The 142,861-nt window shown below is 43.1% G+C and overlaps 7 protein-coding genes and 1 long non-coding RNA gene across 19 annotated transcripts; 2 read left to right on the top strand and 6 right to left on the bottom strand.

Annotated features, from left to right (window-relative positions):
• Positions 1-11,809: 11,809 nt before the first annotated feature.
• Positions 11,810-17,534, bottom strand: LOC135561195 (uncharacterized). The gene is made up of 2 exons (XR_010459276.1): positions 17,388-17,534; positions 11,810-13,744 (listed from the first exon to the last, which is right to left on the bottom strand). It is a non-coding gene; the product is annotated as an uncharacterized LOC135561195 (long non-coding RNA).
• Positions 16,856-28,219, top strand: LOC115143905 (syntaxin-4-like). The gene is made up of 11 exons (XM_029684362.2): positions 16,856-17,088; positions 17,450-17,554; positions 17,924-18,023; positions 20,677-20,751; positions 20,874-20,944; positions 21,039-21,147; positions 21,324-21,397; positions 26,270-26,407; positions 26,669-26,779; positions 26,870-26,956; positions 27,097-28,219. The coding sequence occupies exons 1-10, from the start codon at positions 17,059-17,061 to the stop codon at positions 26,945-26,947; spliced, it is 891 nt and encodes a 296-aa protein (XP_029540222.1). The 5' UTR covers positions 16,856-17,058; the 3' UTR covers positions 26,948-26,956; positions 27,097-28,219.
• Positions 28,220-29,254: 1,035 nt separating this feature from the next.
• On the bottom strand, positions 29,255-58,982 carry LOC115143904 (uncharacterized). The gene is made up of 24 exons (XM_065002345.1): positions 58,767-58,982; positions 56,997-57,071; positions 53,716-56,855; positions 51,389-51,643; positions 51,042-51,227; positions 50,530-50,869; positions 48,550-48,734; positions 48,307-48,385; positions 48,094-48,183; positions 47,722-47,898; positions 47,277-47,488; positions 45,593-45,770; positions 45,349-45,485; positions 44,778-44,947; positions 44,284-44,476; positions 43,930-44,066; positions 43,482-43,668; positions 36,916-37,080; positions 36,490-36,686; positions 36,245-36,359; positions 36,025-36,150; positions 35,536-35,718; positions 35,354-35,437; positions 29,255-35,220 (listed from the first exon to the last, which is right to left on the bottom strand). Exons 3-24 carry the CDS (start codon positions 56,599-56,601, stop codon positions 30,793-30,795), a joined length of 10,710 nt encoding a protein of 3,569 aa, XP_064858417.1. The 5' UTR covers positions 56,602-56,855; positions 56,997-57,071; positions 58,767-58,982; the 3' UTR covers positions 29,255-30,792.
• On the bottom strand, positions 41,072-42,220 carry LOC135561194 (uncharacterized). Its single transcript, XM_065002344.1, has 3 exons — positions 41,927-42,220; positions 41,293-41,797; positions 41,072-41,210 (listed from the first exon to the last, which is right to left on the bottom strand). The coding sequence occupies exons 1-2, from the start codon at positions 42,201-42,203 to the stop codon at positions 41,355-41,357; spliced, it is 720 nt and encodes a 239-aa protein (XP_064858416.1). The 5' UTR covers positions 42,204-42,220; the 3' UTR covers positions 41,072-41,210; positions 41,293-41,354.
• Positions 58,983-59,826: 844 nt separating the features above from the next.
• LOC115143902 (autism susceptibility gene 2 protein homolog) lies at positions 59,827-84,220 on the bottom strand. Of its 5 annotated transcripts, none has more exons than XM_029684356.2 (17): positions 82,355-84,220; positions 76,616-76,780; positions 67,706-67,741; positions 67,559-67,588; positions 67,399-67,447; positions 66,875-67,235; positions 66,466-66,686; positions 65,909-66,228; positions 65,755-65,796; positions 65,509-65,595; positions 65,339-65,422; positions 65,077-65,115; positions 64,526-64,597; positions 64,140-64,293; positions 63,563-63,646; positions 63,274-63,463; positions 59,827-63,080 (listed from the first exon to the last, which is right to left on the bottom strand). In XM_029684356.2, the coding sequence occupies exons 1-17, from the start codon at positions 82,661-82,663 to the stop codon at positions 61,505-61,507; spliced, it is 3,819 nt and encodes a 1,272-aa protein (XP_029540216.1). In that variant the 5' UTR covers positions 82,664-84,220; the 3' UTR covers positions 59,827-61,504. The 5 variants fall into 5 exon arrangements, with proteins under 5 accessions (XP_029540216.1, XP_029540217.1, XP_029540215.1 ...); XM_029684357.2 differs by having other exon boundaries at positions 65,339-65,407; positions 65,509-65,607; XM_029684355.2 differs by having other exon boundaries at positions 65,509-65,607.
• A 10,698-nt stretch (positions 84,221-94,918) lies between these two features.
• Positions 94,919-99,299, top strand: LOC115144522 (charged multivesicular body protein 2a). The gene is made up of 6 exons (XM_029685573.2): positions 94,919-95,053; positions 95,587-95,754; positions 95,873-96,052; positions 96,241-96,371; positions 97,328-97,389; positions 97,542-99,299. Exons 2-6 carry the CDS (start codon positions 95,587-95,589, stop codon positions 97,661-97,663), a joined length of 663 nt encoding a protein of 220 aa, XP_029541433.1. The 5' UTR covers positions 94,919-95,053; the 3' UTR covers positions 97,664-99,299.
• Positions 99,300-101,796: 2,497 nt separating this feature from the next.
• LOC115143901 (male-specific lethal 1-like 1) lies at positions 101,797-107,212 on the bottom strand. 3 transcript variants are annotated; one of them, XM_029684354.2, is made up of 10 exons: positions 107,041-107,206; positions 105,533-106,302; positions 105,235-105,431; positions 104,819-105,147; positions 104,612-104,676; positions 104,399-104,466; positions 104,083-104,207; positions 103,839-103,911; positions 103,346-103,407; positions 102,060-102,149 (listed from the first exon to the last, which is right to left on the bottom strand). In XM_029684354.2, coding segments are annotated over exons 2-10 (1,572 nt in total). In that variant the 5' UTR covers positions 106,184-106,302; positions 107,041-107,206; the 3' UTR covers positions 102,060-102,147. The 3 variants fall into 3 exon arrangements, with proteins under 3 accessions (XP_029540212.1, XP_029540213.1, XP_029540214.1); XM_029684352.2 differs by lacking the exon at positions 103,346-103,407 and having other exon boundaries at positions 101,797-102,149; positions 107,041-107,212; XM_029684353.2 differs by lacking the exons at positions 103,346-103,407; positions 107,041-107,206 and adding an exon at positions 106,704-106,888 and having other exon boundaries at positions 101,797-102,149.
• A 7,828-nt stretch (positions 107,213-115,040) lies between these two features.
• LOC115143900 (calcium-binding and coiled-coil domain-containing protein 2-like) lies at positions 115,041-126,601 on the bottom strand. Of its 6 annotated transcripts, XM_029684346.2 has the most exons (20): positions 126,493-126,601; positions 125,830-126,005; positions 122,108-122,210; positions 120,946-121,106; positions 120,628-120,753; positions 120,413-120,523; positions 119,704-119,829; positions 119,488-119,610; positions 118,974-119,089; positions 118,729-118,798; positions 118,556-118,618; positions 118,327-118,449; positions 117,829-117,944; positions 117,626-117,695; positions 117,310-117,480; positions 117,037-117,225; positions 116,769-116,864; positions 116,479-116,656; positions 115,973-115,998; positions 115,041-115,777 (listed from the first exon to the last, which is right to left on the bottom strand). In XM_029684346.2, exons 2-20 carry the CDS (start codon positions 125,968-125,970, stop codon positions 115,613-115,615), a joined length of 2,274 nt encoding a protein of 757 aa, XP_029540206.1. In that variant the 5' UTR covers positions 125,971-126,005; positions 126,493-126,601; the 3' UTR covers positions 115,041-115,612. The 6 variants fall into 6 exon arrangements, with proteins under 6 accessions (XP_029540206.1, XP_029540208.1, XP_064858418.1 ...); XM_029684348.2 differs by lacking the exons at positions 118,729-118,798; positions 118,974-119,089 and having other exon boundaries at positions 126,493-126,600; XM_065002346.1 differs by lacking the exons at positions 117,626-117,695; positions 117,829-117,944 and having other exon boundaries at positions 126,493-126,600.
• Between the last annotated feature and the right edge of the window lie 16,260 nt (positions 126,602-142,861).

Below are 142,861 nucleotides of genomic sequence, written 5' to 3' on the forward strand. Positions count from 1 at the left end.
ACATGCTGATGAGGTCACTAGAGTGTGGTGATATTAACACACCACACCTGGCTACACCCACAGGGCAGAGGTACATGCATGCTTTGACTCTCTTACAAAGATAGTAAATGAGACACTTCAATTAACAGGTGTGCCTTGTTAAAAGTTCATTTGTGGAATTTCTTTCCTTCTTAGTGCATTTGAGCCAATCAGTTGTGTTGTGTTAAGGTAGGGGTGGTATACAGAAGATAGCCCTATTTGGTAAAAAAAAGCCAAGTCCATATTATGGCAAGAACAGCTCAAATAAGCAAAGAGAAATGACAGTCCATCATTACTTTAAGACATGAAGGTCAGTCAATCTGGAAAATGTCCATAACTTTTAAAGTTTCTTCAAGTGCAGTCGCAAAACCCATCAAGAGCTATGATGAAACTGGCTCTCATGAGGACCGCCACGGGAAAGGAAGACCCAGAGTTACCACTGCTGCAGAAATTGCAGCCCAAATAAATGCTTCAGAGTTCAAGTAACAGACACATCTCAACATCAACTGTTCAGAGGAGACTGTGTGAATCAGGCCTTCATGATCGAATTGCTGCAAATAAACCACTACTAAAGGACACCAATAAGAAGAAGAAACTTGCTTGGGCCAAGAAACACGAGCAATAGACATTACATTTACATATTTACATTTAAGTCATTTAGCAGACTCTCTTATCCAGAGCGACTTACAAATTGGTGCTTTCACCTTATGACATCCAGTGGAACAGCCACTTTACAATAGTGCATCTAGGTCTTTTAAGGGGGGGGGGGGTGAGAAGGATTACTTTATCCTATCCTAGGTATCCTATCCTAGGTATTCCTTAAAGAGGTGGGTATACATTAGGCCGGTATAAGTACCCAGGGGATAATGGGGAAGATGGGCGACACCTGGAGGGGGGTAGAGACAAGCACAAAGACAGGTGAAACAGATAAAGGCATGACAACAACAACTACTCCCCGGGTGCCGATGATGTTGATCAAGCCAGCCCCCCACACAGAAGATGCATTTCGGTTGAATGCATTCAGTTGTGCAACTGACTAGGTATCCATTTTCCCTTAAACTGCTTCCATCACAGTTTCCTATTCCCTCTGCCTGCCAAGTCCACTCTGTTGAGAGGTTATACCTTTTGCATTGATCAGCATCTGTATCAGTGTCTGACTAACTGACTCAGCGAAGCCTTAAAGAGCAAGTCAGCAGGCTATGCTATAAGGATGTTATGACATAGAATATCCTGTAGGTGTGCCAGCGTCATCCGTTAACATTATCTCAGACTCAGGCAAGAAAAACAAAGTGGTTGTAACATACTTTTACCACCGCAGGGCTGTATTAGAGTCAACACTGACAATGCGGAAGTCATTAACCTGAGAACGAAAACGAGTTAATCTGGTTGTGGTGCATACATCATTGTCTTTGTGTTTGATCTGACTAGCAGGTCCTGTTTGCCAATTTTGATTACCTGAAGAATAATGAGTCGAGTCGAAACAAACACAACATTGATTGTGCATTGGGTTATGCATCAGTGACAGAGAAAAGCTCCTCAGTAATGTGACAAAGACACAATGTTGACATGACTTTTATACTAAACAAAAATATAAAACACAACATGCAACAATTTCAAAGATTTTACTGAGTTACAGTTCAAAAATGAAATCCGTCAATTGAAATAAGTTCATTGGGCCCTAATCTATGGATTTCACATGACTGGATGGATTTCACATCTGTTGAGCACAGATACCTTAAAAAAAGAAGGTAGGGGCATGGATCAGAAAACCAGCCAGTATCTGGTGCGACCACCATCTGCCTCATGCAGAGTGACACATCTCCTTCTCATAGAGTTGACCAGGCTGTTGATTTTGGCCTGTGGATTGTTGTCCCACTTCTCTTCAATGGCTGTGCGAAGTTCCTGGATATTGGCAGGAACTGGAACACGCTGTCATACACGTCAATCCAGAGCACCCCAAACATGCTCAATGAGTGACATTTCTGGTGAGTATGCAGACCATGAAAGAACTGGGACATTTTCAGATTCCAGGAATTGTGTACAGATCCTTGCAACATGGGGCCGTGCATTATCATGCTGAAACATGAGGTAATGGCGGCGGATGAATGGCACGGCAATGGGCCTCAGGATCTCGTCTCTGTATTTCTGTGCATTCAAATTGCCATCGATAAAATGCAATTGTGTTCATTGACGGTAGCTTATACCTGCCAATACCCTAATCCCTCCACCAACATGGGGGCGCTCCGTTCACAACGTTGACATCAGCAAACCACTAGCCCACACAACGCTATTCACATGGTTTGCGGTTGTGAGACCGGTTGGACGTACTGCCAAATTCTCTAAAACAACGATCGAGGCGGCTTATGGTGTAGAAATGACCATTCAGTTATCTGATAAGAGCTTTGGTGGACATTCCTGCAGTCAGCATGCAAATTGCACACTCCCTCAAAACTTGAAACATCTGTGGCATTGTGTTGTGTGACAAAACTGCACATTTTAGAGTGGCCTTTACTGGCCCTGGAGGGATGTAAACAAATGTGTGCACAAAATATTAGAGAAATAAGCTTTTTGTGTGCATGTCAAATTTCTGGCATCTTTTATTTCAGATCATGAAACATGGGACCTACATGTTGTGTTTATATTTTTGGGTAGTGTAGTTACCGTATAAGGTATGGGTGGGTCCCATTCTCTCTTACTGTATCCCTGTCTGTCACAATCCAATTTGGCCTCACTAATACCACTACCCCAGAGACATAAAAACCACTAGTGCTCTTGGCTCTGCTGTTACCGTAGTAACAGAGACACACAGATCTTGGATTTCATTTCACTGAATAGGGGGCACATTCTTGCCCCACAAATATTCAAATTAGGAGAAAACACCAGTTCAGACTATCTGATATTGCAGGCCTTCTGTCAAGACATAGTAGACAGAACAGGCAAATGGCATGCATTCTACAGTGAGCCTTGTGTTTTCAAATTCTGTGCAATTTCGACATGTATTTTCTATTGTTGGATAGCACTCTTGAATGTAGTGAATAAATGTGGTTAATACCCAGGAATTCTAGTACAACATAGTTTCAACATCAATGACTCTTCCTTTGATTAGCGAATAGGCTATATGAGATTTTGTTTGGACTTTACCTTTAAATTGCATACGCAGTATGCTATTCCATTACAGTAAAGCATTGAATAACTTGCTTTTGCGATGTCCAGGTGTCCAACATCAGTTTGGAATAGTACCCAAGCAGAGAATGCCTCGCATTCGCGTCGTGTCACATTCGCACACTCCCCGATTGTGCGTGCGAACCATGGTCAACCGCGCGACCACTGATACATCAATTAAGGCCTTATAAAGAAAACTTCTAAAACCAGCAGTGGTGCATACAGATGTCACCTGCAACATGAACATGCAAACTTCACGTAAGATTCAATCATTTTCGACCGAGAAGTCGGATGGAGCATATATAGGCAGCCTTTTCTGCCTCATCGAAGTACGTCCAAGATTGCGCAACTAAATGGGTCTCTTAATAAATGTGCCCTTACCTGCCCACTGTTTGGTTGGCGAGCTGTCGCATTCTATTGAATTGCTTCTTCATCTTCTATTTTTCTGCGTTAACACCGATGGATAGAGCGACTCCACATTTCTCATTGACAAAACAGTCCGGATCTCCAACGAGAATTACAAGACAGCCCACCTTTTAACAATCCTTTTTTATCATAGCCATAAGGAACGCATCGCAAAACAAGAGTAATAGGGGAGACAATTTCAACGCATTTTATGGTCCCTGTCACGCAGTCCACTGCTCAGAGATGCTGTACCAATTTCTCCGGGCAGAGTGACAGCTCACGACACGACGCTACTGCGCAGTATGGGGAATGCAGTTCCACCGACCAAACGTTGAGCCTACAAAGAGACCATCATGAATTCTACATGATACCGTGTTTAAAACAAAGTGTACACACTTTTTTTCAACCTGACAAAATATCTAGCTAACACCCTTGTTCAGTTTAAAAGCAATTCCATTGCTCTATAGGTAGGTTACATTGAAAAACAAGAATTGAGTGGGCATTCACTATTCGTATGGGCCAAGGTCTACTTGCAGACCCCAAGTACCAAAATATACTTTTTGCATTTCAGTATAGACAATTTAATCTACTTACAATATCAGGTGAAATATGCATCTAATACAACATGTCAGATAATGTCTAAGGAACGTGGTTTGATACCTGGTAGGTCACACACAGACCCTGGCACATGTCCCTAAAATGTCCTTATGTTGAACAATTTGGTTTGTTGATAGTACAATAAAGCAGTCAGATAGTATAACTAGTTTAGGTAGGCCTAGTCTGCAGGAAAAAAATATTCTGTGGTTTACTAAGGAAAACAGCATCATCTTGTGGCTATTAAAGCAGAGTACCACACAGATTCCTGACTCATTTAATTGGTATAATTTGTGCTTAGCATTGGCTGCAAAAGTCTGTGATAGCTTTTTACAGCAACACATACACTTTCTGTTCTCAAGGAAAAATATCCAAAGGAATATGCTGTCATCGAAGACAGAAATGACTTTGGGTGCTATGCAATTATTTATTATTAGGCTACCATATCTGGGAACTTCCCAAGTATATGCATTGTAATGCAAAACATTACTACACTAAGAGTATGCGTTTAAAGTGATAATACTGTGACTTGTCAAACAACACATCATTTATTTATTAAATTAATGAGAATATAATACCTATACAAGCCAGTCCCCTCCAGTACTCCCTGTTCACCCACAACTGCGTGGCCACGCACGACTCCAACACCATCATTAAGTTTGCCTACGACACGTCGGTGGTAAGCCTGTTCACAGACGACGATGAGACAGCCTATAGGGAGTAAGGTCAGAGACCTGGCAGTGTGGTGTCAGGACAACAACCTCTCCCTCAACGTGAGCAAGACAAAGGAGCTGATCGTGGACTACAGGAAAAGAAGGGCCGAACACGACTCCATTTACATCAACGAGACTGTAGTCAAGCGGGTCAAGAGTTTCAGATCTAATTGATTTATAAAGCCCTTTTTTTTTACATCAGTAGATGTCACAAAGTGCTTATACAGAAACTCAGACTAAAACCCCAAAGAGAAAGCAAAGCAGATGAAGAGGCACGGAGGCTAGGAAAAACTACCTAGAAAGACAGGAACCTAGGAAGAAACCTAGAGAGGAACCAGGCTCTGAAGGGCGCCAGTCCTCTTCTGGCTGTGCCGGGGGGAAATTATAAGAGTACATGGCCATTAAGACCAGATTGTTCTTCAAGTTCCTTGGTGTCCACATCACTAGGGACCTATCATGGTCCAAACACACCAACACAGTCATAAAGAGGGCATGACAACAACGCCTATTCCCCCTCAGGAGGCTGAAAAGATTTAGCATGGGACCTCAGATCCTCAAAAAGTTCTACAGCTACACCATCGAGAGCATCTGACTGGTTGCATCACCACTTGGTATGGCAACTGCTCGTCATCCGACTGCAAGGCGCTACAGAGGGGTACATCACTGGGGCCGAGCTTCCTACAATCCAGGACTTCAATACGAGGCAGCGTCAGAGGTACGCCTTAAAAATTCTCAAAGACTCTAGCCACTCAAGCCATAGACTGTTCTCTCTGCTACCGCACGGCAAGCACTACCGTAGCGCCAAGTCTGAGACCAAAAGGCTCCTTAACAGCTTCTACCCCAAAGCCATAAGACTGCTGAACAGTTAATCAAATGGCTACCAAGACTATTTGCATTGACCCCCTTATTTATGTTTGTATTTATCTCTTGCACAAGCTCAATGTACATTCACTGGATTCTAACCACACACACATACGTACATACTACACACACACATGCATATTGACCCCCCCCCCCCCACCCGACACACACATTCCTTCACACTCTTCACATATGCTGCTACTCTCTGTTCACTATCTATGCATAGTCACTTTACCCCTACCTCCATGTACATATTACCTCAATTATCTTGACTAACCCTGCACATTGACTCGGTACCGGTACCCATTATACAGTTGAAGTCGGAAGCTAACATACACCTTAGCCAAATACATTTAAACTCAGTTTTTCACAATTCCTGACATTTAATCAGAGTAAAAATTCCCTGTCTTAGGTCAGTTAGGATCACCACTTTATTTTAAGAATGTGAAATGTCAGAATAATAGTAGAGAGAATGACCACATTCCCAGTGGTCAGAAGTTTACATACACTCAATTAGTATTTGGTAGCATTGCCTTTCAATTGTTTAACTTGGGTCAAACGTTTCAGGTAGCCTTCCACAAGTTTCCCACAATAATTTGGGTGAATTTTGTCTCATTACTCCCGACAGAGCTGGTGTAACTGAGTCAGGTTTGTAGGCCTCCTTGCTCACACACGCTTTTTCAGTTCTGCCCACAAATTCTCTATAGGATTGAGGTCAGGGCTTTGTTATGGCCACTCCAATACTTTCTTGTCCTTAAGCCATTTTGCCACAACTTTGGAAGTATGCTTGGAGTCATTGTCCATTTGGAAGACCCATTTGCCACCCAGCTTTAACTGATGCCTTGATATGTTGCTTCAATATATCCACATAATTTTCCTTTCTCATGACGACATCTATTTTGTGAAGTGCACCAAATCAAATCAAATCATAAAATCAAATTGTATTTGTCACATACACATGGTTAGCAGATGTTAATGCGAGTGTAGCGAAATGCTTGTGCTTCTAGTTCCGACAATGCAGTAATAACCAACAAGTAATCTAGCTAACAATTCCAAAACTACTACCTTATAGACACATGTGTAAGGGGATAAGAATATGTACATAAAGATGTATGAGTGAGTGATGGTACAGAGCGGCATAGGCAAGATACAGTAGATGGTATTGAGTGCAGTATATACATATAAGATGAGTATGTAAACAAAGTGGCATAGTTAAAGTGGCTAGTGATAGTAGATGCAGTAGATGATATAGAGTACAGTATATACATATACATATGAGATGAATAATGTAGGGTATGTAAACATTATATTAGGTAGCATTGTTTAAAGTGGCTAGTGATATATTTTACATCATTTCCCATCAATTCCCATTATTAAAGTGGCTGGAGTTGAGTCAGTGTGTTGGCAGCAGCCACTCAATGTTAGTGGTGGCTGTTTAACAGTCTGATGGCCTTGAGATAGAAGCTGTTTTTCAGTCTCTCGGTCCCAGCTTTGATCCACCTGTACTGACCTCGCCTTCTGGATGATAGCGGGGTGAACAGGCAGTGGCTCGGGTGGTTGTTGTCCTTGATGATCTTTATGGCCTTCCTGTGACATCGGGTGGTGTGGGTGTCCTGGAGGGCAGGTAGTTTGCCCCCGGTGATGCGTTGTGCAGACCTCACTACCCTCTGGAGAGCCTTACGGTTGTGGGCGGAGCAGTTACAGTACCAGGCGGTGAGGTTGAAGAGGCGCTGCTGCGCCTTCTTCACGATGCTGTCTGTGTGGGTGGACCAATTCAGTTTGTCTGTGATGTGTACGCCGAGGAACTTAAAACTTACTACCCTCTCCACTACTGTCCCATCAATGTGGATAGGGGTGTGTTCCCTCTGCTGTTTCCTGAAGTCCACAATCATCTCCTTAGTTTTGTTGACGTTGAGTGTGAGGTTATTTTCCTGACACCACACTCCGAGGGCCCTCACCTCCTCCCTGTAGGCCGTCTCGTCGTTGTTGGTAATCAAGCCTACCACTGTTGTGTCGTCCGCAAACTTGATGATTGAGTTGGAGGCGTGTGTGGCCACGCAGTCGTGGGTGAACAGGGAGTACAGGAGAGGGCTCAGAACGTACCCTTGTGGGGCCCCAGTGTTGAGGATCAGCGGGGTGGAAATGTTGTTGCCTACCCTCACCACCTGGGGGCGGCCCGTCAGGAAGTCCAGTACCCAGTTGCACAGGGCGGGGTCGAGACCCAGGGTCTGATGACGAGCTTGGAGGGCACTATGGTGTTAAATGCCGAGCTGTAGTCGATGAACAGCATTCTCACATAGGTATTCCTCTTGTCCAGATGGGTTACGGCAGTGTGCAGTGTGGTTGAGATTGCATCGTCTGTGGACCTATTTGGGCGGTAAGCAAATTGGAGTGGGTCTAGGGTGTCAGGTAGGGTGGAGGTGATATGTTCCTTGACTAGTCTCTCAAAGCACTTCATGATGACGGAAGTGAGTGCTACGGGGCGGTAGTCGTTTAGCTCAGTTACCTTAGCTTTCTTGGGAACAGGAACAATGGTGGCCCTCTTGAAGCATGTGGGAACAACAGACTGGGATAGGGATTGATTGAATATGTCCGTAAACACACCAGCCAGCTGGTCTGCGCATGCTCAGAGGGCGCGGCTGGGGATGCCGTCTGGGCCTGCAGCCTTGCGAGGGTTGACACGTTTAAATGTTTTCCTCACGTCGGCTGCAGTGAAGGAGAGCCCGCATGTTTTAGTTGCGGGCCGTGTCAGTGGCACTGTATTGTCCTCAAAGCGGGCAAAAAAGTTATTTAGTCTGCCTGGGAGCAAGACATCCTGGTCCGTGACTGGGCTGGTTTTCTTTTTGTAATCCGTGATTGACTGTAGACCCTGCCACATACCTCTTGTGTCTGAGCCGTTGAATTGAGATTCTACTTTGTCTCTATACTGACGCTTAGCTTGTTTGATTGCCTTGCGGAGGGAATAGTTACACTGTTTGTATTCGGTCATGTTTCCAGTCACCTTGCCCTGATTAAAAGCAGTGGTTCGGGCTTTCAGTTTCACACGAATGCTGCCATCAATCCACGGTTTCTGGTTTGGGAATGTTTTAATCGTTGCTATGGGAACGACATCTTCAACGCACGTTCTAATGAACTCGCTCACCGAATCAGCGTATTCGTCAATGTTGTTGTCTGACGCAATACGAAACATATCCCAGTCCACGTGATGGAAGCAGTCTTGGAGTGTGGAATCAGATTGGTCGGACCAGCGTTGAACAGACCTCAGCGCGGGAGCTTCTTGTTTTAGTTTCTGTCTGTAGGCAGGGATCAACAAAATGGAGTCGTGGTCAGCTTTTCCGAAAGGAGGGCGGGGCAGGGCCTTATATGCGTCGCGGAAGTTAGAATAGCAGTGATCCAAGGTTTTTCCAGCCCTGGTTGCGCAATCGATATGCTGATAAAATTTAGGGAGTCTTGTTTTCAGATTAGCCTTGTTAAAATCCCCAGCTACAATGAATGCAGCCTCCGGATAAATGGATTCCAGTTTGCAGAGAGTCAAATAAAGTTAGTTCAGAGCCATCGATGTGTCTGCTTGGGGGGGAATATATACGGAGAGAATTCCCTTGGAAGATAATGCGGTCGACATTTGATTGTGAGGAATTCTAAATCAGGTGAACAGAAGGACTTGAGTACCTGTATGTTGTTATGATCACACCACGTCACGTTAACCATGAAGCATACTTCCCCGCCCCTCTTCTTACCAGAAAGATGTTTGTTTCTGTCGGCGCGATGCGTGGAGAAACCAGCTGGCTGCACCGATTCCGATAGCGTCTCTCCAGTGAGCCATGTTTCCGTGAAGCAAAGAACGTTACAGTCTCTGATGTCCCTCTGGAATGCTACCCTTGCTCGGATTTCATCAACCTTGTTGTCAATAGACTGGACATTGGCGAGAAGAATGCTAGGGAGTGGTGCACGATGTGCCCGTCTCCGGAGTCTGACCAGAAGACCGCTCCGTTTCCCCCTTTTACGAAGTCGTTTTTTTGGGTCGCCGGCTGGGATCCATTCCGTTGTCCTGGGTGAAAGGCAGAACACAGGATCCGCTTCGCGAAAGTCATATTCTTGGTCGTACTGATGGTGAGTTGACGCTGCTCTTATGTTCAGTAGTTCTTCTCGACTGTATGTAATGAAACCTAAGATGACCTGGGGTAGTAATGTAAGCAATAACACGTAAAAAAACAAAAAACTGCAGTTTCCTAGGAACGCGAAGCGAGGCGGCCATCTCTGTCGGCGCCGGTTTCTTCCAATGCCAGTCCATCCTGCAGCAAAGCACCCCCACAACATGATGCTGCCACCCCCGTGCTTCACGGTTGGGATGGTGTTTTTCGGCTTGCAAGCCTCCCCTTTTTTCCTCCAAACATAACGATGGTCATTATGGACAAACAGTTCTATTTTTGTTTCATCAGACCAGAGGACATTTCTCCAAAAATGTACGATCTTTGTCCCCATGTGCACTTGCAAACAGTAGTCTTGCTTTTTTATGGCAGTTTTGGAGCAGTGGCTTCTTCCTTGCTGAGCAGCCTTTCAGGTTATGTTGATATAGGACTTGTTTTACTATGGATATAGATATGTTTGTACCTGTTTCCTCCAGCTTCTTCACACAGTCTTTTGCTGTTGTTCTGGGATTGATTTGCACTTTTCGCACCAAAGTATGTTCATCTCGAAGAGACAGAACGCGTCTCTTTCCTGAGCGGTATGATGGCTGCGTGGTCCCATGGTGTTTATACCTGCGTACTATTGTTTGTACAGATGAAAGTGGTACCTTCAGGCGTTTGGAAATTGCTCTCAAGGATGAACCAGAATTGTGGAGGTCTTTTGGCTGATTTCTTTTGATTTTCCCATGATGTCAAGCAAAGAGGCACGGAGTTTGAAGGTAGGCCTTGAAATACATCCACATGTACACCTCCAATTGACTCAAATTAAGTAAATTAGCCTTTCAGAAGCTTCTAAAGCCATGACCTCCTTTTCTGGAATTTCCCAAGCTGTTTAAAGGCACAGTCAACTTAGTGTATGTAAACTTCTGACTCACTGGAATTGTGATACAGTGAATTATAAGTGAAATAATCTGTCTGTAAAAATTTTTGGAAAAATTACTTGTGTCATGCACAAAGTAGACGTCCTAACCGACTTGCCAAAACTATAGTTTGTTAACAAGAAATTTGTGGAGTGGTTAAAACACAAGTTTTAATGACTACAACCTAAGCGTATGTAAACTTCCGACTTCAACTGTATATAGCCTCCTTATTGTTATTTTATTGTGCTGCTATTTTACCTTTAGTTTATTTAGCTTACTTTGTTTTACACATTAAGATTGTGTTTAGCACATGTGACAAATTACATTTGATTTGACTTGGATGATCAGTGTCTTGTATCTTTCTTTGCATTGAAAATGTGTTTTCCCTTCTGCTAGGCTCAGAGCTTTTATAGAGAGTACAACTTCCGATCCCCTCCGTTTGTGGATCTGGAGTCCTCTTCATAGATTTACCAGGCTCAAATAAATACAGTTTAGCAGAAAGGCATTTCACTTGCTGTAAAGTCCAGAATGTGTTCCGAAGGACAGATTCCAGGTGAAGCCATTTTGAAAGATTGAAGTATCTGAAATTAATTTTAGTCATGTTAGTCATGTTACAAACAGTAGGTAATGGTTTTTCAGATTTTGTTGTGGGGTACAACAATTAACCCATTTAATCACAAATTTTAGTAAGCCTTTGAAATAATCAATATTATTTTTTACATTTTCATCGAAAAGTAGGTGAAAAAGTGTGTTTTATGGTCGGTCACAATTGTGACCGGTGGGATAATGTGATGTATACTGAACTAACATATTTCTCCTATGCAGTCATGAAAATTCTTATATATCCCAGCCCAGTTATTAACACATTTAAAACTCTGTCACTGGCAGTCCCCAGCATTGCCACTAGAATGCCCCGTCACATTCTAGTGTGACTATTTTACATATCAAAAACCCCTATACAACACCGATATGAATACTGAGAGCAAAGACAAAAAAAAAAACATCAACGTATTTCAACATTGTTCCTTTATTGTAACGTATTGAAACATCAATATTGTAACTTTATTGTAACATTTGAACTTGTACTTTAGTGCAATATTCATTGTAACATTGTCATTGTGACATCTGAGTGCAACATTCACTAACAACTGTATAGCAGTCGTGTCATTCATTCACATTGAACAAAGGTAACATTTAGGATCGAGGTAGCCTGTAGAACATGCATTCAAGTAGAAGCCTACAAAAAAAAGATATATATATATATTATACACATACATACATACATACATTAGAGGTAGGCTTCAGAACCAAGTGCACGATTAGTTTGTGCATCACTATTTTGAACTTCGATCAGTCAGACCTACTGTCATACAGTGTGAATTCAATCAATTGATCCTCTTTTCCAAAAACATTTCAGTCATTTTGATTGTCTTCTTCCATTTTTGTCAACTTTTCTTTTCTTCCTAGAAGTCTGTTGAACTGCTTCTCCTCACCCTTTATTGAGGGATTTTTCAGCCCCTTTTCATTCGCTCTTATCTCCTTTTCTACTGTCTGTGGTATATCTTGTAGCACTCAATGTGCAGTGGCGCTTTGTATTTCTCACATGCATAGGTAGTGCATTTGTCACAATGACAACATCTATGGAACCGGTGCACCATGATGATTGGCCAGTGGGAAGCTTTGTCATATCTTGCCTGATCTTCAACAGTAGTAGCAGTAGAGATCTCCTCCCGTGGCTCAGTGGTTACGTGCCAAACTTTTGCATAAGAGACTGTGCCACTATCCATGAGAAGGTGAGCAGGTTGATGGTCCCTCCCATAACATCTCTGTCAAATAAATGGCTGTTTACAAGTGCACTGTTGAGAGACCATGAAAAGATGGGCCACCGCCACTTCTTAGACCTTATGGAGATATGGTATCTTGAAACCTGTAGGTTGTGAAGTTCAACACCACCCATTTTATCATTTTATCAGTTGATGCATTTTGGTTGTGGGACTTTGTCAAAAGGCACATTGCTCCTTGTTCCTCTCTTGACAGAGGTCTCACTGTATTTCTCCTCTATGTTTGTTGCCACTGTGACAATGTTATTGTCTTTCTAACGGACCAGCAACTTGTATCCTTTGGTCAGAACCTCAGAGGTTCCCTGAGGTAACTTCATGAAGTCCTTCTGTGGCTTGAATTGGACATCAAACAGAAGATTTTGCCTCATCATTCCAGAACTCCCATATCCTCTTTACAATTGGCTCATTAATCCCCCTCCTCTCCCCTGTAACTATTCCCCAGGTCGTTGCTGCAAATGAGAACATGTTCTCAGTCAACTTACCTGGTAAAATAACGGATTAATAATAATACATTTTTGTCATTTCATCGAGGAGTGCAAGTGAAGTGAAGAGGTTGTTATGAAGGAACTTGCAACCTTGAGGCACCTGAGATTGCTCTGCAACACCAAGAACGACACTGGGTCCATGACCCAACCCAGTCTCAGGGAGGAGAGTGTGGGGTGGTGAGGGGTAGGTCATAATCACTGATAACGTTGTTCCTGTCATGATCAGTTTGCATAGGTTCAGCATATACATTCAACAGCCTGGCTGGCAAATTACCTGTCTCCCCCTCATAGTCCATATCTGACCCATCGCTATCACAATCTCTGAGGGATAACTGCAATGTTGCACGCCTTGTCTGAGCAACATATCCAGAATTTGACTCAAAGTAAAACTAAAAGAAAGAACAGAGCAGAAAGTTAGGTAGAACAAGAACTGTATATGTGTATACTAAAAAGCAGCATTCCCCAAGAGAGGATAACTTTCACTTTAGCAGTGATAAATTCATGAACTTCTTTGAGGAAAATATTATGATTATTAGAAAGCAAATTACGGACTCCTCTTTAAACCTGCGTATTCCTCCAAACCTCAGTTGTCCTGAGTCTGCACAACTCTGCCAGGACCTAGGATCAAGAGAGATGCTCAAGTGTTTTAGTACTATATCTCTTGACACAATGATGAAAATAATCATGGCCTCTAAACCTTCAAGCTGCATACTGGACCCTATTCCAACTAAACTACTGAAAGAGCTGCTTCCTGTGCTTGGCCCTCCTATGTTGAACATAATAAACGGCTCTTTATCCACCGGATGTGTACCAACTTCACTAAAAGTGGCAGTAATAAAGCCTCTCTTGAAAAAGCCAAACCTTGACCCAGAAAATATAAAAAACTATCGGCCTATATCGAATCTTCCATTCCTCTCAAAAATTTTAGAGAAGGCTGTTTCGCAGCAACTTACTGCCTTCCTGAAGACAAACAATGTATACGAAATGCTTCAGTCTGGTTTTAGACCCCATCATAGCACTGAGACGGCACTTGTGAAGGTGGTAAATGACATTTTAATGGCATCGGACCGAGGCTCTGCATCTGTCCTCGTGCTCCTAGACCTTAGTGCTGCTTTTGATACCATCGATCACCACATTCTTTTGGAGAGATTGGAAACCCAAATTGGTCTACATGGACATGTTCTGGCCTGGTTTATATCTTATCTGTCGGAAAGATATCAGTTTGTCTCTATGAATGGTTTGTCCTCTGACAAATCAACTGTAAATTTCGGTGTTCCTCAAGGTTCCGTTTTAGGACCACTATTTTTTTCACTATATATTTTACCTCTTGGGGATGTTATTCGAAAACATAATGTTAACTTTCACTGCTATGCGGATGACACACAGCTGTACATTTCAATGAAACACGGTGAAGCCCCAAAATTGCCCTCGCTAGAAGCATGTGTTTCAGACATAAGGAAGTGGATGGCTGCAAACTTTCTACTATTAAACTCGGACAAAACAGAGATGCTTGTTCTAGGTCCCAAGAAACAAAGAGATCTTCTGTTGAATCTGACAATTAATCTTAATGGTTGTACAGTCGTCTCAAATAAAACTGTGAAGGACCTCGGCGTTACTCTGGACCCTGATCTCTCTTTTGAAGAACATATCAAGACCATTTCGAGGACAGCTTTTTTCCATCTACGTAACATTGCAAAAATGATGCAGAAAAATGTATCCATGCTTTTGTCACTTCTAGGTTAGACTACTGCAATGCTCTACTTTCCGGCTACCCGGATAAAGCACTAAATAAACTTCAGTTAGTGCTAAATACGACTGCTAGAATCCTGACTAGAACCAAAAAATTTGATCATATTACTCCAGTGCTAGCCTCTCTACACTGGCTTCCTGTCAAAGCAAGGGCTGATTTCAAGGTTTTACTGCTAACCTACAAAGCATTACATGGGCTTGCTCCTACCTATCTCTCTGATTTGGTCCTGCCGTACATACCTACATGTACGCTACGGTCACAAGACGCAGGCCTCCTAATTGTCCCTAGAATTTCTAAGCAAACAGCTGGAGGCAGGGCTTTCTCCTATAGAGCTCCATTTTTATGGAACGGTCTGCCTACCCATGTCAGAGACGCAAACTCTGTCTCAACCTTTAAGTCTTTACTGAAGACTCATCTCTTCAGTGGGTCATATGATTGAGTGTAGTCTGGCCCAGGAGTGGGAAGGTGAACGGAAAGGCTCTGGAGCAACGAACCGCCCTTGCTGTCTCTGCCTGGCCGGTTCCCCTCTTTCCACTGTGATTCTCTGCCTCTAACCCTATTACATGGGCTGAGTCACTGGCTTACTGGGGCTCTCTCATGCCGTCCCTGGAGGGGGTGCATCACCTGAGTGGGTTGATTCACTGTTGTGGTCATCCTGTCTGGGTTGGCGCCCTCCCCCCCTTGGGTTGTGCCGTGCCTGACTTCCTGTTTGGCCCTGTCCGAGGGTGTCCTCGGATGGGGCCACAGTGTCTCCTGACCCCTCCTGTCTCAGCCTCCAGTATTTATGCTGCAGTAGTTTATGTGTCGGGGGGCTAGGGTCAGTTTGTTATATCTGGAGTACTTCTCCTGTCCTATTCGGTGTCCTGTGTGAATCTAAGTGTGCGTTCTCTAATTCTCTCCTTCTCTCTTTCTTTCTCTCTCTCGGAGGACCTGAGCCCTAGGACCATGCCCCAGGACTACCTGACATGATGACTCCTTGCTGTCCCCAGTCCACCTGGCCATGCTGCTGCTCCAGTTTCAACTGACCGGAGCCCTAGGACCATGCCCCAGGACTACCTGACATGATGACTCCTTGCTATCCCCAGTCCACCTGGCCATGCTGCTGCTCCAGTTTCAACTGTTCTGCCTTATTATTATTCAACCATGCTGGTCATTTATGAACATTTGAACATCTTGGCCATGTTCTGTTATAATCTCCACCCGGCACAGCCAGAAGAGGACTGGCCACCCCACATAGCCTGGTTCCTCTCTAGGTTTATTCCCTGGTTTTGGCCTTTCTAGGGAGTTTTTCCTAGCCACCATGCTTCTACACCTGCATTGCTTGCTGTTTGGGGTTTTAGGCTGGGTTTCTGTACAGCACTTTGAGATATCAGCTGATGTACGAAGGGCTATATAAATACATTTGATTTGATTTGATTTATACGTATCTGCCTGTCACTATTGTTGCCGTTAACATGTTTACTCATTCTATGACCACACTGAACAAAGTTGAGTAATTGCAAATTCATATATGAATACTAGACACCTTAAAGATGATGTGTACCAAAAATCTTTGTCCTATCTTTATGTTAACATACATAACCTAACCTTTTTGGGGGGAGCTTTGATGCAGCCATCATCGTCTCATGGTGCAACCAGGAAGTAAACAGCTCTGGTCATGTGAAAATGTACAAAATTTACAAACATGTGGCACTGCACATATTTCATTGAGACCCTTTATTATTTTAATATTCGCTAGAAATGCATCGATATATCATTCAGTAAACGTTTTAGAGGCTTATAACTGGGAACGTTTTTTTCGGTCACTATTGTGACTGATGGGATTAAATAGGTTAAAATTAAGCGCAAATGAATTATAAATATGATCGTGTTTACAGCAGAGGGCAACATTACGCAGTGGCTTGTTCGAAAGTATAAAAAAGCCCACGCATGCGCCGTCAATTACCTATATTAAACTACAGTACGATAGGTGGCGTGTGTTCTAATGGTGCCTATTTTTCTCTGAAATAATAGCTGGAGAGGAAGTAGCAGCAAATATGTTTTATATCTGTGGTAGCAGTTTACTTGTTGAATGACAAACTTTTTTGTGTGTTTTATTGCTCATTTGATAAAACATATTTACCTTGATATAGGATATCGTAATAGTATCTTCGTTAATACATTGCATTTGGACTGAGAGGAAATGCGGGACCGAACTAAGGAACTTGGCAATGTGAGTGTAAAAAGAAAAACAGGCTAGCTAACTTATACTAACCAATATCAATGAATATAGACGTTTATGCATGGTCAAATGCAGAATGTGTAGCTATTCCATAGGGTATTCTTTATCTGTTAGCTATTAGTGCTAGCTACATTGATTTAAATTGGCGAACCTAGCTAGTTTTTTGTAAACCTCGGATATCTAGCTAAGTTAGCATAATTAAGATAGTCTAGAACCAAGGATGGGCCAGTGGCTAAAAGTGTATTCAAAGTTCAATGCCGCACTCAATATGGGTTGCATGTTGGATTTACCTGTTAATTAATGACGTGATGAATGTGTCCATTCTTTCCCTATTCTCTTCCTCACACACCAGACCGCAGAGGCGTCAGACGAGGATGAAGAGGGCAGGGCCCTTATGGTCAAACCGGGGATTTCTACAGTGAAGGAAGAGAAGGAGAATGATGCTTTTTTCAAGAAGGTGAAATCATGCAAATTAATTCAGGAGTTGAGACATCTGTTTGCATTTTTATGGTGACTTGATGTCAGTTTCAATGTTATGCTACTCTGCAGTACTTTTATCTTGGCTTGTTGATGCCAAGCACAGGAACAGTTTGTTGTGCCAACATAAACTATCATTCTAATGTGATCTGGCTGAAATAATGCCAAGTCAAAATCAGTAGCTTTTCTGTATGCCCAAATGTACATGTTATGCGAACACAGTCATCTCGTCAGTGACACACAGGGTGATGCGGAATTTGTCTCCTGGTCTTTTCTTAGTGCCCCAAAAAAACTAGTTCACAGTTTAGCTTCTATTACATTTACCAGCCTGTTTATCCCTTCTCATCAGGTCCTAGAGATTCGAGGGGTAATGGAGATGCTTAAAAAGGTGGTCTCTGACCTTGAGAACAAACAGAAGACAGTGTTGGGTGTGGCACTGCCAGAGGACGGTCAGTAGAGCAACACTAACACACTAATATATACATAATATGCTGTATGTAAATATATGGCATGGTGGTAATATATGTAGGAGTTATTATATGATATGCATAGAATATTGCATTTCCACGGTAACAGAATGAGGGTGGGTATGATTTGTGGAACGTTCCAACAGGAATCTGTTCTCAAAACTTTGTAAATAACAAGGTTGCCAACAACGCATACAAAGTTGTATAGCGGCAGAATAAGATACCGGGTAGGGAGTGGGCAATTTCATTAAGTTTGTCACTCAACACGTTTATTTCCCGAAAAATGTCTGTCTTCACTCTGTTAGCCTATGGACAAACATTAAGAATCATCTATGTGGTGGGTTGATGCCTGTTCGGCAGCTAATTAGCTAGGTGAATAGATCATTCTACTTTGTATGCGTTGTTTGTTGGCAACCTTGTACTTTACAACGTTTTTGGAACAGATTCCTGTTGGAACGTTCCACAAATTCTCCCCACCCACAGAATGACACTGAGACTCAGATTTTTTTACTTTAAATGTGTATACCAAACAAAAAACATTGATTGCAAAGTTAAACAAACCATACAACTCAATGCACAAGGACTACTTTGAACAATTTCCACTGGGAATTTAACAAAAACACATTTACTCAAAAAACAGTGCAGATGTTAAGTTTTGTAACAGGTAGATCTGTGATGGAAACAGGAAGTTTCGGTGCAATTTTATAAATGGCAACAGGTTATTTGTCTGTTCGACAAATGGATATTTTTATATTTGTAAAATGAATTATGCGAAAAATGGCAGAAACACCATTTTATGCGCAAATATTGATATTATAACCATCCTATTGAAGTAAAATTGGAGTCACGAGATGATATGGTGCATAGTTCACCCACTATGACCTGGGAAAGCATGCAATTTATTAGGCTACAGGTGAAATAAATGATGAAATTCACAGAGTGGTGAAAGTGCACTGTGATTAGCTTGATGCTCTTTTCCAATAGATTTCAAGGGTCTTATTCTGGTGACATGGTGATTTGATGCTTGACTGCCGTTTTGACAAAAATAATCTCATGTAGACTAACCTACCCGCACTGTATCTGCGAGCTGGCTAGAGCGCACGCGGCAAGACCGGTGTAGGCACATTTGCTTTTTGTGACACAACTATCGGTAGAATTGAAAATGTGATGGAAACACATTGAACTTTAGATTTTTATTCGGTACATGAAAACTTAATTGAAAATTGACATTTTGTGTGCGCTATGTCATCACATACAGATTTTTATCCGCAACAAGTCCGTTTGGTGGAAACGCACCATTGGTGGGGAAATGCGCATATTTTATTTATGCTGATTTTAGAATATTCGCATGACAATCTGTCGCCAATTGGATAGAAACCTAGCTACTTTTAGAAAAAAGTTTGGTCCAAATCAGATGTTAGGTACTACTGTATTTATTTAATATTATATGAATCCTATAAATTAAAATAGCCAATTTCAGTGCTATCAATTAGCTTAATTTTTCAGAGCTCAAATTATATTTCAATAAAATATTGTTGCAGGAATGCTAATCTTATCTGTTTTCTAACTACAGAAATGATATCAGAACAATCTGAGATGGTGGGTGTCATGGCTTGATGATATGACATGGAACAACCCTACCGAATGGCGCAGCGATCTAAGGCACTGCATTTCAGAGCTAGAGATGTCACTACAGACCCTGGTTCGATCCCGGGCTGTATCACAACTGGCCGTGATTGGGAGTCCCATAGGGTGGCGCACAATTGACCCAGGTTAGGGGAGGGTTTGGCCGGGGTAGTCCGTCATTGTAAAATAAGAAATTGTTCGTAACTGATTTGCCTAGTTAAATAAAATAAAATACTATGAATTCTCACTGTGGCTAATTCAGTTGCAGTCATTGTTACAGATTTTTTTGGTCGATTTAGTAACAGAATGCCACGTTTTTAATAACTTCATAAATCATAAACCAAATTATTATCAGTTAAAACATTTTATACAACAGGGGGTTTGAATTTCCCATTGTTAGTCTATCCTGCCCATGATATACTAAACAACATTCATAAAAAGTGCCATCATTTGTCATTACCTAGCATCACACTACTATTACTTTTACAGATCCAGTGTCTCATCGGCTCAGTCATGCAATTTAGAAACTTGATCTCCACTGTAAAAAGCATCAAGACATTATCTCTGACATTTGCAACATTGTTGCAATACAGACAGGCAGATTTTCTCAGCCAGTCGAGATCATGATTCAGCATCATTTGTATGGATACACAAAGAAATGTAAAGAAATGAACAAGTAAAATGAAACGCAGTTAGTTTGCAGTCTTTCCAGCCGACATGCTGACCAGACCGGACACGTCGCGTGCGTGAGCGTCGCAAAATAAATTTAGAAATCTATGTTATTCAATTATTTCACCCACACTGCTCGCGCGCGCCAACGAGCGTCTGCGTTGCCAAGGGCTAAAATTAGAAGTACTTTCTATTTCTGACGCAGATCACGCTGAAAGTCCTGCCTCTCCCATCTCCTCATTGGTTTATAGAAGCAGGTACCCTACAGGCTGAGGGATTTGTTACTCTGCCTGTTGACAGTAAATAAAAGGTGAGGTTGTAACGTTTCTTTGTTGTTCAGGTATGAAAAGGGAACTCCAAACCCTTCGGGAAGAGATCAAAACAATGGCAATGCAGATCCAGAAGAAACTGAACAGTGAGTATTCTAAACTGAAATTATATGGTGAGATATTGACTAATGATCACAGGTGATTCGGTGGCCCCAGTGGATAAACCTGAATACAGAAATATCCAACCGATTGTTATTTATTTTTACAGCCATTGAACCCAAAAAAGGGGATGATGATGGGAAATACGTTCCCATAAACCTAAGGATGCAGAGAGCACAAGTGAGGCTTCTATATAATTAATAAAGTCTTGATTGTAATCCAATATACTGTAGGCTGACATTAATTTAACACTTCCATCTCTCTCTTTCTCTAGCATGGTGTCTTGTCTCGAGAGTTTGTGGAGTTGATGGACCACTGTAACACCATCCAGGCTTCCTACAGAGATCGCAACGTGGAGAGGATACAAAGGCAGCTCAGAATAAGTAAGGCTGGATGTCATCTGTTACTGTTATCATACTGCTGATCAGAAAGTGATTTCAACACCATGGATTTTTGTCTTCTGAATTCAAGACTACAATGTAGAAGTTCATTTACAAAGGTGATTTCATGTGAAAATGAAATATACCCAAAAGCATCAATTGTTGTTATATCCCTCCAGCGGGCACCAATGTTACAGATGAGGAGTTGGACGGTATGCTTGAAAGTGGACAGACTGATGTTTTCACACAGAATGTGAGTATGACTGACTGACTTAAATGAACCACAATTCATGATTCACGATGAAACCACCTGCTGGCAATCCCACAACATTATTCTCTTCCTTTTTTTGTTGGGTAATTTTCTGTTAACTATGACTTTTCAGGCTCTGTGTTTTTCTGATATAGCAGAATGACCAAAAAACATAGAAATGGCATTGTCTAGTTAAGCTCTTTAGTGTTTGGGACAAAGACAAATGCATATACAGTGCCTTCAGAAAGTATTCAACCCTCTTTGTGTTTTTCCACATGTTACAGCTTGAATTTAAAATTGATTGAATTGAGATTTTGTATCACTGATTATACACACAATTCCCCATAATGCCAGTGGAATTTTATTATTAGAAATGTTTACAAATTATATATTTTTTAAAACTGAAACGTCTTAACATCTTAAGTCAATAAGTATTCAGCCCCTTTGTTATGGCAAGCTTAAATAATTTAATGTGAAAATGTGCTTAACAAGTCACATTGTAAGTTGCATGGACTTTTGAATGACTTGCCCATCTCTGTACCCTACACATACAATTATCTGTAAGGTCACTCAGACACTGAATAACCCTTTGAGAATGGTGAAGTTATTAATTACGCTTTGGATAGTGATGAGAAGTTTGGCTGTTTTTACTGACTCAGATATTTTCAACTCGTTCAGTCAAAACAACAAATCTTTAGACTGATTATGTTCATTTGAGTCAGTAATGCCCAGAGCATGCAGAACCCCCTACTGGCAAACAATGGAACTGAAAACTCGAAAGAGTCTTACAACCTTCTCGTTCACCATGGGGAGCTTATTGGAGCTGTCATTTGTGACAGACTTGTAAACGTGTGCTTTAAACAATGTAGCCTACATTTGTTTGATTGCTAGGCATACAAATAAGATGCATTGATACGTTTGTAACGAGGTCTAGTTGTGGCTGTAACCGGATGAGATTGAACGACTCTTGGCAGAATGCATTGCTTGACCGCCGTCCGTGATGGAGATGAGCACAATGTCGTTCGCAAACTGCAGCCCCCCCTCCCAAACTATTCATTCTTGAGGTCGAGGTTGTTGAGCAAAGGCTATGTATGTTTTGGTTCTACAAAGCTGTGTCCATCGTAATATTCAATCATCAATTAATTGCGATCATTCTTGCACCATGTTATCAGTTCTAAACATGTATTTTTCTTCCCTATGCTCATGATCTATTCTGCCCTACCAAGTGTTAGGTCCTGACAAACTAACGGACAAGTCAAAGCCCAAACCAAGTTTATTCATCCACTGAGTGAAACAGCTGAAAAGACAAAGATGTGTTTACACAAGCACATACAGTACCAGTCAAAAGTTTGGACACCTACTCATTCAAGGGTTTTTATTTTTACTATTTTCTACATTGTATAATAATAGGGAAGACATCAAAACTATAAAATAACACATGGAATCATGTAGTAACCAAAAAAGTGTTAAATGAATCAAAATATATTTTAGATTCTTCAAAGTAGCCACCCTTTGCCTTGATGACAGCTTTGCACACTCTTGGCATTCTCTCAACCAGCTTCATGAGGAATGCTTTTCCAACATTCTTGAAGGAGTTCCCACATGCTAAGCACTTGTTGGCTGCTTTTCCTTCACTCTGCGCTCCAACTCATCCCAAACCATCTCAATTGGGTTAAGGTCGGGTGATTGTGGAGGCCAGCTCATCTGATGCAGCACTCTATCACTCTTTGGTCAAATAGCCCTTACACAGCCTGTTGTCCTGTTGAATAACAAATGATAGTCCCACGTGCAAACCGGATGGGATGGTGTATTGCTGCAGAATGCTGTGATAACCATGCTGGTTAAGTGTGCCTTGAATTCTAAATAAATCACAGATAGTGTCACCAGCAAAGCACCATCACACCTCCTCCTTCATGGTGAGAACCACACATGCAGAGATCATCTGTTCACCTACTCTGCGTCTCACAAAGACACGGCAGTTGGAACCAAAAATCTCAAAAACAGATTTCCACCGGTCTGATGTCCATTGCTCGTGTTTCTTTTTATTGGTGTCCTTTTTGTAGTGGTTTCTTTGCAGCAATTCAACCATGAAAGCCTGATTTCACTCAGTGTCCTCTGAAAAGTTGAGATGTGTCTGTTACTTTAACTCCGTGAAGCATTTATTTGGGCTGCAATTTCTGAGGCTGGTAAACTCTAATGAACTTATCCTCTGCAGCAGATGTAACTCTGGGTCTTCCTTTCCTGTGGCGGTCCTCATGAGAACCAGTTTCATCATAGCGCTTGATGATTTTTGCGACTGCACTTGAAGAAACTTTAAAAGTTCTTGAACTTTTCCGGATTGACTGACACTGTCATTTCTCTTTGCTTATTTGAGCTGTTCTTGCCATAATATGGACTGGGTCTTTTACCAAATAGGGCTATCTTCTGTATACCACCCCTACCTTAACACAACTGATTGGCTCAAACACATTAATAAGGAAAAAAATTCCACAAATGAACTTTTAACAAGACACACTGAGATTTAACAATAACATGTTCTGACAGAATGTAATCTTTCTGCACTACCCTTTCTCACTCAGTAGATTTCCATACACTCAGTTATAATATGGTAACATGAATAAGGATGTTAAGGATGTGTTTGTAAGTCGCTCTGGATAAGAGCGTCTGCTAAATGACTTAAATGTAAATGTAAATGTTAGAAGTTAGAATCCAACACAAGTAAAAGAGCAGTAACTGATCATAGAGTGGAACTCAGAAAAAATGGCTTTATAGTTTAATTGTCCAGCCAAATGAGTTGTAGTCAGATCTGTTGTCTTAACATGACATTTTTATTCATATTGACCTCTGACCCTAGATGGCAGTTACTGCCTTCTTGCTTTGTATACCCACTGGAATACACTGGTTTCCATTGTTTTTTTATTGCACAAACTTGTTCATAGATTTATTTGTATGCGGCTGTTAGTTTCATATAGTTTGTTTTTTTGCTGATACAAGTATCAATCAATAATACAAAGGTAAACCATAGAAGCTGCAGCCCAAAGCTCAGTAAACTTTTTCCAGTTACTGCTTTTTGTCCCGGTTTCACTGCCACTTTTTCCAGTTACTGCTTTTTGTCCCTGGTTTCACTGCCACTTTTTCCAGTTACTGCTTTTTGTCCCTGGTTGTACTGCTACTTTTTACAGTTACTGCAGAAAAGAGCCCCATTTTCTCAACACAGTGGAGGCAGGATATTTGTCCACCTGATAAAGCATGTATCAAAAATGTCTTAACTAATTTTTGACAATGTGTAGTTACTGCTCTTTTGCTTGGTAGGGAAGTATTTACCTGCGTGCTTATGACAGACAGTTGGTGGTCGGCGCATGTCTCTGGAGCTGCTGAGCCGGAGGAGCGTGTATTAATCCTGCTGTTGGACTCGCAATAGTAAGTTAGGTCAAACATCCAACTAAAATGAACAAATCACTCAGAAAAACGAATCATGACTTGAGTCAGTGAAGAGTAGTTCAAAAAGAACGAATCGTTAGCGACCTGCACATCACTAATAGTGTATTAATACACCCAGACACTACAAATATACAGGCATCCTTCCTAACTTAGTTGCTAGAGAGGAAGCAAACCGCTTAGGGATTTCACCATGGGGCCAACAGTGATTTTTTTTTTTTTAGGAGAACTTGAGTATGGATCCACAACATTGTAGTTACTCTACAATATTAACCTAAATGACAGTGAAAAGAAGGAATCCTATACAGAATACAAATATTAAAAAACATTAATTCTGTTTGCAATAAAGAACTTAAGTAATATTGCAAAAAATGTGGCAAAGAAACAAAACAAAGCTTTTGTCTTTTATACATTTGCTAGGGGCAAATCCAACACAATACGGTCTACCACTATTCATATTTTCATGCATGGTGGTGGCTGCATGATGTTCGAGGTGTAATTGTCATCGATAAGGACTAGGTTTTCAGGATAAAAATAAAATGAATAGAGCTAAGCACAGGCAAAATCCTAGTGGACAACCTGATTGTCTACTTTCCAACAGAGACTGGGGGACAAATACACCTTTCAGCAGGACAATAACCTAAAACAGAAGGCCAACTATACATACACTGGACTCGAGTTGCTTACCAAGACTGCATTCAATGTTCCTGAGTGGCCTAGTTAACTTTAACTTAAATTGGCTTGAAAATATATGGCAAGACTTGAAAATGGCTGTCTGGCAATGATCAACAACCAACTTCACAGAGCTTAATAATTAAAAACATTTTTTTTTAACGGCTAATATTGTACGGTCCAGGTGTGCAAAACTTTTAGAGACTAACCCAAAAAGACACAGCTGTAATTGCTGCCAAAGGTGATTCTAACACTCGGGTTGAATATTCATCTACTCAAGATATATTGTTTCATTACTTTTTCAAATGAATTCTTCTTCCACTGAACAGAGTTTTGTGTAAATCTTTGACAAAAAAATGACCGATCAATCCAACGTCGTAACAACACAATGTGGAAAAGGTCAAGGGGGTTGAATACTTTCTGAAGGCACTTGGGAGTAAAATGACATTTGTTTTAAGACACTCTTGTTTGCTTGCATTGGACTACAGGTTTGGATTTGGTAAGCACTCATTGCAATGCCTGTGTCTGGGGACATTCTTAGAAATCTGTATAGTCACCATAGTTGTGAAAGAGAACCCCATAGATGGAACCTTTGGCCACCCTTGCTTTAGTGTGTCTATTTTTCAGTTCAAGCGTAGTTGATGTTCTCTTGACTAGATGTGTTAAGTTTTATGAGCAGTTAAATAGACACTTGTCGTCATTTCTCAGACATTTTGTCAGGCTCTAAAGAACCTGATTGTAACATTTACTCTCTCCTTCCTGTAGATCCTGATCGACGCTAAAGCCACTAAGCAGGCACTGAATGAGATTGAGTCCCGGCATGACGAGATCCTTAAACTGGAAAGGAGCATTAAGGACCTGCATGACATGTTCCGGTACCTGGCCATGGAGGTGGAGGCTCAGGTAAGACTGTCACACCCCAGGAGGACAAACTGGAGCCCTATTACCTTTCTTACCCAAGTGTGCACTTGTTAACTCCCTGTCAAAGGTTTAAAAGCTTTGGATTGGTGCAAGCATGGGCAGAATCCATTTTTCAAATTATATTTCCCACACCAGTACACACACTTTGGGGAGGAAGGAGAAATGGGCTTTGGAGACTGAGAAAGTTGGTTGGCAAAATACCTTTTAGTTAAGTGTTTGCTGAATTGACAAACTGTTATGCAGGGGGAGATGGTCAACCGCATTGAAGCCAACATCATCAATTCAACTAACTATGTGGAAAAGGCAGTGGTAAACACTGCGAAGGCTGCCACCTACCAAAACAAAGCACGCAAGGTAGGAATTAATTTTAAGGTTGTGCCAATTATTGGACAGGTTAGCTAATGAACATTGATACTACCTTTCTATCGCTCTCTTCCTCTACAGAAGAAGATATGGATTGCGTTATGCTGTGCCATTCTCCTCCTCATTTTAGCAATCTCATTGGCTATCAGCTTCTCCTGAGATCCTGATGTGAGTTCTCTCGTAGTTAGCAAAAATAGCCATATTTCAACATTAATTTACTGAAAAATACAAAACTATGAACCATTTATTGATTAGGTCAATGTATTCAATCAACTTATTTTGTACTTTTTTGAAATTCTTCCTTGCAGTGTCATCTTCCTCTAACCCACTTCTGCCCTGGGACCTTGAAGAGAAGTCCTGTCTTATTATATCACTGACCTCTTAACTATCAATACCCTGGCACAGGAGGCACACATGCACAAACAGCCATTGTCTCTCATGCTCATACGTTAACTGCCCCACTTTCAGCAAAAGGCAATGCTGAAGTTTTTTTTGGGCTCTCTGTGGTGCCCTTTTCTTCAATGGCACCCTAAATGAAAATGTGTGGACAACTCCGTTACTTACTCAACTTGTTGGACCCATACGTGTCCCCAAGGAAGAATGCAGTATTTGAACCGACACTGACAAGGTGCTGATCAGATTTGCTCAGGAAAACTAAAGTGCTTCTTATTGTATTAGTACAAAGCGGGGAAAAAAAACTTTAAGCGCTTATGGCTTCTTGTTTTTAAATGCAGATCTAGAATAATATAATTGTATATCGCCAATTTATTATTTGGTGAGTAATTAAGATGTGCAGTTATCAAATTTGAAAGGTGTCTGAAATGAGTTCCATGTGACTCTTTTATAAAGAATTGGCACTTGAAATGTCTCTCCCATTAGGAGAATGTGGTCTAAGCATGTCCTATTCACTTCAGTATTTATTTATAATTTTAATATTATGGAAGCTGCTATGTTTAGTCTTGCCACAGTAATCGGAACCCTTATAGTTATGGTGCTTTTTTTCCCCTAATTAACATTTTCTTGTGTTTGCAGACATCTAAGGGCTCTGTCTGAGATCAGAGTATAGTAGCACACTACCTTATTTTAAAGAAGGGATGGAATCTGTTCTGTAATTATTCAATGCTCTTCTGCTTCAAGAACTAACCATTTTATATCAGATTTGTTTTTCAAACCGTAAAGAGATCAGCCATGGTACTTTACCCTAGCCTTAATTCTCTGTGCCCACTAGCTCCTCCCTATGAAGTGACAAGAGGAGCTAAATAATTGTACAGTATTTGGCGAAGGGAGAAACGGGATGAGTGAGGAGAGCAGTGAAGTACATTGTTACTGTATATTATGTGGCTGTTGAATTTTGTATCAAACATTCAGCAATTTTAATTAAAAAAATGAAATGGGTTTAACTGTTGCCCAGATTAAAGTTAGCAGAGTATGGTTTGTCTCCGTGCCTTTTTTTCTGCTACTGCTGCATATTCTCTGAGGGAAACAGTCCTCAGAAATATCGTAGGAGGGACATCTTACGCATTTAAAATGTAACATTTTCTAGTACTGTATATGTTCTCAATAGCCATCAGATTGATGTACTAAAGACATGGATACATAAGCAAATCCCTGACGGGCAAAGATTTATGGTACACTGAACAAAAATAAACTCAACATATAAAGTGTTGGTCCCATGTGCTAAAATAAAAAATCCCAGAAATGTTCCATAAGCACAAAAAGCTTCTCAAATTGTGCACAATTTGTTTACATCCCTCCTTTGCCAAGATAATTCATCCACCTGACAGGTGTGCATTTCAATAAGCTAATTAAACAGCATGTTCAATTTAAGGTGCACCTTGTGCCGAGGCCAATAAAAGGCCACTAAAATTTAGTTTTGTCACAACACGATGTCTCAAGTTGAGGGAGCGTGCAATTGGCATGCTGACTGCAGGAATGTCCACCAGATAATTCAAAGTAAATTTCCCTACCCTAAACTGCCTCCGTTGTTTTAGATAATTTGGCAGTACGTCCAACTGACCTCACAACCACAGACCAGCCCAGGACCTCCACATCCGGCTTCTTCACCTGCAGGATTGTGTGTGGGTACTTCTGTCTGTAATAAAGCCCTTGTGGGGAAAAAACTCATTCTGATTGGCTGGGCCTGGCTGCCAAGTGAGTATGCCTTTGCCCTCCGAGGCACAGCCATGATGTGAAATCCATAAATTGGGGCCTAATGAATATATTTCAATTGACTGATTTCCTTACGTAACTCAGAAAAATCTTTGCAGGTTGCATTTATATTTTTGTTCGGTATACATTTGCCCCATATGCCTACATTCCAACCAGCAATATTAATCTTACAAAAAATCCTGCATGACACCTAATGAGATGTATAATACAAGCACCGTGCACAAACACATTTCCACTTTAGTCATTTAGCAGATGCTGTTTTCCATAAATTAGTCAGTAAGACATCCAAACACCAAATACATTTTTGGTCTTTTTATTCAACTCGTCTATTAATCTTTCAAGTAAAACGATGTGGAATTACAAGGGAACAGAGGAATGTAACAAATGAAAGACATCAAGATAACAAAATAAGACCATTACCATATTCCACCCACCCATTCACTCAAAACAGCACCCTGCCCAAAAATAGCTTTTCCAAATGTAAGTCCTCAAAGTAAATTGACAATATATAGAGCCACCTGGAACTGTACCAGTGTTTTATTCACATGTTTTGTCCAAGTACTTACATGAAAGAGGTGCAATGAAGAAATGACAATAGTAAAAAATGATATAGAATTTGATAGCACTGATGCATAGGGTGCTTTCCTTGTGATTTACAGAAGGTGGATTTTTTAAATATTTTTTTGTACTAATGACGACACCCCAACGTCAGGTACTTGACAAGGCAAACTGGGATCTCCGTCCACCTGCTCGGCCTAATAGGCACTCATTTTATTCACATGGATTCAATCCCCTTTTAGATCAACTTCATGACGTTGACCATAATGTCTGACTGACTTTGGAAAGGTGAGGAGAATTAAATCAAAGTTCTGCTCCTGTTTCTGCATTGCCAGTAAGCAAAATAAGTACTATCTTCAAGATGCAGAAGCTCAAGAAAGACAGACATATTTAGAGCTTGAAAGATGCATTGTGTGAGGTACCAGGAACATAGTAGTATTTTGATTGAAATTGATGTAATAAAAATACTACACAACGATGCACTCAAATTATGCTGAGGACAACATGTCTGATGTGCAAATAAAAAAATGCAGGCTGGATTTAAAAAGGTGGGCAGAAAATCACAAGATAGGGAGGCCCAAGCAAAGACCAACTCCAGCATAGTGCAGCAAAGATCACATTTACAGATCTGCTCTCTTCCCATTTCCCTGGAAGAAACCATAAAATATCCATCACTTATCAACTGACTGGAAACAGAACAGTTGACAATATGTCCAGAACCCAACTGTCTAAAACCTTCATCTTACGATATAACTGTCACTCACAAGCTTATTTTGAATCAATAACCCTGGCAGCGAATAAACTCTGTACATAGGGCACAATTTAAACCTCTCTCGGACACATACATCTCTTAGTATTCCAGTCTTTTTAAATGTTTTACAGTACATAGTGTGAACTAACAATTTACTCACTCGCAACAAAGTCCCCGCAGTCAAGTCACTGTCAGCATGAAGTGACACCTTCAGGACTAGCAACACCTCACCTCTGGAATGGCACTACCATGGTGCCACCTTTCTCTTTGCACACAGTCTGGCATCCCTGAGCCTTTCCCCCAGTTGATGATGGCTGAACTGGAGAGGAGACCAGCTTTAATGTGGGTTGGGGGGGAGAGGGGCCCAAGAGGGAGAGAGGTCACTGACCTGCACAACACTCATTGTTCTGCTCTGGTCTGTCAGTGTAGACAAAGCAGCAACTTTAGAGGTCATTTCTCCTCTGTTACAACCTACCCCTCTATGCTTCCAGTCAGAATCCCTCACTCCTCATCTCTAGTCCTCCCATCATGTCTTGTTGTGTTGGGCGGAGGAGGAGCGGGTGTTAGCGGCTGGTGTGCGGGCCTGAGCCGCTGCCATAGCCGCCACGCTGCGCAGCACCCTGTCCGGGGTGCCCTCTCCCGAGCCGGCGTTCCCTTCCTGGGAAAGCCTCTCCCGCTTCTGGGCGTGCCTCTCCTTTCTTTCCTTCCGGGTCTCCCTCCCACGGCCCTCTCCTTCCTTCATGTTGCTGCGCCTCCTGCCCCTCTCGGTGCTGCGTTCACGTTCACTGCCGGAGGAGGGTGCTCGTGAGTGGTTGCGCCTGGGCCCGGTGCTCTGGGAGCTGAGGCTACTGCTGCTGCTCTGGCTCCTGCTGCTGCCTCCACCACCATCGCTACTCATGCTGCTGCATGCACTGTGGCCCCTGGACAAGCGCGTCTCCCGCTCACCCTCCTCCTTTCCCTCGGAGGGCTTCTTCTTTTCCTTCTCGTCCTTTTTGCTCCCCCTCTTGCTGTTCGTCTCCAAGGCCGGGACGAGGGGACCAGGGCACTGGCGGGTGGAACGTGCAGCGGTGCGGCTTGACTGGGTTGGGGTTGTCTTGCTGCTTCCTACTTTGTTGTTGCAGTTGGTTGGCGGAGTGGCAGGTGCACTTTTAGATTTGGACTTCTGGTTCTTGTCAGAGGAAGCAGGAGAAGTGGCATTCTGCCCACTGGTCTTAGCCGCAGGGTCTTTCCTGCTGCCAGGGGTGTCGATCCTGCCTCGCATGGCAAGGAGTTTGGCTGCAGCGTTCAGGGCTGAACACCTCTTCCCTAGGACCTCTGGCTGGCTAGAGGGCACACTGTTGGACTGGGGTTTTCTCTCTGGGGTGGGCTGAGGAACAGAAGACTTCCGGGTGACTCTCACAGAGGATGTCTGGCTGCCAGACTCATCAGTACCGGTGTTGTTGGACACATTCCTGCCCACACGTTCAGAGCTCCTGGCGGGTCTTCCATCCCCCTTGGTCTCCTGTCGGCTCTGGGCTGAGCGGGTGAGGAGGCGCTCCTTCCTGGTTTCAGAGGTGTCAGACTCTGAAGAGGAGGACCTGGACTGCTTCCTCTGAGTAGCATTGGTGAAACCTTTCTCTGCCTTTCCCTCCCCCTTCTCTGGGTCAGAGGAAACCTCCCCTCGCATCTTCTTGGCAGGTGCCCTCTTCTCTGCACCCTTCTTGTGTTGGGCTGACCGTGTGGGAGTGGATGTGGAACACACCGAGGAAGGAGAGGAGGAGCGCACAGACTCTTGACTGCTCGGGCGACTGAGAGGCCTCTTCTTGCTGGTGGCTCTGTCATCGCCGACGCTCTCCTCTACCTTCTGTTTATCAGCTTCTTCTGTCCGAGGAGCAACTGGGGCCTCTGGGACAGTGTCTTTGGCTTCAGAATTCTCAACTTTCCTCTTTTTCGGTTGAGAGTCACTAATCTCCTCTTCTCCATCCTCTTCTACCTCCATGTCTGTTATCTTCTCGGAGTCTCTGTTATGGGCAGTCTCCACTGGAGCAGGCTCCAAAGCCTGGTTCTCGGTGACAGCCACAGCAGTGGAGATGCTGGACGTAACAGGAATTTGGGCTCGGGGGGGTACTTGTGTTGAACTTGGAGTGGATATCTGGGTGTGGATTTTGGTGGTGATGGGTACTTGGGAAGGGGTGGGGTTTGGTGTTGTGGTAGTGGCTGCAGTAACAGTGGTGACAGTTCTGGTTGTGGTTGCTGTGGGGATGGTGTTGAGAATTGGAACAGAGGTTGTGTTGATCATGGTAGGGACTGGTGTGTGGGTTGGTTTGACAGTTGTGGTAGGATCTGGTGTAGAAGTTGATGTGATGGTTGATGTGGGGGTGATTTTGGTAGAAGTTGTTATGGAGGTTGTGGCAGGAGCTGCTGTAACGGTGGTGACAATTCTGGTTGGTGCTGCTGTGGGGATAGTGTTGGGAATTGGAACAGAGGTTGTGTTGATCATGGTAGGGACTGGTGTGTGGGTTGGTTTGACATTTGTGACCGTTGTGGTAGGGTCTGGTGTAGCAGTTGACGTGATGGTTGGCGTAGGGCCTGGTGTGGGGGTTGTGGTGGTGATTTTGGTAGCAGTTGGTATGGAGGTTGTGGCAGGAGCTGTTGCTGCTGCGGCGTCTGTGGTTGGGGCTGGTGTAACGGTGGTGACAATTCTGGGTGGGGCTGGTGTGGAAATTGTGGTTAGATTTGCGATTGAGGTTGTGGTGGGTTTACTAAGTGTTGGTAGATTAGTTGTGACAACTGTGGTAGGGACCGGAGTAAGGGTTGGTTTCACATGTGTGAATGTTGGTGTGGGGGTGCTGGTTGGAGTAGAGGCTGATGTGGCAATTTTTGGGATTTGGGCTAGAGCTGGAGTAGGGATAGTGATTTGGGCAAGGGGAGGAGTGGAAATCTTGTTGGGGGTAGGGGTGAAGATTTGTGTGGCAGTTGTTGTGGAGATTGATGGAGAAGTGGAGACTGGCGGTGAAGTGGTGACTCTAGGTCTTGAAGTGAGGAATTGGGCCAGTGTTGAAGTGAGGACTGCGGTTGGAATTCGGATGGGACCAGAGGTTGACCTTGAGGCATGACCAAAGGTCATCCTCGATGTGGATACTGTGTGTGAGCTTGGGGTGGAAACTGTGGGTGAGCTTGAGGCAGGAACAGAGGTTGAGTTTGAGGTGGAGACAGAGATTTGAATTGAGGTGGGAACTTGAGTTCGGCTTGGCGCAGGAATAGCAGTTATGGTAAGGACTTGAGCTGGGCTTGTCGCAAGGATAGCAGTTGGGGTTGTGGTAGGGAACTCAGTCTTAGTGTCTGCTTTTAATGTTGCGGTGGAGTCCTCAGCTTTGGTAGACGGAGAGGCTTGGCTGGTGCAGACAGCAGAGGTGGCCACAGTTTGAGGCTTAGTGGGGGCAGACTGGGCTAGTGGCTCTGTGTCTGCAGCAGCAGTGTCAGACAGGGAACTAGCTTGGCTGGTGGTGCTGGCAGTGGGGGCGTTTGAGATCTTTCCTGCACCCACTGCATTTTTGCACCCAAAGTTTTTGCGGGGACGACCTCTCTTGCGTTTTGCGGAGAAGGGGGGGCTCCCCTCCTCACTTGGTAAGTTAGAGTGGGGAGGGGATAGATGCTCTGGCTGGGGTTCCACCACCCTGAGGGGAGTCTTGGGGGGTCGGCCCCTCTTTCGTTTCAACGGCGGGGTCGAGTTAGCAACATTAGTGCCCGAGGACGCGGTGCCTTCATTTCCTGGCTGAGTGTCCATTTTCCTGTGGTAGTTCCCTCCTCTCCCTCGGCCCAGACCCTGCTCTCCTAACTGGGCCGCCACGCGAGACTCACTCTCAAGCCGCCGCCGCACCGGCAGGTTCCTCAGCACCGGCATGTCAGGGGAGTGGTGGGGTGGGGAGTAAGGAGGGTAGTTTCTGGCAGGATGGGTGTGTCTTAAAAGGTCCTCTGGGAGGTTGGTGATCTTTGAGGAGTATTTTGAGGCCGTCCCTTTATCTTTCTCTTTGGGGGACTGGTTGGTTTTGTCAGGGGCCTGGGATGTAGCGTCTCCGCTTGGCACATCTGAGCCTCGGCCCGACTCTGCGTGCTCCGTCTCCTCTGATGAGCCTCCTCCCGTTCCGCTGCCTCTCCTCCTCTTCCTGGGCTCCTTGTCCTCCACCACTGTCACCAGGCGACCAGGGAGCTTCCGCAGGACCTTGGCCGATGGAGAATGTTCGGGGAGGCCTAGCAGGACCTCCCCGTCGGCTGACTGACGCTTGCGTGGCGACCGGGAGAGAGAGCACACCACGGGGGGAGACAGGGACTTCTGGTCCCTGCTGTCATAATCCCTGGCCTGGGCAGAGTATGACTGGTGGTCCACCGGACACATGGAATCCGAGGAGACACACTCTCCCTGCTCCCTCCTGGGTGACTCAGTGTCCGACTCCCCTGGTTGTGTCAGTGGTTTCCCAGCTGGAGGACTGGTGGCAGTGGAAGGCACTGAACTGGAGTGGGACTGGGTCCGGAGAAGTGGCGCTGCCGCCCCGGATATGAGACTGGAGTCTCGAGGAGAGGCCGTGGTTGTCGCTGCAGGTTTGGCAGATTCCTGGAGCCTTGATGAGGTGGTGTGGACTCTTGGGTGCTCTATGTGAGCCGGGGTGGTGGTGTCTTTGGTCCCCCCTCGTCCTCTCAGAGCAGAGCGGAGTCTTTCAGGCACTTCTCTGGGGGTGGGGGTTGGGGTGTCGGGCTCTGGGGAGGCCGTGGTCCCTCGGAGCCTGCCGCTGGTCCTGGTGGAGGGGGCGCCTTTCTCTTTGTGTTTGCGTGGGCGGCGGCCCGACCCGGGAGTGGAGGGCTCCTCTATTGGCTGTGATGAGAAGTCCTCGTCGTCGTTGTCGGAGGAGCCTGCTTGCAGCTTCAGGCCCTCCTCCTTTGCCTGGTCCAGCCCCTTCCTGGCAGCCTCCACCTGCTCCTGTAAACACAGAGCAGAGAGATGGGCAGTCGCTAGTGATTTTTATTTTAACTCAGGTCTGTAATAGGGTGAACCAATTAAACATGGACACATGTCAAGCTCTCTTAAATGCACTGAGAAATAGCAAACTTACCTCGGCTTGCTTTAATTCCTCCTTGCACACATCCTCCAGTGAATCCTCTAGGAAGTTCATAGCATAGCGTTCTATAGGAGTTAGCTGAGACATGGGGGAAAAAGACAGGCCGTCAGATTTGCTCCACATCGTCAAATAACAGATGGGATAGGCCAAAAACAGGGATATTGAGCAACAATCACCTGCTCCACAAGAGCCGCTATCTCCTGCTCGGCCTTGGAGAGCTCCTCTTCTTCTGGGTCCCTCCCTTCACCAGCCTCGTCCAATGGGATGGCCTCGTTGAACTCTGCCAGTTCAGCTACCTGCTCTGCTTTGGCTTGGGAGGCGGCCACTATGTCCTCCTCATCCTCGGCACGACACAGGGCCTGTGGCAGAGAGAGAAAATTAGTTTATGGGAACAGTGCCACCTGGAGTAAGATGTTTGCTGACTTAAATAACACAATCATTTGATCTCTAATAATCAAGTTTATTCATTGTATTTTCAAATCTTGTTCATATGGAGTCCGTGCTGATCCAAACACTCAGGTGCTAGTCTCTGGGTCTCTTCCAGACTCCTGCTGCTGTATGTTGTGGTATAAACAGGCGTCTATGGTCTGAGAGACACCTGCTCTGAACACACCAGTAAACCTCCTATACATCCTGTTATTGCCAGTGTGTTGGTTGTGACTGACCTGCTCCAGAATGGTGGTGCTCTGTTTGTTGACAGTCTCCTCTTCCTCAGGCTGGGGCACAGAGAGCTCCACGATCATCTCCTTCTTCTCCGCCTCCGTCACATCAAATAGTTCCCTGATGGTTTGCTGAGAGGAGAGAGAGGAGCGTAGTTCGTTTTTGAACTGCCCTCAAGTCAGAGCAAATGGACGACGTCAAAGACTGGTGTCAGTGGAGACGTACCTGTCTGAAGAAAGCAGTGGTGAAGTTGCCTCCTTCGATCGCCATGTCTCCCAGCATCCTCTTCTGGTTGGCCTTCTTCAGGATGTTCTCCTCCACCGTGCGCTCACTGATCAGCCTGGAAGGGGGGGGGGGGGGGGGAATAGTCACACCAGACGTTCAACACATTGTCATACCTTCGGAGTCGAAGTACGCGGACAGCTCATGCTGTTTCTGGAGACTTTCAGGGGAGGGTTTCAACTGGGCACCTGTAGATGTGGACGTCGCGGGTCTGTCCGATGCGGTGGCAGCGGTCCTGGGCCTGGGCGTCCATGGTGGGATTCCAGTCACTGTCGTAGAACACCACCGTGTCGGCGCCTGTGAGGTTCACCCCCACGCCGCCGCTACGCGTGGACAGGATGAAGCAGAAGATGCGGCGGTCAGCGTTGAAGCGATCCATCAAGGACTGAGAGGGAGAGAAAGATGTATGATGGACACAGGAGAAAACAAATGTTTTTGGTTTTCAACCGACAGTCAGCATCCGTTAGCAGTTTCAGCACAGTGTTGAACTCCGGGTCAATTCCATTCAACTCAAGAAACCAAATAGCCGGAAAATTCCTTCCTACTGACTGAGTTGCTGAAGACCAACACAACAACAGAATCCCATAGAGCTCAGGAGTCACAGCGCCACTCACCTGTCTCTGCTCGACACGGGTGCTGCCGTCCAGGCGAAGGTAGATGTGCCCATGGTAGCCAAGGAACTGCTCCAGCACGTCCAGCATGCGGGTCATCTGGGTGAAGATGAGCACGCGGTGTTGGCCCTCCTTCAGCCGTCGCAGCAGAGTGTGGAGCGTCTGCAGCTTACCTGCACACACACACCACAGTGTTATTGTCCAAAGGCTGTATTGAGTTCCCCCTCAGACAAATGCCTCAATGTCTTCAACTGAAAGACACGCTGCTCTGGAGAACTGAACCCAGAGACACAGAACCCGAGCCAGACCCAGTGAACCCAGAGAGACTGTCCCATCATTGAAGTAACAACACTTCTAGTTAACACAGTGGCTTTTCGTGTCATGGTGTGTGCAAACACACAGCCAAAAAGGCTCTGCATGGTCAATCCAATGTCTGCAATGGCCGGACCGCATTTGCTGCAATGCGGCCCCCCCAGAAGTCAGAGCATTCATTTATCTTGCGATCTTTCAGCAAGCTGTCATACGCATCCAATAAATTGGTCTGCACCGCACCACTCGTGGTTGTTCAGTTCTAACAACTTCTAAATGTTATGCAGTAAAAAGTCAAACATACTGAACAAAAATATAAAAAGCAACAATTTCAAAGATTTTAACAGAGTTACAGTTCATTAAGGAAAATCAGTCATTAGGCCCTAATCTATGGATTTTACATGACTGGGCAGGGGTGCAGCCATGGTGGGCCTGGGAGGGCATAGGCCCCCCTCAGACAATCCCACAGGTGAAAAAGACAGATGTGGAGGTCCTGGGCTGGCGTGGTTACAGCTCTGGTGGATATTCCTGCAGTCAGTGTGCCAATTGCACGCTTCCCAAAAACATTAGACATCTGTGGCAATGTGTTGTATGACAAACAAGTGGCCTTTTATTGTCCACAGCACAAGGTGCACCTGTGTAATGATCATGCTGTTTAATTAGCTTCTTGATATGCCACACCTGCCAGGTGGCTGGATTATCTTGGCAAAGGAGAAAAGCTCACTCACAGGGATATAAACACATCTGTGCACAAAATTGAGAAATAAGCTTTTTGTGCGTGTGGAAAATTTCAGGGATTTTTTTCTCTTCTTTTCAGCTCATGGGACCAAAACTTCACAGTTATGTTTTCCAGTGTATATCCAAATCGGATTTTAGTAACCACATTGTGGGCTTGTTCTATACATCAAAATCACCATGACAGACCTAAGAAATATCAACTTTGTTAGATCAGATTTGTTGAAGGTGCGCCAATCCAGCGTCTCCCAATCTCTTTCCAGAAGTTCAAACTCATTTTCCTGTCTTGGAAATCCCTACACGAAGTATCATAAAGACATTTTTATTTGTGAACTTGTTCTGATAGCCTTTCGTCAAAGTTCTCCATGTTTGTTGTCAAGACATTTACATTTACATCATTTAGCAGACGCTCTTATCCAGAGCGACTTACAAATTGGTGCTTTCACCTTATGACATCCAGTGGAACAGCCACTTTACAATAGTGCCTCTAGGTCTTTTAAGGGGGGTGAGAAGGATTACTTTATCCTATCCTAGGTATTCCTTAAAGAGGTGGGGAGTTTGTGTTTACATAGGATGTACCGGCCCCAACTATTGTTCTAAGCTGACATATGGAATTGTTTTAAGATGGATCATTTAGCCATTTGATTTAGAATTTTAAGACCCGTTCAGGTATCCACAAAAAAATAGAAAACAATTATTTAATAAAACACATTCTTAAATGTCAAAAAAAGACAGTAAAAAAAAATGTCATAAGGAATAAGGTTTTGAAGTGTCTGTCCGATAGGAACAAAACTACCTCCACACTGCCATTGATTTTTTTAAAACCTGTAACGGTTACTTTTTAAAAAGTCCCGTGACAATTGTGGGGGGGTCATAGATCATAGTGGGATCACATTAGTTTGTAAACCAAACGGTTCGGATGCGTCCAAACAAGTTGGCACATCAACGGCACCGACTTCAGACGAGTTCCCTTGCGCTTGAGACCACCCTAGTGTTCGTGAGAGTCTCCCCTTTCCATAGAGTGTTCATTTTTTAACTCTTCTATTTTTTTTAGATTGACGCACTGGTGTGTCGATCGACTCTAGGGTGTTAAGTCCTATAGAACAAACAAGTGTGATGTCTGAGGAGTGGGGCCTCACCGCAGTCGTACTGGATCAGCCTCAGGTCAGGGAAGTGGGTCCTCATGTTGCACTGGATGCGGTGCAGACTTCGTGTGAGCGGGGCCACCTGGGAGGAGAGCAGCGAGGTGAACATGGCCTGCTTGTGGCTCAGAGATGGAGGGGGATGGCAGCTGTGCATGGTGATGGTCGGAGCCTCCACCGGTGGGATCACAAATGTAAACCTGGAGGAATAGGAAAAAAAAAATCAGGTAGGCATCACAAGAAAGATAAACAGAAAGTGTTTGAAAACAGACACACTGGATTTAACTAATGAAGGGCTTGGTGATTTGTTTTTTTTATTTTTAAACAGGTGTTAGTGAAGGGCTTGAACGTCTCGTGATTCCAGACAATGGAAAGCAGCAGTTTGTTACCTTTCTATCACATCTTTGAGAAGCTGCAGTCTGTCCTCAGTGGTGTGGATGGCCTCCCTCAGGGCGCGGCTTTGGTCCCAGTAGTCCACAGTGCTGTGGGACTGGGCGAACAAGCAGGCGGTGTGGCCCGAGCGGCCCCACTGACCCAGGGCCCTGGGGGCCGGAGCAGGGCAGGAGCCCGGGAGGAAGGTGAGGAAGTCCAGCACCTCATGGCCATACACGGGCTTGGCGCTGCAGTGCAGGTCATTGATCCGGATGATTTGGGCCAGGCGGCTGTCTCGCTGCTTCTTGCGGCTGTCTGCCAGCCATGACTGACAGGGAGGAAAGGAACAGTTTGTCAGTTGATAAGACAGAAACAATTAAAGAGGAGCTCCAAAGGACTGAAAACAACCTTGTTCTTTTTTTACCTCCCGTTTTCGACTCAACGCGTCAATGTATGGCTCATACATGAATAATAAACCATCTGCAGTTCTCTCCCAGCGGCAAAAGGCACAGAATCATATTTTTACTTGGCATAATTTAGTGCATGAGAGACACGCTCGTTCATGTAGTGAGTGAGCGCACTGAAATGAGTGGGATTGCCTTGTTACATGCACTTAACATTAGTTATTTTGATCACAGCAAAAACACTTCAATCACATCCTTGCATCATTCTCTTTCAATAGGCTACATTTATCTGGAAACCAAGCAGAAAATGATGTGCGCTATTGATGGGAATGTAGCCAAACAAATACATTAGAAAACAATTGTCAAACTAATCAGAAACACTATGTGTCTCCTAAATGCTGCCGCCTGTATATTTTGTTTGAATTTTGGAATATATTGCGGGAATCACAGACACAAACACAACTCTCGAGAAATGTATACTGCAAATTTCACCTACTTCAAAAAATAAATAAAGTACCTTTCTGTTTTACAACCATCCATCCAAATCAAATAATTCCATGCCATCTGTCCTTATAAACATGCAGACAGGTATTCATTCCATGATATGTAACAATCCAATACTGCAGTTGATTTTCAGCAATCATAATTTATCACGTACGCAAATGCAATATATAAATTATTACACAGCTTTCAAGGAGTAGGACATTTGATGCAAACATAAGTAAGCTATAACTTTTCCATAAGTATACAATTACATCCTCACAATTGCTTTCTTGCCATACTAGTCTGTACAACAAGGAATTAGCCACAACCAAACTTTGAGGGACATTGGGCGAGTTAGTTTTACATGGCCCAGTGCCAGCACCAGGCCATGCAAAACTAACTCGCCCAATGTTGATTGGCAGGTGGAATGATGTCCAATGAGGTTGCAAGGTTAAAGTGGGAGGCGGGATCAGATCGGCACAGCATTGTCAAAAAAATATACAAAAAAGTTATGAAGTCTCTTTAAAGGAACATGACAGGAGTCAGTTTAAGAATTATGCTGTGGACTGATGACTGACATAACTCAAGAAGGTACTACTGTGGGATATGCTAGAAAATATGACAACCTCATTACTACCTACATGGTGATTTAAACAAGTAGCAAGGGGGGGGAGATTAGTAAAAGAAAAAAGCGGATGTAGTGGAAGTACCATGTAGAAGGGGGAGCGAGGATGTGGGCGAGGTTGTGCCCGAGGTCGAGGGGGGACAAATCCACCAACATGGGACCCTGATTTAGGAACGGCTGATTTAGTGTCGCTGCTCTCCTCACGTGTTGACAAAGAATTCAGACGAGCTAGAGAGGAGAAGTGACTTGTTCAATACAGGGATTGTAAATACAGAAACAGTTTTCAAATGACTTGCATTCATCAACTCACCTTTCTGTTCTGTGCTGGTTTCTGCTGGCCCCTTTACTACTTTCAGCACTGGGCAAGGGGGCTCAGGCTGACTGGGGGCTGGGGTAGGGTTCTGAAGGGGGCAGGAGTAGGGGTTCGAGGAGGGGCTGGGGTAGGGTTCTGAAGGGGGCAGGAGTAGGGGTTCGAGGAGGGGCTGGGATAGGGATTCGAGGAGGGGCTGGGATAGGGATTCGAGGAGGGGCAGGGATACGAGGAGGGGCTGGGGTAGAGGTTCTAATTGTGACCGACGTAGGGGTTCTAGGGGGGGCCAGGGTGTATTGAGCTGTGGCGGGTCCGGGGTGGCAATGTGCAAGGGGGGATCTCAGAGCAATGTTGGTATTGGCATGGTGGTGTATGGAGGGTGATGCCTGGGGGGCTACGCGTGGAGAAGGGGGCACTGCCAGGGTGGGTACACCTCCTCCTTCCTTACTTGACTGGCGTACCACGATCTTCACGATCCCAGAGCTGGTCACCACGGAGGAGGGCACTGGAGAGGAAAGACGAGTAAGAACATGACCATCCATGAACCGCTTAAAAAACAAGTCCAGGGTAAAAGACGGCTAACCAGAGAAGATCAGATCAGTGACCGTAGTCTTGAAGGGGGACGCTGCTGTACCTTGAGAAGCGTTGAGAGGCAGCTGGATTTCCGAGGGTGCGGGAGAGGCATGGATGTTGGCTGAACTGAACACTGCTACCTGGGCTGGCTGGCTGATGAGGTGGTGCTGCCCTCCACTGGTCACCAGATGCATGAAGTTACCTGCGGAGCCCACTGTAAGAACCCATTTAGACACTCCTGTCAGCGCAGTATAGGATAGATACTGTACCACTAAATTTAATAGAACACCAAGATGGCTGCCTATATCAACACATAAGAGTTTTATGACATGGGCCATTCATATGATACTTTAGTTACGGTTAGGATCTGAGTGGACCTTGTACTGGGCGTGGAGGGGCCACAGGGACCTGGTGGAGCTGGGTTCCAGACAGGGTGAGCTTGTTGCCCTGCAGCTGGAAGGTAACAGGCTTACTGCCCTGGCACGACGACACAGGACGCCCAGCCAACGAGGCCAGGTGGGCGATACTCACTACCTCCCCAGCTGAGATGGAGAAAGAGAGAGTCATTAAAGAAATGCTGACGAGGGTAATTTCACCAGTAGGAATACACTTTTTTTTTTAAAGGTAATCCAGTGCATTTTCAGTTTGTTCTTATGCACTGTTCACACACATTGGTTGCCCGATAGTGTTTCAGAGAATGGCAGGTAACTCACAGGGAAGTCGGGCCTGCATGTCAGGGCTGAGCAGAACCCGTTGAGTCATGACGTTGCTGGAAGTAGGGGTGGAATGGCTGGCGGGGTTGCAGGAGGCGGTGGGCGAGCGCACAGCCAAGACTGGCATTGGGGAGCCAGACCTCACGACAGTTCCCACCGCACAGGGGCCGCTGGGGTGCACAGGCGGACGTGAAGGGGCAGTGGGTGCCACTGAATACACCGCTGAGGGTTCATGGAAACAAGGGAAGAGAAGACAGGATTACTTTAGATCTGGGTTGTGTAGAATACAATAGTTTGTCTGGCTGTGTAGAAGTTTCCACAAGAAACGTTGAACTCGGACCGTAAAATCGGACCGTAAAAGAAAAAAAACGGGGAAAAAAACACTTGGATCGTGTTGATCTTTTCAATGTCAAATCAGCAACTATTCATGTATTATTTACTCCTAAATCCATGCTATTTAGTACTAACCTTGTTGGACTAGAGGTGAAGGGGTGAGGGTTGGGGTCACATCCTGGATGAGACGGGGCCGTGGGGCCTGAGCAGCAGGGGTGACCGGGCAGGTGAGCCGAGGGTTGTTCACCACCAGCACTGTGCAACCATCAGCCTTAGGTAAGGGCTGGAACATCCTGTTGACCTTCATACGGACAGGTTTGGGGCGGGGAGGAGGGTCGGGGGACTCCATGACCTCATGGATCAGCTGGCGGCTGACCTTCCGTCGGGGCAGAAACACGTCGGCCTTGTACCTGGACACGCTGCCCTCTAGACCCACCAGGTCAAACAAAGACAGGTCACCGCGCTGAGGGACAGAGGAGTGGAGGGGTTCGGTTATGGGAGGTTTAGATACATATAAAATGCATTTTATATGTATCTAAAATGTTTAGATGTGCATACACACACACTAACCTTGAATGGGGAGCTCTCCAGGGCTCTCTGAACCAGGGAGGCCGTGTGGAAGACGATGGGCTTGGTGATGAAGGGGGAGTGGATGGGCCGCGGGTCAAACAGGTTGGGGTGGTTACACACTTTACGGAGCTGCATCAAGATGTTGATCACAGACATGAAGTGACCGCTGGCCAGCGTTTCCCGGGTGCTAAGAGAGAGAGCGATAGAAAGGGAGAGAAATACAGTGAGATGACGAAAAAGAAAATTCCTATACAATGCTAACTTGTAGATGATCTAAGCAACAGTAGCTGTTTAAAGTACAACATCATAGATGTAAAAACATTCTGGGAAATGTTAGAAATAGGACTGCACAGTTCATTAGCTAATTACTGGTAGATTTTCAAACCAATGAGCCCTCCTGCAATGCATTCATTTGCTTCCAGTAACACCCTTGTCTATAGATACTTACGAGGCCTGTGCCATGAAGTCATCGTAGAGGAAGCGCTGTCTCTTGGACAGACGGCAGCGCACCACATGCTCATATTTTTTAGGCATCTGCTTCTCCACATCCACCTTGAGTCTCCTCAACAGAAACGGCCTGAGCACCTGGAAGGGAAAAAACAAAAAGTGGTGATATGTCGGGTTAGGGAACAGAATATATTTCAAAACATCTCAAATGAGCACAAACATCTAAAACAGTTCATGGTGATAAATTGTACATTCTTATTTAACAGATCATCTGGACCCTCCTAAATATTCAGACCAATCCACCCCCCCTTGACCATCTGCGTGTTCCTCCATCTACGGCAGCCTGAGTTCTTACCTTATGTAACCTCTTGACCAGGCCCTCATTGTACTCCTGGCTGCCCTCGATCATGCCGGTGAGGGGGTTGGAGAACCACTCCTTAAACTCCCGGTGAGACTGGAAGACGTGGGGCATGAGGAAGTGCATCAGGGACCACAGCTCCATCAGGCTGTTCTGCAGTGGGGTTCCAGTCAAGAGCAGGCGCCTCTGACTGGGGCCAGGAAAAAAAACCCATAGAAGACATTATAATGACCAGAGGTTGTGACTAAAGATTTTTGTATTCTACTGGACAAAGAACTTTCAGCTTTTGTTGTCATCATTTTGACTGATATTAGTAAAGGAAAAATGCAGAGAAAGGGAAGCACTTGTCTGAAGGTTTTTAGAAAACGCTAGAAGAATCCTTTGTGTTATTATTATTATTTATTCATTCATAAATTAGGATTATGATGTTCAATGGCAACAGTTATACTGGGCATCTACAACCATCTCCTCCCTCCTCCCTTAGTGCGGACCTGTTGAAATTGAGCAGGCTCTGCCAGCGCTGGGACTTGAAGTTCTTGATGTTCTGGGCCTCATCCAGGATGAGGTAGCGCCAGGACTTGCGACGGAAGGCCTGGTGGTCCTGCAGCACCAGCTTGTAGGAGGTGATACACACATGGAAGGCGTTGGGCTTGGTCCAACCCTGAAAAAAAGAGGACGTTTTTTATTAGCTTATCGAAAGGATTTGGCACTTGAATTGATCCACTTCAAGTGGGCCAGGGCTTTTATCCACTTCAGTATGCAAGGCTGACTTTTTGTTCAGTTGGAATGAGACACGGAGCACCAGAAAGGAGATGAGGCAGCGCCAGTGAAGATTATTTTGGAACTCGCAAGGGAAAAGGATAAGAGGTTGCCAAAGAAATACCTGGAGGCAGGAGCTTAAGGCAGACAATTCGAAAATCGGCAAAGGGTGAAACAAGATGGAGAGGACTGTCCAGAACAGAGTGCGCTGGAGAGGGGTCATCGTGAGGAGCGATAGGCCCGAGTTAGTAAGTGCCAGTGACGATTTGTATCCATTTATGAGGGGATTTGGTGATTGTTTACCTGTCTCTTGAGTTTCCTCTCCTTCTGACTGCCGTAATAAGTGAGGATTTTGAATCCAGGACACCAGCGCTTCAGCTCCATCTCCCAATTCAGCATCACACTGGTTGGCACGATAATAAGATGGGGCCCCCAGTTACCTGAACAACCAACTTGATTTAGTATCCGATATATAGGTTGTGTACATCTCTTCTATTGTCCTGGTAAAACGTTGAAATGTTAGTGTATGAATGACTCAATGTCTTACCCTTCTCACAGGCGAGGTGAGCTAGCAAGGCGATCGTCTGGATGGTCTTCCCCAGGCCCATCTCGTCAGCCAGGATGCCGTTGAGCTTCTTCTCGTACATGGTGACCAGCCAGTCCAGGCCGATGTGCTGGTACTCACGCAGCTGGCCCACCAGCAAGAACGGAATGGGAGTCTTAACCTATTGACGAAGAACAAACAATAAAGCAAAAACAGGTTTTTAGAAATGTTAGCAAAAGTATATTTAAAAAAAAAAACTTTAATATCCATTTACATAAGTATTCAGATCCTTTACTCAGTACTTGGGTTTGACTCTACATTATTCTCTGCAGATCCTCTCAAAGCTCTGTCAGGTTGGATGGGGAGCATATCTGCACAGCCTATTTTCAGGTCTCTCCAGAGATGTTAGATCGGATTCAAGTCCAGGCTCTGGCTTGGCCACTCAAGGATATTCAGACTTGTCCCGAAGCCACTCTTATGTTGTTGTCTTGGCTATATGCTTAGGGTCGTTGTCCTGTTGGAAGGTGAACCCCAGTCTGAGGTCCTGAGCACTCTGGAGCAGGTTTTCATCAAGGATCACTCTGTACTTCGCTCCGTTCATATTTCCCCTCGATCCTGACTGGTCTCCCAGTCCCTCCCGCTGAAAAACATCCTCACAGCATGATGCTTCCACACACCATGCTTCACCGTAGGGATGGTGCCAGCTTTCCTCCAGACATGATGCTTGGCATTCAGGCCAAAGAGTTTCATCTTGGTTTCATCTGACCAGAGAATCTTGTTTCTCATGGTCAGAGTCCTTTAGGTGCCTTTTGACAAACTCCAAGCAGGCTGTCATGTGCCTTTTACTGTGGAGTGGCTTCCGTCTGGCCACTCTACCATAAAGGCCTGATAAGTGGAGTGCTGCAAAGATGGTTGTCCTTCTGGAGGGTTCTCCCATCTCCACAGAGAAACTCTGGAACTCTGTCAGAGAGACCATCGACCACCTCCCTGACCAAGGCCCTTCTCCCCCGATTGCTCAGTTTGGCTGGGCAGCCAGCTCTAGGAAGAGTCTTGGTAGTTTCAAGCGTCTTCCATTTAAGACTGATGGAGGCCACTGTGCTCTTTGGGGACCGTCAATGCTGCATAAATGTTTTGGGACCCATCCCCAGATCTGTGCCATGACCCAATCCTGTCTCAGAGCTCTACAGACAATTCCTTCGACCTCATGGCTTGGTTTTTGCTCTGACACGCACTGTCATCTGTGGGACCTTACATAGACAGGTGTGTGCCTTTCCAAGTCATGTCCAATCAATTGAATTTACCAATCATGTTGTAGAAACATCTCAAGGATGATCAATAGAAACAGGATGCACCTGAGCTCAATTTTGAGTGTCATAGAAAAGGATCTGAATACTTATATAAATAAGGTGTTTATGTTTAGAATATTTTATCAATGTGCACATTTTTTTTTTATATGGAACCAACTCCATATTAACACCCATGATTTTGGAATGAGATGTTCGACAAGCAGGTGTCCACATACTTTTGGTCATGTAGTGTATTTTGCTATTGGAGGACAGGCTTATTGTAATGGCTAGAACGGAATGAATGGAACAATATTAACCTTTCCCTTAAGTCAACTACAAACTAATAGCAAAGGATCCTTGTTCGATCATCTGGCCAGTGTTGTAGGGCATGGGTTACCCACCTTGGTTGTGGCTAGGGTGTAGCCTTTGGGTTGCAGGCTCTCTGCAGTAGCAGCAATGTGGCTGATCTCCTTCTTGGGCCGCGGGCCGGTTGGGAGAGGGGGACTGTGGTCACCCTCCTTCAGCAGGATTTCCATCCCCTCGTCGCACTCATCTTCATCACTGTCCTCTTCATCATTGTCAATTACCTCTTCCTCACCACTGTCCTCATTATCTGGTGAGTGATTAGGTGAGAAGAGGGGTAATGCAGTGAGCATGGTATAAAATCAGGACAAATGCACTAGCCTGACAGTCAAATCCATAAGGTAAAAGGCCCTGGGAAAATTAGGTTTTTGGTTTGTAGGTCCATCTACAGTATCAATTCAATCTGAAAGCTCAGTGTGAAGCTTCGTACAGTTTTCACTAGGTTAGAGAGCAAAGATTCTGTTTTGTTACAGTGGGCAGTACCTGAGGTGGTGATGTTGCTTTCCACGTCACTTTTGTCTTCCTCACTCTCCTCTTGCTCGTCTACAGAATTTTCAGACTCATCGGAGCTGGCAGGAGAGGCGGATGCCGAGGGCTCCTCGAAATCAGAGGCATACGCTCCTTTGTACTTCTCCAGCAGCTCCTCCACAGTCATGTCACCTGGGAGGGGAATTGGAAGAAAATGAAGTTTAGAATGGTCTTGAATAATGGAGGTCATGGCAACAGATAGGAGTAGAAAAGTGACTTGTGGAGCTTGTAATGACAATAGCTTAAAAACAACTAGACAGCACATTGGACTCAACATCTGTGCAGCAGATACAGCTGTTATACTATTTTAGTAGTGTGGGAGGTTACCTTCTTTGGCCAAGTCATCCAGCTCGCCCGCGTGATCTGCTTCCCCCTCCACCACCTCTTGGGCTGCGATGGTGTCCTCCTCATCTTCAGCTGAGAACCACAGACAGGGACAAATAATTACACAATACTCACAACCAAGTCAACATATTGGCAAGTGAGCTACTTTACATGCACATAGCATTCACTGCAATTGGATAACAAGGCCTCACTTACCATCCTCTTCGTTGGCTGTGAACTCTGCGTCTTCGTCCACTGTTGTGGGCGAATTGTCTGAGCACTCTTCTTCCGAGCCCTGTGGAAGGAACAAAGTCAGTCTCCACCAAATAACAACATTTACAAAAGTATGAACAATTAGGTTAATGTGCACCAGCTTATACAAAGGAAGGGCATGGGAATGCAGTACGCATGTGTTTGAGTGAGGGGCTCTGCCCAGTCTCCTGTGTCAATGGTACCCACCTGTGAAAGGGGCCGTTTGAGGGTGCTGAGCAGCTCTGCCAGGGACATGGTCCCCTCCTGTCTTAGCAGCTCAATCTCCCTCCTCTGGGTCTCAGGGTCATTGCCATCCTGTTCCTCCTCCACTTCGATGGTCTCCTCATCATCCTCCTCCTCCTCACCACCACACGGAGGCTCAAAGTCTCTGTCTGCAGACGGAACGAAGGAAGAGAGGAACGTTAAACCTGGTCTCCAATTGGCCAGTCTGTTAAGGCACCTGGGCTAGAAACTGTGCAGGACACTGCATCATGCTTATTTGAACAGCATTGAACAGTCTCCAATCTCTGGCAAAGCTTCGCTTCCATTATGCTAACTACTAAATCACATCTGATGACTGGGATGTCACTGCACTTCAGAGATGCAACAATTGCATCGTTTCTAGTCCGAAATGGAAGGCAGGAGATGACGGTCCTTTTGCCTTGGGCAATTCCACCATAACGGAATTACGCTGAGAATCAGTTTTGCACTTTAACCCATAAGAGTCTAAGCCCGGTCTAAACCGGGGTGGGTTCTACTGAGCTACAGTGCTGTGAAAAAGTATTTGCCCCTTTTAGAATTGGCTCTACTTTTGCATTTTTTTTTAAAAATCTGATAACATTCAGTATCTTCAACCAAAACCTAATATTAGATAAAGGGCAACCAGAGTGAACAAATAACACAACAATTACATACTTATTTAATGTATTTAATAAACAATGTTATGCAACACCATATTCCCGCGTGAAAAAGTAATTGCCCCCTTATACTCAATAACTGGTAGTGACACCTTTAGCTGCAATGGCTCCAACCAAACACTTTCTGTAGTTGTTGATCAGCCTCTCATGTCGCTGTGGAGGAATTTTGGACCACTCTTCCATGCAGAATTGCTTTCACTTAGCAACATTTGGGAGTTTGAGCATGATCTGCTCGTTTCAAGTCCTGCCACAACATCTCAATTGGGATTAGGTCTGGACCAAAACTTCAAATTTGTTGCTTTTTAACGTTGACATGATTGTGTATTTTGGATCATTGTCTGACAGAGCTTCAGAGGATCTGCAGAGAAGAATGGGATAAACTCCCCAAATACAGGTGTGCCAAGCTTGTAGCGTCAAACCCAAGGAGACTCAAGGCTGTAATTGCTGATAAAAGAGCTTCAACAAAGTACTGAGTAAAGGGTTTGAAGGTCTGTTTTTTTTTATACTTTTGCAAAAATGTCCAAAAACCTGTTTTTTGCTTTGTAATTATGTGGTATTGTGTGTAGATGGATCAATTTTAGAATAAGGCTGAGACGTAACTAAAAAACGTGGACAATTCAAGGGGTCTGAATACTTTCTGAATGCACTGTACGTGTTCATGAGTCTCCTCTTTCTACAGTGGGGTCATATTAGTGTGTAGCCCAAACTGTTCGGACGCTACAGACAGAAGTTGGCAGATCGGCTGTACCGACTTCAGACGAGGCCCAAGACTCTTGTGGGGATCGTAGAGCAAAATGGAGGCAACCGTCATGTGCGGTGGATTGCAAAACAAATGTATTTCTAACTTAAAATTGACAGATTTTTTTTTTTTTTAAATGGGGGTTTAAAATAGTGCTTTTCACAAAGTCTCAAAGCAACACATCCATCACCAACGTGGCATTTTGCACCAGGATGCACAATACACAGTACATCAGCTGAAGTAAGAGCAGTGGCTACAACAACCTCCTTATTTTGTAAATTATTCATGGTTCTCAAGTTATACCAGTGGAGGCTGAAGAGGGGAAGACGGCTCATAATAATGTCCGGAATTGAGTTATTTGAATGGTATCAAACACATGGTTTTCATGTGTTTGATACCATTCCATTCACACCATTCCAGCCATTATTATGAGCCATCCTCCCCTCGGCAGCCTCCACTGGTGTAACTAGAGAGCCTGAATGGTGGCAATCTGGATACTCAAGAAACAATTAGCAAAGAAACAGTTCTCACCATCTTCATCCACAACGAGTGGAAGAGATTTTTTGGGTGGTGAGGGTGCAGGTTCACTGTTCCCAGCCGGTGCCGTTTCCAGTGCCTGACTGAGGAGGTCAGAGTATTTCTCAGTCTGGCCCACGATGAAGTCCAGCTGGAGGTCCAGAGCCTTCTTCCTCTTCTCCTCTAACCGGGACTGCTGCTTGTACTGCACCACCTTCTCAACACTGCTCCAGAAGGCCCGGACCTCCTTGGCTATGTTGGAGGCGACTCGTCTGATTTTGGCGTGCTCGTCCCGCTTGGCCTTCTCCTCCTTCTGCCGCAGCTCCTCGTGATGTCGCATCACCATCCGCACCACCTGGAGAAACATGCATATCTAATTGAGTTATTTTGAACTTGTTGGACCTAACCTGAAATCATGGCAGTGGTTAAGCAAACAATAGGTAATACCAATCTCTCTGCAATATGGATGCCACTTTGGAGGGATGCCAAGTGGTGTAAAATAAAAGTGATATAAGAGGGTTTCTTACCTTCCTGGCGACCCCTCTCTTCCACCTCCTCTCCTGGGCAAAGTCGGCCGAGAGCCACTGCATCTCCTCACACAGGTAGTCCCAGTGAACCTTGAGCCGGACCGGCTCTGTCAGGCGGGTCAGTCGCTTCATAGAGCAAAAGCCTTCCCTCTTCAACGCTACGGTCCTGCCCTCTATCTCCGCCTCCTACAACACATAGTTCACATCCGGAATTATAGAAATAAAGCAACTCAGATTGTTCCAGTCTAGACAGTTTATTAAGTGAAAAACTATTCACAGTTGACAATTTGGAACAAAGGTCAGAAGGATGAGCAGGAGACCTGGTCCAAATCAGAACACTGACTCACGTGTTTGGCTAGTTCAGCCATGTCTGCGTGACGCTCCATGCGGGGTCGATGGGGAGTGACAGGGTCCGATGGGGAGGAGCCTCCTGGGCCAATAGAGGGCGGAGAGAGGAACCTGCCCTGGGCACCTCGGAGAATGAGGGGAGTAGTGCTGGGAGTCCAGTCAATGAAGGATGATCGGCCGGGAGAGGGGGATGAAGTAGATGAGGAGGCGGGTGACAAACTTTGCGTGACCCTGTCTGCTATCCACTGGCGTACCTGGAAACGGAGGGAAAGGCAGCGAGAAGGAAATGAGGACTTTTGAGCAGGACCATAACAAGATTGCCTCTGTTCCAGTAGGAACAAACATGCATAGATATCACAGCTAAATCTGTCTCAAACATGTTGTATATCAAGCTATCAACAATTATCTTTGATACCGTAGGCTATACCTCAAGAAATCACATGCTGCATTAAAAACAAAACCAACAAAAAAGTTTACTATTCTGTAGCCTACACCCATACACACTTTGCAGTGTACACAACCTGCTATCTCATGTAATCATTCAGTGATCAGCGAGCATCCTGCAAGTGTGATCTATCGGAGCGTCTGACACCCACCGCTTACCTTTGAGAAAAGGGCCTTTGTCTGGCCTGCTCTGTCTCTGCTCATGCTGGAAAACATACATGGCTTAAAACGTGGCCAACTTAATCACTAAAGCAGAACACTGCATATGAAAGATCACTGCATGAAACAAATGGAGAAACAATCTTGAGAACTGAGAATGAAATGCTATAATTGGAAAACAGTGAAAACATGCTGAAAGCGTTTTCCTGGCATCCGCCAAACCCAGATTTGTCTGTCGGGCTGCCAGATGGTGAAGCATGATTCATCACTCCAGAGAACACATTTCCACTGCTCCAGAGCCCAATGGTGGCGAACTTTACACCACTCCAGCTTACGCTTGGCATTGCACATGGTGATCCTAGGCTTGTGTGAGGCTGCTCGGCCATGGAAACCCATTTCATGAAGCTCCCGACAAACAGTGTGTGACGTTGCTTCCAGAGCAACCGAGTACAGAATTTCAGCACTCAGCGGCCTCGTTCTGTCAACTTGTATGGCCTACCACTTCGCAGCTCAGCCGGGCAGAATTTGACGAACTGACTTGTTGGAAAGGTGGGATCCTATGATGTGCCACATTGAAAGTCATTGAGCTCTTCAGTAAGGCCAATGTTTGTCTATGGATTGCATGGCAGTGTGCTTAATGTTATGGTGTGGCTAAAATAGCCGAATCCACTCATTTGAAGGGGTGTCCACATACTTTTGTATATAGTGGATATTGCAGCACCGACACAGCCAGCTACATTTTTCTACATTTAATTAACCATAGCCATCAAGCTCCAAAGTCAAAACTGAAAAGGGAGTTTATGTTCTCTCTGCTACTGCACAGCAAGCAGTACCGGTACTAGGTCCAAAAGGCTCCTTAACAGCTTCTACCCACAAGCCATAACACTGCTGAAAAGTTCTTCAAATGGCTACCCGGACTATTTGCATTGACCATCTCTTTTTTTTTTTTACGTTGCTGCTACTCGCTGCTTATTATCTATGCAAAGTCACTTTAACCCTACCTACATGTACAGTACCAGTCAAAAGTTAGGGCACACCTTTTGGAACACCGAAAGTGTGCAAAGCTGTCATCAAGGCAAAGGGTGGCTACTTTGAAGAATCTAAAATATTTTGATTTGTTTAACACTTTTTGGGTTACTACATGATTCCATGTGTGTTATTTCTTAGTTATGATTAAAAAAAGTTCAAATAAAGCAAAAACCATGAATGAGTGGGTGTGTCCAAACTTTTGGCTGATACTGTACATATTACCTCGACTAACCTGTACCCCGCACATTGACTCGGTACCGGTACCCCCTGTATGTAGCCTCGTTATTGTTATTTTATTGTGTTGGTTTATGTATTTATTTTACTTAAAACTGCATTGCTGGTTAAGGACTTGTGGGTAAGCATTTCATGGTAAGGCTAGATATACCACCTGTTGTATTCGGCACGTGACAAATAAAATCTACATTTGATTTATATATCTCCATTTCAGTTTTTGCTGAATTGAATATCACAGAATTGCATTTAAACACATTATGCCTTCATTATAAGCATAATAAACAACTATTCACACAGTAGCAAAATGTTTATTGTATGCTGCTTAAGAAAACTGTCAGAGCAAACATTAGCCCATCTTTCCTGCTAAAAGAATGGTCTCTGTTGATACATATAATCGCTGATTTGGCAGCACATCTGAAGAAAACTGCTAAGCTACACAGAAAGCCATTTTGGGGCATACCTTGCTCACTGCTGGGCTGGGGTTGACCATGCTTCTGCGGCTAGCCTTGGCCTCCACTGCCAGGTCAGCCTCCTCATCACTGCTCTCCTCCGTGGGGCTGCTGAGCCCTGGGCCCTTCACACCGGCTAGCCATGGCCGGATGACAGGCGGTGGTCCGGACTGGCTCCCATCACTGGAGGAACTGGAGAGTTTACTCCTCGTCACATTGCCTGATGTTGAGGGCAACTTGGGGGCAGAGAGGGGCTTGGAAGACGCATTGATGATATTCGGAGGGTTTAGGGTTTGAGACACAGTCACTGCTTTGCCCGTGGATGTTTTGATTGGAGTTAAGGCCTCTTTGTCAGATTTGCATGGTGTGGGAGTAGATGGAGGGGTCATACAGGACTGGGTTGGGGTGTTTGTAGCGGGAATAGCAGGAGGTGCTGCTGTGGGTTCTCTCTTGACAGAGGACTCTGTCTGGTCTCTATGACTGCTTACAGGCATAGGCACAGCGACTGACACAGCTTTTGGAAGGCACTCTAATACAGGTGCTGTGTCTGAGCCACAGCTGAAGCTGCTAGTGCTAGCCTGCACCAGGCTGTTGCTCTGCTGCCTAGATACCCCCAACAATAAGGAGGGAGGATGTTTGAGGAGAGGGGTGTCCCCACGCTTTAGTAGGAGGAGTTTTGGGTCGATGATGCCAGAAGAGAGTGTGGACCGGGAAGCCTCTGGGTTGGCCTCGGTTGCTGTCACATTAACGGTACGATAAACATCCTGCTGGGTCTCCACTGGGGTTTCTGTCAGTGTTGGACGGGGCTGTGGATATTTGGTCCCTTCACGAGAAGAAACACAGGACTTGGGTTCTGTAGTATTTTGTAAGGTGGCTACAGGTACCTTTTTTAGAGGACAATTCTGCTTTCTACCCTCTGGCAAGTGTATGGTAATTGGGGACGAGAGGACCTCAATACTGTGTTGACTGTTTGACTGTACAACAACCCCCTCTGTTAATTCATCCATTGGGGAGACAAGAGAAGATGTACTGGCCATTGCTCTCACTTCCGTTTCCCCTGGCAGCGTTTGTGTGTCACTCAGACATGTGGCTGGGGAAATGCTCACCCCTCTATTGTCTGAGACAGCTGTGCTGGTCTCCAGACAAGGTAATGCAGCTTGTGTAAAGGTGTCCGTCTGTCCATCTGGAGTATCTAATACTGGGACAGTTTGGACTACACAAACCTCACTTGAATCTTCCAACACAGTATTGTCAATTTCAGTAGTTGTGTTTTCGGGCTCAAAATTCTGCCCTTCATCAGTCATCTCTACATCTTGTGTGGAAAGACGAGGGGTAAAGTCATTTCGATGCTGGATAATGACTTGATCATTGTCATTACTCGCTTGAGGGTGAGATAGCAGGCATATTTCTCGTCCCTCACTGGCTGTACAATTCTCAGAGTGTTCCATGAGTGGGGTGAATAAGTTTACTTCGTAGCTTGGGGAGAGGGACGGTCTCTCTCCAACAACTTCTATCGCAATCTCCTCCTCCACAAAGCTATAAATCTCAAATTCTCCTGCAGCCAGTGGGTCCATTTCGATATCCAAATGGGTCCCTTCAATAAACGACTTTGGTTCTCTGTCAGAATATTCAGAGGTTAATTCAATAACAGCAGTATCACCACTGACAAGATGTTCTTCCAGGAGGACACACTGATCCACCTGCACCTCCTCAGGCAACTCCAGGCTGGTCTCTCCTCCATGAAACACAGCTCCTTGAGCATCAGCTGACAGCACGAGCTCAGAGACCAGTGGAGTCTCCATCCTGGTTTTGTGGTCAGGATTAGACATCTGAACTTCAATAGATTGTTCTGTCTGCATTAAGTCTATTTCTGTACTGGGGAGGTGGTGGATAGGAGGGGTTGCTGCTGCTGTCTCCTGTAGAAAAGAGCTTTGTGACTGGATTGTAAAGTTGGATGAGTGCTTCGCCATTTCAGTCTCCTTTGCCCTGTTAGTCTCAATCCGTTCTTCTGTTGGGAGAGGGGGATTTGTCTGGATATCGCTCTCACTCTCCTGTCTGTCAGTTGTGTAGTCTGGGGTGGAATTACCACTGCCAGGGGGCGTGTAGGGGACAAGACCAGAGTATGTTTCTCTTGACTGTGGGGTCCCGGATATGTCAGTTGGTGGGTCTGGGAGTAGCGTTTGTGAACTCCCAAGTGTGACGTGTCTACTCTCAGACGGTTCTGTAGATCTCTCAGATTCTTGTGGTCCCTGATCCACCGCATTAGCTCCCTGTATCTCTTCTTGGCCGTAATTCGAGTTCTGCGTGATTTTAGGTTCTGTGGAGAGGTCTGTTTGTTTCTTCTTACGGTTGTCAGTGATGAGCACTGGGGGGACAGGCTGCTCAGAATTTTGCAGAATGCCTGCTTGCTCTTTGACTTCAGACAGAGGTATGTGGCTGGCCTGATTTGCCTGAGTCGACAGGGTTGTTTGAGACTGCTCCATCCCTCGGTCTTTGTTGTGGTCTGGGACTGTATCTTTATTTGGGCTGAGGGGAAGTAGGGACACTGTTGAGCAGGATTTAGAGGGAAGGTTTCTAGCTGGGTGTTCTCTGCCAAGTTCCTCGATTCCAGTCTCTTGTTTATATTCCAATTTCTCTGGGAGAGGCTGGCCCTTTTCTGTCCCACTGATGACCACCAGTCCACCTGCAACTCTCTGATGCAAAGCCTGGCCTGGTCCAGCAGCACTCGTTTGTCTGTCTGTGTGGCTGCTGTTATCAGTTTGTGACACATAATGCGAATATTGGCTTGTTCCGTCTGTCTGTGTGTCAGAGAGCCTGTCTGAATGGGACTTTGTAGAGAGACTAGGGTCCTTGGGGTGCAACGGGCCCAATCTTCCTCCACCACCACTATCTGACATCGCCCCTCTTTCAAGGCTGTCCTTAGTGTTGTCGTTGGGGTGAGTCTCTGTGGGTGTGTTATTTTCACTGACGCGTCCGTGTCTTTCAGGGTGTGACGTGGTCGTGTTATCCAGTGGTGGGAGAGGCGCAGCGGCCACATTTTGCGCAGCCTGGGGGTTGTCACCCAGCACATCCACAGCCGGAGGGGTGCGCTGCTGCACCTCCTCCTCCCCAGAGCTTCCTCCCTCTGTGCTGCTCCGGCTACACACTGCACCTGGAAGCAGTGAGAGGATGTAGTTCAGTTGACGGATAGAAGTACAGTACATGCATTTATAGACAAATATTTCAATAAGTATCCAGCAAAGAACAATTTGTCTAACTAGTCAATGTCTCTGGTTAAGGAAGAACTTATCACCTGTCTGTGGTGTGGGACACAGCGCTTCCGTGCTTTCCACTTCCAGGATGCTGATTAAGGTCCCGTCCACATATTCTGAATAAAGAGACAAATCGGTAAGTAAAATGATCAATGCCACTGTTCTCTGGACTATAATACAATTTTCAATTCCATAGAATCATAGAACCACAAATGATTGTTCTACTCTGGTCCATGTGTGCAACTGGCTAGGCATCCCCTTTCCCCTTTATCTGAAGAGTTCCAAAACTTCACAATACTGCCCAATGAATGAGGGTGGCAACATTGTTACACTGTACACTATTCATGAATCAAACATTGTATTATATGGGCAGGTGAGGTGTTTGAGGCATAGTTCACAACATTTTCCAACAGACTTTTGCATATGTGTTTCGATTTAGCGACTACTTGCTAGCAAATGCAATATATGCTTTACTTGGAATCAAATATTTAATACAATCTCTAGAATGACTTAATAAAAAAACAAAAACAACTTTGTTAGGTTTATACAATTGTAGCCCCTGACCTTTTCCCTGATATGTGGGAACAGTATTACACTGTTGCAAATGACATTTATTGTAGTTTATAATAATCTGGACATGGCATGTGCAGCGGGGACGTGTAGGTGTTCCTGAAGCAACGTGACACTCGTACGCTCAATGTTTTCGTGCGCTCTTCGGGTAGTATCGTTTCAATAACTGTTGATTTAGCTATTTAGGTACTATTGTTGTTAGTTGGCTAACTACATGGCTAGCATGTTTACTAGTTGACTAGCTACCTATACAGCTTGCCTTTATATCTAGATGAGCGTTGTTGGCCCAAATACTCCCAATACTTTAAACAAGGCGCGCACGCGCCCCATCCCACCCGAAGTTATGTAATGGTCTGGGTCTTTATAAATGCATTTCTGATTCGCTTCAAGCGAAAAAGGGGTTTTAAAAAGTCGAATTAAAACCCGCTTCCCAACAATTACCTGTGACGTCATTGCACGGGGTCGAATAACCACAACTATTAAACATTGAAATCATACATTTAGCTATATAGTCAGTCAATATAAATGATTTACCACGTTAAAATACTAACAAAATAAATTATTCCTGCAATGTTTCTCGCTAAAATGTAGCAGTGATTACGAGGGGGATAAAAGGGGGGTTCGAGTGATCCCACACAGGCACACTAAGTTATGAATTAAAATATGTCCTCCAGTTTTTTCTAAAAACTTTTCCTGTTGAGAAGTGATATCCCAAGTAGACTTAGTGTAAATCCATTTTATTCTGATTCCAATATGGCCAACCTGATTACAGTCAAACACCTTCGCCTGAATACAAGTTGCCATTGTTTAATTTTGTATCGTCTTATTCTGTGGAGAGCTAACGTTAGCGGCAGCCTTGTTAGTACAGATAGTTTTAGCTAAATCTTTTCGCGCAGCAGCTAAATTGGCTTGCATTAGGCAAATTCCATGCCACAGCCACTGTTTGGCCATGATGCTTAAGAAGTACATGTTCTGGCTGCAGGTGAAGTCTAACGTTACAGGGAAGGTAAACAAGCCAAATAATAACAATTTTGTAATTGCGCCGTCATTGACAACTGTTTTTTAATCTGTGTTGTAGTGGAGTATGCAGACAAGGAAAACTTTCGTAACCCTCAATTTTATAAATATATTTGTCAGAATTGACTGGATGTTGTGTCCCGCCGCGAACAAGCCCCCTGGTGCCCCCTACTACTTCCTCCATGCCCCCCTTCTAGTGGCCGCCATCTTAAGTTCCCACCTACCTGAAATTTCCGACCAGTTTTCTTTTACAAAATTCTTGTTGATGGAGTCGTCATCCGGATAAAATCGTACTCAATCCGTGATGGTAGTATTCTAAACTGTCTCTCGGTACCCAACGAGGTAGGAGTAGGTCCGTGGGAAGAAGTTATAATACGGACTGAAAGAGAGCGGGTTCTAGTGGTTGCGGGGAGGAGACTTTTAGACGCAGCGAAATGGTGGAGAACCACTGCTGACAAAGTGCAGAAGAAAGTATTATCTCGCGAGAAGTTGAACGGCGCGCCGCTGCAATTTTTGGGATTGGTAAAACCGTGCATTTATTACTTTAGTTGAAATGATAGCAAATCCCATGATAATTTGGGGACAATGTTTTATGTTGCCATTATCTGGTTAGATTTTATTTTTATTCAATTCAATGTACTCCACTAGGATTTAATTAATTTACCTGGTTATTGCAAATGTTTCTCATTCCATAGAAAAGCTTACAATTCTTACTCCGGCACCTATTTGTGGTGTATTTGTGATTTCTACTTAACCCAAGTGGACTCAATATGCAAAAAAAAAACTTTCAATAGCACACTAAATCCAAATATCATGCTGTTACTAGATAATAGATAAAGTGTTAATTGTGAAACAGGTGTCAATGAGTACTACACCATTGTCATATCAGTATCTTTGACAGGGCAAATTAATTACCATTACTTGTTCAGTGGTCACAGAACAGTTTAGCTATTGTAAAAGGGTCATTGTACAGAGGGATCAGGATGTTGCAATTGAACTAGGTGGTTGCCCACCATTCACTACTTAAGGTGTTAATGCTGGGATCGAACAAAGTCCTGCTCTCCAAGGTCAGAGTTGGAGATCCACACTGTATGCTCTCTCCAAATAAACATTGTCTGGAAAGCATGAAGAATAACAATATGACCACGTCTAAGTACGTCTAACTGTTCCATCACTGTAGCCATCACTGTAAATAAGAATTTGTTCTTAACTGACTTGCCTCATTAAATAAAATAAGTGGCTGAACTCTTAGGCACCAAAACAAACAAGACCCACACAATCAAGTAACCAACAATTCATTTAATAATTCATCTTTGTTGTCTCTAGAAGGGGTTTGAAAGGTATAAAATGGTCTTAAAATAATCGACCCAAATGTATTTCCTCCTCTCAGTCCAGTCACGTGTAGTCCGCACAAGTCTACGGATTCTTTTCTCAGTCGTCCAGTAGATGTCCCATTCTTCCACGTACATAATTTATCTGCTCATGGAACATCCCTGTGAAAATGACTTGCCGGCAGGCGTTGAGTCCAAAATGTGATGCGACACAAACACAAAGCTCCCTCTCAGTGTATTCAAAGATCTGATCCATGAAGAGGCCAGAGGTTTTTATGGTTGTGTCTTACTCACGTTCACAAGCATTTCCTTTCTCAGTCATACAAAACTTTTACTGCCTGATCTGGAACAACTTTAATTTGTTACTAACAGGGGAGTGCATTCGTGATACCTGAAAACAATAACAAATAACATAAAAAAACAGTGAATATATTTATTATCATTATAGAAGATAATTAATGTTAACAATAATAATAATAATTACAAAGGCAATTTCACTAGACTACTGGTCCTGCTCATAATGTCGAGTCAGAAATGTGAATGGGAAAGTTTCAGTTTTAGACATTGTCCACCGTGGCCGCATAGTTCATAACATGATTATTTTAAATACAAGAGCTGGAACAGAGGTTCATAGAGCACAGAGGAGTGGTGAAGTTGAGGGTAGCGGGGTCATTTTTTTGTGAGGAGCGGAGAACCGAAGTACAGAAGCCTATGGTTCTTTATCGATTTAGAATCTTTAGAAGTTTCATCGGTAATCTACAGTCTTTTCACAATAAAAGAGGACACAAAAAAATAAAACCATAGAAATATACTACTAGAGCCAGGACGATACCAGTGTCACGATACTTGTTAGTATCGTGGCAAGAAAACAAAACACGAAGCGGATTAAACTTTAGACAAATAGCCCTAAATGTTGGAAACAAACATTGTTGTTATCCAGAGTCAAAAAATTATCTCCAAGCTATAGCACACAATATTTTACACATGGCAGGTTTTTAACAGACCAAATAGTTGTCTGCTGTGTGTTTTAATTTTTGCCATGGAAAAATATTTTGCCCCTTGGTATCGTCCCAGCACTATGTACTACCATAATTCTTCAGCTCTCATCCAGAAAACAGCCCAACATGTTTGATTTATGCAAAGGGATTTATAGATCTCATTACTTAGAATGAGAGGATGAACCATTCACATGTACAAAATATGCACATCTCTCTAGGAGTTCATCTTACCCAACCTGAAAAAGCCTGCTTCAAACCTGATCATATCCAATTGGAAAAGCCTCCGCCTCTTCATACAGCTATCATTTTATAGATTTCTCAAATGGAAAAAACAAACCTTAAAATAACACACCAGAATGCACATAAAACCATGTACCTTAAAATTGCACTGATAGAACCATTGTGGATAAATGTACTGAGTCACCCTGACAAATCTCCGTATCCCTTCCCTTCACTGCCTTCGACCCAATCAACCAGCAACACCATTTGGGGGAGCTGAGAGCGTGATTGGTCTAGAGCCTGAGTAAGCTGTGTGTGTTGTAGTTCCTAAAAGGTGTTCCATCTTACAGGAAACAGTGAGAGCAGCACAGTAATCCTGACATTTCCCTACTACTCCTACGGTGTGTTCCTATACTATCTGGACTCGCCTTCTTTGTGAGAGCTGTACAGTGCCAAGTCCCCCGGCCCACCCAGTCTACGGGTCGGGGTGGAAGACCTGCTTGTCACAGATGGAATGAGTGGAGGGGGGGCGCCTACGGACAGTGCCCCCACCAGGCCAGCAGGGGTCTTGGCAAGGATGCCATTGGGCACGTGGTGAGTGTGGAGAGGCCCCAGGCGGGTGTAGAGGCCGGGGTGGTGGGGCGAAGAGTTGGAGGCTCCAGGCTGATGGAGATGTGAGTGGGAGAGCATCCCGGCGTGCAGCTGCTCCAGGTGGGCTGCGTGAGAACCCGGTGGGTGGTGGGAGCCCGAGAGGTGCGGGTGAGCGTGCATCCCGAAGTAGCGTGCCCTTTCAAAGTCTTCCCTTAGGATCTGGGCGCGCTGCTGCTCATCCATGAGGCCACCACCTGGGGGCCCCAGCTGAGGAGGGCGGTCAAAGTGGTGGGCCATCAGGCCAAACTCCTGGCGGACCGAGGAGGTAGAGGTAGGAGGGTGGTGGTGAGGGTTGTTGGCAGCCACAGCTGCTGCCAAGGCAGCCGCCCTCTCGGCCTCCAGGAAGCGCTGGGCGTGCTGGGCCTGGAGCAGCCGGGCCAGGTGGGGGTCAGAGCGCAGCGCCAGGTGGGGGTCCGAACGCAGGGCCATGGCCTCTCGGCGTTGTTGCTGCTGCTGTTGTTGGGCAGCCAGCTCCCTCCATGGGTCCCATTGGAAGCTATGGGGGTGCTGGCCGTGCCCCTGGGGTGGGCCATGGGGGTGGGTGGAGAACCTCTCCCCCCCTGGACCCACTACTATCCCCCCACCCCCTTGTGTGCTCCCCAGGTAGGCCTCAATGGCGGCCTGCGCTCGAGAGCGCTCCAGGAGGGAGAGATGATGGTGAGGGTTGTGCGGGGTGGGAGGAGGTAGGGGCACCCCGGACGTGGAAGTCAGAGAGAGAGAAGAGGGGGTGGCGGAGCGGTGGTGAGGGCGGCTGTTGGGCCTGTCGTAGTTGGGGGGCAGAGGCGGCGGCAAGGAGATTGGCACGAGCTCTGGTTCCTCCTTCCTTTCCTCCTTGACCTTGACTGGGGGAGGCTTGGGCACCGGGGTGTTGGTTCGGTCAGGCTTCTTGCCCTGGGACAGAGAGGTGACCGTGGCTGAGGAACAGGATGAGGCAGGGGGGCCTCCCTCTCTCTGTGATGAGTGAGAGGGTTCGCTGTGTAGGCTGTGCAGCGCTGCGGGCTGCTGACGGGGGTACAGATCCAAGGGGGAGGGGGCGCCGAGTCCAGAGGGCGGTGGAGTCGTCAGCACAGAGGAAGAGGAGGAGCGAGGTCTGTCTCTGTCTGTTGCAGCTGCTGAGGATGAAGCGCCTAGAGGAGGTGGCCTGGAGGAGACCGAGAGGAGCAGTCTTTTGTCTCCATCTCTGCGTGTCAGATCCTCAGTGAGACTGCTGGGGCCTCCCAGAGGGCCCCCGTGCCCGTTGATGTGGGAGACAGGGGTGCTGCCGCGGTGCTGCTGGAGACTGAGGGCCGGGGCCACTGGAGACATCCGCACAGGTTGACGACCATATAGCATATTGTCTCTGGAAAAAAAATAGAGGATGGTTGGGGAGAGGTATGCAAATTCAGCATTCAAATCAATTCCAGTATTGAAATTGTTAAGAGTAACATGAACAGAATCAGACAGAAAAATATTATAGAAAGATAAGTCAAGAGTGCAAACAGCAAATTTAGGAACTAAGTCGATAAACTAGAGTCGAGGCTGTTGTGTCTCACCTGTCTTTCTCATCTTTGATGTGAATAATGTCCTTTCCTGTGTCCCGCTCGTCCCTCTTCTCAGCCCCCTTGGCCCAACTGGGGCCAGCCAAGGGGGGAGGTCCACCGTGCAGTCGGTTCCAGGGGTCATGAGGGTTGGGTAAGCCCCCGACGGCAGGAGGCTCCTTGTGGCCAAACACCGAGCTGTTAGCTGGAGACAGAATAAAGTTAGTCATTTTAGTGGAGAGTAAGGACAAAGGAGTAAAGACAAACTATGCATCTTTTTTGAGGAAGAGAAATGGTGACTCACCCAGCGTAGGGCTGCCAAGTCCCCCAAAGGCACCAGAGCCCAGGGCTCCGAGAGGGGTGAACGGAGGTGTGCGGCCGTACGGATCTGCATCACATAAGTATATAAACATCTGGACTGATGCGCGGACACAAGCCTTACAGCATAAGACCTCTGGCAATATTCACTACTAGTGTTCAGACCCACTGGAGCCTATTAGAGTCACATGCTGAAGAGTTAGTACGCTTTAAATGTAATATCTTGGCTAATAAGGTGTTTTAGTGACCTGTGAGTAGGCAAATCAGTTCCTTGAGTGGGTGAATCAAAATGAGAAGTGTTTACTGAGGGTGCAAGTGGTACAGATGTGCCCTTTGAAACAGTCGTTTACCCAAGAGCGCAGTTGGAGTGAGGAAAGAGGTGGAGCGTTGATGGGGGGGACAAAATTAGACTAAAAATGATAAATAATTGACTATTTGCAATGCCAAGGAATCTTTCCTCTGTGCCTGAGGTTTTGAAAAAGCCCATAGTTTTATCCTTATGGTGAATACAATTGCAGCACGTTTTCTTCAAACATATCTTGCTACACAAAACAAGCACCCACCAGTGGCTGTAAAGAGGCTGGCAGGTCGGTTAAGATCGTGGGCAGAGGGGAGGCCACCACCAAGGGGCCCTAGTGTGCCCAGGCCCCCGGAGCCCGGAAGACGAGCCAACATCTCGTTACGGAAGTCCAGCTTGTGCGGATCAGCCTGCATCAGCTGAGAGAGGACAGTGGTCAGTCAATGCAATGACCATAGCTTTTTCAATAAACATGGACAACTTGACCAGTATCTATTATTTTTGGGGGATGAGTTGATCACATCCGATAATATTTGAGATGCTTCAGTGGTCAAATTAAAATGAGAAATACTTTCTACTTATTTGATAAAAATCACAATTGATAGGATCAGATTAAATTGTAGTAAAACATGTAAAAAAATAAAGTCCCACCTTCACTTTCTTCTGATGTCTCAGAATCATCCACGCCACACGTACATGCATAGCACACCACTTCCCTGGTTTCTGTGTAGACAAAACACATTATTGACTCGGTGACCCTGTTTTGCTTGCAGTAACTCAAGGCCTTTGCACACAGAGTCAGATGCGATGGTGTTAATGTCTGCCATATGAAATGTTCATCTGGCACGGCATCAACATGAGAATTGTGTGTGTGTGTGTGTGGGGGGGGGGGTACAATTTAGTAAGGCAAGCGTCAGTAATAAACAATATATTATGGGTCAGTTTATTTTTCCTGGACGAATAAAACCTTTTTTTTAACTTCTGATTCTGAGATGAGTAATGATGGAAAGTTGCAAGGAGTTTCACAGTAGGTGTGCCAAAAGTTGGAAGAAATCAGACACGGTGTGCAAGGGCGTTTAGTCAAATAGTTTTAAAATGTAGCAGTCATGACCAAAAGTGAGTAAGAAAAAAAGCTGTACAGTATCATAATACTTTCAAAAATGAAGTATTCAAGTGATGATGAAGCATCTGGCTTTGCTTACATTACTGACTTTCAACGATGTCCCAAATGGATCAGTTAGCTAAACAAAAGAAAGAATAGTAAACCATGTTTGTTAAGATTCTCCACTCTTTTTACTATTCACACTTTCCTGCACTGACTACTAGGCCCAAGTCTTTGCACATAATGCCTTTAGAGGCATGTGCATTGTCCACCGATCCCAGCTCAATCCTAGACTACAAGCTTCAGTTGTAACCATAGGCATCATATATTCCAAAATGGCCATTTTATACTGTGCATCTTACCCTGGGGTCTTTGGGCTGCAGGTGGTGAGGCACAACCCCCAGTCGAGCTGTCATCTCAGGACTTGTTCCCTGGGGGACAAGGGGCTGCATCAAGACACAGGAAACAGTTTGTCATCCAGACACGACATGACATATCATCCACTGACTTATGTAGCTAAAGCACCACTCACCTTAGGCTGGAAGGCTCCTTGCAGAGAGCTGAAGGGCCCATTGGGAGGAAGCACGGGCTGGATGCCTGGCACTGGGGGAGGAGGGTACTGTGGGAAGAACTAAATCAGCCACACACACACACAAGCAGAGGCTGGTTAAAACTACACTCCCCAGACCCCATTCTGCCTAAGTCCTACCACATTCATCTCAACCACCACAGCAACGTATAACCAAACCAATTCTGGAGCATGTAAACGTAAACTCACAGTGTTTCTGTAGAGTCCCTCCATCTTGCCATATTTCTCAAACTAAAACACAAAACACAAAAAGCCAATTAATGACAAATTCACAACACTGGCATTTCAAAGCAGAAGCTGCTCTGTGAAACCCAATTTGACAGGGTAGAATGTAATCACTTACCAGGTGCTGAGGCGGTGGTGCGGAGGGAGTGGGGTGCAGGAAGGGGGTGAAGTGTTGGTGTGTATGTGTATGCTGGTGCTGGTGGTTGTGCTGGTGGAACTGGAAGGCCAGGGGCTGAATTCCGGGCTGGGCCTGGGAGGAGCGGCCTGAGGAGCCCGAGCTGGGGCTGGCCCCCGATGGACCACCGGGAGTAGAGAGGCCTGGCCCGCCACCGTTGAGCTCAGCCCCAGGTACGCTGCGGCGGCCCTCGCGATCCTGCGAGGCCAGGAAGTGAGAGTTCAGGCCCTGGCGCAGCAGGTCCTGGCGCAGCAGGTCCTGGTCTGCAGTAGTGGGACAGATGGAGAGGAATGGAGAATATATTTTAAATAGGTAGATATGGAGCCCAAATAACTAATTTTACAACACTGACAGTAGGCTGTCCAAGAACCCAAATTAAGCTAGTAGTAGACCTGATTGGTAAATAAAAAACACACAGATTTGCAATTATGGCTGAACATCTGACTAAGGCTGTGAAAAAAGGTGAATAGCAATACACATTGGTGCCAAATGTACAGTACCTGCTCCTGAGTGGGAAGTGAGGAGAGGAGGTGGAGGAGGAAGCCCAGGGGAGGGGGTGAACATGGCACCAGAGCCAGCACGTGAAGGGGGGCGCAGAGATGCTAATGACCCTGGACCTCTAATTAGGGACATCGGCATACTGGAAGAGGGAGTTGGGGGTCGTATAGACAACGAGGAAGAAGCAGCAGAAGAGGATGGGGGCTTGACTGATGTACCGTTCCTAAGGAGAGAGAAAAGTTTACTAGAAAATATACATTTTCTTAAGTCAGCAGTCTTGATTTTAAATGTTTTCCTTTATTTAACCAGGCAAGTCAAAAAGAGTTGTCAGTTGTTTTATAAAAGTGGAAGAAGTAGTATTGGTACTGCAGTAGTAATGCTGACTATTAGGCAGAGCTGGCAGTGACTGACCTGTTGTTGATGCCCATGCTGTAGATGGATGGGTGTCGCCCGGGGAAGGTGAGGAAGGACTTGTGTTTGGAGTGCGGCTGGCTGGGGTTGTGGTGGGCGGTGTGGCGAAGGCCATCGCTGCTGCCGTTGAGCTGTCCGGGCCGTGCGACCATGGCCGGGGAGAGGGACGGCAGGCAGGCGAAGGAGGGTGAGGTAGACAGGGGCTCAGGGTAAGGCGGCTCCAGACTCCTCTCCTGGCTGCGCTCCAGGCCAGAGACACGCGGGGTGACCGCCAGCCGGGAGAGGCCACAGCGGCCTGCCAGCGGAAGTGTAGGGCAGCCTTTGCCCATAGAGGCCATGCTCACAGGGATAGCTTCCAAAACTACAGGGTGAGAAAGAACTGCACTTAAACAAAAACGTGAAAAAATAAAGGACACCACATATGAAATAAGTGGATACTGGGATAAAAAAAGAAACACCAAATGACGAGAGCATATTTATAAAGCAAAGGCATACAGATAGGGAAGAAGAGAACTGCATTTTACCTTTCCTTGTGCTGACGATGAAGATTGGCCCCATGTCACTGTCGGAGGCCTAGGGGATGAGATGAGGAAAACAAATAAATCAAAACCCAATAATAAGCAGGAAAAACACTGCTCTTCCAACAATCATAATTGTATTCAGTTTGATGCAAACAGTACCCACCTTATCTGCTGACTCGCTCTCTGTGTCACACTAAAATAACATAAAAAGCAACATTTAGGTGTGCCACAACATTCATAAACTACAATTATAGGAGGCAGCTGTGGTCATCTTATGTATTGTAATTGATAGAAGTATAAAGAAACTTACGATGTAGCCAGTCTCCAAGAAGAGGATGCCCCCACCCTAAAACAATTATAACAGTTAATATGTAAGATAGATGGTATTCACCTTCAACACACAGTGCCTTGCAAAAGTATTGGAGGCCGCATTTATTGTAGCTGGGGACTTTTATTAAAGGAAATCAGAGGAAAATGCAACCGAAACTAATCAATGCATCTCCTATGCTAAATGTGGAACACGGATCATTGCTACTCTCCCAATCAGAATCTATGCTTTAAGATTGATCACATGGACTGGGAAATGTTCCTGGTGGACTCTGAGAACAGTATCAACGTATACACTCACTTTGTGACTAGGTTTGTCAGGAAGTGCATAGAGGATGTTGTTCCCACTGATGATTAGAACTTATCCAAACCAAAAAACCCATTTGCGCAAAACTGAAAGCGCGAACCACCGCATTTAACTATGGCAAGGTGATTGGGAACATGGACGTGTACAAACAGACCAGTTACGACCTCCGTAAAGCAATCGGAGGCAAAACGACAGTACAGGGACGAAGTGGAGTCACAATTCAACATCTCAGACATGAGACTACAGCCAATCACAAATTATAAAGGGAAAGTCGTGCCTTGCTCCAGGATTTACTAAAGACCTTCGCCTGTTTCGAACAAAACATTGCGCCGCCGACACGGGCTCCAGGCGATCACGAGGACCGTGTAATCTTGTTCTTCGTGGCCAACGTGAGTAAGTCATTTAAGCGTGTTAACCCTCGCAAGGCTGCCAGCCAAGACGGCATCCCAAGTCGCGTTCTCAGAGCATGTGCAGACCAGCTGGCTGGAGTGTTTACGAACATACTCAATCTCGCCATATCCCAGTCTGTTGTCCCACACTTGCTTCAAGATGTAATTTAACTAAATTACTATTGCCCCGAAGCACAAACTTCTGTCATCATGAAGTGCTTTGAGAGGCTAGTTAAGGACCATATCACCTCCAACTTGACATTCTAGACCCACTACAATTCACATATCGCCCCAACAGATTCATAGACAATGCCAGTACACTGCCCTATCCCACATGGACAAGATAAATACCTATGTAAGAATGCTGTTCATTGACTACAGCTGACTTAAATACCAGTGCCCTCCAAGCTCATCACGAAGCTCAGGGTCCTGGGTCTGTACCCCTCCCTGTGCAACTGGGTCCTGGAAGCTTCAATCTCCAGCCTCCACCCAGTACCCTTCCCTGAACCTTAGAGACTGCTTCCCTATGTACATAGTAGGGATGCACAATATGAAAAATAATATGAAAAAAAAAAGTTGTTTACATATCAGAATCGAAAGATATTAGCTAAAAATGCCAACATCGGTATCGGCCCGATGTCTAGTTTAACGCTGATACGCAAAACCAATGTCAAAGCAGACGTGCATACCTATATAACGTAGGTACACGACGTAATGACGCCACGTAAAATGTTACGCTACACGTGCAACACAGCATTCCTAACCTAGCCCACCATGTCTGCTGTGTGGATCAAGCAGTCAACAAGTTGAGCAGTCATTTGAAAGAGTAAGAACAATTAAGCGAGACAAATCAAAAGGCAAAATCCATTGACGCCAAGATAATGGGATTCATTGCCCTTCCCAATCAACCGTTCTCTGTTGTGGGTGATGTTGGCTTGCGCAACTGGTCGAGCACCAGTACACACTACCAAGTGCGCTATTTTTCAGGTGTTGCCCTACCGGAATTAGAGTAATAGTGTCACTGCTATTACCTTCACAACATACTACGAAACGCCGTTTGGGTCTTCGCGTGTCAAAAAAGATACGTCAAATAACACTATTTGACAATAACACTATTTGAAGCGTTAAATACGCTTTTAACTTCTTCGAGATAGGGGGCGCTCTTTTAATTTTGGGATAAAAAACGTTCCCGTTTTAAACAAGATATTTTGTCACGAAAAGATGCTCGACTATGCATGTAATTGACAGCTTTGGAAAGAAAAAACTGACATTTCCAAAACTGCAAAGATATTATCTGTGAGTGCCCCAGAACTAATGCTACAGGCGAAACCAAGATGAAGTTTCATACAGGAAATGCCCCAGATTCTGAAGGCGCGGTGTTCCAATGTCTCCTTATATGGCTGTGAATGCGCCAGGAATGAGCCTGCCCTTTCTGTCGTTTCTCCAAGGTGTCTGCAGCATTGTGACGTATGTGTAGGCATATCATTGGAAGATTTACCATAAGAGACTACATTTACCAGGTGTCCGCCCGGTGTCCTGTGTCGAATTTATTGCGTAATCTCTAGGTCCATGACTTTCTCTTCTGAAGAAATGGAACGCGCAACTGCCACGAAGGATTTATCATCGATAGATATGTGAAAAACACCTTGAGGATTGATTCTAAACATCATTTGCCATGTTTCTGTCGATATTATGGAGTAAATTTGGAAAAAAGTTCGCGTTTTAATGATTTAATTTTCGTTTTTTTTCTTACCCAAACGTGATGAAGAAAACGGAGCGATTTGTCAACACAACTAATCTTTTTGTAAAAACTGAACATTTGCTATCTCACTGAGAGCCCCCCCATTGAAAACATCTGAAGTTCTTCAAAAGGTAAATTATTTTATTTGAATGCTTTTCTGGTTTTTGTGAAAATGTTGCATGCTGAATGCCAGGCATAATCCTATGCTAGGCTATCAATATTGTTACACAAATGCTTGTTTAGCTATGGTTCAAAAGCATATTTTGAAAATCTGAGATGACAGTGTTGTTAACAAAAGGCTAAGCTTGAGAGCAAATAGATTTATTTAATTTCATTTGCGAATTTCATGAATAGTTAACGTTGCGTTATGCTAATGAGTTTGCGGACAGATTTACACAATCCTGGATACAGGTTTTTTCGTAGCTAAACGTGACGCAGAAAACGGAGCGATTTGTCCTAAACAAATAATCTTTCAGGAAAAACTGAACATTTGCTATCTAACTGAGAGTCTCCTCATTGAAAACATCCGAAGTTCTTCAAAGGTAAATTATTTTATTTGAATGCTTTTCTGGTTTTTGTGAAAATGTTGCCTGCTGAATGCTAACGCTAAATGCTACGCTAGCTATCAATACTGTTACACAAATGCTTGTTTTGCTATGGTTGAGAAGCATATTTTTGAAAATCTGAGATGACAGTGTTGTTAACAAAAGGCTAAGCTTGAGAGCTAGCATGTTGATTTAATTTTATTTGCGATTTTCATGAATAGTTAACGTTGTATTATGCTAATGAGCTTGAGGCTGTAGTCACGATCCCGGATCCGGGATGGCTCGACGCAAGAAGTTAATTTGATACGTCAAATGATAGTTCTATTATAGAATGTTTTGCGTTCTGAATTTGCACGTGCAAGCCAAGCGCCACCACTACTATCAGTAGCACTGTCAAAGCTGTACAAAAAAAGTCTGCAAACACCGGCCACGAACGATGTGTTTACAATACCGCGTTGGTAATAAAGCATTATTTGTTTGTTTGACCGCAACTTCTGGGGTAGCTAGCTAGCTTTAGCTTAGTACATAGATAGCACCAATATAACCATTATTCTTAGCAATGATTTAGGAATCCTTGTGAGTAAGTATTAGCTTAGTAGTATTAGTATTAACTTGTTGTTCACCTATTGAAATTGAACTTCAGTTCATGAAAATAAATAGCTAGCCAGCTACTTAACCCGGTTGCCCAAAGCTAACGTTATAAGCCGTCAGCTAGCTTCATCTGGCTAGTGAGGCTCGACTGGACTGGGTTATGAAGCTAGCCACAATAACGATTAGGCACAATAGTGGAATTTGCAGTTTGACTTCAAAATAAAAGTACCTATTTGAAAGTGATGTAGAAGATTACAATAGGTGGAATCAATGCCATATTTAGACTAGATAATGTTAAACAAGGTTGGAATGTGAAGCATTGATATGGGGTATCAGTCAACTCGGTGACACCCACAGAACACAACCATGAAGAGTTTACGAAAATATTAGCATTGTAGCCCTTATCAGGGGACTGTGGATCTCCTCCCCAGGCAGCCTATTGTGTGTATTGACATTCATATTGCACTGTACAGCTTTACCTAAGGATTGGGGATTAATGAAATGGGGTATCAGTCTACTCAATTACTAGAGGTCGAACGATTCATCGGCATGGCTGATTAATTAGGGCCGATTTCAAGTTCTCATAATCGGTAATCGGCCTTTTTGGATGCCAATTATGGGCGATTACATTGTAGAGGTCGACCGATTAGGATTTTTCAACGCCGATACCGATTTTGGAGGACTAAAAAAGATGATACCGATTTATCGGCCTATTCTTTTATTTATTTTTGTAATAATGACAATTGCAACACTGAATGAACACTTATTTTTACTTTATAATACATCAATAAAATCAATTTAGCCTCAAATAAATAATGAAACATGTTCAATTTGGTTTAAATAATGCAAAAACAAAGTGTTGGAGAAGTAAAAGTGCAATATGTGCCATGTAAGAAAGCTAACGTTTAAGTTCCTTGCTCAGAACATGAGAACATATGCAAGCTGGTGGTTCCTTTTACCATGAGTCTTCAATATTCCCAGGTAAGAAGTTTTAGGTTGTAGTTATTATAGGAATATTTCTCTCTATACCATTTGTATTTCATTAACCTTTGACTATTGGATGTTCTTATAGGCACTATAGTATTACCAGTGTAACAGTATAGCTTCAGTCACTCTCCTTGCTCCTGGGCTCGAACCAGGAACACAATGACAACAGCCACCCTCGAAGCAGCGTTACCCATGCAGAGCAAGGGGAATAACCACTCCAAGTCTCAGAGCAAGTGATGTTTGAAACGCTATTAGCGTGCACCCCGCTAACTAGCTAGCCATTTCACATCGGTTACACAAGCCTAATCTCGGGAGTTGATAGGCTTGAAGTCATAAACGCACAACGAAGAGCTGCTGGCAAAACGCACGAAAGTGCTGTTTGAATGAATGCTTAAGAGCCTGCTGCTGCCTACCACCGCTCAGTCAGACTGCTCTATCAAATCATAGACTTAGTTATAATGTAATAACACACAGAAATACGAGCCTAAGGTCATTAATATGGTCAAATCCAGAAACTATCATCTCGAAAACAAGACGTTTATTATTTCAGTGAAATACGGAACCGTTCCGTATTTTATGTAAGGGGTGGCATCCATTAGTCTAAATATTCCAGTTACATTGCACAACCTTCAATGTTATGTCATAATTATGTCAAATTAGGCAGCCCAAACTGTTGCATATACACTGACTCTGCGTGCAATGAACGCAAGAGAAGTGACAATTTCACCTAGTTAATATTGCCTGCTAACCTGGATTTCTTTTAGCTAAATATGTAGGTTGAAAAATATATACTTCTATGTATTGATTTTAAGAAAGGCATTGATGTTCATGGTTAGGTACACATTGGAGCAACGATACGCACCGCATCGATTATATGCAACGCAGGACACGCTAGATAAACTAGTAATATCATCAACCATGTGTAGTTAACTAGTGATTATGATTGATTGATTGTTTTTTATAAGATAAGTTTAATGCTAGCTAGCAACTTACCTTGGCTTACTGCATACGCGTAACAGGCAGTCTCCTCATGGAGTGCAATGAGAGGCAGGTGGTTAGAGCGTTGGACTAGTTAACTAAGGTTGCAAGATTGAATCCCCCCCGAGCTGACAAGGTGAAAATCTGTCGTTCTGCCCCTGAACAAGGCAGTTAACCCACCATTCCTAGGGCGCCATTGAAAATAAGAATGTGCTCTTAACTGACTTGCCTAGTTTAAAAAAAGATTAAATAAAAGGGTGTAAAAATGGCCAAACCGGTGTCCAAAAATACCAATTTCCGATTATGAAAACTTGAAATCGGCCATTCCGATTAAAATCGGTCGACCTCTATTACATTGCAATCCACGAGGAGACTGCGTTGCAGGATGATCACCTGTTACGCGAATGCAGCATCAAAAGGACCTGTGGCTGCAAGGAGCCAAGGTAAGTTACTAGCAAGTATTATACTTATCTTAGAAAAAACAATCAATCACATAGTTGACACATGGTTGATGATATTAATAAGTTAACTAGCTTGTCCTGCATTGCATATAATAAATGTTAATTTATCATCAAATCACAGCCTACTTCAACTTTGCCAAACGGGTGATGATTTAACAAAAGCGGATTTGTGAAAAAAGCACCATCGTTGCACAAATGTAGCTAGCCATAAACAATGCCTTTCTTAAAATCAATACACAAAAGTATATATTTTTTTTGAACCTGCATATTTAGTTAAGAAATGCATGTTAGCAGGCAATATTCAGAAAGTCACTTCTCTTACGTTCCGTGCAAGCAGAGTCGGGTATATGCAGCAGTTTGGGCAGCCTGGATCGTTGAGAACATAATTTCTTCCTAACAAAGACCGTAATTAATTTGCCACCCGTTCGATAAAATACTGAACAGTTCGGTATTTCACTGAAAAAATAAACGTTTAGTTTTCTAAATGATAACTATCCGGATTTTACCATATAAATTACCAAAAGGCTCATATTTCTGTGTGTATTATATTATAATTAAGTTTGATATTTGATAGAGCAGTCTGACTGGGCAGTGGTAGGCGGCAGCAGGCTTGTAAGCATTCATTCACACAGCACTTTACTGCATTTGCCAGAAGCTCTTAATGCTTAAAGCACAGTGATGTTTATGACTTCAAGCCTATCAACTCCCGACATTAGGCTGGCAATAAAGTGCCTATATGAACATCTAATAGTCAAAGGTATATGAAATACAAATGGCATAGAGATAAATAGTCAACACTTCATCATTCCTATAATAACTACAACCTAAAACTTCTTACCTGGGAATATTGAAGACGCATGTTAAAAGGAACCACCAGATTTCATATGTTCTCAGCAAGGAACTTAAACGTTAGCTTTTATTACATGGCACATGTCACTTTTACTTTCACCTCCAACACTGTTTTTGCATTATTTAAACCAAATTGAACATGTTTCATTAATTATTTGAGACCAAATTGATTTTATTTCTGTATTATATTAAGTTAAAATAAGTGTTCATTCAGTATTGTTGGTATTGTCATTATTACATGTAAAAATTGTCTAAGTAATCAGTATCTGCTTTTTTGGTATTCCAATAATCGGTATCTGTGTTGAAAAATCAGTCGACCTCTACTCAATACCCAAGATATTTTTTCCCAACATCCTCCTCAGAGTTATCAGACTCCAAAACATGCTAGCAGTATTGTTTTTCCTCAGGAATAGTGTTCCATACACATAGGTTGACAATACATGTGGTTCAATTCACAGTTGTTTCAGAGTCCCGCAATAAGCGCTACGATGCTAATGTTCTCTGGGTGTCACTGAGTAGACTGATACCCCATGTCATTGATCCACAATCCATAGGTAAGGCTGTACAGTGAAATAAGTATGGCCCCAAAGCCATTCTACAGCATAATACATCTAGTGTGATTTCAACAGATGTCAAATTGGGCCATTCTACAGCATAATACATCTAGTGTGATTTCAACAGATGTCAAATTAACAAATTATTGTCTTTTGTTGATTTTATATAACACTCCAACCTCGTTTAGCATGATCTATTCAATTATGGCACAATTCTACTATTTGTATTCATTTGCATCACTGTCATTGACATACTTTTTTAATTTTGAAGGCTAACCGCAAAGTCCACTATTGTGGCTAGCTTCACATAGATGGGTCCGAACACCATTAATCAAATAAGAACTGTCTTAAACTGGGTTATTTTAGATTACATCTAGCTATATAGTTTGCTAGTTAACTAACTATAAGCTACTGAAACAGATTGTCGTTTTGCTATGTTTTTGGGGAAGAGCATTGTTTGCATCCATGAGCTAGCTAGCTTTTTTATGACCAAGCACTGTAGCCAGCCGCACCAATGTGTCGGAGGAAACACCGTGCCACCAGAGACTCTGGGTTCGCGCCCAGGCTCTGTCGTAACCGGCTGCGACCGGGAGGTCCGTGGGGCGACGCACATTTGGCCTAGCGTCGTCCGGGTTAGGGAGGGCTTGGCCGGTAGGGATATCCTTGTCTCATCGCGCACCAGCGACTCCTGTGGCGGGCCGGGCACTGTGCGCGCTAACCAAGGTTGCCAGGTGCACGGTGTTTCCTCCGACACATTGGTATGGCTGGCTTCCGGGTTGGATGCGCGCTGTGTTAAGAAGCAGTGCGGCTTGGTTGGGTTGTGTATCGGAAGACGCATGACTTTCAACCTTCGTCTCTCCCGAGCCCGTACGGGAGTTGTAGCGATGAGACAAGATAGTAGCTACTTAACAATTGGATACCATGAAATTGGGGAGAAAAAGGGGTAAAATTCAAAAACAAAAAAACAAAAAAAGTTATATCAGTGCATCACTAATTTCAGTATGAAAATAGTTGACAACACCCTTGAATTTCCAAATTATACTTGCTGTGTAGGCTAAAGGTCACTAGGTTGGGATACACACCACATGAAAATCTGGTTTCAAAGAGCAGTACTCTAGATATAGCTTACCCAGCGACATGGTATTTAGCAACTTGAAATTATCCTCATGTCTGTCTGACCTCGAGTTAAGAAATCACCATCGATTCATCACAAGCTCAGCCATCAGGGTGCTAAAAAGATGTCACTAGTAAGTTTTACTCTTCAACAACAGGTGTGTGTAGCCAGCTAATGCTCTCACTAGGCCTCTAGGCCATTACAAGTTGATGACTTCAGTCTGAATATTTGAGCTCGGCCAGCTAGTTCCCACAAACAAGACCAACAGGATCCAGACCAGACATGCAAATGCTGCCTTTAAATAAGCTACTTTCAAACCCAAATGTGACATGACAACTACATATAACACCTGTGTATCTCATGCGGTGCACCTTTACCTCAATCTTTCTCCTCTTCCAACAGCTGCGGGAGAAGCTAGGTAGGGCCCCTTCCTCGGGCTCTGAGAGGGGCCTTTTACCATTCTCCTCCGGGCCCCTCTTCCTCTTGCTCCCCCTTCCCATGAGCATGGCGGCACGCTGGGTAGGCTTCATTGAGCAGTCCATCTGGAGAGAAGATGCATCCCAGTGTTAACTTGTTGAGTGTAGGGGGCAGTATTTTGATGTTTGGATGAAAAACGTACCCAAATGAAACTGCCAATTTCTCAGACCCAGAATCTAGAATATGCATATACTTGTCAGATTAGGATAGAAAGCATTCTAACGTTTCCAAAACTGTCAAAATATTGTCTCGGAGTATAACAGAACTGATATTGCAGGCGAAAACCTGAGGAAAATCCAACTAGGGAGTGCTGTTTTTCCTGAAAGCTCTCTGTTCCATTGCACGCCTTCTCTCTATTTAAAGGGATATCAACCAGATTCCTTTTCCTATGGCTTCCACATGGTGTGAACAGTCTTTAGACAGTTTCAGGCTTTTATTCAGAAAAATGAGCGCGTCAGTGGATGGCTGAGTGCCAGCAGCATTTTGCATGCGCCAACAGAGTGGAGCAGACATTTTCTCTCTCTCTCCTATTGAAGAAACTATCGTCCGGTTGAAACATTATTGATTATATATTGTAAAAACAACCTGAGGATTGATTATAAAAAACTTTTGACATGTTTCTACGAACACTAGTTGGAATTTGTCTGCCCCGTCGTGACTGCTCGAGCCTGTGGATTTCTGAACATAACGCGCCAACCAAATGGAGGTATTTTGGATATAAAAATCATCTTTATGGAACAAAAGGAACATTTATTGTGTAACTGGGGGTCTCGTGAGTGCAAACATCCCAAGATCAAAGGTAAGCGATTAATTTTATTGCTTTTCTGACTTTCGTGACCAATCTACTTGGCTGCTAGCTGTTTGTAATGTTTTGTCTGCTGAGAGAGATGTCCTTACATAAATGCTTGGCATGCTTTCGCCGAAAAGCTTTTTTGAAATCTGACACGCCAGGTGGATTAACAACAAGCTAAACTGTGTTTTGCTATATTGCACTTGTGATTTCATGAAAATATAATATTTTTAGTCATTTAATTTGAGTTTGGCGCTCCGCAATTCAGCGGATGTTGACGAAAATTATCTCGCTAACGGGATGGGTGCGCCAAGAAGTTAAACAAGCAGTACAAAACAATTAGGTTCACTGAAACAATGACAATGTGTTGATTGGCTCCCTATTATTTCCCACACAGGTTTTCGCTGCCCATGTTCTTCTGCCTTGACAACCACCAAGGATATTCCTACCACTGAAATTGGCCAAAAAAACAAACAAATGAGGAAGCCTTGACTGAGAAATGTTTCGGGGGAAATGAATAGCAGGCAGTGATGCCTGAACTGGCAAGGGAACCTACAGATGACTCAGATTGGCCAATAAGTTCCTGTTACAATGACATTGCATGTTTTAGAAACTACACTTTCAAGGATCTGTCGACATATGGGTCAGTGCATGAATACTGGATTGGTGCCATTGAACGCCTCAGAGCATGCTATATCAAATTCTAATCCTGAAATTCTGCATTGTGTGGCGTTTCAATTCAACAAGAATTGTTGGTCTAATGACGAGCAGATTAATAAACATAGGCTATTTGTAATCGACGAATAATTAAGGTTGTTAACCTCTTACCTCTACCTGGGACGCTTGCGTCCCAACTAGAGCTCTGGAAATGCAAATGCGCTACGCTAAATGCTAATAGTATTAGTTAAAACTCAAAAGTTCATTAAAATACACATGCAGGGTATCAAATTAAAGCTACACTCGTTGTGAATCCAGGCAACAAGTCAGATTTTTAAAATGCTTTTCGGCGACAGCATGAGAAGCTATTATCTGATAGCATGCACCAATACACTACAACAGAAAAGCACAGCAGGGGACGTAAACAAAATAATTAGCATTTCGGCGTTACACAAACCGCACAATAAAATAGAAAACAGTCATTACCTTTCACCATCTTCTTTGTTGGCACTCCTAGATGTCCCATAAACACTATTGGGTCTTTATTTCGATTAAATCGGGCCATATAAAGCCAAGATATCGTTATATGTAGACTGTGTGATAAACGAAAAAAAACAGCGATTTCACAACGTAACGTCATTTTTTAAAATTCAAAAAGTAGACGATAAACTTTCACAAAACACTTCGAAATACGTTTGTAATGCTACTTTAGGTAATAGTAAACGTTAATAAGCGATAAATTCATCCGTAGGCGATGTACATATCATTAGCTGTCGTCTTGGAAAAAATTTCAGGAGAGAGCTCTTCCGGAATGATCTGGGCGGAGACCGGAGGTACGTCGTGCCCCTCTTTCGGTTCAACCAAGAATCAAAGAGGATTAAATTCACAAGATACTCGACTGCATGGGGATGCTGTGGGAGTTGAATGCTCGGTCTTATCTAATTCGGCTCACTGTTAACAATTGCTGGAAGTGGCGCAAGGATATTTATTTCCATTTTCTGTGATCAGGTTTTCCTGCGCTTTCCGATGTAACGCACGTTATGTAATAGCCACAGTCGTGATTTAACCAGTTTTAAAAACGTCCGAGGGTTTCCTATACACACATTCTAACCATATGAACGTACTATATTCCTGGCATGAGTAGCAGGGCGCTGAAATGTTGCGCGATTTTTAACAAAATGTTCAAAAAAGTAGAGGGTAGGAGCAACTAGTTAAGAAACGAATCATAGAAGATCATTGCGTCTGATTTCTTTCATTGTGGTTGTTGATCAGATTGCTTCACCTAAGTGTACAAGGTGTAAATGAACTGTGAATTTTTGGAAACTCAATCTACAACTGATTCACACCTGGAGGTGTGAGGAGATACCCAAAATAGTTCCAAGGTGGAACTTGTCCTTTTAAGCCTCTACAGTTTACGATTTACGAGTCTAAGATACAGTGCAATCGGAAAGTATTCAGACCCCTTGACTTTTTGCACATTTTGTTACGTTACAGCCTTAGTCTAAAATGGATTTCCCGCAATCTACTCACAATACCCCATAACGACAAAGCAAAAACAGGTGGAGACATATTTGCAAATTTATAAAAAATTTGAATAACAAGTATTCAGACCCTTTACTCAGTACTTGGTTGAAGCACCTTTGGCAGCGATTACAGCCTCGAATCTTCTTGGGTATGTCGCTACAAGCTTGGCACACCTGTATCTGGGAGTTTCTCCTGTTCTTCTCTGCAGATCCTCTCAAGCTCTATTAAAGTCCAAGCTCTGGCTGGGTCACTCAAGGACATTCAGAGACTTGTCCCGAAGCCACTCCAGTATAGTCTTTCCTGTGTGCTGAGGGTTGTTGTCCTGTTGGAAGGTGAACCTTCGCCTCAGTCTGATGTCCTGAGCGCTCTGGAGCAGGTTTTCATCAAGGACCACAATAATTTGTGCCGTTCATCTTTCCCCGGATCATGACGTTGAAAAACATCCCCACAGCATGATGCTGCCACCACGCTTCACTGTAGGGATGGTATTGGCCAGGTGATGAGCGGTAGCTGGCTGAATGCCTGGCATTCAGGCCGAAGAGTTTAATCTTGGTTTCATCAGACAAGAGAATCAGGTTTATCATGGTCTGAGAGTCTTTAGCTGCCTTTTGGCAAATTCCAAACGGGCTGTCATGTGCATTTTACTGAGGAGTGGCTTCCATCTGGCCACTCTAGCATAAAGGCCTGATTGGTGGAGTGCTGCAGAGATGGTTGTCCTTCTGGAAGGTTCTCCCATCTCCACAGAAGAATTCTGTCAGAGTGACCATCAGGTTCTTTGTCACCTCCCTGACCAAGGCCTTTCTCCCCCGATTGCTCAGTTTGGCTGGGCGGCCAGCTCTAGGAAGAGTCTTGGTGGTTCAAGTATGATCAATGGAAACAGGATGCAATTTCGAGTCTTATAGCAAAGGGTCTGAATACTTATGTAAATAAAAACATTTTACACATTTGTAAAAATGTTTTAAAACAACAGTTTTTACTTTGTCATTATGGTATTGTTTGTAGATGGATAAAAAAAAAATCATACATTTTAGAATAAGGATGTAACGTAACAACATGTGGAAAAAAAGTCAATGGATCTGAAGGCACTATATATGGAATTATTTTAAGGTCATAACAATGATCATTTAGCTATGATTATTTGAATTTAGCCTTACTATTGCAAGCTATGACATGACGTGGAAAAGTACATTTGAATGTGGCAAGAGAAAAGATAATTCACCCGTATTAAACTTGCCAGATCATTTGCACAAGGGGGTATGGTATGTGGCCAATATACCACGGTTAAAGGCTGTTCTTAAGCATGATGCAATGCTGAGTGCCTGGATACAGCCCTCAGGAGTGGTATATTGGCCATAAACTGCAAACCCCAGGGGTGCCTTATTGCTATTCTAAACTGGTTACCAATGTAATTACAACAGTAAAAAGTCATGTTTTGTCATGCACGTTGTATATGGTCTGATATACCACAGCTTTCAGCCAATCAGCATTCAGTGCTCGAACCACCCAGGTATTTTTACTGCTCTAATTACGTTGTAAACAGTTTATAAATAGCAATAAGGCACCTCGGGGGTTTGTGGTATATGGCCAATATACCACGGCTAAGGGCTGTATCCAGGCACTCAGCATTGCGTCACGCAAAACAGCCCTTAGCCGTGGTATATTGGCCTTATACCACACCCGCTCGTGCCTTATTGGTTAAATAAGTCTCCTTTGTGCATGTGCATAACTATAGATATCTCCGACAGGAGAGTTTGAGTTTTGAAAGTTGGACAGAGGATCTCGAAATCTCTGAGCAAGAAAAACTTGGATGAACATTAAAAAAAAAAGAATGTTAGGCTATTTTCTGGCATTTGTGCTGTTATTATGTACCAAATGTTAAGATTACAAGAAGCAATTGAATGAACTGCTATTAGCCCATACAAACACATTGAATAACAGATTCACTACATGGACAAACAGATCTTTTTTTTTTTTCTAAAAGGAAGTTTGTTCTGAAGTGTGTCTTATATCTGAGAGATAAGATCAGGAAAGTATTTTAAAAGATTTGACCCCTTATTTTTGGCAGTAAACAATCTCCATATATACTTCCATTATTTTTTTTTTAACTGGTAAGGGGACCTTCTGATGAGTCTTGTGAGTGTCCTAGAGCAAAACAACCAACATGTAGGTTGCCAGTAGCCCAAACTGTTCGGAAGCTACAGACAGAAGTTGGCAGATCGGCTGTACAGACTTCAGATGAGTCCCAACTTGCTTGAACGCCATCGGATTTGTGAGTCTCATCTTTCCATAGAGGGATCATGATAGGTTTTCGTGACAACGATTTTCGGGATGTCTCATGGTCTGACAACACACTCTACTTCTGCCAACCTTCACCACAGATGCAGAAGTGTAACATCGGCAGATGCGGTTGATTGAGAATGCATCCAATGCAAAAAAACATATCTTTAGCTTAAAATGACAATTTTAATTGTAGTTTTTATTATGCTAATTAGATGTATGCAGGGCCACATAAATAGACTCTATGGGGTTTAAAGTAGAGATTGAGGGAGGACAATTCACATCTGTGGAGACCATTGACAAATGTTATTTAGATACAGTTGAAGTCCATCATATCGGAGTATTGTGGTAGGGTAGGATTGTGCTCACATAAGGAAATACACAGACTTACCTCCAGGGCCTCAAAGCTGTTGAAGCTGGCAATTGAGAAGCCATCGATGATGTCCTCCTCACAGTACACCGACTTGCGCTTCCTCCGTCGAGGAGGCCTGTGTCTGGGGCCGGTGAACCCGGGTCGACATTCTCTACCTCCAGGACCGAGTACAGATCCTGGCCCGCAAAGCTCTTTTTCCGAGCCCGAGGAGGGCGATGTGGCCCGCTGCTCAGCAAGGTCTACTCTTCTCCTGCGCCGCTCTCTGTCTCGTTGAGAACGGGAGCGTCGGCTCTGTCTGAACCCACTGCTTTGACTCGGACCTTCCATGTCAAAACAAACAGCACCAGTCCCAGTCTGACCTAAGGCACTTTTAAAAATCCGTCCCAGTCGAAGGCACTTTCCTTAGCCAAAAGTTAAACACCACCACAAAGGCCCACACCGGAGCCCCTGTTTAAAATGGCGTTAAAAGTAACGTTAGTCTATTTAACTAGTGTCTTTTGCGGACAGAATGGCATCTGTGCCTTTCTCTCGGCTAAATTTGACTGTCATGTCAATTCACGAAGATTAAATCTTTATTTCCAGAATTGGTGGTATTAGCTAGTGTGCTCAGCAGAAGTATATCCAAGTTAAGCTGTCAATACATGGCTAATTCGCAGTCTCAAAGAAGGCTAGCTGGCAAACCAACAACCAAATATGCGTATGTAAATAAAAAAGGACTAACGCTAGTTAGCTGTCCAACTTAACTTGCTAGTTGATATTCACTAAAAACGCCTATTTTATACGAATGTTACATTTACTGAGGTATTGCTACAATGTAAATACACACCCATGTCGTTCTAATTACAATTTCGGCACGAGCTGACAAATTAGCTAACCTAGTTAACTAGCCAAATCGCACATTAGCCAATGATAACTAGCTAACGAACGATAACATTAGCTACCTGCCACGGCCAAATCACCAGAGCAAGATCATTTGTTGCCAATTTAAAGCATCTATATAGCTAGCTCATTTAGTGCATCCACAAGTATTCCAAGCATTTTAGTTAAACAGTTTGATTAACTGTTTCTGTAGCCAACTTTATCCATACATAAGAATTATGTTCACTTGGTAGTTGCTACCTAGCTAACGTTAAATGTATTCAAGTGCTTTATTATGCTAGTATTAGCTAGCTAGTTAAATAATTGTCTAGCCAGTTTATTGCAAACGCAATGTAGCTAATTATCACGGAGTAGACAACGTTATAGTAAATAAAAACATTATTTGAAATACCTTCCAAAGTATTGATTAGCACAAAATCCACAACTAGCTGTTACCCTGGAGCTGACAGTAAAGCGAACATTTTCTCCAGCCTGACGATGGGCCCAATACGAATGGTTGAATTATCAAAGAAAGACGTAGCTAGCTAGCCGTAGTTGGGTAGCGAGCTAATTTATAGATACCTAGCTAATCCAAACTCTACCTTTTGTTTATACACTAAATCTGACGTTATATTGTGACTGTTTAGTCACCCACTATTCGTGCGTTATCGAAGTCTCTCCCTACACTCATTTGTTTTTGCTCCACAACCATTAAAAACTAAATTATTCAAGGCCCTACTGAAGCCGCGGTCTTGAGTTCCATCAAGGAGGGTATCGACCAAGCCCCTGGCAGGACAACTCCTTCAGCGGCCCACAGTGTAATCCACTTGTGTCCAGGGAAGTTGAATTATTTGCCAATATTTCCGGTTAAACCAAATATCGTAACCAGTCTTCAAGTACAAACAAAATAGAACGATTCTCTAACGACCTTTCATTTGGAAACAAATATGAAATTTAAAGATCTGTGAGACAACCCTTGTCAATGTGCATTGTGCGCCTCAGCGAGTCCTCGCCTATCAGGGTCAGGGTTGCCAGGTCAAGCTAAAATCTCTAGACCAATGACCACTTAAACCCACCCAAAAGGCCTGGAAACTAGCCTTTAAAAAACATCACAGTAAGAGAGTTGCTGCCATATTTATACAATTTGTTTTCTCCGATAACGTTATCGAGGAAATTAAGAAGGAATATCATAGTAACTTGTAGAAGCAAAATTCGAGTTTCCTCAAAATAATAATTATTGCAAGCTATGACATGAAGTTAAAAAATCATTTGAATATGTGGCAAGATAAAAGATAATTCGCCCTAATTGAACTTGTCAGATCATTTGCACACGGGGTAAATAAAGTTTTAGTTTTGAAAGTTGGACAGAGGATCTCGAAATCTCTGAGCAAGAAAAACTTTAATGAACATAAAAAACGAATGTAATGCTTTTTCTGGCAATTGTGCTGTTATTATGTGCCAACTGTTAAGACTACAAATGGCCCATTTGCGAGATTGATTTATCATTTCAATTGACATTGGCTTCAGCCAAAAATCTGGGTTTATGATTGTAATTCAATTTTGCCATGGTTTGCTTAGAGACAGGTAGCCAATAGCCCCTGATAGGCCTAGATCTAATTTCAGATGGTCTACAGACAAGATGTGAACTGAACGATTTAGCAGCTTCCTTAGTTCAAATTAACAGACTAATTTATTCAACATGAATAGCGAGGCGATTAAGAGGTAAGAAGTGCTGGTATAGGCTGAGGATGGGGTCATAACTTCAATCACTGAATGCAATATTAATAACATGTATATGAACTGAATATGCTTGTCAACAACAGCCAATGTTTATTTTTTTGAATTTGTTTTACCTGTAGCCTAATCTGACACCTAATCTAATTGCGTTCTAATAACTGATCGGCAATTGCGATAGAGCATTTCCAATATAATTAACTAAAGATGTCCATTAATAATTGCATAATAACGCAAGCCTACAACAATATTAAACTGAAGTTATAGGCTCTTAATTAAATTGGTTTGCCAGCTACACATAGGCTACACAAGTGGCATAAATTGATGTGCAATGACATCGTAATTTAAACATATGTATTGTATCAAATGGTAGCCCACAATGGCATATACTTTAATAGGTTACTGGGTGGCCAACAGAGGCAAATGTATAATTCTTCACATTTAGCCTAACGTCAATTTCATTGAGGACTATTCCCCATAAAAATAACCTCGCGAGGGAGTTCCATAACTACCATTTCAAATTTACACTCGGCGGCCCCAGAGACTCAAGAACTAAGCATGCATAAACCACTTCCCTTGATACTGTTCTGTAAGCAGTCCACATTAGAAAACAGTTTTAAACCACCTCTACGCCTCCGCCTACCATTGAATGTCGGACTAACATGACACAAACACCTTACTAATGTCTGCTCGACGCCTGCGTGTTAATAAACCTAGGCAGCAGTTCCACCGTGTGGCTAGCATCTGTGTGACGCCTTGCATGTAAATGAAAGTCATAAGGTTTATAGTTTATATTTATATTGATTAAATCTCAACCATAAATGTTAGAAATGTACAGTTTTTTGAGTGCACGCCGATATTCCGATGTAGCCACCCTGAGGTATAGTGTAGTCTACTGATTGTGTATTTCATGTTATCGCTTAATGGCCTAGAAAATATTATGTCCAAACTATAGGTAATCTGTCTTTCCCTCATAGGTAATCTGTCTTTCCCTCAACAACTCATGGGATGGTATGTTATCTTATCTCGCTGTATACAGATCTAAATATTGTTAGCCAATCACAGATGGTGTTGTTACCAGTTCCCAATATCAGACAACCAATAAGAGTTGTGTCCGTGGCTTTCAGTCGAATAGAGGAGTTCATAGGCTTTCCCAGGTGGTCTGTGCAAACAGGATCCTTGGGAGGTTCCTACCTCAATCAAGTATACGTGTAAAATGGTTCAGTTTAGTGTTAGTTAAGGGTGAAAGTCTAGGGTTCAGGTTAGGAACGTCCCAAGGAATCCGGATAGCAGTGACTGTTCATAAGGTGAGAGATGGGCACAGTATTTGACAGCTCAGCGGTGACACAGACATTTTTTTTAAAATTACAAGCGGCAGATGCCATTTTCAAGAGTGTCTGCCCCAGATAGTTTCCTTAGAGACAATGAGAAGAATTACCAAGATGTCTTTGATCCGATTGAGGAGTAAGTAGGCTATATTTAAGTTGTGATATGGTTAGGAAATATTAAGGCCTACTGTGTTGATAGAGCAAATTTGCTTTATTTGAAAATAATACATTTTCGCTGATAACGAGTTGAAAGCACGTAGACAATATTATTTACTGTGTCGAGTAGGCTATTGTAAAATAATAACATCATTTGATGTGTTTGTATTATTTATTTAATGGAAAATATATACATGTGGTGCAATAGGATATACATATTTTACATTGTAATACACTACCCCTACATGCCATTGTACTATAGGATATATACATATTTTACACTGAAAACGACTACCCCTACATGTCATTGTGTGCTGGAGCTATGGGTTTATTTTTCCACTGTCACTAGGCCTAGACATTCACACTCAAACTGAATTAAATGGGGGATGCATAAGTACTTTTCACTGAAGAAGAGAAACTAGGTACAACATACAACTTTGATTGAAAACCTAAAATCATGCCTGACAAGACCAATGAAATCATAACGGGATCCTAATATAGTCTTGATAAAGGGGTAGCCTATCCTACAATTATGTAACTGAATGTGCTAGTATTATTTATTTTATTGATAAATGAAATTGGATGGGTATGCTACTTCATTCATTGATTATGGTATTGTAAAAGGTAGATACAGGATTAGCCTATAGTCTACAATAATAATGTAATTGAATGTGCTATAGTATAATGTATTTCATTGATGAATGAAATTGTAAATGGGGACGGTAGGCCACTTCATTCAGTGAATATCTCTGGGAGTATGTTAATGAAGGTTTTTGAGCTGTATTATGGCAATGTCTAACTCATTTCTATATCTTTATTTTGGTCCAGAAACCAATCATCGTCACTGCAGCTGTTCTACAACCACCCAAACTGCTCTCCCTCCACAAGCAAACACATCCTCTTCTCCTGTTCAACTAATTTGCAGCCACACTGAAAAGGACTGTACATACAGTGGGGCAAAAAAGTATTTAGTCAGCCACCAATTGTGAACACCCACTTAAAAAGATGAGAGAGGCCTGTAATTTTCATCATAGGTACACTTCATCTTGTCACGCCTTGGTCTTAGTATTTTTGTGTTTTCTTTATTATTTGTTCAGGCCAGGGTGTGACATGGGTTTATTGTATTGTCGTATTGGGTTTTTTGTAGGCATTGGGGATTGTGGCTGAGTAGGGGTGTTTAGAATAGGCTTGGCTGCCTGAGGCGGTTCTCAATCAGAGTCAGGTGAGTCTCTGATTGGGAACCATATTTAGGTAGCCTGAGTTTCACTATGTATTTTGTGGGTGATTGTTCCTGTCTCTGTGTTAGTTAGCACCAGACAGGCTGTAATAGGTTTTCGTGTTTCGTTTGTTGTTTTTGTATATATTAGTTATTTCATGTATCGCTATTCTTCATTAAAAAACATGAGTAACCACCACGCTACATTTCGGTCCTCTCCTTCGACAGACGAACGACGTTACACATCTATAACAGACAAAATGAGAAAAAGAAATCCAGAAAATCACATTGTAGGATTTTTAATTAATTTGCAAATTATGGTGGAAAATAAGTATCTAATAAATAAATAACTACCAATAGACCTAAATTATAAGCATTTAGTCAATCAAATAATTACTGTGTAAAACGAGGAATGCAATTACTCTATTTAACTAATAGGATTAAAGAATTGACACTTGTAATAATGGAGCTGTGAGTTGGGAAGCAGGTGCAGGTGAAACATTTATTAAAACAAAACCAGTAACGAGACAATTCCATAAGGCTACATGCCGGTACACAAGAACAATACCAACTGGTGAGAAAACATAAGGGAGTGACACATAAAGGGGAGGAAATTATGAAGGTCAAATGTATGCAGTTCTGTCCTTGAGCTGTTCTTGTCTAATGATGTTTTGTATTATGTCATTCTGTATTATGTTTCATGTTTTGTGTGGACCCCAGGAAGAGTAGCTGCTGCTTTCGCAATAGCTAATGGAGATCCTAATAAAATACCAATGAAGTCCAGGTGTAAGTCATAATGATTAACAGGTGCATGTCATTTAATTTATTTCACCTTTATTTAACCAGGTAGGCCCGTTGAGAACAAGTTCTCAATTACAACTGTGACCTGGCCAAGATAAAGCAAAACTGTGACAAAAACAACAGAGTTACACATAAGCAAATGTACAGTCAATAACACAATAGAAAAAATCTATGTACAGTGTGTGCACTGTACATTTATTAAGGCAATAAATAGGCCATAGAGGTGAAATAATTACAATTTAGCATTAACACGAGTGATTGATGTGCATGTAGAGATACTGGGGTGCAAAAGAGCAAGATAAGTAACAATATGGGGATGAGGTAATTGGGTGTGCTATTTACAGATTGGCTGTTGTCATGTCTTTGGCTATGCCGGATTAAGTGATATGACATGCTATTCTATAAAATCCTTTCTCTGTAATTAATATTACCTGATTGAGCTAATCATGTAAATGTAATTAACTAGAGAGTTGGGCACAACAAAATATTATTTATAGAGCTGTTATCTTCCGAATAAACTCTTAAAGACCTAGTAATATTTTACATCAATAGCAGTCAATATTAAATGTCACCTTAATTCAGTCTCATCTGAAAGTTGTAAATTCTTGGTTATCTGCACGAACCCTGGCTAACAAGTTGAATCAGCAATACAAAATTGGGTTTAATTATTTATTTACTAAATACCTAACTAATCACACAGAATTACATATACACTGAATGAATCATACCTTGATTACAAATTACGTCAAAGGAAAATGTCCCTAGCAGACGGAACAGATATGACAGCTGGTTACACAAAATAAAATGCTGGGTTTGAGTGAAAGACTTGAGGAACAAAGGGAGAAACATGCTATCGTAAATACAGTATCTTATGCATTCTAAAATTACCGCCCATTTGGAAAAGGAAAATGCAATCAATATTTACTCTGAGCTGCGCTTCGGTAGGTTGGTGGTAGATGGAAGGCCGTGTTGCCCAACACAGTCCTTTGAAGAATGTCTCTGCTGGTAAATTGATCCGTTGTAGTAACGTCGTTGTGTGGTAGATGGGATACTCTGTCTGTTCTTTCCTAGCCCACGTATGCAGCTGATGTTGCTAACTCAACAGCTAGGAGGTATCACTTCTTTAGTGAATAAGAGTTCAAAGTTCATACCATTCGCAACTAAAGCTAACGCTGAGGTTGGCTTCGTTCTGTAGTTGTCTGAACCATTCTGACATCGGATCGTCATCCTAATGTACCCGGAACAGTTGACATGTTAGTCCTTTTAACGTATGGACCGTCGTCCTCACATCCTCGGAACAGGAGGTTACATTTTCGTCAAGGGCTTTATATAGTGGAGGGAGAAGTGTCACAGTCGTCCTCCTCTTCATCTGAAGAGGAGAGGCGAGAAGGATCGGAGGACCAACATGCGGCGTGGTATGTGTTCATGATGAGTATTTAATAAAAGAAAGCACTGAACACTGAATACAAACTATACAAAAACAATAAACAAATAACGACCGTGAAGCTATAAATGAGACCTGTGCTGACACAAGCAACTAACATAGACAATCACCCACAAACAAACAGTGCAACCCAGGCTACCTAAGTATGATTCTCAATCAGAGACAACTAATGACACCTGCCTCTGATTGAGAACCATACTAGGCCGAAACATACAAATCCCCAAATCATAGAAAAACAAACATAGACTGCCCACCCAACTCACGCCCTGACCATACTAAATAAATACAAAACAAAGGAAATAAAGGTCAGAACGTGACAAGAAGGGTGTGTCTTCATAGTTTCATAACCCATGTCTCTAACCATATGAAAACCCAAATCTCTCATTTAGAAGCTAAAATTACATTTAATCTTTTCACCAATAATTTTATATTCAAACATTTAAATTGCCCAACCATACCATGTGAATCTGATAACTATAATGTGTAGACTTTCCACTGAGTTTGTCATCCTATCATTGATGAGAATGTCTCAGATGACAACCGAACTGACATCATATTCATAAAGTACCAGCGCATACAGTGGGGAGAACAAGTATTCGATAACCTGCTAAATCGGCAGTGTTTCCTACTTACAAAGCATGTAGAGGTCTGTAATTTTTATCATAGGTACACTTCAACCGTGAGAGACGGAATCTAAAACAAAAATCCAGAAAATCACATTGTATGATTTTTAAGTAATTAATTTGCATTTTATTGCATGACATAAGTATTTGATCACCTACCAAACAGTAAGAATTCCGTCTCTCACAGACCTGTTAGTTTTTCTTTAAGAATTCCTCCTGTTCTCCACTCATTACCTGTATTAACTCGTTAACTGTATAAAAGACACCTGTCCACACTCAAACAGACTCCAAACTGTCCACAATGGCCAAGACCAGAGAGCTGTGTAAGGACATCAGGGATAAAATTGTAGACCTGCACAAGGCTGGGATGGGCTACAGGACAATAGGCAAACAGCTTGGTGAGAAGGCAACAACTGTTAGCGCAATTATTAGAAAATGGAAAAAGTTCAAGATGATAGTCAATCACCCTCGGTCTGGGGCTCCATGTAAGATCTCACGTCGTGGGGCATCAATGATCATGAGGAAGGTCAGGGATCAGCCCAGAAATACACAGCGGGACCTGGTCAATGACCTGAAGAGCACTGGGAGCACAGTCTCACCATTAGTAACACACTACACTGTCATGGATTAAAATCCTGCAGCGCACGCAAGGTCCCCCTGCTCAAGCCAGCGCATGTCCAGGCCCGTCTGAAGTTTGCCAATGACCATCTGGATGATCCAGAGGAGGAATGGGAGAAGGTCATGTGGTCGGATGAGACAAAAAGAGCTTTTAATCTAAACCTTACCCACAGGCCAGCATCATGACACTGTGTACAGGTACAGTGATTGGTAAGCTGCTCTGACAGCTGATGCTTAAAGTTAGGAGAGGGAGATATAAGACTCCAGCTTCATTGATTTTTGCAATTCATTCCAGTCATTGGCAGCAGAGAACTGGAAGGACAGGCGGCCAAAGAAAGTGTTGGCTTTGGGGCTGACGAGTAAAATATACCTGCTGGAGCGCGTGCTACGGGTGGGTGTTGCTGTGGTGACCAGTGAGCTGAGATAAGGGGCTTTACCTAGCATAGACTTATAGATGACCTGGAGCCAGTGGGTTTGGCAATGAACATGTAGTGAGGGCCAGCCAACAAGAGCATACAAGTCACAGTGGTGGGTAGTATATGGGGCTTTGGTGACAAAACGGACGGCACTGCGATAGATTACATCCAGTTTGTTGAGTAGTGTGTTGGAGGCTATTTTGAAAATGACATCGCCGAAGTCAAGGATCGGTAGGATAGTCAGTTTTACGAGGGTATGTTCGGCAGCAATCGTGAAGGAGGCTTTGTTGCGAACTAGGAAGCCGATTCTAGATTTAAGTTTGGATTGGAGACGCTTAATGCGAGTCTGGAAGGAGAGTTTACAGTCTAACCAGACACCTAGGTATTTGTAGTTGTCCACATATTCTTAGTCAGAACCGCCCAGAGTAGTGATGCTAGTCGGGCGGGAGGGTGCGGGCAGCAATCGGTTGAAGAGTATGCACTTAGATTTACTAGCATTTAAAACCTCTAGTGACACCCCATCCCGTGAACGGAAGCGTTGTCATCCTCTGACACTAATTATCATAACGCAACGGACATAAATATTACTAGAAAATATTCCTATTCATGAAAATCACAAGTTAAATATATTGAGACACAGCTTAGCCTTTTGTTAATCACCCTGTCATCTCAGATTTTCAAAATATGCTTTACAGCCAAAGCTAGACAAGCATTTGTGTAAGTTTATCGATAGCCTAGCATAGCATTTTGTCCAGCTAGCAGCAGGTAACTTGGTCACGGAAATCAGAAAAGCAATCGAATTAAATCGTTTACCTTTGATGAGCTTCGGATGTTTTCACTCACGAGACTCCCAGTTAGATAGCAAATGTTCCTTTTTTCCAAAAATATTATTTTTGTAGGCGAAATAGCTCCGTTTGTTCTTCACGTTTGGCTGAGAAATCGCCCGGAAATTGCAGTCACGAAAACAGCGAAAAATATTAAAAATTAGCTCCATAATATCGTCAGAAACATGACAAATGTTGTTTATAATCAAACCTCAAGGTGTTTTTCAAATATCTATGCGATGATATATCCATTGGGACAATTCGTTTTTCAGTAGGACCGATTGGAGTAATGGCTACCTCTGTATTTTACGCGAGAATCTCTCTGGGAGCATCAGGTGACCACTTGCGCAATGTAGCCGCCTACGGGTATTCTTCAACATAAATGCATAAAACTACGTCACAATGCTGTAGACACCTTCGGGAATACGGAGAAATTGTAATCTGGTTGATAGCCCATTCACTGCTCAATAGGGACACATTGGAACGCAGCGCTTTCAAAACATGAGTCACTTTCTCAGGCTTTCGCCTGCAATATCAGTTCTGTTATAATCACAGACAATATTTTTACAGTTTTGGAAACTTTAGAGTGTTTTCTATCCCAAGCTGTCAATTATATACATATTCTAGCATCTTGTCCTGACAAAATATCCCGTTTACTACGGGAACGTTATTTTAACAAAAATGAAAATACTGCCCCCTAGTCACAAAAGGTTGTGTTTGAGCCAATTCAGTTGTGTTGTGTTAAGGTAGTGTTGGTATACAGAAGATAGCCCTATTTGGTATAAGACCAAGTACATATTTTGGCAAGAACAGCTCAAATAAGCAAAGAGAGAGGATAAGTTCATTAGAGTTACCAGCCTCAGAAATCGGCAATTAACTGCACCTCAGATTGTAGCCCAAATAAATGCTTCACAGGGTTCAAGTAACAGACACATGTCAACATCAACTGTTCAAATTTGAGATTTTTGGTTCCAACCTCCATGCCATTGTGAAACACAGAGTAGGTGAACGAATGATCTCCACATGTGTGGTTCCCACCGTGAAGCATGGAGGAGATGTGATGGTGTGGGGTGCTTTGCTGGTGACACTGTCTGTGATTTATTTAGTATTCAAGGCACACTTAACCAGCATGGCTATCACAGCATTCTGCAGCGATACGCCATCCAATATGGTTTGTGCATAAGGGACTATCATTTGTTTTTCAACAGGACAATGACCCAAAACACACCTCCAGGCTGTGTAAGAGTTATTTGATGAAGGAGAGTGATGGAGTGCTGCATCAGATGACCTGGCCTCCACAATCACCAGACTTCAACCCAACTGAGATGGTTTGGGATGAGTTGGACTGCAGAGTGAAGGAAAAGCAGCCAACAAGTGCTCAGCATTTGTGGGATCTCCTTCAAGACTGCTGGAAAAGCATTCCAGGTGAAGCTGGTTGAGAGTGTGCCAAGCTGTCATCAAGGCAAAGGGTGGCTACTTTGAAGAATCTCAAATATAAAATATACTTTTATGGTTACTACATGATTCCATATGTGTTATATCATAGTTTTGATGTCTTCACTATTATTCTACAATGTATAAAAATAGTAAAAATAAAGAGAAACCCTTGAATGAGTAGGTGTGTTCAAACTTTTGACTGGCACTGTAGATGATGAGTACCTTCGTCAGAAATTCCCAGGCATGGTCAGTGCATCACGCCTGACCCATATGGTAGATGTAAGGAAGAAGAAAAGCCTGTCGATATTATTGTTGTTTGAGGAGACTCTGCCTGAATATGTGAAGCATGGATATATGAGGTATGCGGGGAGAGCATGTCCAAACCATTATAGTGTAGAAATTGTAAAGGATATGATCACGTGTCACATGTTTGCAGACGGGAGAAGAATATTGTTGCAACTGTGGTGGGGATCATTTTCTGGACATCCTTGAGTGACCTGTTAGAGTGAAGGAGGTCGAGGTGTCAAGGATCTGGGCTGCGCAGCGGATCACCTATGTGGAGGAGGTGAAGAGAGTCGAAGGGGCAAGAGGCAACAGTGTTGAAGATATGGTGGTGGATACATTGCAACCAGTTGCTAGTGTTTTAAGTCAATCGGGTGATCTGGATACACTCATTGCAAAGAAGGTGGATTTTGTGGCATTTAGAGCCATAGTATTTAATTGTGTCTAAGAAGTCCAATAAGCTGGATATCATTATATCTGCAGCTGATACGTTTTGGGGGCTCCAAGACTTTACAGCAGAAGCACTACAATGACTTTTGTCGCTAGGAAATGTCCCGCCCTCACAGGAGGCTTCTGAGCCTGTGTTGGGACCTGATTAGAATTATATATTTTTTTTTTACAGAAAAGCAGGTTGATTTAGTTTAGTTCACTTATTTTTGTTTGGTAGTTTGCATGATATTTTATTTATTTATTTTTACCTAAAATGTTTTCCTTTTTTGGGATACTTATTATCCACCAGCACAGTAAGTGGCGGAATGCACATTTAATTGTTGCGAACGCCATTATGCCATAGAAGAAGAATCAAATCAAGAAGAATAAGGAGAAGAAGAAAGAGAAGGAGTAGAAGTAGGAGAAGGATTAGGAGTAGGACGGAAGTGAAGCTAACTTTCTGCGGAAGTCCATAAAAGAAAACAAAGCCATCTATCTGTGCAAATAGGGAGTCTGTTTCCGATTTAAAACCGGTGAAGACCTCTCAAACGGTAGCTATTTTCCATAACAGTAGTCATTATCGAGACATAAACAGCCCCGCCACGAAATACTTCATACACTGTAACATAAAATTGAATAATAACTAGCTTGTTACTATGACTTAACTTCGTAGTTAGCTACCTAGCAGCTAATGTTAGCTACTAACGTTAAACTAACAAGGAAGCAAGCATACCTAGCTAGCTAGCTAATCGTTTAAAGGTCTACATAATCAAGCCCATTTAGCTATGCATAGTAGGCCTGTTTATTGAATTCTGTGAATTTGATAAATCACGTAAACGATGCTTGTTAAAAAGTCCAGCTAGCTACAGTAAATGGATCAGATAAGGAGTTATCCTACACTAATTCATGTTTATAATGTAGCCATCTTACAAATGAAACGTACAGAAAATTAGTGCCTGTTTAGTGGGAAAACGAACACATTGTAAATTCTAAGTAATAATGACTGACAAGAAAGAGAGGTGGATTTGGATGATATGTGTAGCCTAATTATTTCCTGATTTTCTTTTCCAATTTTGTACATTAGATGGAGTTCCTGTTTGGGAAGAGGAAGACCCCAGAGGAGATGCTGAGGCAGAACCAGAGGGCACTGAATCGAGCCATGAGAGATCTGGACAGAGAGCGACAAAGACTGGAGCAGCAGGAGAAGAAAATAATAGCTGACATTAAGAAAATGGCCAAACAAGGACAAATGGTGAGAGAATGAGGACAAATATAAGGGGCTGTTTAAAAGGGAAAAAGACTTCACGCCTTTATGTAAATTGTCATGCATAATTTTCAATTGTTTCACACTTATCCACACACCATTCTAGGATGCTGTCAAGATCATGGCGAAGGACTTGGTTCGCACAAGGCACTATGTGAAGAAATTTATTATGATGAGGGCAAATATCCAGGCAGTCAGTCTGAAAATCCAGACTCTCAAGTCAAACAACAGCATGGCACAGGCAATGAAAGGAGTCACCAAAGCCATGGCTACCATGAACAGACAGGTGTGTATCTTTTCATTGTTTCATGATTCCTGTTAAAAACACGATTCAACTCTGTATCGAGAGAACTTGCCAGTAGAACTGTATCACACTTAAAAAGCCTCAAACTTTTGTAGTCGTTTTTGTTACTGGTTGAATTGTGCCCATACATTCCATTGGCTCACAACATAACGTCCACTTCCCCTACACAGATGAAGTTGCCACAGATTCAGAAGATCATGATGGAATTTGAACGACAGAGTGAGATCATGGACATGAAAGAGGAGATGATGAATGATGCCATAGATGATGCCATGGGTGATGAGGATGATGAAGAAGAGAGGTAGGGGGTTCATGACAGTGAAATTCCAGCCAAATCCTTTAAAGGATAGGTACACTTTAAATGTCATGTCATAGAAGTGTCCAGACCTTTTTTTTGCGATTTCACTTGGTTTTGAGAAACTTATCCCACCGGCGATAGACTTCCTAATGCTCATTCTGCAGAGGCACAGATAAAACATGAACCATGAATGCTGATTGGTTAAAAGTGCATTCCAGCCGGTGTCTATTCCACAAGTTCCCACCGGTTAAATCTATGACGTTAAAATGCCTATTTACTCTGTTCCATTCGACTGTGCAATCCACTGTCTCATCAGCCCAGGCAGGGAAGTTATTAACTTGATCTCCACCATAAAAAAACATCTAGACATTCTCACATTTCTTTTAGACTAACATTTAGTTTTCAACATTGGAGATTTGTATAAACCTTGGTGTCTGTCTCCGACATTTGCAACATTGTTTCAATATTCAAATTCGATCTCCAACTGTTCCATAGTAATGAACGTGTCAGGAGTCGGGTCGAGAGAGAGAGGCGGGCAGTTTCTCAGCCAATCGAAATCATGAATTAGCAACTCGTGATACTTTTCCGTGTGCGCATGCGCCGGCTACATGGAGAAGTTATCATTCTAGTCCAACAAAATGGAAAATAACTATACTGAGAGAATTGTCATTTCTAAAAGGATATATTTGGATGTTTTTGGAGCCTTTGTTAATGTTTTATCTGTGCATGAGGAAGTCTATTGCGGGTGGGGTAAGTTTCTTAAGACCAAGTGAAATTGCAAAAAAAATGTAATTTACATCCAAAATACAGATTTGGTTAAAAAAAATCTAAAAATGAAAGTCTTCAATATGAAGACATCGTTATTTGTTAATGTTATTTTAAATTGTACAATTTTTATTTTTGGCATACTTATGTTAGCTGGTAAATGTATGGAAACACTAACTCTGTTTTATTTTCAGTGATGCTGTTGTGTCCCAAGTGTTGGACGAGCTGGGTCTCAATCTCTCTGACGAACTCTCAAGTAAGGAATAAAGTGAAGTTATTGTGCTTGCAGTTAGTAAGATTTAAAACTGCATTCACTTCTCTAATATGCTGTAGTAGTGATACAGCTGGTCATCTCTTCATCACGGTTCCTATTGATTGATTTAAATCATTTCCTTCCTGTTCATTTAGATCTGCCATCCACGGGAGGTAGCCTCTCAGTGGCAGGTGGGAAGAAATCTGAACCCCAGCCAGCTCTGGCAGATGCAGATGCTGACCTGGAGGAGAGACTGAATAACCTCAGGAGAGACTGACACAACAGCACTTTGGCTGCCTGGTGTTAATACAGCTAGATGTACTCAGCAACTTAGATTTCTGTATCTATACTGAACAAAAACATAAACGCAACGTGTAAAGTGTTAGTCCCATGTTTCATGAGCTAAAATAAAAGATCCCGGACATTTTCCATACGCACAAAAAGCTTATTTCTCAATTTTGTGCACAAATTTGTTTACATCCCTGTTAGTGTTCCTCCGTTGCGAAGATAATCTATCCACCTGACAGATGTGGCATATCAAGAAGCTTATTAAACCAGCATGATCATTACACAGGTGCACCTTGTGCTAGGGACAATAAAATGCCACTTTAAAATGTGCAATTTTGTCACACAATACAATGCGACAGATGTCTCAAGATTTGAGGTAGCATGCAATTGGCATGCTGACTCTAGGAATGTCCACCACAGCTGTTGCCAGATCATTTAATGTTAATTTCTCTACCCTAAGCTGCCTACAACGTTGTTTTCGAGAATTTGGCAGTACATCCAACCGGCCTCACAACTGCAAATCGTGTATGGTGTTGTGTGGGTGAGTGGTTTGCTGACGTCAACGTTGTGAACAGTGCCCCGTGGTGGGGTTATGGGGCAGGCATAAGCTACAGACAACAAAGGCAGTTGCATTTTATCGATGGCAATTTGAATGCACAAAAATACCATGACGAGTTCGAGGCCCATTTTTTTAAGGTCTCTGTGACCAACAGATGCATATCTGTAATCCCAGTCATGTGAAATCCATAGATTAGGATCTAATTTATTTATTTCAATTGACTGATTTCCTCATATGAACTGCAAATCAGTCAAATCAATGAAATTGTAGCATGTTGCTTTTATATTTTTGTTCAGTATAGATTTCCTTGTGGAAGTGGTGGATGAACACTGGAGGATTTCAGTGAGAAGTCCATGTTATTACGGTATATGGCTTTTTGTTTGCAGGTATTGTTATCTTTTATCAATGACTGATCAGAATCATTATCCATACACAATTGTTCTAAAAAAATTAACATTCTCCTTTAAAGGGAATATTTTAATTAATTGAGTTTGAATACACCCAAAGGCATGTTATTTTTGCTTCATGGGTAAATTGAACATTATTTAAAGGAACCCAAAGTTAGTGAATTTAGACTATTCTAATAAAGTAAACCTTTTGTATATTTGATGTACAAGCATCACTACATTTGTACATTCTTACCTTTCATAGGTGTGCCTAAGAGCATCCACTACACATTGTCAGATATTAACATGATTTCGTAATGGTTTTACGGTTTGTGGTTTCTTGCTTGCTTTTGATTTATTTTGTATAATTATATTTGTGGGAGTTTGTATAACCTAGGTTTAGAATTATTAATGGGACTGCGGAATGGATTTTAAAAAACTAAAGTGTGGTAAAATGTATGTACAATTTGGTTAATTTTCCTCCATGTCAAATGTCCAAAAAAAGGGGCACTTACTCGATGGTGCCTGATAGAGCTGAAATAGCCTTTTATCCATAAAAGTGTAGTCATCATGAGTTCCTGATAACATAATATTTATCGAAAGGTTGATTGAGGGTGTGGTTTATATTTGTAAGAAATGTCCTACTTTGCCTTTATTCAATAAACATTTTTCACATGACAGATGCTGGAGCTAATTGTCTTCCCTCAATACCTAGAAATGTGATAACATTAATGTACATACCCTGCCCGACCCATGTAACGACACAGTGTCAGCCAGAGACTACCCCCCCCCACCCAGCAGTGGTAATTATACACTAAGCTCCCATGGTGTAACCTGCTTGCCTCTACATTCTCATTGCTTATATGCCAATGTTGTTCAAACTCTGGTATCCCAATAGTATAATTCAAGGGGTTTTCTAAAAAAATTGTGTTTGCACTCCATTTCACTGACGGATATGGCTCCATTATTAATTACCATTATCAATCAATTTCAGAGCTTGTTAATCTACAAATCAATAACTGAAGACTAGGCTTAACTGTTAGATGTTTTTTGTTTTATTCCAAAACAAACTTGTCAATTATTGTCAACATACAATCATTATCATAGAACAATAATATTGAATGTACTCAACACGTTTAAATAAAATAAAACAGCCATGTTTTCATATTTACAACATTTGTTTGTGAAGACTAATTTCACATAATTTGAAAACCACTCTGTATTTTGTGGTCTGTAGCGTTGGAGGCCATTATGCCAAAAGTAAAATGTTTAAGCGATAACGCATCACCAGGAGCTACAGGTAACTACCAAAATAATGGAAACACGAGTAAATGAGGGATACAAAGTACTGTATATTGAAAGCAGGTGCTCCCACCCACACTGGTGTAGTTCCTGAGTTAATTAAGCAATTAACATCCCATCATGCTTAGGGTCATGTATACAAATTCTGGGCAGGCCATTATTTTAGCTACCCTGGCTAAATCCCCATAGAATGACAATGCCCCATCCACAGGGCACAAGTGGTCACTGAATGCTTTGATGAGCATGAAAATGATGTAAACCATATGCTATGGCCGTTGAAGTCCTCAGATATAAACCCAATTGAACACTTATGGGATATTCTGTTGCGGCGCCTGAGACCGCGTTTCCCACCACCATCAACAAAACACCAAATGAGGGAATTTATCGTGGAAGAATGCCATCTCATTCCTCCAATAGAGCTCCAGCCAGTTGGGCTGCATTTGCACATGCAGTCCAATTGTAATATTTTTTTCACTAGCTGGTCTTTTGACCAATCAGATCAGCCCTGAAAAATAGCTGATGTGAAAATACTTATGTGATTGGTCAAAAGACCAACTAGAATAAAAAGATCACAATTAAGCTGCCTGTGTAAACGCAGCCATATAGAATCTATGCCACGGTGCAATGAAGCTGTTCTGGCTTGTGGTGGCAAAAGGCCCTATTAAGACACTATATGTTGGTGTTTCCTTTATTTTGGAAGTTACCAAGATTTTTAAATATAGCTCGAATTTAAGAAGGAAAATACCTAGCATTAAGTTTGAGTGCTCTAGCTGATTAGGCTAAACTCTAATGCCAACAAAACCCATGTTTTCTAAACTTCACCATAGGACTGATGTCTATATCTCAGTTATCTACTGCAATTAAGCGTATTCTGATGTACTGGAAAAATACATAAAAATGTAGAACTCAAGCAAATTTATCACATGTTAGAGATTGGGCTGGAGACAAGGCAGTTGTCTGAACAAAGCAGTGCTTTTTGAATAAAGCAGCCAAATTGTCATGCTTTTGAAATTCAAACAGATGTTATTTCTCTTCTCTGAATTGCACTAAGCGGAAAGGATGTCGTTTCATTTACAGCTCTACCGTGTTAACAGTTGATATCGTTTGGACCAAATTTGTCATGCAGACTCGCATAATAAAATTATGAAAACAAAACAAAGCATACTGTAGAAGATCAAAGGTTCTCAAATTAATTTAAAAGCCAATGTTGTCTACCAAGAAGCAGTCAAACAAACTTGCTTTCATGAAGCAAAGTATGGACAATGCAGAATATCAATAATTTTAGCATCAAAGGAGGACTTTTAAAAATCTAATATTTACTGCATTTGTAATTTTAAAAAACATACATGCCGAGAAAGGATCAAACACCTTATATCCACACTTTAGTGCACAATGATAAAACCTTTCGCTTGAAGCGGTGTCCACATAAGGAAATATTATTACAGTAAATACACAAACAGGAAAAATTGTTTACAGTTTCAATCAAAGCAAAACCCAGAGCATGTAAACGCCAATGGTGCTTCCAGCGCACAGGGTTAGTTGTATATTGTACAATTCAAGCACTGCCATTCAGTCAAATCAGAAAACGCCACTTCTCTTCTTACCCTTTAGATCACAGTCCCCAAGTTACTAAGTCAGGTGACAACTATGTAATAATGTAGTAATGATCAAAAGCTACACATTTTAGTGATGATGCAGTAATTAAGGATGACTAGGCACATTACACCAAATTCCAAAACATTAGAACATGTGCTCCCCAATTATGCTTCACAGAACGTGCTTATTACTAAATTGCTACAGTAGAGACATACTAAGTAACTATTGTGGTTTACCTTATAATCACTTAGCTGTTAGTAGGGGGACTGTTATCTGAGGGGGGTACAGCTATTCTTTCATTTTGAGTAGCATGGGCAACAAATGTACCATAGCTAACAAATTTGGTAGCCATTTTCCCAATGTACAACAGCTCCTTCTCTAAGACAGCTGGCAAGTGACAACACGGAGGACAATGGTTTACTTTTCCACAGACTATTGAGAGTAGTGCATGCTACGCCAGTGACAGCCTAATCCCACAAAAGAAAAGAGAACCTTTCTGGGGAGAGAAGAGGGCTCTCTCTTTTGCTTAACACACGCAGATACCACCTCACTTCCGACAGGTACGATGTGGCGTGTGTTTTTTGGGCACCTCGATGCGGCAGCGGCTTCGCTGCCAAGGCAGGTCAAAGTTCCTACAGAGGAAGACAATTCAGAAATACAAATGTTGACTGGAGGAAGCAGGGAAAGGTTACTGGGAAAATCCGACCCCCATAACCTAAAAAGCATTTCACATTTGGTTATCATTCAATTGGCACAGCACGTGTTAAATAGAGAGAGTCTCAATTGTTTTCAGACTCATTGTATAGATCATTGTCTCAATATGCACACATGCAGACATGTTAATAATAATGACTGTTGGAATGGATAAATGTATAAAAAAAAGTGTTTAGGAAAATTGTATTGTATAGAGATGTATTTTTTTTCTCCATTTTCTTTAAAGGACTTGCAAAACTACCGGTATATAAATATCCTCTGGCAATAGCAGTGGTATAAAGTAAAAATTCTTTAAAAGTACTACTTAAGTCGTTTTTTGGGGGGGGGGTATCTGTACATTACTTTACTATTTATGTTTTGGACAACTTTAACTTCACTACATTCCTAAATAAAAGTATGTACCTTTTTCTCCATACATTTTCCCTGACACCCAAAAGTACTCATTACATTTTGAATTCTTAGCAGGACAATAAAATGGTCTAATTCACACACTTATCAAAAGAAAATCCCTGGTCATCCCTACAGCTTATCTGGTGGACTCACTAAACACATGCTTCATTTGCAATTGAGGTCTGAGTGTTGGAGTGTGCCCCTGGCTGTAGGTAAACAAAACAAAATTAAAAACAAGAAAATTATGCCATCTGGTTTGCTTAATATAAGAAGTTTGAAATAATTTATACATTTACTTTTGATACTTAAGTATATTTGATCAATTCCATTTACTTTTGATACTTAAGTATATTTAAAAGCAAATAATTGTAGACTTTTACTCAAGTAGTATTTTACTTGGTAACATTAACTTTTACTTGAGTGATTTTCTGTTAAGGTCTCTTTACTTTTACTCAAGTATGACAATTGGGTACTTTTTCCAACACTGGTCAATAGGTAACTTACTTGAATTACAATGTCTTCAAAATAGCATTAACGTTTTTTGAATTGACACCAGTTTGCATTCCTATTGCCCTCTATTGTAAATCATTAGGCCTATGCCCCCTTCTTTGAGAACAGAGGAAGGAATAGGCATCAAAATGCTTGCCTATGAGTGCTTGGGGTGTAAAATATTCAGTTTGCTTAAAACTTTAAAGACATACTTGGGGGAAGAATAAATACTTGCATTTTGATGAAAGGTCTTTCTGTGAAACTCGCCCTGCCCCGCCACCTGCACCATGGTACCATCTTGAAAAATAAATTACGCATAGTACTGGATGAACTCAAGCTAGTGGACATAGGGGATAAGTTAGGTATGTAAATCACTAACTCAACTATACAAAGAAATGTCCAGTGACAAGCCTAACAAAAAAGCCTACTTATATAGTCCTACAAGTGAACCTAAAGGAAAATGTCAAAACCTGAATAAAAGATCAAATAGACAAACAAATAACATCTCTGCATACGAATGGTATATCACACAAACTATCTCCTTTGAATGAAAGATACACAAAAAATGCATAGATGTGTTTGTTTGGACCAAGTGCTTGAAAAAGGGTGCCATGATGTGTGATAGGGTTGTTCCCTGCATGTTGAACTGAACCTACAATGAGCGTTGTAGTTGAAAAAGACTGACAGGACTACTGGTGGATGAAATCAAAAATACAAAAAAAACTTACTGTTGAGTAAGCTTCGGCAATGGCCGGCCAAAGGCCACCACAGGCAGGAAAGGGGTGATGATTATGGACTCGACTGGAGAAAATAAAGAAAAGGGAGTCTCAAAATCAAGACTGTGTCTGCATGCAATGAAAACATTGCTCGTAAAACTTCAGTAAATGACAGTATTAAAGGCGTAGCAACTTTATGGTTCTGTAAAAAACAACGGTTCCATGTTTAGAAAGCAGATGAAGTGACCTGTCATACCATCCTCAGTGTCCGGGTAAAATGAGGAGACCTCTGGCTCACTCTCCTGGATCCCCTTCTTCTTGTTCATGCGCTGCTGGAGGCGCTGAAACATGCGCTGCTCACGGATACGCTGAATGTCCCATCTACAAAAAACAGGATTCAGTGATAAAGAGCGATAATGAGAGAGCAAGGAATGGATGAAAACGTTAGTGGTTCAATATAGTAAATTGAGATTGCATTACACACACAAAAAAGGAGCCGTAGTGAGTGAGGTTAGAGACTGACCATGATGAGGCATTGAGAGTAACTTGGAAGTCAGAAAACCCATTTGTACCTTTTTCTTCTCTTCTCATCCAACTCCAGCTTTGCATGGCGCTTCAAAAAGACACTGTCGTCCAACATCTTGGTAAAACAACACAAACACATGGTTGATGTGGTTAAGGACCATTTGCAGGGTTAAATGCTGAGTTGAATATTGTGTGGTATTACAGGCTTGATTTCTGACTCTCAGTTTAAATTGTAAAGCCTGTGTGCTCTCCTCTCTCACCTCTGGGATGTCACTGGCAGCCTCCTCATCCAAGGGCTCCATACTGTTTTCCTTCCAGGATGGAACTGGAAAACAGAACCGTGTAAAAAAAAGACAGGACTAATAGCAATACTATTTGGATTTCTACATCATTATTCATTGCGAGGCAATATTACACAGCTTAACACTTGGACCGGAACAATTGGCATGTGTGGTGGGACTACTCACTGGCTACAACCTCCTCTTTCTTCGGGGATGGGGATGGCTCACGTTGGGGGGAGGGGGGCGGCTGATGCCAGCGACACAGGTACATCTCAGTAGTAGACATGAAAGGGAGCTCCTCCATCTGATCGGTGCGCTCCGGGTCCTCTTTGCTCGGGTACAGAGTATCCCTCTCCACCGGTGACCGACCAAACCCCATCTTCTCTGGGGTCTCTTTACTGCGCAGCTCCCTCTGATATGGTGAGCCAGCTCCACACTCTGACTTAGGGGAGGTGAACTTAGAGCCTTTCCCTCCTCGTGACTTCTGGATTTTTGAGTCCAGGAAGCAAAATTTCCTGCATGAGCAGAGCAGATGTATTAGTGAGTAGAAGATAGTTTGACTGAGGATAAGTGAATGCAGAGTAGTATTTTGGGTCTGTTACCTCTTGAGGCCTTTGCCGCCTCGACTGAAGGGGATTGTCCTGGGGGTGGGAGTCTGTGGGCTGTCACACACTTCTAGATCCCACAGGTCCTCTTTATCTGGGGTCCAGGGCTCTAGTGGCTGAAATAGGCGCTTATCACGTGGGTCCTTCCTCGTCAGCTGCAAGCGACGCTCCATGCGCTCAATACGCGCCAGCAACTATGTATGCAGACATGTTTCTTTAAATGATTTGGTTCTAAACAAATGACAGCGTTACTGTCATCTACAAACAATTAGACACTTTAATATACTGTGCATACCGTCTCCTTGTCTGCTTTCAGCTCATCTATCTCCTTGTCCTTGGACTGCAGCTGTTGTTGCTGTTGTTCAATCAAGTCCAGCTGAAGGAGGAGAATCTGCCGGAGGCAGGTGGCCTGTGTGTGGGGGTTAGCAGGGGTTTTTCTGATGTTCCTCCACTTGCCCTCTGTGCTGAACTCAATGGATGCAGTGTTGACAACTCCTCCAGGGGAGACCCCTCTGGTGCTATCAGCATCCTTGGAGTTATTGTTTGAAACCAACTCTTTATTATCCATACCATCACTCAGAAAGTGTTTACCTTTCATTGGGATTCCCTCACCCCCCATTTGTCTGACAGAGGATGACGGCACCCCTGTGCTTTCCCAATTGTCACCTTGAACTAGTGCCCCTCCTGCTTTATTTTGTGCAGCAACCACTGGGGCCCGAATTATGTATTTCTGGTCTATGATCTTAGTTTTGCTGAGGTTCTCCCCTCCAGTGTTGTGGATGTCCCCGTGTACGTCATGGACATCTATGACAAAGTCACAGGTTTCTCTCTTGATTGTTATGGAGTTCACAACATTTGCATTTCCAACTTGTGATTTGTCAAAGTCAATTCTCTCAGTGTCCAGCTTAAATCCTGCATTAGCAAACAAAGTGGATCTCATAGTCATGGCGAATACAACTCAGGTGTTATTGAACTAGCATTACAGAATAACTGCTTATTCTGCAAAGCAGTCAAGTGTCATTGATGCCTATTTCCTGTTTCATTGAGCCTGGATCAGTCTTCCTCCTGTAATAGAAATAAGTTATAATCAGTATTGCAACCAACATTCATCGACTGCTATCGGGTCTAAATCAAATGTGCTGTCTAGCAAGCTAGCTAGGCACAATGTTGCTCAATGACTGGCAACCTCACTAGTTACTACAACTGACTGACACATTAAATACTGCACTGCGCCTGACTGCTGGGCACCCTTTCACCAGCTAACTATCTAAAACTATACAACATTTCAGCTAGCAAGCTAACTGTACAGGACAAACAAGTTAGCTAGCTAGTTAACGAACACTGAGTCTCCCAGCATCTAGTTAGCGTCTAACGTTTGTAGCTAACGTTAGGTAGCTAGCTAGCTAACTAGCTTGTTACGTAGGGTATATTATTTTAAAATTGGGTAACAAATATGGCTTGCACACCCTCATGGTCTTGCCGAAGGGTTTGGTAGCTAGCCATTTTTACTGAAAAATACAAGGGTGAACGTGGGTAGCAGTTGGCTAGAGTGGTTCGTGCTTCTAGCAAGTGTTAGCTAGCACTTCGATATTTCCTCCATTTTAGTCCATCACGCATTGCCATTGATGAAAATCATAGCGAACAGTATTTCACTGCACTGCCACTGACTCGCTGCATGCGAAAGGGACTTGGAGGAAGTACGTAACAACCTACTGAAAATAAGTTATAATAAGTTAGCATATAGTTTCACCGAGCATGGTATTTTGTGTTATCCCTCATTTTCGTAATATTTCTCAAACTCACCTAGTATGTTCATGTTCCACTCTTGCATACTTGTTTAAAGCGCCCAAGATGGCGCATGCGTAGTTACGGCAAATGGTCATGTTTTCGTGTTTTGGGAAGAATAAAGTTGAAGAAAAGCATCAGTAGATGACATCGATGATCTGGAAATAGGTTTGGCCCACAGCGTTTTTACTTCCCTCTGTAAACATATTATAGTTGATTGACCTTTGTCAAATAGGGTCCATATCACAGGAGGCTGCTGAGGGGAGGACGGCTCATAGTAATGGCTGGAACAGAGCAAATGGAATTGAATCAAACACATGGAAACCATGTATGTGTTTGAGGTATTTGATCTAATTCCACTGAGCCCGTCCTCCCCAATATGCTGAACAAAACAGTATAACAGCAACATGCAACAATTTCCAAGAATTTGAGGAGTTACAGTTCATATAAGGAAACCAGTCAATTGAAATGATTAATTAGGCCCTAATCTATGGATTTCACATGACTGGGCAGGGGCGCAGCCATGATGGGCCTGGGAGGGCATAGACCCAGCCAATCAGAATGAGTTTTACCCACAAAAATGGTTTATTACAGATAGACAATCCCGCAGGTGAATAAACCATAAGCTGGATGTGGAGGTCCTGGGTTGGCGTGGTTACACGTGGTTTGCAGTTGTGAGGCCAGTTGGATGTACTGCCAAATTCTCTAAAACTACGTTGGAGGTTAAATTCTTTGGTAACAGCTCTGGTGGACATTCCTGCAGTCAGCATGCCAATTGCTTGCTCCCTCAAAACTTGACACGTGTGGCATTGTGTTGTGTGACAAAACTGCACATTTTAGAGTGGCCTTTTATTGTCCCCAGTACACGCATATGTGTAATGATTAGGCCACACCTGTCAGGTAGATGGATTATTTTGGCAAAGGATAAATTCTCATGTAAACAAATTTGTGCACAAAATTTGAGAGAAATAATTTTTTTGTGCATATTGAACATTTCTGGGATCTTTCATTACAGCTCATAAAATATGGGACCAACACTTTACATGTTGCATTTATGTTTTTGTTCAGTATATATAGATAGACCTATGTTTTGAAACTTATTTGCCTCTGTAACTGTAGCCAACATTGGCACCAACGATGTTAGGATGAAACAACCAGAGGTCACCAAGCGCAACATAGCTTCAGCGTGTAAATTAGCTAGAAAGATGTGTCGGCATTGAGTAATTGTCTCTGGCCCCCTCCCAGTTAGGGGGAGTGATGAGCTCTACAGCAAAATCTCACAACTCAATCGCTGGTTGAAAACTGTTTTCTGCCCCACCCAAAAGATAGAATTTGTAGGTAATTGGCCCTCTTTCGGGGACTCACTCACAAACAGGACCAAGCCTGGCCTGCTGAGGAGTGACATACACCATCCTAGCTGGAGGGGCGCTCTCATATTATCTATCAACATAGACAGGGCTCTAAATCCTCTAGCTCCACAATGAAATAGGGTGCAGGCCAGGCAGCAGGCTGTTAGCCAGCCTGCCAGCTTAGTGGAGTCTGCCACTAGCACAGTCAGTGTAGTCAGCTCAGCTTTCCCCATTGAGATCGTGACTGTGCCTTGATCTAGGTTTGGAAAAACAAAATATGGCGGTGTTCGCCTTGACAATCTCATTGGAATAAAGACCTCATCCATTCCTGTCATTATTGAAAGAGATTCTGATATCTCACATTTCAAAATAGGGCTACTTAATGTTAGATCCCTCACTTCCAAGGCAGTCATAGTCAATTAACTAATCACTGATCATAATCTTGATGTGATTGGCCTGACTGAAACAACCCTGATAAATGTACTGTGTTAAATGAGGCCTCTCTTCCTGGTTACACTGGTGACCATATCCCCTGCGCATCCTGCAAAGGTGGAGGTGTTGCTAACATTTCCGACGGCAAATTTAAATTTACTAAAAAATAAATGACTGTGTTTAGTCATGAAATCTATGCAGCCTACTCAATCACGATTTATAGCTACTGTTTTACAGACCTCCTGGGCCACATACAGCATTCCTCACTGAGTTCCCTGAATTCCTATCGGACCTTGTGTCATGGCAGATAATATTCACATGGGAAAGTCCACAGACCCACACCAAAAGGCTTTCGGAGCCATCATCGACTAAGTGGGCTTTGTCCAACATGTCTCCAGACCTGCTCATTGTCACAGTCATACCCTGGATCAAGCTTTGTCCCCTGGAAAAAATATTGTGGATTAAAAAAAAAATCCTCATAATCCTGGACTATCAGACCACTATTTTATTACATTTGCAATCGCAACAAATAATCTGCTCAGACCCCAACCAAGGATCATCAAAAGCTGTACTATCAATTATTGGACAACATAAAGATTCCTAGATGCCCTTCCAAACTCCCTCCACCTACCCAAAGACTTCAGAGTACAAAAAAATTGGTTAACCACCTAATTTAGGATCTACATTTAACCTAGAGTAATACCCTAGATGCAGTCGCACCCCTAAAAAGGAAAAATATTTGTCACAAGAAATTAGCTCCATGGTATACACAAAATACCCGAGCCCTGAAGCAAGCTTCCAGAAAATTGGAATGTAAATGGCGCTCCAACAAACTGTAAGTCTTCTGACTAGCTTGGAAAGACAGTACTGTGCAATATCGAAGAGCCCTCACTGCTGCTCGATCATCCATTTTTCCAACCTCATTGAGGAGAATAAGAAAAATCCTAAATGTATCTTTGATACTGACGCAAAGCTAACTAAAAAGCAGCATTCCCCAAGAGAGGATGGCTTTCATTTCAGCAGTGACAAAAAGATCCAAAGCTCAGTTGTCCTGAGTCTGCACAGGATTGCCAGGACCTAGGATCAATGGAGCCACTCAAGTTTTTTTTTTATCCTGGTCATGGCCTCTAAACCTTCAAGCTGCATACTGGACCCTATCCTAACTAAACTACTGAAAGAGCTACTTCCTGTCCTTGCCCCTGCAATGTTGAACATAATAAATGGCTCCCTATCCTCCGAATATGTACCAAACTCACTAAAAGTGGCAGTAATAAAGCCTCTTGAAAAAGCTAATTATCGACCTATATCGAATCTCCCATTCCTCTCCAAAATGTTTGAAAAAGCTGTTGCGCAGCAACTCACTGCCTTTCCGAAGACAAAGAATGTATACGAAGCGCTTCAGTCTGGTTTTTAGACCCCATCATAGCACTGAGACTGCACTTGTGAAAGTGGTAAATGACCTTTTAATGGCGTCAGACCAAGGCTCTGCATCTGTCCTCATGCTCCTACACCTTAGTGCTGCTTTTGACACCATCGATCACCACATTCTTTTGGAGAGATTGGAAACACAATTCATCTTGATGGTTGTACAGTCGTCTCAAATAAAACTGTGAAGGACCTCAGCGTTACTCTGGACCCTGATCTCTCTTTTGACAAACATATCAAGAATATTTCAAAGACAGCTTTTTTCCATCTTCGTAACATCGAAAAAATCAGAAACTTTTTGTCAAAAAATAATGCAGAAAAACTAATCCATGCTTTTGTCACTTCTAGATTAGACTACTGCAGTGCTCCACTCTCCGGATACCCAGATAAACTTCAGACTAAATAAACTTCAGTTAGAGCTAAATACGGCTGCTAGAATCTTGACTAGAACACCAAAATTTGATCATATTAGTGCTAGACTCTCTGCACTGGCTTCCTGTTAAGGCTAATGCTAATTTCAAGGTTTTACTGCTGACCTACAAAGCATTACATGGGCTTGCTCCTACCTATCTCTCCGATTTGGTTCTGCTGTACATACCTACACGTACGCTATGGTCACAAGACGCAGGCCTCCTTATTGTCCCTAAAATGTCTAAGCAAACAGCTGGAGGCAGGGCTTTCTCCTATAGAACTTACTGCCTATCCACGTGAGAGACACAGACTCAGTCTCGGCCATTAAGTCTTTACTGAAGACTCATCTCTTCTATTACGGGGGCTGAGTCACTAGCTTACTGGTGATCTTCCATGCCTTGAGTGGGTTGAATCACTGACGTGATCTTCCTGTAAGGTTTTGCGCCCCCTCGGGCTCGTGCTGTGGAGGAGATCTTCCTGGGATATACTCAGCCTTGTCTCAGGGTAGTAAGTTGATATCCTGTGTGGGGCTGTGCTTTGCGCCCCCTCGGGCTCGTGCTGTGGAGGAGATCTTCCTGGGATATACTCAGCCTTGTCTCAGGGTAGTAAGTTGATATCCTGTGTGGGGCTGTGTTTTGCGCCCCCTCGGGCTCGTGCTGTGGAGGAGATCTTCCTGGGATATACTCAGCCTTGTCTCAGGGTAGTAAGTTGATATCCTGTGTGGGGCTGTGCTTTGCGCCCCCTCGGGCTCGTGCTGTGGAGGAGATCTTCCTGGGATATACTCAGCCTTGTCTCAGGGTAGTAAGTTGATATCCTGTGTGGGGCTGTGTTTTGCGCCCCCTCGGGCTCGTGCTGTGGAGGAGATCTTCCTGGGATATACTCAGCCTTGTCTCAGGGTAGTAAGTTGATATCCTGTGTGGGGCTGTGCTTTGCGCCCCCTCGGGCTCGTGCTGTGGAGGAGATCTTCCTGGGATATACTCAGCCTTGTCTCAGGGTAGTAAGTTGATATCCTGTGTGGGGCTGTGTTTTGCGCCCCCTCGGGCTCGTGCTGTGGAGGAGATCTTCCTGGGATATACTCAGCCTTGTCTCAGGGTAGTAAGTTGATATCCTGTGTGGGGCTGTGCTTTGGCAAAGTGGGTGGGGTTATATCCTGCCTGGTTGGCCCTGTGCGGGGGTATCGTTGGATGGGGCCACAGTGTCCACAGACCCTCCACCTGTCTCAGCCTCCAGTATCTATGCTGCAATAGTCTATGTGCTGGGGGGCTAGGGTCAGTCTGTTTTATCTGGTCTAATTTTCCTGTCTTATTTCGTGTCCTGTGGGAATGCTCCCTCTCTCTTTATCCCTCGTTTCCTCCCTTGCCTTAGGACCTGAGCCCTAGGACCATGCCTCAGGACTATATGGCCTGGCTGTCCCCAGTCCACCTGGTTGTGCTGCTGCTCCAGTTTCAACTGTTCTACCTGCGGCTATGGAATCCTGACCTGTTCACCGGACGTGCTACGTTGTCCCGTACCTGCTGTTTTTGACTCTCTCTCTCGCTCGCTCTGCCACACCTGCTGTCTCGACCTTTGAATGCTTGGCTGTGAAAAGCCAACTGACATTTACTCCTGAGGTACTAACCTGTTGCACCCTCTACAACCATTGTGATTATTATTTGACCCTGCTGGTCATCTATGAACTTTCAAACATATTGAAGAACAATCTGGCCTTAATAGCAATGTACTCTTATAATCTCCACCCGGCACAGCCAGGAGTGGACTGGCCACCCCTCAGAGCCTGGTTCCTCTCTAGTTTTCATCCTAGGTTCCTGCCTTTCTAGGAAGTTTTTCCGAGCCACCATACTTCTACATGTTTGGTGGTTTTAGGCTGGGTTTCTGTATAGCACTTTGTGACATCTGCTGATGTAAGAAGGGCTTTATAAATACATTTGTTTGATTGATTGATTGATTGATTGATTGATTGATAGCATATTAACCATCACAACACCATCTGTTATATTTAAGACAAATCATGTTTTTCCATCTCAAGGACCATTTTAGATTTAAATATAGCTGCATGCAACTCAAAATGTGTTACATCATTGAAAACATTGACCTTTTACTTAACTTCCATATCTTGTAGTTTGAGCATTAAGCTGTTCACTTCTCAATTGTTTCCCATCTAGCCCCATTCAGATTAGCCTAATAGCCCAGAATGTCATATGGTCAGATGAAACCAAAATTGAACTTTTTGGTAAAAACTCAACTCGTCGTGTTTGGATGACAAAGAATGCTGAGTTGCATCCAAAGAACACCATACCTACTGTGAAGCATGGGGGTGGAAACATTTACATTTACATTTAAGTCATTTAGCAGACGCTCTTATCCTGCTTTGGGGCTGTTTTTCTGCAAAGGGACCAAGACGACTGATCCGTGTAAAGGAAAGAATGAATGGGGCCATGTATCGTGAGATTTTGAGTGAAAACCTCCTCCCATCATCATGACAATGATCCCAAACACACTGCCCGGGCAACGAACGAGTGGCTTCGTAAGAAGCATTTCAAGGTCCTGGAGTGGCCTAGCCAGTCTCCAGATCTCAACCCCATAGAAAATCTTTGGAAGGAGTTGAAAGTCCGTGTTGCCCAGCAACAGCCCCAAAACATCACTGCTCTAGAGGAGATCTGCATGGAGGAATGGGCCAAAATACCAGCAACAGTGTGTGAAAACCTTGTGAAGACTTACAGAAAACGTTTGACATCTGTCATTGCCAACAAAGGGTATATAACAAAGTATTAAACAATTTAAAGGCAATGCTACCAAATACTAATTGAGTGTATGTAAACTTTTGACCCACTGGGAATGTGATGAAAGAAATGTAAGCTGAAATCATTCTCTCTACTATTATTCTGACATTTCACATTCTTAAAATAAAGTGGTGATCCTAACTGACTTAAGACATGGAATTTTTACTAGAATTAAATGTCAGGAATTGAAAAACTGCGTTTAAATGTATTTGGCTAAGGTGTATGTAAACTTCCGACTTCAACTGTACCTCCCAGCATAACATACATTTTTCTCCCCTTGATTTACTTTGGAGTCTGTGTTATTGGAGAATGACAACTACGGTACTAACACTCAGGACAGGTTATAGCCAAGCCTTAACCAACATTTTGTTTTGTCTCATTTATTGATATGGATATAGCCTCTGTGTGATGGGGTTGTGCAACGCAAATGGCTATAACAAGCCTACATACCAAGTGGAATTCACTAATACAACAATCAAAATGTCTAATAAAAGGCCTACACTCCGTGCCCTTAAAATCTGTGAAAACGTGTGATTCATTAGGTTACATGATCACCACAATTACCACCACGTAGCTATAAATATGTATTATGCAATTTTATGGCAATTATATAACACAACAGCATGGCATATTTAGAGAACGGAATAGGCCTAGCCTAAATCATATTTACATTCTATTTTGCAGCTCAGGCAGGTTATTCTAGACAAGGTTTTTCTTTGTATTTATCATTCTCGCACAAGTAATTTGCTGAAGGCCCAAGCCTATACTACGTAATCTACTCGTATAACATCGTTATTGAATGCAGTTCTAAAACAAGTTCTAGACTTTTATTTTGGAAATGAAACCTGAAGCTGCAAAGCAACTAACATCTGGGCTAGAGTTGCTTGATTGACGAGCTACATTCAGTTCATGTCCTTTGCAGATGCCACATTACTGACAAAAGATTGTACGCATAAAAAAAAGATCTGTAACCGTGTAAAGTAAGAATTGAAAAGTGTAAATGTTCATTCATAGTCGTAACACACGTTTTGTACATTTACAGATCAATTGTAACGTTTACGTTTCATGTTTCAGACATGGCTTTTTTTACTATCTTAACAATTTATGTATGGATTTTCTTATGATCCTAATGATATGTACGTTCAATCTTTTGGCAAGTATCTGGCTCTATACCCACCATCCTAACACACTCCTTGTTGTCTTAGGAACACCTGTTGAAAGAGGGCTTGGCATGGTTGGATTCCCAAGCTTCTGGAGAGCCACAGTATTGGCTGCCAGCCCTCTTCTCGGAGTTGACTTCTCTTGATGTCACACCTGAAGAGGGCAATCAGATGACGCCTTAAGAAAAATTGTTTTTGGGGAAGTCGGGGGGGGACTTTGATGAACAATGTGTGCATGTTGCAAATGTCCTGAATTGTAATGGGGTGTGTATAACCAAGGGTAGGTACACATCATCTTGCTTCCCATCAGTGATTGTGGCGATGAAAACTAGGTTAAATGTTATGTTTTCTGTGGCAGTTGTCAATCATGGATTTGTTATACAGTTTCATTCTATGCAATGGCCTTTTATTAAAACAGAGTAATTCTTTGCATATTGCAGTTCATGATACAAAACAATGTGTACTTCCATGACGACACAACTGTGAAGACAACTTTATTTGTTGCTTCCCACATGAATCCCCTTTGAACCATTTCATTTTCAGATGGCATCATTTGACCATTAATCGTTTGACTCTATTATGCAACACGTTATGCATGCAGGAGATTTAAGGGCAGAAAGTCAGTTTAGTTTAATTACGCTAAGTAAACAGTTCAGCAGAGATTATAACGGAGTAAATATGGGTAACCATTAAATAGCAAAGCAATACATTCCTATCACCCAGCAATGGAGGCAAATTCTACTCCAAGACCAAAATGAAGTGCCATCAAACAAATATCTTATATGGTAATGATACATTTCAGGCGAAATAAATTAGCTACGGATTTACCAGACATTTAATTCTTAACTTATTTGACCAGGTAAGAGGACATTTACAGTAATGAACAAGGGACTATAAATGTTATTTATATAATATCCTGAATTGATTGTTAGCCCATATTTATTCCCCCTACTAAATAATTAGTAGAGTATCAGCTTTTTTTATGAGTAGTCAACTCACAAACAACTCTCTGGGTTGTGAGGAAGTGGCATTTCTACACCTCATGGCTGTAGACGTGGTCTTCATATAAAGCCTGTTCCATTCCGTCACAGATGAGCATGCAGAAGGGGCACACTCTGTGGCTGTGCTCGTGCAGCTCCAGCTCGTCCCGGGTGATGCCAGGGAAGGACTCATGGCAGTGACGACACTCCAAGGACAACTATGGGACAGGGACAGGCACAGGTCTTAAGTGGTAATAATATTGTATCTGGACTGGATCGCCTTAACTATACCGTCGGACAGAAATGATTGTGGATAGAGCAGTATGAAATCAACCCTTCGATCCCAAATCACTTGGGTATGTTGTTGTAATCTGTATTACTACCATGTGTACCATAGGAATAACTTGACATACCTCTTCCTCCAGGTTTGTAGCCGTGCCTGCAAACAGAATCGTATTTCAGTCATAATTGAACGTGTTATTTTTTCAAGGTGTGTCTGTGAGTTGAGTTTGAGTTGAGTTTATTTTTACAGGGACAGTGCACATTAATCAACGTTTCAGTAAAAGTGCCGGTTTTAGCCAGCCGGCTAATTTTCAACCGCAGTCCCTGGGCAGGTTATTAAAAACAATTACAATATAGACGATAGTAACATAGAACAAGCAAGACATAGCAACATAGGACAAGCAAGACAGAGCATACAGACAGAGCAACATAGGACAAGCAAGACGTAGCATACAGACAGAGCAACATAGAACAAAAAGCAGCAAGACAAAATTCATAAAAGCAACAAAGTGTTTCCACACCTCACAAGCTACAGACAACAGACAACATGGAAAGCGGCAACACAAGTGAGGCACAAGTGGTGTTCGTTTCGGAATATTTTGGTGAGGCTTCCCAATATCTGGACAATAGGGATTACCTGGGGTTTCATATGGGTTCCAAGAGTGGAGAGAGTCAGCCAGTGCCTCTTGCTGCTGCTCCTTATTGGGGGTAGGGTCAGTTGAAGAGCCATAAGGGTTGGGATGCTGCATGGGCACTGGAGCAGCCTGGACATCATCAACTTCCTTGCGAAGTCTTTCAATATCTCTTTTGAGATCCTGCCAGACGGAATACATTGGAAAAATCTCAAGGTAAGCAAATGTCCCTAATTTTATTGTAAAGTAAATAATTCAATGACTAGTAAATAGTAGCACAATTCATAAAAATCACCTGATTCTCTCTGGACAACTCCTCTTTCTCTACTTTAGCGATCTCTGCCATGTTTTCTTTCTCCTCAATGATTTTGTTTAACTCTGAAAGTTGCATCTGAGAGGGGAAAGTGGGCAACTTGTGATCAGCCAAGAGAACAAGGTTAGTGTGTTCTCTGTTCATTTCTTCTCACGGGTCAACTAACTTCATAGAACAAACAACATATTTGTTAGCAAAAATCGGCACTGGATTGGAAAATTCAATAGAGGTGCTTTGATTCTCAAAGCACCTCTAGTTTGCTGCTCTTCTGCTTTGTCTGATCAGACGTCATGGCCGTGCTCTCCATGCACTCCTTGAGCTCCTCCAGTTCCCTTTCTGCTTGCTCTGCACGTTTGCGGGTATTGTTGGAAGCCTGCAACTCCTTGTGCAACAGTGTCTGAGCCTCCTCCAGCTGACCAAGAAGGGCTTGGTATTGCTCCTGTAGACACACAAGACTACAGTATTACATTGCATAATGGTGTGTAGGGGGAAGGACATGGTTCTTTTAGCAACTTGCTCACACCTTCCAATCACTGTCCACCATCTGCAGTGGCTGCTGCTCCTGCTCTGACAGGCTTCTACGTAATGCCTTGTTCCCAGTCTTCAGGTCATGTAGATCATGTGTGACACCACACACTCTGTGCAGCGCTGCAGAAAGCTTCTCCTTCTCTTTCTCACTGCTCTGGAGATCCACCTGGAAAGGGTCATGAGGTTATATTATTGTTTTTCTCCAATCAAAAGACAGCACTCTGACATTGAATGAATTGGCCAAAAGTCTTTTAAAGAGTTTGCGTTACAGGTATTACTTCACATTTGATTACTTTGCTGAGTTTGCTGACCTGTAGAAGCTGAATATGATCCTTCAGTTTGTGGGACTCTTGCTCAGATTCTTTGAGCCTTGGGCTCAGCCTATTTACACAGACACAAGGCCACATAGTGTACAAAAAAAAAAAAAAAAAAGATCCTAAAAGTGATATGACTGGAAAGGTATTGGACTAGATCGCTATGTCCCCATGAATGACTTGAGACGAGAATGACTCACGATGCAATTTCCACACTTTGGACCTCAATCTTTCCTTTCAACTCCTCTCCCTCCTTCTTCAGCTGTTTGATCTTGATCAACGCTTGTTCATATTTCTCACAAATAGTTGTCAGAGACTGCAGTCATTTTTGAAAAGAAATGGGAAGTTACATACATGGCAAGGAGACAGAGAACGTGTGGGGACAAAGAATAGAAGTAGCATTGAAAGAAATCTATATTTATGGTATACATACAGCGGTCACATGTTTTGACACTATATTCACCAAATATGTTTCATGAATAGGGGTGAGACTGGAGCCATTCGTGGAAAGAAACAGTGAGAAACAAGACAAGGAGACAGAGAGAAAGTGGGAAAAAAATGGTTGTTGCATTGATGGTATTCAGCAGTATAGCCTATAGCTGTCAGATTGGATGCTTTTTTTTTTACTACTAAGAATTAGCTGTAGTAGTACTGGTAGTTTAGTAGTCCAAAATGGTAAAATGGTTTGCGACAGCTACCTCCTGTCCTCTCTGTGATTCATCCATTGATTTGGCATTCTGCGCCAGTTCTTCATGCTCTCTAGTATTCTGTTGCTGCTGCTCCAGTTTGCTCACTAACTGTACCAGTTCCTCTTTGGATTCCTACAGAAACAATATACAATTCATCACCCTCTCAACCTGATTAGGGGCTAGAAAGAAGACAGCTGTTGGAACAAACGACTTGGAAACAAGCCTTAAGGTGGTCAACCTGTTGCTGTTGCTCCTTTAGGGCAGAACACTTCTTCTCTTTCTTACTGCTCTGGAGATCCACCTGGAAATATCATGAAAATCTATGGTTGGATTGTCTTGAGTTTCACATTTTAAAACGCTGTGGGTTACAGGCATTTGTTCACATTATATTACTTTGCTGGTTGTGCAGACCTGTAAAAGCTGAATGTGAGCCTTCAGTCTGTGTGACTCCCGCTCAGATTCTTTGAGCCTTGGGCTCAGCCTGTATACACAGGAGCATAGGGAACCACATCAAAGTCACACAATTGTCAAAACATTCCAAAACCAGATGATATCATGAGAGAATATTTGATTTTAAAATCACTGGAGCTGGAGTTCTGAAGGGGAGACTATGTTGCCATGCATTGAATGGATTGCTCCAGACAAGAATGACTCACTGTGCGATCTCCACAATCTGGACCTCAACCTTTCCTCTTAACACCTCTCGTTCTTTCTTTAGCTGTTTGATCTTGATCAACGCTCTTTCATATTTCTCACAAATAGGAGTCAGAGACTGCAGCCATTCGTGAAAAGAAATAGCAAGTTAGATACACGACCAGCAGACTGAAAATGAGGAAAACAAGTAGTAGCAGTGAAAAATATTGATTGTATACATACAGCTGTCACATGTTTTGACACTAAATTCCCCAAATATTTGTCATGAATGGGGGTCAGAGACTGCAGCCATTCATGGAAAGAAACAGTTAGAAACAAGACAAGGAGACAGAAACAAGACGTGAATACAGAGAAAGTGGAGAAAGAGGTTGTTACAATGAAAAAGCATTGATGGTTTTTTAGATGCATAGCCTGCAGCTGTCATCAGATATTTTGTTACCACTGAGATACAAATTCACTCTATTAATAGAATAAGTATTAGTAATCCCAAATGGGAAATTGGTTTGCAACAGTTACCTCCTGTCCTCTCTGTGATTCATCCAATGATTTGAAATTCTGTGCCAGTTCTTCATGCTCTCTAGTATTCTCTTGCTGTTTCTCCAGTTTGCTCACTAACTGTACCAGTTCCTTTTTGGATTCCTACAGAAACGATATACAATTCATCACCCTCTCAACCTGATTTAGGGCCTAGAAGTACAACTGCTTGTGGAAAGAAAAGACATGCAAACAAACCTTGAGGTGATCAATCTCTTGTTGCTGCTCCTTTAGGGCACATGTCAGGCTCTCATTTTGCTCTTTCAGTTGCCCCAACTCCATGGTCAGCTCTTCTTTCTCCCTCTCACTTTTGTCCACCTGTTCCTAGATTCAGAGATGCTTAAATCATGTCCATAATCTCTTAATTTGTTTGGATAGTGTACAAAACATTAGGAACACCTTTCTAATATTGAGTTGCACCCCCCTTTGCCCTCGGATCAGCCTGAATGAATCAAGACACGGACCATTCTTGATACACAGGGGAAACTTGAGTGTGAAAAACCCAGCAGCGTTGCAGTTCTTGACACACTCAAACCGGTGCACCTGGCACCTACTACCATAACCCGTTCAAAGGCACATCTTTTGTCTTACCCATTCACCCTCTAAATGGCACACATACACATTCCAGGTCTCAAGGTTTAAAAACCCCCCTTTAACCTTTCTCCTCCCCTTCATCTACACTGATTTGAAGTGGATTTAACAGGTGACAACAATAAGGGATCGTAGCTTTCACCTGGTCAATCTGTCATGGAAAGAGCAGATGTTCCTAATGTTTTGTACACCCAGTGTTGTTCCACCAAGACAAGTTATGTTCAAAAGCATTGACGTTTCAGTATGTTGTTTCTTAGTTGTCAGAATGGTTTGTGATCAAGTGTTTTAAAAAGACACAAAATTGACCAAATATTACCTCCTGCCCTCTGTGTGAGTCATCCATTAGTTTAGTGTTCTGTGTCAGTTCTTCATGCTTTCTTGCATTCTCCGTGTTCCCATCTGCCTGGTATAGTTCCTCATTTGACAGCTGCAGAAATAATGTTACAATTCTGTTGCTTCACATTTTTATTCTCACACATGACTAGGGGCTAGAAATGACCCGCTGTTGGAACAAATAACTTGAAAACAAACCTTGAGGTGATCAATCTCTTGCTGTTGCTCTTTCAGAGCACTTCTCAGAGTCTCATTTTGTTCTTTCAGTTGCCCCAACTCCATGACCAGCTCTTCTTTCTCCCTCTCACGTTGCTCTACTTTTTCCTAGATTCAGAAATGCAAATCATGTACATACATAACCTAAGGATAATTTTAGCAAAATAAATTTGCGAGGAACATCCTCACCTTGACCCAGCCACTAAGCAAGCCAAACAGAGAGGGCTGCTTTTTAAGACAATATTTCAAGCATGGTCTTCAAAACACAATCAATGTTAGATATGGTGGATTGTATTGTACCTGAGTTATGATAACCAAGAGGTCATTTTCAAGGCTGCAGTCTGTGCTTTGTTCCCCTGGGGTTTTAAAACAGAAGGGGGTGCTGGCTCCTCTCACTTGGCCATTGCTATCAACATAGCAGAACTGATAGAACGCTGAGTCATCCTTTGGCAAGTAGTATGCTATCAGAATCACAATATCATTGTCAGTGTAATCCCCTGCATAATATTGATCACTTTAATATCAAATAAAAATGTAAAGTTAACATTGGCCTGTATCATTAAAAAATAATAATAACTTGCACTGAACAAAAATATAAATGCAACATGTAAAGTGTTGGTCATAAACTGAAATAAATTATCCCAGGAATGACCCATGCGCACGAAAAGCTTGTTTCTCTAAAATGTTGTGCACAAATCTGTTTACATCCCTGTTAGTGAGCATTTCTCCTTTGCCAAGATCACAACCGTGGACCATGTGTATGGTATCGTGTGGGCAAGTGGTTTGCTGATGTCAACGTTGTGAATAGAGTGCCCCGTGGTGGTGGGGTTATGGTATGGGCAGGCATAAACTACGGACAATAAACACAATTGCATTTTATCGATCGCAATTTGAATTCACAGAGATACCGTGACAAAATCCCGAGGCCCATTGTCGTGCCATTCATATTTCAGCATGATAATCCCAGTTCTTCCTTGGCCTGCATACTCACCAGAAATGTCACCCATTTGAGCATATTTGGGATGCTCTGGATCGACGCATGTTCCAGGCCCCGCCAATATCCAGCAACTTCGCACAGCCATTGAAGAAGAGAGGGTCAACATTCCACAGGGCACAATCAACAGCCTGAACAACTCAATGCGAAGGAGATGTGTCGCGCAGCATGAGGCAAATGGTGGTCACACCAGATACTGACTGATATTCTGATCCACGCCACTACCTTATTTATTTTTTTACATTTTAAAAGCTATCGGTGATCAACAGATGCATATCTGTATTGCCAGTCATGTGAAATCCATAGATTAGGGCCTAATGCATTTCCTTATATGAACTGTAACTCAGTCAAATCTTTTAAATAGTTGCATGTTGCGTTTTATATTTTTGTTCAGTATAAATTGATCACAATAATTCATATCGAAGTTAACGTCAGTTGAAAAGTTTGAGGATGAAATTCACACATTACCAGTAAAAAGCACTTTTTTTCTGACTGGCTCCAGTCCTATCAGATCCAATGATGGTTCTACCCACACAAATGTGTGATAATCCTTTGTGGTGCTCCAGCCCACCTGCACAATGATACACATGATAACATATGTATGACTGACAACATATAGAGAGGCATTCCAGACTGGATATGTATTGTTTAAGACAGGTTATTTACTTTGTGGAAATACAATCCATATCATAATGTCAGATTAAACCGATCACACATGAACAATGTTCCCTCTTAACTGCGAGTGGGTGCACAGCTTCCCGGGACTGCTGTGCAGAAGAAATATCAGCAGATGCAGAGAACTTCACTCAACTTTCTAGAGTTTCCCCCCTTAGTTAACACTATCAACGTTTCCCTTTACTGTGGGAATTGTGATCAAATCCACGCAATATTAGCCACTTTCAGTGCAACATACCGAAACAAAACCTAACTTTGCAAGGCTTAGTGTACAAAACGAACTATGCAAGAGATTTTGTTGTAGGCAGAACGCATCGGAGTAGGATTCTATTGCATTGACATTCATGACTCAGCCTACTCTACACAGACCGGTATGGCTTAACCAAACAGAGATGCATATCCTTCCTGATTGGCCCTGTCCGGGGGTGTCCTCGGATGGGGCCACAGTGTCTCCTGACCCCTCCTGTCTCAGCCTCCAGTATTTATGCTGCATTAGTTTATGTGTCGGGGGGCTAGGGTCAGTTTGTTATATCTGGAGTACTTCTCCTGTCCTATTCGGTGTCCTGTGTGAATCTAAGTGTGCGTTCTCTAATTCTCTCCTTCTCTCTTTCTTTCTCTCTCTCGGAGGACCTGAGCCCTAGGACCATGCCCCAGGACTACCTGACATGATGACTCCTTGCTGTCCCCAGTCCACCTGGCCATGCTGCTGCTCCAGTTTCAACTGGCCTGGGCCCTAGGACCATGTCCCAGGACTACCTGACATGATGACTCCTTGCTGTCCCCAGTCCACCTGGCCATGCTGCTGCTCCAGTTTCAACTGTTCTGCCTTACTATTATTCAACCATGCTGGTCATTTATGAACATTTGAACATCTTGGCCACGTTCTGTTATAATCTCCACCCGGCACAGCCAGAAGAGGACTGGCCACCCCACATATGCTCTCTCTAATTCTCTCTTTCTTTCTCTCTCTCGGAGGACCTGAGCCCTAGGACCGTGCCCCAGGACTACCTGACATGATGACTCCTTGCTGTCCCCAGTCCACCTGACTGTGCTGCTGCTCCAGTTTCAACTGTTCTGCCTTATTATTATTCGACCATGCTGGTCATTTATGAACATTTGAACATCTTGGTCATGTTCTGTTATAATCTCTACCCGGCACAGCCAGAAGAGGACTGGCCACCCCACATAGCCTGGTTCCTCTCTAGGTTTCTTCCTAGGTTTTGGCCTTTCTAGGGAGTTTTTCCTAGCCACCGTGCTTTTACACCTGCATTGTTTGCTGTTTGGGGTTTTAGGCTGGGTTTCTGTACAGCACTTTGAGATATCAGCTGATGTACGAAGGGCTATATAAATAAATTTGATTTGATTTGATGCAGTAGTACTATATGCAAATAGACCATTGCCATATATGGATCTGTGCCATTGACTTTGAACTGGACTATGTTTACAGCATAAGCAGTCGTGAGTAGATGTGCTTGTTTTGAGATCAAAGCGAGAGCTTCATGTAGCCACGTGTGCACATTTCCACATATCCTTTGCTAGTTAGTTAGTTATTAGCCCAGTTATAGATCATTTGTAGTCAGCAATGGGGGAGTGATTTGCTCCCTAAAATAACACAAAACGTGTACATTTCTAAAAGCAAGTCTGGTAAAGAGCTTTTTTTGTCTTAAAGGGGCAGTGTTGTTTTTTGAGACAGGCGTGAATAAGATAAGTAGCCAATAGATGGAGGGTAGCATAATTTGTCTGATTCTCTGTAATAATGGTATGGGAATAATAATGCATTTTATTTTGTAAAGTGGTTTCCAGGGTTGGGAAGTAAAGGATTTACATGTAAGGGATTACAAAAAAAGGTAACTGTAATCCGTTACAAGAAAACATATTGTAATCAGATTACAGATACTTTTGAAAAACGAGATTACTTCGAGGATCACTTTTAAATTCAGAAAGGATCCTTGTGAAAAACAATCTTTGACACTTCTCTGTTTTCTCAATGTCATTCAAATCAGCATTGAAAAAAGGCGCAAGTTTAAGTTTGTTCCACCTGAGCGAGTCTGACCACTATGATGACACACCAAATGTGTTTGATGGATGGCAAGAAAAGCGCAGGAATAGGCTTTTGTAGGCTACAGTCCATGCTATGTCTTCCAATGGAGCGACTGCTGTCGGCATCCAAAGATGATCCAACTTGAATAAACGCTTGGAGGTAAGGATGGCAGCAGTGGTGTAGTCTACGGCGATACGGATATCACTTATTATTGTTATCTACATAGCGCATTGATGTGAATCACACTGCTGCTCTCTCATTTATCTATATGCGCCTTACAGATTGTGGTTGTTGTGGATGGCTGTTCACAAATCTAAATGTGTATTTGAACCCAATAATGGTTGAATTCAAGAAGTTTAAGCTGCATATCAATCATTGTTTTTGAAACCAGTAGACAGCCAGTGGAAATGCACTTTTGCAACAGCTGCATAGTGCGGGTCCCAGCCTATGGAATACAATTGGGGCTTTTATTGGTCAATCTAATTCATGCTGATAAAATAAATAAATCCATAGGCCTAATGGACACATGCTCAAGCTTGCATACTTTTGATAGACTTAAAGTGGCAATCTGTAGTTGCTACATCTATTTTTGGACTTATAAATGTTGTATATATCTATATATATCCATTGATTCTTGAAGAATATAACTTGTAAATGCCTCATGAGCTTAGTTCAACTGTAACACTCCATGAGAACCCAAAATATAAGCTTGTTTTACTCTGTTTGTAAATGTAAACAAACACTGTATTGCCTCCTAACATGGTTAAAACAATCATTTTGATATCATGGATGGCCAGTCCTTGCATCAATATCTCTGTCTATTAATCGGAGAGTGGTTACATTTACCCAGGTCTTCCCTCTGCTTTTTATTAAAAAAAGAGGCGGGGCAATCCATTTTGTTATTTTTTCATTTGTGGATTTACCCTTTAAACAGCTGCATATTATCAAAATATCAAAGTGTCACCAACAAAAAGGTAAACAATAGGCCTATTGTGACATTAATTTTTTCACATGTAAATAGCACTTTTCAGTAGTGCTCAAAGCGTGCCATTCCATGAGCACAGCATTTATTTTTCGACTCGAATCATTGAGCCCAGTCAGTCCTCCATGACAACAAAATCATAAACATAGTAGAGCTGGCTAATAAGTCCTTTGTTTTGGGGTTATGGTCAGGTAAAACAATTTGGCTAATCTATGGGATGTATTTTCTCCTTAGTTTTTTTAAATGATAGGCCACTCAAGTAGGCCTACATTATGATCAAATAGCCACAGTTGCCTACTTGCACACTGTCTGAAGCTCATTTAAAGTGGGTACAGCCTCAGTGTTCACAGTAAAAGCACGTGCTGGAAATTACACATATTTTTCATAACATTCAAGTTTGCACTCAGCAGACATGAAATTTGCTCAATGCCAGGAAAAATGAGCGGGAACATTGTTCATGAATATTCATGACAAATTGGTCTATAATCTCACCTTGAATATCCCCACCCAGTCTCTGGGATTCGGTTGGATTGCTGCTGTCAGAGTGTAGCAGCAAGTCAAGGCAACATTTGACACATATGAGTTGGGGATTTCCTGAAACACAACCTGGGAAAAGTTTGTTGACAATTCCATGTTGGCTGCAGTTTCGAAGCTCTCCGTTCTGTGTTCTGAAATTGAGAATATAACAAAAAGAAAACACGTAGGCCAAACATGAGCTAAAAAAACTAACAGCAGGTGCAACTTGCATAAACCATTATTGATGTTGTAAACTGAACACTTATGTATCTTCTCTGGCAACACACATTGTCGATGGGTGGTAGTTAATTATAAGGCATAGAAATTACAAACACTATTGCGTTGTTTGCAAAACTAAGTTTCACTTTCCTTTAAAATAGGTTGTGCAATGTTTATGCTTCCCACCAGACCATATTTAACACAGAATTATTTTATTTTATTGTCAAACATACACTTCTAAACCAATAGATTATTCGAGATTGTTTTATTATGTTTGATCAAGCCATAATAAACCATACAAGGCCACAAATAAAACACAGGAAAGAAAACTCATGTGAAAGGTAACGCAATTCTGTCATTATTACGATCACATGTGTTATGCTGTTTAGCAAAAACAATGTATTAAATAGTTGAACTTACATGAAGTTTAGACTGCCACTGCCTGTTCAACTCAGCGGTGTCGCAACCATAGATTGTGTATATATAAAGGTCGCAAGTCAGACGTCAACTCAGATTACTGTTCCAGGTATTCATAGGCCTCTCTGGGAAATGTAGTTTCTTCTGATTGGCCAATCCGAAGTGGATTTTGGAGTTTAAAAGGCCAGTCTACTGTCAGCTTGGGTTTATACTTACTTTCCCTTTTATCTGGACAATGGAACAAAAATATTCAAAGTGATCAGTTACTTAGATTTACTAGCCTAATCATAATAAGATTTCACAATCTTGTTTGTTTGTATCAAATAGGCCTGAAGGGGGAAAAAAGTCACTAGATAAGGCCCAAAACAAAATGTCTGTAACAGTTACATTGTATTATGCTCTGTTACACATGAAAATGGAGGTTATTACAACAACCTGTTTTGATCTTTTTATGATGCCTATTTTAAGATGGAGAGATTTCACAATATGAAATTGGAGATAGCCTCTTCCCTCATTTAAAATGCGATAGTGACCTGTCCCCATTATTAAAGGGTTGGTCTTATGTTGTGACTGTGTGGATATTGCTGATAACACTATTTCAATGGAATGAGCCACCAGATGTGACAATGCTAACCTTCTCTGGCTGAGTGCTCTTGTATAAGTCATGACCAGTTAGAGACCATAAATGGAGGCCTGCAGTGACTGAAAAGCAGTCTGGAGCTCTTCAACAGCCTGAACCAGAAAAGGAGCAGCTGAAGTCTGAAGTTTACATACACCTTAGCCAAATACATTTGAACTCAGTTTTTCACAATTCCTGACATTTAATCCTAGTAAAAATTCCCTGTCTTAGGTCAGTTAGGGTCACCACTTTATTGTAAGAATGTGAAATGTCAGAATAATAGTAGAGATGGATTTATTTCAGCTTTTATTTCTTTCATCACATTCCCAGTGGGTCAGAAGTTTACATAAACTCAATTAGTATTTGGTAGCATTGCCTTTATTAATCTCAAGAAAGCTAGACTTGTGATTGTCAGCACATATTGTGTTCTGTCAGAAAGATAGTTCCTAAACCAATTTACTGCCCCTTCACTTAGACCAGTGATACTGAGTCTAGCTAGCAACAATTCATGGTCAACTGAATCAAATGCCTTTGATAACTCAACAAACAGAGCAGCACAATTTTGCTTTTTATCAAGTGCATGTATTTTTATCAAGTGCATGTATTTTTATCAAGTGCATGTATTTTTATCAAGTGCATGTATCCTGGTGAAGTTTATTTCTGAACCATTTTATTTGATCAGAACCTTGTTGGCCTGTGCTGCTTCATTCAAAGATAATCTGTACACCCTGGTGGGTAGGCTAAATGCCACCTGTTTCCTATTTTGAAAACAATTCAAAATGAGTTTACCTGAGGAGAGTTTTGAAGAATTGTGATTAAATAATGCAATATTTTACTTGCATTATTGCAGTTTGCTCAGCATCCTGAACCTCCATATGATCCTGTAGTAGTGTTTGAGTCTCAGTGAACTGAACGTCAGTGCCAACCTCGCCTCCTAGATGGAGCAAACTGACCTAAATCCTTTTTCAAAACTCTCCTCGGGCAGACGCTTCACAACTACTTGAATCTAGCAAAGCTGATTCAAGTAGTCAAGGGTTTGATGATTATAATTCATGTGTACGTTAGCCATTATGACAACCTGAACCTCCTTGCCATCCAAAGTGAGAGGATAAACACACAAGTACACCACAGAGTATATTTAATATCTGCACAATGTAATTACTGGGTGTACACAGAATTTAGCTCATTCAAATCAAATCAAATCCTATTTTATTTGTCACATACACATGGTTAGCAGATGTTAATGCGAGTGTAGCGAAATGCTTGTGCTTCTAGTTCCGACAATGCAGTAATATCCAACCAGTAATCTAACCTAACAATTTCACAACAATTACCTTATACACACAAGTATAAAGGAATGAGTAAGAATATGTACATAAAAAAATGAATGAGTGATGGTATAGAACGGCATAGGCAAGATGCAGTAGATGGTATAGAGTACAGTATATACATATGAGATGAGTAATTCTAGCTGGTGTATTTACGGAGATATTCAATCAATCCTTATCCCAGTCTGCTGTTCCCACATGCTTCAAGAGGGCCACCATTGTTCCTGTTCCCAAGAAAGCTAAGGTAACTGAGCTAAACGACTACCGGCCCGTAGCACTCACTTCCGTCATCGTGAAGTGCTTGGAGAGACTAGTCAAGGACCATATCACCTCCACCCTACCTGACACCCTAGACCCACTCCAATTTGCTTACCGCCCCAATACGTCCACAGACGACGCAATCGCAACTACACTGCCCTAACCCATCTGGACAAGAGGAATACCTATGTGAGAATGCTGTTCATTGACAACAGCTCAGCATTTAACACCATAGTACACTCCAAACTCGTCATCAAGCTCGAGACCCTGGCTCTCGACCTCGCCCTGTGCAACTGGGTACTGGACTTCCTGACGGCCGCCCCCAGGTGGTGAGGGTAGGTAATAACTTCTCCACCCCGCTGATCCTCAACAATGGGGCCCCACAAGGGTGCGTTCTGAGCCCTCTCCTGTACTCCCTGTTTACCCACGACTGCGTGGCCATGCACGCCTCCAACTCAATCATCAAGTTTGCAGACGACACTACAGTGGTAGGCTTGATTACCAACAACGACGAGACGGCCTACAGGGAGGAGGTGAGGGCCCTCGGAGAGTGGTGTCAGGAAAATAACCTCACACTCAACGTCCGTTTGAGGATGCCCCACAGATGCTCAATAGGGTTTAGGTCTGGAGACATGCTTGGCCAGTCCATCACCTTTACCCTCAGCTTCTTTAGCAAGGCAGTGGTCGTCCTGGAGGTGTGTTTGGGGTCGTTATCATGTTGGAATACTGCCCTGCGGCCCAGTCTCCGAAGGGAGGGGATCATGCTCTGCTTCAGTATGTCACAGTACATGTTGGCATTCATGGTTCCCTCAATGAACTGTAGCTCCCCAGTGCTGGCAGCACTCATGCAGCCCCAGACCATGACACTCCCACCACCATGCTTGACTGTAGGCAAGACACACTTATCTTTGTACTCCTCACCTGGTTGCCGCCACACACGCTTTACACCATCTGAACCAAATAAGTTTATCTTGGTCTCATCAGACCACAGGACATGGTTCCAGTATTCCATGTCCTTAGTCTGCTTGTCTTCAGCAAACTGTTTGCGGGCTTTCTTGTGCATCATCTTTAGAAGAGGCTTCCTTCTGGGACAACAGCCATGCAAACCAATTTGATGCAGTGTACGGCGTATGGTCTGAGCACTGACAGGCTGATCCCCCACCCCTTCAACCTCTGCAGCAAAGCTGGCTGCACTCATACGTCTATTTCCCAAAAACAACCTCTGGATATGACGCTGAGCACGTGCACTCAACTTCTTTGGTCGACCATGGCGAGGCCTGTTCTGAGTGGAACCTGTCCAGTCAAACCGCTGTATGGTCTTGGCCACCGTGCTGCAGCTCAGTTTCAGGGTCTCGGCAATCTTCTTATAGCCCAGGCCATCTTTATGTAGAGCAACAATTATTTTTTTCAGATCCTCAGAGAGTTCTTTGCCATGAGGTGCCATGTTGAACTTCTAGAGTCCCTGGCTTACTGGGGCTCTCTCATGCCGTCCCTGGGGGGGGTGCGTCACCTGAGTGGGTTGATTCACTGTTGTGGTCAGCCTGTCTGGGTTGGCGCCCCCCCCTTGGGTTGTGCCGTGGCGGAGATCTTTGTGGGCTATACTCAGCCTTGTCTCAGGATGGTAAGTTGGTGGTTGAAGATATCCCTCTAGTGGTGTGGGGGCTGTGCTTTGGCGGAGGAGGAGGTGAGCCCTAGGACCATGCCCCAGGACTACCTGACATGATGACTCCTTGCTGTCCCCAGTCCACCTGGCCATGCTGCTGCTCCAGTTTCAACTGGCCTGGACCCTAGGACCATGTCCCAGGACTACCTGACATGATGACTCCTTACTGTCCCCAGTCCACCTGGCCATGCTGCTGCTCCAGTTTCAACTGTTCTGCCTTACTATTATTCGACCATGCTGGACCTGAGCCCTAGGACCGTGCCCCAGGACTACCTGACATGATGACTCCTTGCTGTCCCCAGTCCACCTGACTGTGCTGCTGCTCCAGTTTCAACTGTTCTGCCTTATTATTATTCAACCATGCTGGTCATTTATGAACATTTGAACATCTTGGCCATGTTCTGTTATAATCTCTACCCGGCACAGCCAGAAGAGGCCTGGCCACCCCACATAGCCTGGTTCCTCTCTAGGTTTCTTCCTAGGTTTTGGCCTTTCTAGGGAGTTTTTCCTAGCCACCGTGCTTTTACACCTGCATTGCTTGCTGTTTGGGGTTTTAGGCTGGGTTTCTGTACAGCACTTTGAGATATCAGCTGATGTACGAAGGGCTATATAAATACATTTGATTTGATTTGATTTAGAGACCAGTCAGTATGAGGGAGTGTGAGAGCGATGACACCAAATTTAACACACCTGCTCCCCATTCACACCTGAGACCTTGTAACACTAACGAGTCACATGACACTGGGGAGGGAAAATGGCTAATTGGGCCCAATTTGGACATTTTCCCTTAGGGGTGTACTCACTTTTGTGGCCAGCGGTTTAGACATTAATAGCTGTGTGTTGAGTTATTTTGAGGGGACAGCAAATTTAGACTGTTATACAGGCTGTACACTCACTACTTTACATTGGTGCAAAGTGTAATTTCTTCAGTGTTGTCACATGAAAAGATATACTCAAATATTTACAAAAATGTGAGGGGTGTACTCACTTTTGTGATATACTGTATATACTGTACTCTATACCATCTACTGCATCTTGCCATCTTGATGTAATACATGTATCACTAGCCATTTTAAACAATGCCACTTTTATATGTTTACATACCCTACATTACTCATCTCATATGTATATACTGTACCCGATACCATCTACTGCATCTTGCCTATGCCGTTCTGTACCATCACTCATTCATATATTTTTATGTACATATTCTTCATTCCTATACACTTGTGTGTATAAGGTAGTAGTTGTGAAATTGTTAGGTTAGATTAATCGTTGGTTATTAATGCATTGTCGGAACTAGAAGCACAAGCATTTCGCTACACTCACATTAACATCTGCTAAACATGTTTATGCTTTGATGCACCTGTACTGACTTCGCCTTCTGGATGATAGCGGGGTAAACAGGCAGTGGCTCGGGTGGTTGTTGTCCTTGATGTCGGTGACATCGGGTGGTGTAGGTGTCCTGGAGGGCAGGTAGTTTTCCCCCCATGATGCGTTGTGCAGAACTCACTACCCTCTGGAGAGACTTACAGTTATGTGCGGAGAAGTTGCCGTACCAGGCGGTGATACATCCCGATAGGATGCTTTCGATTGTGCATCTGTAAAAGTGTGTTTTTGGTGACAAGCCGAATTTCTTCAGCCTCCTGAGGTTGAAGAGACGCTGCTGCGCCTTCTTCACCATGCTGACTGTGTGGTTGGACCATTTCAGTTTGTCCGTGAAGTGTACGCTGAGGAACTTAAAACTTTCTACCCTCTCCACTACTGTCCCGTCGATGTGAGGGGACCAATCAGAGAGCAGGGTTATGACGATGTCATTATGAAGGGACCAATCAGAGAGCAGTGTTATGAGGATGTCATTATGAAGGGACCAATCAGAGAGCAGGGTTATGACAATGTTATTATGAAGGGACTAATCAGAAAGCAGGGTTATGATGATGTCATTAGATATATCATAATGCCAACTGTGCTCTCCCCCAGCCATTCATTATTAACGGCTTCAAGTTTGAGCGGCGTATCTATGTACCGGTGACCTCCTGTGACCCCTTCCGCATCTTCCTGTACAACGATGGGCTGGCTCGCTTCTGCACTACCCAATACAATGAGCCCAGCAATGGCAACGTGGTGAGGTGGACAACACGGCTACTCAGTTAACACTTCTAATGAAAACTGTTACACAGCATTACACATTTCTCATTTTCCTATCTTGCTCTGTTTGGCAGTGTTGTTTGTACAGTTGATGGTTTGAAGCACTAGATAAATCATTTAACATGAGGAATCTCATCGGTAGCTTTACTGATCCCTGACTCTCCCTCACTGACTATCTTTCTATTTCTACAAGGATGGTGTTTGCATGCCTCTGACCAACTATAGCCCAGTAGAACTTTGTCCGCGATGACGACACTGGCAGCAAAAGGTAAGCAGGTGTTCCTTTACTTCAAATACCTCTCGAATTGACCTTTTACCTTTGTTTGTTTGTACAATTCATCTCATTGGGAATTCCCATCCACAAGTGACTGCAAAGCCAATGCTTCCATCTCAGTTCCCTCCTCCCTGTCGTTCCAGGAAGCTGTCCACCTTGAACAAGCACCTGGAGGCCATGTGTTACGACACATAAGATGCGGTTGGACTTTGAGGACGTGGTTATTAAGACGCTCGTTTCTGCCCACCCCTTCCTCAAACACAACTACCACACCTGTTCCCCTAACCACGCTGCTGGCAGTGCCTGCTTTGAGATCCTGTGCTTTGATGTGCTGCTAGACCATCAACAGGCCCTGGGTGCAAGAGGTGTGATGCCCTCTTTTTGGGTTAGGATGACGTATTGATATGGGTCCTATATCCCTGAAGCATCTTTTGAGCTAAGAAATGTGTTATGCTAAGGCATTTTGCTAGCATTTTATATTAAAGCTAGATAGCAAACAAGGTATATTCATCATGTTCAATTATGTTCACACAATTACACTTACACACACACACACATACAGGCTTATAGACAATACCATGAAAACACTCAAACAGAAAATACAAAATCTTAGTTTATATTAACTTTTTTCGTTGTTTCATGTACAATTTATTTCCGTGTGACTGTGTGCTTAGACAGCAGCTGCAGGTGCTCTGTCTGAAGCAGGAGCAGAAGGAGAGGGAGCAAAATGGGAACTGTAGATGAGACTTCCAGGGGGAATCTGGAGGAGATGCCAATCCACACAGAGTACAAACCCAACAGACCAACTGCAACTCTCAACAGGTATACTGTATGTCACATCACCCTGCCCATCAGTTGTGTATGTACGTGGGGGGTCCTGTATCATTGCTAGATCCGTGACATGTTACCTATGGTTTTCTATGTATTATTACCTACAGAAGCCTAGCCGTCCTCAATCATAGAGGGAAGTCAGTCTCATGGTATCATTGGGGGTGGCAATCTTACTTGTAGTTGCAGGGCCTTTCAGCGGCCACAGGAGGGAGCCAAACTTCTTTCCCACTGAACAACGTACATGCATGTCCATCTACCACACCATAAAATGGCCATTTAACACATCTACATTATTAACATCTCATTACATACTGAAAAATGATTTTACACTGTGATGAAATGTTTCCTTACTATATGGTGTGAATTGTGGCTCTCCAGCTCTTGACCTTGCTCCCCCTGCTTACTGCAACTTACTTACTCCTCGTGCTTACTGCCCTACAGTGCAGGACCTCTCTGAGGAGGCGGAGAGGGTCAGTGGACTGCTCCAACGGGACCAAGTCCATCAGCTACTGCAGGGGGGAGGACACCCCAATCCTGATGCCATCACCCCCCCCACGAGCAGAATGACCTGAACGAGCCAATAAAGTTAGGCTACAGCTTTATAGAAATTTAACTGGTCCGTTTAGTTTATTGTTTCCCTACCTAGCACCTCTTGTCCTCACTTTATTGTGTCATTACCATACCGCCACTGATCTCAAATTGTAGATTGTACTTGTGGATAATCATGTTTATTATTTTGAGGGCACCGTATTGATTTTCTCTACCTTTCTCTCTCTCTCTCTGTCAGTGGTGCTCATCCTATGCAGAGTCCAGGGCCTGGGCCACAGTGTCAAATCTCTCCCAGCTCATGCCTGGATGGCTCCACTGCACCCCCATGTCGTCTGGCCCCAAGGCTCTCCAGAGCCTGTTTGTCATTTCCACCCCAGCCCCACTGATCCAGCGGCCCGACACCCCCCACCCCATCCACAACCCCTCCCGTAAAGCCCTCCAGCACGGACAAAGGCGCTAGGGAGCAGGGATGTCACTGGTCCTTCCATAGTGCCAAAACCCACGAGCGGGGGAGAGCGAACGAGCTTTCTTGGCACAAGTTGTTCCCCAAATACTCTCCATATACTGTATAAATTTCTTCATTTTTACATCCTCAAAATGAAATGAATTTCTATGTTAGGACTGAGCTTCTGATAATTGATTGAAGTGAAATGGTGAGAAGAGAAATGGAGTGAGGCCTTATTGTGAAAATATGGAAGCAATGGTGCATATTGTGACTTAGGTATTGTGTGGTACTTGGTAGAAAGATGTGTCATTTAATGTCTATGCAAACACTGTGGCCTTTACAGAATGGAATTTAGTGAATACTATCTGTGTCTTATCAAATACCTTGGGTTGTTAAATATTACCATAACCACTGAGACAATGGTGAAAACTCTTCAAAATATTATTTCAGGAAATCTGGACATTTTACTCAGTTATGTGAAATCTGAAAGGAAGAGATGGGTGTGACCAGGTAGTCCTATAGCAAATGTGTGCGACTTTGCTCCAATGCTTTGTTATCATATTGGTTTTTGTTTATAATTCTGCAATGGTAACCATAATCGTTCATTTGTGCTAAGTTTTAGAAGAAAACAACGCTGGGGGTACTGAAATGAGATAGATTGACCCATAGTATTTTCACATGGCTATTTGGGATGTGGTGTACATTTGTTGATTGCGCATTATTTGAGTTGGTGAGAAATATGTTATGCATTCATCTTTGCTCATGTTAATATGAGGATATTTGTTAAATTCAGTATGATATCGATAATAGTACTAGGCTTATTATCAATATACTCCATATGATTAGTCAAACAGTTTAGCAAATAATAAGTGGGAAATCTTAGACGTTTTTATTGTAACACCCCAGTTTTGCACCATTTTAAGCTGTCAAATTATAAGTCATTGGAAATGCAAACGATAGGCTATTTGAATGAAAATTAAAGCTTCAAAAAAATTAAAGCTCTTTAACAAGGCTCCCGAGTGGCGCAGCGATCTAAGGCACTGCATCTCAGTGCTAGAGGAGTCACTACAGACGCTGATTCGATCCCGGGCTGTTTCACGTGATCGGGAATCCAATAGGGCGGCGCTCTATTGGCTCATTGTCGCCCGAGTTAATGGAGGGTTTGACCGGTGTAGGCCGTTATTGTAAATAAGATAAATAAAGGAAAATGTAAAAAAATGATCGCACTGTTTGATTGGTTTAAAATGTAGTTCATAAACACTGTACTAGGCTAGGTCTACTGTACTTAATTGGAAATTCGATATATCGATTGGTTTAATTTGACCTCAGTGAGGATTTGGAATATTTAGAAGAGATGATTTAATGATATATTTATTGTTCAATTGGAATATATAGGCCTACGCTGAATTTCTACTCGCGTGATATACAGGATCTCTCAAGATCTATGACTTGTGACTATTGGATAGTTGGCATAACAAAAGTTTAAATTACAGTTTAGTTATAGCCTACTTTTATATAACGTGCAACACCCTTTATCGCAACATTTCACATCTCAATAAAAGCACATACATTTTATTGTAACCATGTGCAAAAAATACTACAATTTCTTTCATTCTATTTTTACCAATGACCTGCCACTAAACAAACACTATATGCGTTAGCAACCACAACTGTTTATTTATATTTTTAAATCTAACCTTTATTTAACTAGGCAAGTAAAATTAAGAACAAATTCTTATTTACAATAAGAATAGCTGGGACAATTGTGCGTGCCCTATGGGACTCCCAATCAGCCTGGATTCAAACCAGGGACTGTAGTGACGCCTATTGCACTGAGATGCAGTGCCTTAGACTGCTGCACCGCTCTGGAGCCCAAACCAATGAAGTCACTGAAACCCTTAACAAAGAGTTAGTCAGTTTTGGAATGGGTGGCCAGTAATAAACTGCCTGAATATCTCTAAAACTAAGTATTTGGTACAAATCATTCCCTAAGTTTTAGACCTCAGCTGAATCTGGTGTAGCTGTTGAAGATGTTGAGGAGACTAAATTACTTGGTGTTACCTTATATTGTAAACTGTTCAAAACATATCGCTTCAATGGTTGTAAATATGAGGAGAGGTCTGTCCGTGATAAAGAGATGTTCTGCTTTTTTGACCCCAAACTCCACAAAGCAAGTCATGCAGGTTCTAGTTTGATCGTATCTTGATTATTGTCCAGTCATATGGTCAAGTGCTGCAAAGAAGCTGCAGCTGGCCCAGAATAGAGCGACAAATGTTGCTCTTCATTGTAATGAGGGCTAATAAATCTAATTTTATTGGTCACATACACGTGATTAGCAGATGTTATTGCGGGTGTAGCGAAATTGACTACAGGAAAAGGAGGACTGAGCAAGCCCCCATTCTCATCAACGGGGCTGTAGTGGAGCAGGTTGAGAGCTTCAAGTTCCTTGGCATCCACATCACCAACAAACTAACATGGTCTAAGCACACCAAGACAGTCGTGAAGAGGGCACAATAAAACCTATTCCCCCTCAGGAGACTGAAAATATTTGGCATGGGTCCTCAGCTCCTCAAAAGGTTTTACAGCTGCATCATCGAGAGCATCCTGACAGGTTGCATCACTGCCAGGTATGGCAACTGCTCGGGCTCCGACCGCAAGGCATTACAGAGGGTAGTGCGTAAGGCCCAGTACATAACCGGGGCCAAGCTTCCTGCCATCTGTGTCAGAGGAAGGCCCTAAAAATTGTCAAAGACTCCAGCCACCCTAGTCATTGACAGAGTGCCAAGTCTAAGTTCAAGAGGCGTATAAACAGCTTCTACCCCCAAGCCATAAGACTCCTGAACATCTAATCAAATAGCTACCCAGACTATTTGCATTTCCCCCCTCTTCTACGCTGCTGCTACTCTCTGCTTTTATCTATGTATAGTCACTTTAATAATTCCACCTACATGTACATATTATCTCAACTACCTCGACACCAGTGTCCCCGCACATTGACTCTGTACTGGTACCCACTGTCACGCTCTGACCTTAGAGATCCTTTATTCTCTATTTTGGTTAGGTCGGAGCCTCCAGCGACGGTCTGCAGTCCGGAGCCTCCAGCTACGGTTCCCGGTCCGGAGCCTCCTGCGACGATCTATTGGCCGGAGTTTCCGGCGACGATCCAAGGCCCGGTTCCTCTGGCGAAGATCCACGGTCCGGAGTCCCCGGCGACAATCCATGGTCCAGAGCTTCCGGCGACGATTCCCGCACCAGAGGGAGGGAGGGGGGGGGGGTACTGTCACGCCCTGACCTTAGAGATCCTTTATTCTCTATTTTGGTTAGGTCGGGGTGTGACTAGGGTGGGCATTCTAGTTTCTTTATTTCTAGGTTGGCTTGGTATGGTTCCCAATCAGAGGCAGCTGTCTATTGTTGTCTCTGATTGGGGATCACATTTAGGCAGTTTTTTCCCACCTGTTTGTTGTGGGATCTTGTTTGTGTATTGTTGCCTTGAGCAATGCATAGCTTCACGTTAGTTTTGTTCTTTATTGTTTTTTGCCCGTTCACGTAATAAAGATGATGAACCCAAAACACGCTGCATTTTGGTCCGATTCTTACAACAACGTTTGTGACACCCACTGTATATATAGTATTGTTATTTACTGCTGCTCTTTAATTATTTGTTATTCTTCTGTCTTACTTCATTTTATTTTTGGGGGAGGTATTTTCTTAAAACTGCATTGTTGGTTAAGGGCTTGTAAGTAAGCATTTCACTGTAAGGTGTACCTGTTGTATTCGGCGCATATGACAAATAAAATTGGATTTGATTTGAATATCTAACAAGTAATATCTAACAAATTACACAACATAGACCCAATACACACAAATCTATGTATGAATGAATTAAGACTATATACATATGGATGAGCGATGTCAGAGCGGAACGGACTAAGATACAGTAGAATAGTATAGAAAACAGTATATACTGTACATATAAGATGAGTAATGCAAGATATGTAAACATTATTAAAGTGGCTAGTGTTTCATTCCTTAAAGTGGCCAGTGATTTCTAGTTTATGCCTATAGGCAGCAGCCTCTGTGCTAGTGATGGCTGTTTAACATACTGATGGCCTTGAGATAGAAGCAGTTTTTCAGTCTCTCGGTCCCAGCTTTGATGCACCTGTACTGACCTCGCCTTCTGGATGATAGCGGGGTGAACAGGCAGTGGCTCGGGTGATTGTTGTCCTTGATGATCTGTTTGGCCTTCCTGTGACATCAGGTGCTGTAGGTGTCCTGGAGGGCAGGTAGTTTTCCCCCTGTAATGCATTGGGCAGCCTGCACCACCCTCTGGAGAGCCTTGCGGTTGCGGGTGGTGCAGTTGCCGTACCAGGCTGTGATACAGCCCGACAGGATGCTTTCAATTGTGCATCTGCAAAACTTGGGGAGGGTTTTAGGTACCAAGCCAAGTTTATTTAGCCTCCTGAGGTTAAAGAGGCTCTGTTGCGCCTTCTGCACCACACTGTCTATGTGGGTGGTCCATTTCAGTTTGTTAGTGATGTGTACGCCAAGGAACTTGAAGCTTTCCACCTTCTCCACTGCAGTCCCATCGATGTAGATAGGGGGGTGCACCCTCTGCTGTTTCCGAAGTCCACAATCATCTCCTTTGTTTTGTTGATGTTAAGTGAGAGGTTGTTTTCCAAACACCACACTCCCAGAGCTCTCCCTGTAGGCTGTCTTGTCATCGTTGGTAATCAAGCTTCCTACTGTTGTGTCGTCTGCAAACTTAATGATGGTGTTGAAGTCGTGCCTGGCCGTGCAGTCATGAGTGAACAGGGAGTACAGGAGGGGGCTGACCACGCACCCCTGAGGGGCCCCCGTGTTGAGGATCAGCGTTGCGGATGTGTTGTTACCTACCCTTACCACTTGGGGGAGGCCAGGATCCAGTTTCAGAGGGAGGTGTTTAGTCCCAAGGTCCTTAGTTTAGTGATGAGCTTTGAGGGCACTATGGTGTTGAACGCTGAGCTGTAGACAATGAATAGCATTCTCACATAGGTGTTCCTTTTGTCCAGGTGTGAAAGGGTAGTGTGGAGTGCAATAGAGATTACACCCTCTGTGGATCTTTTGGTGTGGTATGCAAATAGTAGTTGGTCTAGGGTTTCTGGGATAATGGTGTTGATGTGAGCCATGACCAGCCTTTCTGTCAGGACCCGGTTACGAACCCGGGTCTCCGGAGTGAGAAACAGTCACTTAACCAACTGAGCCACGAATAGTCGGCAGAACCCAGAAGATGAGGCAGACACAGCAGTACTTGAGACGGTGTATTTAATGTAGTAAAAAGTGAAGTCCTTCAGGAACACATGTAACTCCACAACTTCAAAAGGAATTCCACAAGAACAAAGGTAATCCTCCAAGACAAAAAAGGTAAATCCACAAGGTGGTAGGTATAGCACAAAAAGCCTCAAAAGATACTCAAAAATAAATAAACAAGAACAAAAAACAGAATTCCACAAGAGCGTCCACCGGGATCAACAAGAGTTAACAGAATACTAGGGCTGGGTGCTAACATACAAACACAGAGCAAAGGACTGAGGAAAACAAAGGGTTTAAATACAATCAGGGGAAACGAGGCACAGGTGCAAATAATAATGGGGATCAAGGGAAAACAAAAAGGTCAAAAGGCACAATGGGGGCATCTAGTGACCAAAAACCGGAACAACCCTGGCCAAATCCTGACACTTTCAAAGCATTTCATGGCTACAGACATGAGTGCCATGAGTCGGTAATCATTTAGGCAGGTTACTTTAGTGTTCTTGGGCACAGGGACTATGGTGGTCTGCTTGAAACAAGTTGGTATTACAGACTCAGACAGGGATTGGTTGAAAATGTCTGTCAAGACACTTGCCAGTTGGTCAGTGCATGCTCGGAGTACACATCCTGGTAATCCATCTGGCCCTACGACCTTGTGAATGTTGACCTGTTTAAAGGTCTTACTTACATCGGCTGCAGAGAACGTGATCACACAGTTGTCCAGAATAGCTGATGCTCTCATGCATGTTTCAGTGTTACTTGCCTCGAAGCGAGCATAGAAGTTATTAAGATCGTCTGGTAGGCTTGTGTCACTGGGCAGCTCTTGGCTGTGTCCGTTTGTGGTCTGTAATAGTTTGCAAGCCCTGCCACATTTGACAATCGTCGGAGCCGGTGTAGTACGATTCGATCTTAGTCCTGTATTGAGATTTGACTGTTTGATGGTTCGTCGGAGGCATAGCGGGATTTCTTTTAAGCTTCCGGGTTAGAGTCCCGCTCCATGAAAGTGGCAGCTCTACCCTTTAGCTCAGTGCGAATGTTGCCTGTAATCCATGGCTTCTGGTTGGGGTATGTATATAGCCTGTACTTTGCCCATTGAAACAGTCTGAGTACTGATTATAAAAAATATAATTGTATTATTGGCCTTTTTGAATGCCTAGAAATCAATAATAAAGGTTATCCATTTGTGGTTAGAAATACATCATAAAATGTAGGCTGTGTCTTCTTATATACGATCCAGTTAACTAGCCAATGCATCAACATTCTCTATTATCTCAGCAAATTCTCTTCACAGTTGAATATTTGTATCAGGTTCGCTCTCCCCTTGTCTCCCTTCATCACCCCCTCATTTCTTCCTCTTTCCCCCTTCTGTTGGTTTCTCTCACTTTCCATTTGACAAAGGCGCAATGCTTTGTCTGTTGTCTGTCTGGATATTCTGAAGTCATGCAGTGGATTGTAGACGCCCATCATCGTATCCAAAACATGATGGACTATTCCCCGTGAAGCTGTAGTCCAATCTATCATTCATGTACTTTCGAGGTATTGAATTGACATGAAAATGTTGGTCTTCGCCGAGGGTTATCTCTCAACTCATGCCTAAACTTTCGAAACCTGTCGTTATTCCATGAAGTAGTAGCCTGCCTGTTGAATGAGATTTGAAACAAAATCGAAAATAGCTCTTATTTCATTATTGCTCTATTCTCAAAATACAGGAAGAGCGAGTCCTTGCATTCCGATTATGTGCTAGCACATGATTTGGAAAAGTACACCCTCTTCAGCATACGGATATCGTGCCTGTGGCACCATCCAGCAGCAGCATCCCAAGCACTTTCCGGGATACTGTGCCTGTGGCACCATCCAGCAGCAGCATTCCAAGCACTTTCCGGGATACTGTGCCTGTGGCACCATCCAGCAGCAGCATTCCAAGCACTTTCCGGGATACTGTGCCGGTGGCACCATCCAGCAGCAGCAACCCAAGCAGTTACCGGAATTCTACCAATGGCACATGTTGTCCAAAACCGCTCACCAACAAAATCCGTGCTTATTTTCGCAGCCGAAGGGCAGCTTGTATCATGCCCACGATGCGATAAAGAGACCAACCATTTATGCAAAACCATAATATGGATTGTATCCAGGAGGACTACATTGATCGTCATTTGAAATCCACTGGGTTGCAGATGATTCCGAGTGCGCAGAACATTGCTCCTCTCTGTCGGACCTCTTTCCTTGGATACAAGGTAAATCTGTAAATCAATTTCATGATGTGAGAAAAGGTCTTGCTTCGCCTGATTTATAGTTTATTTTTATTGTTAGGAATAATACATACACAAACTGTGTGTGTGTTCACTAAAGTCTATGGTTTGGGGTAGCCTTTGGTATTGGGTACATCTAAATGTGTCTAAAAGGATTCATCTCTCAACAGCTACGGGACAGAGAAGAGGCAGACAGACAGAGTTTCTATTCAACCTTACTTGACTCACCGATCAGTAGATTAAAATCTGGTTTCAAAACAGACTCATAAAATATAAAAGGGAGAACAAGAAGGACACATTTCCAGTAAATATGCTGGATCAGAATTAAATCGAGAAACAGAGCAAAGAAACTGACAATAAGATTCAGACGTCAGATGAGGAGGGTAAAGGATAAGACTAGATCTAGACTTGGTGATGGGAGGCCACACAGAGGCCACAACAGTGAAATGTATTGTGTTTATTGATAATTCATTGTCAAGTTGAACTTGACAAGACGTGCACAGCTAGCTTTTACGCACCATTTTACGCGTCATTCTAATTAGAGGTTTGCGCAAAAGGTTTAAGGTGTGAAGAAGAGAAAGAAAAGTCTGAACAGGAATTTATGTTGTTAGAATGTATAATTTTGTAACTTAGTGCAGTATGGTCGCACAACTGCCACATTTTCTGGCGCTAATAATAATGATTATTTGTTAGATTGAACTGAATCATAACTTGAGATGTGC

The sequence above is a fragment of the Oncorhynchus nerka genome, linkage group LG16 (genome assembly GCF_034236695.1).
Source record: "Oncorhynchus nerka isolate Pitt River linkage group LG16, Oner_Uvic_2.0, whole genome shotgun sequence".
Classification (NCBI taxonomy): domain Eukaryota; kingdom Metazoa; phylum Chordata; class Actinopteri; order Salmoniformes; family Salmonidae; genus Oncorhynchus; species Oncorhynchus nerka.

Excerpts from the sequence above, each read along its gene's own strand:
- LOC115143904 (XM_065002345.1), bottom strand. The coding sequence starts at position 56,601 with ATGTCAGATAGTGGTGGTGGAGGAAGATTGGGCCCGTTGCACCCCAAG. Across the intron at positions 44,477-44,777 it reads AGCCTGCTCAATTTCAACAG|TCAGAGGCGCCTGCTCTTGA; the intron begins GTCCGCACTAAG and ends TCCTGGCCCCAG. Across the intron at positions 44,067-44,283 it reads TGGTCAAGAGGTTACATAAG|GTGCTCAGGCCGTTTCTGTT; the intron begins GTAAGAACTCAG and ends TTTCCCTTCCAG.
- LOC115143900 (XM_029684346.2), bottom strand. The coding sequence starts at position 125,970 with ATGGAATTGTCAACAAACTTTTCCCAGGTTGTGTTTCAGGAAATCCCC. Across the intron at positions 121,107-122,107 it reads AAAAAAAGTGCTTTTTACTG|CATACTACTTGCCAAAGGAT; the intron begins GTAATGTGTGAA and ends TGATTCTGATAG. Across the intron at positions 119,090-119,487 it reads AATCACAGAGAGGACAGGAG|TCTCTGACTCCTATTTGTGA; the intron begins GTAACTGTTGCA and ends GAATGGCTGCAG.
- LOC115143901 (XM_029684352.2), bottom strand. The coding sequence starts at position 106,183 with ATGACTATGAGATCCACTTTGTTTGCTAATGCAGGATTTAAGCTGGAC. Across the intron at positions 104,677-104,818 it reads GAAAGAGGAGGTTGTAGCCA|TTCCATCCTGGAAGGAAAAC; the intron begins GTGAGTAGTCCC and ends TCTGTTTTCCAG. Across the intron at positions 103,912-104,082 it reads TTACCCGGACACTGAGGATG|TCGAGTCCATAATCATCACC; the intron begins GTATGACAGGTC and ends TATTTTCTCCAG.
- LOC115143902 (XM_029684355.2), bottom strand. The coding sequence starts at position 82,663 with ATGGAAGGTCCGAGTCAAAGCAGTGGGTTCAGACAGAGCCGACGCTCC. Across the intron at positions 67,742-76,615 it reads GGAAGAGGAGAAAGATTGAG|GGTGGGGGCATCCTCTTCTT; the intron begins GTAAAGGTGCAC and ends TAATTGTTTTAG. Across the intron at positions 67,589-67,705 it reads TCTTGGAGACTGGCTACATC|TGTGACACAGAGAGCGAGTC; the intron begins GTAAGTTTCTTT and ends ATGTTATTTTAG.
- LOC115144522 (XM_029685573.2), top strand. The coding sequence starts at position 95,587 with ATGGAGTTCCTGTTTGGGAAGAGGAAGACCCCAGAGGAGATGCTGAGG. Across the intron at positions 96,372-97,327 it reads GAGGATGATGAAGAAGAGAG|TGATGCTGTTGTGTCCCAAG; the intron begins GTAGGGGGTTCA and ends TTTTATTTTCAG. Across the intron at positions 97,390-97,541 it reads TCTCTCTGACGAACTCTCAA|ATCTGCCATCCACGGGAGGT; the intron begins GTAAGGAATAAA and ends CTGTTCATTTAG.
- LOC115143905 (XM_029684362.2), top strand. The coding sequence starts at position 17,059 with ATGCGGGACCGAACTAAGGAACTTGGCAAT. Across the intron at positions 17,089-17,449 it reads GAACTAAGGAACTTGGCAAT|ACCGCAGAGGCGTCAGACGA; the intron begins GTGAGTGTAAAA and ends CTCACACACCAG. Across the intron at positions 17,555-17,923 it reads ATGATGCTTTTTTCAAGAAG|GTCCTAGAGATTCGAGGGGT; the intron begins GTGAAATCATGC and ends CCTTCTCATCAG.
- LOC135561194 (XM_065002344.1), bottom strand. The coding sequence starts at position 42,203 with ATGGCCCATGTCATAAAACTCTTATGTGTTGATATAGGCAGCCATCTT. Across the intron at positions 41,798-41,926 it reads GCCTCTCAACGCTTCTCAAG|TGCCCTCCTCCGTGGTGACC; the intron begins GTACAGCAGCGT and ends TTTCCTCTCCAG.